This window comes from Papio anubis, chromosome 1 (assembly GCF_008728515.1).
Source record: "Papio anubis isolate 15944 chromosome 1, Panubis1.0, whole genome shotgun sequence".
NCBI lineage: Eukaryota > Metazoa > Chordata > Mammalia > Primates > Cercopithecidae > Papio > Papio anubis.
This window is the reverse complement of record NC_044976.1, coordinates 162459145-162603323: the sequence shown is the minus strand read 5'-3', so window position 1 is coordinate 162603323 and position 144179 is coordinate 162459145. Positions and strand designations below refer to the sequence as shown.

The 144179-nt window shown below is 36.6% G+C and overlaps 1 long non-coding RNA gene across 3 annotated transcripts; it reads right to left on the bottom strand.

Annotated features, from left to right (window-relative positions):
- Positions 1-29994: 29994 nt before the first annotated feature.
- LOC103878853 lies at positions 29995-95354 on the bottom strand. 3 transcript variants are annotated; one of them, XR_001896511.3, is made up of 5 exons: positions 94532-95354; positions 90091-90232; positions 40028-40120; positions 35351-35430; positions 29995-33412 (listed from the first exon to the last, which is right to left on the bottom strand). It is a non-coding gene; the product is annotated as an uncharacterized LOC103878853 (long non-coding RNA). The 3 variants fall into 3 exon arrangements; XR_001896513.3 differs by having other exon boundaries at positions 90091-90176; XR_639218.4 differs by lacking the exon at positions 90091-90232.
- Positions 95355-144179: the final 48825 nt, after the last annotated feature.

Genomic DNA, 144179 nt, shown 5'->3' with positions numbered 1-144179 from the left:
GTGTTTAAGTTTTTACTCACATAGATTCCATATTTGATTTACACATTATTTGATGCACTATAACTCCAAATAGTCTAGAAAATTAAAAGAGAATGAAAGTAGTAGCTGCTAAAATTAACCTACACAGGGTCTGCCAATATGTAAACAGTAGTCTGAGTTGGGTGAAAGGAACCAATTGGGAATTTTTAATGTACATGCACTAAATCTTTAAATGCACATAGCATTAAAGCTTTTCTTTTGTGGAAGTGTTTGAAGAAATCACATTTTTACTTATTCCTATAAAATATCCTGTTAATGATTTGGTTCAGAATCATTCTATAAAACCTGTTTGCTGATTGATCATAATTAAGGGGAAAATACAGAAGATTCAAGAAGAATTATATAATATGTTATTACCACAGGCCATTTCCAAGTTCTTCTGAGTATTTTCATCTCTATATGCTACTTGCATCTGAAATTCAAAATATCCCAAAATTAACTTGCTATACTTTATGTACTTCTCATTCCCAATCCCTAATCTTTCCATTCTAGTCTTTATCTCTATTAATGCTACAAATTGTTCCAAAGCATCAAGTCCAGAAACTTTGAGTCATTAGTACTTCTCACTCACTCACTTTACTTATCCATCACTCACCAAGTTCTATATGTTCTATTTCTGCGTATGTTTCATATTCATACCCATCTATACATTTCCACTGCCACAATTATGTATTGCTTAGACTATTTCCAATTTCTTCAGCCATCTCACTTACATCTGTTTTCTTTCCAAATATAAGTCAAAAGGGTCCTGCTTTAAAAAAATCAAACAAATTATTTAAGAATGCCTTCACCATCTGGACTCACTGTATCATTCTAGCCTCATATTTCTTGAAATCCCATAACAGTCTCTACTGTTGCATTCTTATCCAAAAATTCAGTCTACATTGAGCCTACCTTGATCTTTCATGTTTCTGTGCATTTGCCATGATATTCTCTGAGCCCATCAATAGTTCTCCTTACTTATCAAAAGGCTATCATATTTGGATGCCCATACTGGATAAGATTCTTTAGCTTCAAGTAAGAGAATATTAATTAAATATGCCTTTACAAATAAAGACATCTATTATCTCACACATCAAGAAAACTGGAAGAAGAGTAAATCCAGGGTTGGTTTATTCAGTAGCTCAAAATGTTGAAAGTTACAATAGCTTCCTTGAATCCTTCTAAGTTTTCCTGCATAGTAAGAAAGCAGTTAAAGTTCTCACCACCACATCCTAATGTGACCATATATAAAGGCAGGAAGTGTCACATTTGCAGGTTTATGTGCCTTCTCAGAGTTCTCCTTGTTGCTCACTGACTGTGGTTATATCACATGCTCTGCCTACAGAAAAGGAATTATACCATGATTGGCTTTAACCAACAGACGCATTATTATCCCCAGGAGAGCAATAATTGGTAGTGGGGGATGAAAAATTATTACTCTTTTATGTACAAAGAGTAGGTAGATATACATACAGTACATAAATAGATGTATATTATGTCTGTGATATTAGGATTTCACATGGGAAGGTGATTAGGAAAAAAAAAAATCTAGAAAGGCTCTTGAAGGGAAAGATAAAAAAAGAAGGATTAATAAACACCCAGATTAATTAATCTGCATTCATTCCTTGGCAAATGATAATGTTCATTAAGCATTGCAAACTTAACACTGAAAACAATCAGCATCTTATTAATAAACAATGACCATTGGTAATTTCTACCACAGCACCCAACTGAAATAATAAATCTTAGTAAGTCATTCCTTCTCTCCTCCAGTTATATTTATTATCCATCCTCCATGGGTGGAATTAATTGTATCCATGCTGCTCTGTTATAGCTTTGATTTGTGACCACTATCGTGTTTACTTTATGTTGTTCTCTATTACAGTTAGTTTTCCACAGGTACACTTCCATCCCTACCCCAACTGGATAATAAGCTACCTCTGATAAGGCAGAGTGTCTTTAGCATTTTTTTATTTTTATTATTTATTTGTTTTTATTTTTTATTATACTTTAAGTTCCAGGGTACATGTGCACAACGTGCAGGTTTGTCACATATGTATACATGTGCTATGTTGGCATACTGCATCCATTACCTCGTCATTTACATTAGGTATTCCTCCTAATGCTATCCCTCCCCCTACTCCCACCCCACGACAGGTCCCAGTGTGTAATGTTCCCCACCCTGTGGCCAAGTGTTCTCACTGTTCAATTCCCACCTATGAGTGAGAACATGCAGTGTTTGGTTTTCTGTCCTTGCGATAGTTTGCTCAGTATGATGCTTTCCAGCTTCATCCATGTCCCTACAAAGGACGTGAACTCATCCTTTTTATGGCTGCATAGTATTCCACGGTGTATATGTGCCACATTTTCTTAATCCAGTCTATCATTGATGGACATTTGGGTTGGTTCCAAGCCTTTGCTATTGTGAATAGTGCCACAGTAAACATACGTGTGCATGTGTCTTTATAGTAGCATGATTTATAATCATTTGGGTATATGCCCAGTAATGGGAGGGCTGGGTCAAATGGTATTTCTAGTTCTAAATCCTTGAGGAATCGCCACACTGTCTTCCACAACGGTTGAACTGGTTTACAGTCCCACCAACAGTGTAAAAGTGTTCCTATTTCTCCACATCCTCTCTAGCACCTGTTGTTTCCTGACTTTTTAATGATCACCATTCTAACTGGTGTGAGATGGTATCTCATTATGGTTTTGCTTTGCTTTTCTCTGATGGCTAGCGATGATGAGCATTTTTTCATGTGTCTGTTGGCTGCATAAATGTCTTCTTTTGAGACTTCTCAAAAGAAGTCTATTCATATCCTTTGCCCACTTTTTGATGGGGTTTTTTCTTGTAAATTTGTTCTTCATAGTTTCTGGATATCAGCCATTTGTTAGATGAGTAGATTTCAAAAATTTTCTCCCATTCTGTAGGTTGCCTGTTCACGCTGTTGGTAGTTTCTTTTGCTGTTCAGAAGCTCTTTAGTTTAATTAGATCCCATTTGTCTATTTTGGCTTTTGTTGCCATTGCTTTTGGTGTTTTAGTCATGAAGTCCTTGCCCATGCCTATATCCTGAATGGTATTGCCTAGGTTTTCTTCTAGGGTTTTTATGGTTTTAGGTCTACATATAAGTCTTTAACCCATCTTGAATTAATTTTTGTATAAGGTGTAAGGAAGGAATCCAGTTTCGGTTTTCTACATATGGCTAGGCAGTTTTCCCAACACTATTTATTAAATAGGGAATCCTTTCCCCATTTCTTGTTTTTGTGAGGTTTGTCAAAGACCAGATGGTTGTAGATGTGTGGTATTATTTCTGAGGGCTCTGTACTGTTCCATTGGTCTATATCTCTGTTTTGGTGCCAGTACCTTGCTCTCTTGGTTACTGTAGCCTTGTAGTATAGTTTGAAGTCAGGTGGCGTGATGCCTCCAGCTTTGTTCTTTTGGCTTAGGATTGTCTCAGCAATGAGGGCTCTTTTTTGGTTCCATATGAACTTTAAATCAGTTTTTTCCAATTCTGTGAAGAAAGTCATTGGTAGCTTGATGGGGATGGCATTGAATCTATAAATTACCTTGGGCAGTGTGGCCATTTTCACGATATTGATTCTTCCTATCCATAAGCATGGAATGTTCTTCCATTTGTTTGTGTCCTCGTTGATTTCATTGAGCAATGGTTTGTAGTTCTCCTTGAAGAGGTCCTTTACATCCCTTGTAAGTTGGATTCCTAGGTATTTTATTCTCTTTATTCTCTTTGAAGCAATTGTGAATGGGAGTTCACTCATGATTTGGCTGTCTGTCTGTTATTGGTGTGTAGGAATGCTTGTGATTTTTGCACATTGATTTTGCATCCTGAGACTTTGCTGAAGTTGCTTATCAGCTTAAGGAGATTTTGGGCTGAGACGATGGGGTTTTCTAAATATACAATCAAGTCATCTGCAAACAGGGACAATTTGACTTCCTCATTTCCTAATTGAATACCCTTTATTTTTTTCTCCTGCCTCACTGCGCTGGCCAGAATTTCCAACACTATGTTGCATAGGAGTGGTGAGAGAGGGCATCCATGTCTTGTGCCAGTTTTCAAAGGGAATGCTTCCAGTTTTTGCCCATTCGGTATGGTATTGGCTGTGGGTTTGTCATAAATAGCTCTTACTATTTTGAGATATGTCCCATCAGTGCTTAGTTTATTGAGAGTTTTTAGCATGAAGGGCTGTTGAATTTTGTTGAAGGCCTTTTCTGCATCTATTGAGATAATCATGTGGTTTTTGTCTTTGGTTCTGTCTGTATGATGGATTACATTTATTGATTTGGATATGTTGAACTGAACCAGCCTTGCATCCCAGGGATGAAGCCCACTTGATCATGGTGGATAAGCTTTTTGATGTGCTGCTGGATTCAGTTTGCCAGTATTTTACTGAGGACTTTTGCATAGTATTCTCTGATGGTAGTTTGTATTTCCACGGGATCGGTGGTGATACCCCCTTTATCATTTTTTTATTGCATCTATTTGATTCTTCTCTCATTTTTTATTGTCTATCAATTTTGTTGATCTTTACAGAAAACCAGCTCCTGGATTAATTTATTTGTGAAGGGTTTTAGTGTCTCTTATCTCTGATCTTAGTTATTTCTCGCCTTCTGCTAGCTTTTGAATGTGCTTGCTCTTGCTTCTCTAGCAAGAGATTTTAATTGTGATGTTAGCATGTCAATTTTAGATCTTTCCTGCATTCTCTTGTGGGCATTTAGTGCTATAAATTTCCCTCTACACACTGTTTTAAATGTGTCCCAGAGATTCTGATATGCTGTGTCTTTGTTCTCATTGGCTTCAAAGAACATCTTTATTTCTGCCTTCATTTCGTTATGTATCCAGTAGTCATTCAGGAGCAGGTTGTTCAGTGTCCATGTAGTTGTGCAGTTTTTAGTGAGTTTCTTAATCCTGAGTTCTAATTTGATTGCACTATGGTCTGAGAGACAGTTTGTTATCATTTCTGTTCTTTTACATTTGCTGAGGAGTGCTTTAATTCCAACTATGTGGTCAATTTTGGAATAAGTGCGATGTGGTGTTGAGAAGTATGTATATTCTGTTGATTTGGGGTGGAGAGCTCTGCAGATGTCTATTAGGTCAGCTTGGTGCAGCTTGGTGCAGAGCTGGATTCAAGTCCTAGATATCCTTGTTAACTTTCTGTCTCGTTGATCTGTCTAACATGGACAGCGGGGTGTTAAAGTCTCCCACTATTATTGTGTGGGAGTCTAAGTCTCTTTGTAGGTTTCTAAGGACTTGCTTTATGAATCTGGGTGCTTCCGTATTGGTGCATATATATTTAGGATAGTTAACTCTTCTTGTCGAATTGATCTCTTTACCATTATATAATGATCTTGTCTCTTTTGATCTTTGTTGGTTTCAAGTCTGTTTTATCAGAGACCAGAATTGCAACCCCTGCTTTTTTTTGTTTTCCATTTGCTTGGTAGATCTTCCTCCATCCCTTTATTTTGAGCCTATGTGTGTCTCTGCACATCAGATGGGTCTCCTGAATACAGCACACTGATGGGGCTTGAGTCTTTATCCAATTGACCAGTCTGTGTCTTTTAATTGGAGCATTTAGCCCATTTACATTTAACGTTAATATTGTTATGTGAATTTGATCCTGTCATTATGATGTTAGCTGGTTATTTTGCTCATTAGTTGATGCAGTTTCTTCCTAGCATCAATGGTCTTTACAATTTTGCATGTTTTTACAGGGACTGGTACCAGTTGTTCCTTTCCATGTTTAGTGCTTCCTTCAGGAGCTCTTATAAGGCAGGCCTAGTGGTGACAAAATCTCTCAGCATTTGCTTCTCTGTAAAGGATTTTATTTCTTCTTCATGAATGAAGTTTAATTTGGTTGGATATGAAATTCTGGGTTGAAAATTCTTTTCTTTAAGAATGTTGAATATTGGCTCCCACTCTCTTCTGGCTTGTAGAGTTTCTGCTGAGAGATCCACTGTTAGTCTGATGGGCTTCCTTTTGTGGGTAACCCGACCTTTCTCTCTGGCTGCCCTTAACATTTTTTCCTTCATTTCAATCTTGGTGAATCTGACAATTATGTGCCTTGGGGTTGCTCTTCTTGATGAGTATCTATGTGGCATTCTCTGTATTTCCTGAATTTGAATGTTGGCCTGCCTTGCTAGGTTGGGAAAGTTCTCCTGGATAATATCTTGAAGAGTATTTTCCAACTTGGTTCCATTCTCCCCATCACTTTCAGGTACACCAATCAGACGTAGATTTGGTCTTTCAACATTGTCCCATATTTCTTGGAGGCTTTGTTTGTTTCTTTTTAGTCTTTTTTCTCTAAACTTCTCTTCTCACTTCATTTCATTAATTTGATCTTCAATTACTGATACCCTTTCTTCCACTTGATCAAATCAGCTACTGAAGCTTGTGCATGCATCACGTAGTTCTCATGCCATGGTTTTCGGGTCCATCAGGTCATTTAAGGTCTTCTCTACACTGTTTATTCTAGTTAGCCATTTGTCTAATCTTTTTTCAAGGTTTTTAGCTTCTTTGTGATGGGTTCAAACATGCTGCTTTAGCTCGGAGAATTTTGTTATTACCGATCTTCTGAAGCCTACTTCTGTCAACTCGTCAAAGTCATTCTCCGTCCAACTTTGTTCTATTGCTGGCGAGGAGCTGCGATCCTTTGGAGGAGAAGAGGCACTCTGATTTTTAGAATTTTCAGCTTTTCTGCTCTGGTTTCTCCCCTTTTTTTGTGGTTTTATCTACCTTTGGTCTTTGATGATGGTGACCTACAGATGTGGTTTTGGTGTGGATGTCCTTTTTGTTGGTGTTGATGCTATTCCTTTCTGTTTGTTAGTTTTCCTTCTAACAGTCAGGATCCTTAGCTGCAGGTCTGTTGGAGTTTGCTGGAGGTCCACTCCAGACCCCATTTGCCTGGATATCACCAGCAGAGGCTGCAGAACAGCAAATATGGCAGAACAGCAAATGTTGCTGCCTGATCCTTCCCCTAGAAGCTTCATCTCAGAGGGGCACCTGGCTATATGAGGTGTCAGTCAGCCCCTACTTGGAGGTATCTCCCAGTTAGGCTACTCGGGGGTCAGGGATCCACTTGAGGAGGCGGTCTGTCCATTCTCAGATCTCAAACTCCATGCTGGGAGAACCACTGCTCTCTTCAAAGCTGTCAAACAGGGATGTTTAAGTCTGCATAAGTTTCTGCTGCTTTTTGTTCAGCTATGCCCTGCCCCCAGAGATGGAGTCTACAGAGGCAGGCAGGTTTCACTGAGCTGCAGTGGGATCCACCCAGGTCAAGCTTCCTGACTGCTTTGTTTACCTAGTCAAGCCTCAGCAATGGCAGATGCCCCTCCCCCAGCCTCGCTGCAGCCTTGCAGTTCCATCACCGACTGCTGTGCTAGCAGTGAGCAAGACTCCATGGACGTGGGACCGGGACCCACTGAGCCAGGAGCAGGATATAATCTCCTGGTGTGCTGTTTGCTAAGACTGTTGGAAAAGTGAGGTATTAGGGCGGGAGTGTTCTGAGTTTTCAGGTACTGTCTGTCACGGCTTCCCTTGGCTAGGAAAGGGAATTGCCCAACCCCTTGTGCTTCCTGGGTGAGGTGATGCCCCGCTCTGCTTCAGCTCACACTCTGTGGGCTGCACCCACTGTTCAACAAGTCCCAGTGAGATGAACCGGGTACCTCAGTTGGAAATGCAGAAATCACCCGTCTTCTGTGTCGCTCACGTTGGGAGCTGTAGACTGGAGCTCTTCCTGTTTGGCCATCTTGGAACAATTCCATCATCAGCATTTTTTTAGATCTCCCAAAGATCATTGAAGTAAGAGGCACTCAAAAGTTTATGGAATTGTATTCACACACACACACACACACACACACACACACACACACACACACACATTCACTGTTATAGATGGAATATTTGTGTCATCCCTAAATTGAAAATTGAAATGTTAAAGCCCTAATCCCCTGCGTGACAATATTTGGAGACAGGGCCTTCCTGTGAGAGGTAATTGGGTTAGATTAAGTCCTGAGGGTATAGCCCTCATGATGGAATTAGTGACTTTATAAGAACAGATTCATTCTCACTCTCTCTGTCTCCCCCACCTTTCTCTATTGCTCCATCTCTTCTTCTTTTATTCCCTCTCTCTTGTCTTACCCTTTCCCCATTCAGCTCACACTCACTGAGGAAAGGTCATGTGAGGACATGGGATCTGCATGCCAGGAAGAGAGCTCTTGCCAAGAATCAAATTGGCCAGCACCTTGATTTGGGACATCCCAGCCTCCAGACCTGTGAAAAACAAATCTCTGTTATTTAAGGAACCCAGTCTATCGTATTTTGTTATGGTAGCCCAAGCATACAAAGATGCACACATATATATACACATATACTCATAAGATATATATAATTATATTCATTTATAAACATTTAATAATTTATATTATAATGCAATCATTTAAAATTGGCAGAGCAAGTATTAATACTTATTTCATGGTAAGTATTAGCCATATTTTTTCCACATGAGAAAACCTAAGCTCAGAGAAGTTAGATGGAAGACGTATCAATGGCAGGAGTAGGACTCAAATTCATACAAACTTCCATGTTTTCTAAAATATCACCATTTAATTACTGATGATATTGCACCCAAAAGCAGCAGATATCTGAACTATGTGTTATGAACTATAAACTAGATGTCATATATAAGAAAAGAAATGGTCTCATAAATAGCATTATTATATTTATGGAAGACCTAGCAAAAATGCAAGTACTCAATTATGTTTAATAACTTAATTTTCAATTTTAGAAAAAATCAATTTTTTGATCAGGCACAGTGGCTCACGCCTGTAATCCCAGCACTTTGGGAGGCCAGGACAGGAGGATCATGAGGTCAGGAGATCGAGACCATCCTGGCTAACACAGTGAAACCCCATCTCTACTAAAAATACAAAAACATTAGCCAGGCACGGTAGCGGGCACCTGTAGTCCCAGCTACTTGGGAAGCTGAGGCAGAAGAATGGCGTGAACCTGGGAGGCAGAGCTTGCAGTGAGCTAAGATTGTGCCACTGCACTCCAGCCTGGGCAACAGAGCAAGACTCCGTCTCAAAATAAAAATTTAAAAAAAAAATCAAATTTTCTATTAGTCCCATTTTAACTCAAGTTTATCCTAGTTGGTTGTATTGGATCAGCAAAGACTCAGATGTCAGACAGTCATGAACTCCACTTAGAGCATCACCCTTGACTGTTGTGTGATCATAGACATGTTATGTAACTGTTATGTTGACCAGGAAGGACATACGGAGTACAATCATAAAAAAGAAAAAAAAATTATCAGCTTCTGTCCCATCAAACCTCTTCTGAGGGGCTAGAACCTTTCTTGCCTCTTTAAAGACATCTAGAACAAGTTCATGACTTTTCTTGTCACTTTTGGTTCAGTAACTATAAAACTCCATCTGATGTAATAGTGAAAATGTTTAACCTCATTTGAAGCAAGTCTTCTCCCTTTCCTCAGCTCTGGCTGGCTTTTAGTCTCGCTGCCTGTGGTGAAACAGGTGACATAGTAGCTTCCTCTTAGCCCTTCCTAAAGTTTCTCCTCCTTGCCACTCACAAGGCTGCCACTAGCTTCTCCAGAGTTGGGGAGCTGAGAGGAGGAGAGAAGGTGAGAGACAGGCTGGTGCTGTTCAGGTGTTGGATGCTTTCTGAACATGGAAGAGACAGAAACTTCATGAAAAAACTGCCAGAATCACTCACAACCTCTCACACACAGTACCCTTCAAGTGGGGAAATAGAACTCCGGCTGATTGAGAATCCTGTGGCCTCTAGGATTTCAGCAGTGAATGTATAGCATTGTTTGTCTCTCTAAACAGAAAAAAGGGATAAAGACTTGAAGCAGCATTCTCTGAACTATTTTTGGAGAGGGGGGATTATTGTAACTTCCTCAGAATGGTAAAAATTTAATGGAGGCTTGGTTACACCTGCTGATTATTTGGAAGCACAAAAACATTACTAATGAAAAAGAATTGACAATGTTATAAGAAAAGAATCATGAATATTGGGGTATATGAATATATCAGTTTAAATTAAAACAAAGCTTCCTTTTAAGGCTTTTTCTGTACTTTAGCTTATTAACAACGAATTGTATTTACCTTATGCCTTCAAAAATCAACACCACATTTCTTTGGATATGGTTAAGATTTTACTATGCAAGGTTTACTATAAAATGACTCACAAGAAGAGTAATAACTGGGAAAGTTCAAAGGACATGCTGTTTTGTTGACATACCACTCCTGCATCTTGAGTTTAATGACTGCCTTAGTAGGGGATGATTGCAAGAAACAACAAAATTACAGTATTATTCTGAAATGATCATTGTGAAATGAGAATGGTTGTCAGTTAAAACAACGGTGAGAAACCAAAAGCACTTACAAAACTTTTATTGACATAACTGAAGGTGTCTCTCCTAGAAATTGGGTAGGATAAAGTAATGTACTTTAAAAAATATAACCTGAGACATGTTACTAAGAACTAGGCGCTAGAGTGAAGAGAGGGAGCAGGAGGAAGCCAAGCAGTAGTGAGCATTCTTTCTCTGAGGTTTGTGACATACACACAGGGTTCTGACCACTGGTATCTAAACTCCTTTCTTCATAAAGCTGGGCTGTGATGTTCGTTCTGACATTTGCTTTGTTTCCCATACTCTCCCATTATTTGAAATGTCTAAAAGTAGAATAAAACAAAATACAGATGTTTGCATTGACAAAAAGTCAAATAGGTAAAAAGAGAAAGATAAGAAGCAAGGAAAAGTGCAGAAAATAAAACTCTTTGGTTTTGACTCTGAGTGTTCATTTCAACTGTCTGCAACCTACTCAGACATGCTTAGGCCCTCCCAGTTAGTGTTTCCACATCAATCGTTGGTCTGTTTTAGTCCTTAATACAGTGCATTGTTTTCCTTTTGGTCTGCCTTCCTCACTGGACTATGACCTATCCAATGTGTGGCAGCATACAGATGTGTTAATAAAGTATTAAGCTTACTAATACTTTATAATGCCAAAATAAATTTATTCCTAAAAATATATAATAAATACATACAGTGTAAATGAAACAATTCATTAAAGTGAACTATAAACCTTTACATTGCCTGATTATAGACATTCAAAATATTTTATATATGATTACAACTATTTGTTTTGTGAAGTTTTTAGAATTTAATTATTAATTTGACAAAAATAACATTCTAGTACTATTGTTTTTATTCTGTGGTTAAATCTTCAAATTTTCATGTGATTTTTATAATAGCCTTAAGAATTTAAAATAGCTATTTTTAAATCAACCTTTTCCTGCTATAGTGATCTAAATCTTTCATAAATACTTTATAGTTAAATATATGTATTTCACAAAGGTACTTGTTTTCTAATAATAGTATCTTTTAATTAAAGATAGAAAGTCACAAGACAAACATGGCAACCTAATTTTTTAAAAAATGAGTTTGATTAAAAAATTAAATAAGCATCATAATGTAGATTAGATAAAACTTAAATTCATACGCCATATCTGATAAGCATTCTCTTCTCAGAGCAAATGCTTTATTTTCTTATTTGCATAGCAAATTTACCAAACAATCAAGCCAAGCAAAACTGTATACATATTACAAAGAAAATGATGACAAGATTTTTTGAAAGTTGATAAGTGCAAAATAAGAAACAAAGCTACTTTTTTAGTTTAGTTATTTATAACAGTATTAGTAAAAGCTCAAGAAGTTAGACACAAGGTCATTCAACTAGTATCTGAAGTCAAAATGCCTCATTCAATTGCAGAATTGCTTATTTTACAAGCCTACATGGAAACTGTCAACACTATATTTAGCGACTAATAAAATAAAAAGAAATAGACGACAATGTTGAGTTAATAGTGCAACACATTCAAGTTTCTTGTTTATAGGCTTTATTTGGATTTGTTACACAAACTCAATATTCAACATATCCCCTAATGTTTTTTTCTTTTCAAAATTATTATTTAAAGAATATGTAATAATGTTTCCAAGCCTCAAATTCATTCGTTAATTTATTCTCAGTGTGTTGTAGAAATAATACCATTTTCTGTATGGCATAATATGAAAAAAAGGTTGACTCGCTGGACAACTGATTTTCAAGGGTAAGAATATAGCTAACTAATTACACCCTCACCACCTATAACTTCTGAAACATAGTTAATAGTCAATAAATGTTTGATAAATAAATGCATGTATAAACCAATAAATTTAAAAAAATTCTTTTGTAACTAACAAAAAAATGTTTTCTAGATTATCAGATTTGTTTTGCTTTTTGTTTCGGTTTTTCCAGAATCCAGATAAGAAAGAAGATTATCAGCTTTGGATTGGGTTCTTCATTATAAACTTTTGATTATGAAACTTTTCTAACATGAGTAAAGTAGAAAGAAAAGTCAAACACTCATATATTCACCACCTACATTAAACATTTGATTACAATTTACCAGATACTTTTATTGTGTGTGTATACGTAATGCATTACTTAAAGCAAATTGTGTGATATTTTCACACCAAATATACTTGAGTGAGTCACAGCTGACTGAAATCAATGCTCTCAGCATCGAACTGGAGTTTCGTTTCCTTCACTTTTAGCATATGTAATCACTTTCTCTTTTTCTCTTTTTAATTATTTGATTTCTTTGTCAATATAAATATTTGCACATTTGTTATTTTATTCTAATTTTATACATTTCAAGTGACAGGGAAATATGATAAACTTAGACTGAGCTTTAGAATCTCATGTATGCATCTCCAAGAAATGAAGACATTGTCTTATATAAGGACATCACCATTTTCAAATTTAACCAAGCTAATAGTAATTCCTAGTATTATTTAATATGTAACTCATATTGAAATATACCAGTTATCCCCAAACGTGAATTTTATGGGTAGCTATTCAAATCAGTCTCCGATGACTACAGATTGCATTTGCTTATGTTTCCTAAATTTGTAGTAGAGTGAAATCTTAAGGATATTCTCCCCCCATTAAAAAAATGACTTTTTGTTGTATATTTAATTCTAAAAATTCTGTTACTTTACTAGAGTCAGTCATTAACATTTATGTTTATGCCACATGAGCCCTAAAAATCATAGTCACTTTAACAAATCATTTTAGCCATTTGTTTCCTATTCTTCCATCACACAGGAATAAACTTAAAAACTCACTGACATTTTTGTAAAACTAATTCAAAGGACCTGGGAATCTATATTTTGCATTCAAGTGATTCTACTGTGCATCTAATGTACAATCAGGTTTAGAAACTGCTGTTCTAGGACACACATAATGTCATATGAAAGTACAATACTTAGTAAAAATAGAAAGTATAAACTATAATGTAAAAAAAGCTTAATAAATACAGTTCTCCAAGTAGAGGAACTGAATTCAGCTAATAATAAAGAAAAAGAAGACTGTGAGATGCAAAATAAGTAATACAATTACTGTTAAAGATCAAAATATGATATATATCACTACACCAACGATGTAGATTTACCTGGTGCTTTTATGACAACAAAATTTTATATTATTTGCAAATAAATGATATTCAACCTATAGAGCCTTACTCTTTGCCTACAGATGTAAAGTATTTTTGAGGGTGAGTAAAAGATGGAACGATTCCAATGGCTATAGAAACTCTAGCCATATTTCCTGGAATGGAGAAAAAGGAAAGTATAAGTTTTAAGGGTTTCTTTAAGTTAAAAGAGAAGGTTAGTGAGCCTCATGTTCCATTGCAACATTCATCAGGTGAATTCATGTTGTAAACTTTGCAAATTTGATTGGCAATGTGATAGTTAAGAGTAAGCGGACCAGAAAGCATATTTTCTTTGTCCTGTCTCTTATCCATTACTGGTTAAAGAACTATTATGAAATAAGTCAAGATGAAGTATAAAGGATTTTTGTGTGTTTGTTTGTTTTGTTTTTTTCACTTTAGTGCTACAAATACTCAAGTCAAAAAACAAAAAAAAAAACTTCTTGAAAAAATTTACTGAGTTAATTCCTGATCAAGGATTTTACCAATGAATTTTGCTGAGAGACACAAAATGTCAGCCATATAGCAGCTTTCAAGATAGAGCATTCTTAGTGATCTGACATAACTCACCAAACACAGGAGACTTAAACCTCCTAGAAAAACAAGAAAAGGGCATTGTTCACCTGTATAAGAAAGTATGTATATTCATATTCAAATGATGTGGTAGATTAAACAGATGTCACTGAATCACAGATTTTGGAGAATGTAAATCTATTTTGGTGGAAATGAGTTCAGAGTTTCAGAATAGATTCCTAGTTTTTTTAGCATAATCATGCTCCAGGTTTCCATGTATGTATCTGAGATAAACCTTTATAATAGTTCTGTACTGTCACTGTAAACCACATCAGTGTGATCTAGCTCCAAATTAAGTACAAAAATTAAAAAGAAAATATCCTCTTAAGCAAAAGCAAAACAAAACAAAACTTTACTTGAATTTAGGGAATGACATTATAAATTGCAATGTGGCCTGACTAAACATGTCCATGAGTATTTCAAGATGAATTCAATCTCTTCTGTATTATCTTGAGAATGAGTGTGTTCACTATTACTGCAGCACCTACCATTGTTCCTGGCACCAGTACATTCTCATGAAATGCCTTGGGATTGAATGAGTGAAAAAATTAACATTGAATATATATACTTTTCTAAAAAGTATTCAGTGACTAACTTTGTCTCCCTAATTGTGTATTAAAGTATAAACAAAGTTAATTTAACTGTTTTATCAATATTTTCAATAGTTGCAAATCTAGATTTCATCAGTACTATAAGCAAAATATGTATCTGAAAGATTTCATATAAATTTATGTTTATATGACCACCTGAAAAACAAAGAATTGCTTATACTAGAAAGTATTCAAAGTACTCAGTGACACAAATTGTTTGGCTATATAGAGTAAAAATGACATAAATATTTTTAATTTTAAACTTGGTTAATTTTTAAGCTTATTTAATTTTAAGAATTCAGAGTGGGGTCTTTGGTACCAGGATGAGAATAACTAAGTGGATGAGAAGAGAATATTCTTTTTAAGTAGTCAGAATGTTAAATAAAATTCATCAGTTCCACACACATAGTAAAATTCTGATCACTATGGTAGTTTAGGCTGGGCATAAGACTGTATAACTTGCCATCAATAGATTATGTTAAGACATTACAACATCCCACAATTTTTAAATGATTCTAACATATCAACACTGCAGCTGTTCCACCTGGACCTCATAATGGGATCAGAATCTTAGAATTTTTTTGATAGGATTCCAACTGTGAATGAAATCACAGAAAACTCCAAGTGCTAAGGCATATGTTAATAGGGATAGGTATGAAATATTTAATTTAAAAGAAAGCATGAACCCATTGTGGGAGTAGGCCAGAACTAAAGAATTCTTAGCAGGAGTAAACTGTCTCAGCCATGTCCCAAGACAGACTCACGAGCAACAGGTTTCCAACTCAACATAGAGCTTATTCCCTCTGTGTGAGATTTTTTTTTTTTTCCAAAATAATGAAACTTCGCAGAGAATAATAAAACCAACATGGAAGGATATAAGTTAATTTGTATTTGCCACATCACAGCTATCCATACAGACTGGAAAAAAAGGGTAGAAGTTGAAAACAACCAAAGCTTGGTAAAGTGAGACATAAGAAGAATTCGTTTATAATTAAACTCATCTGCTTCTAAGTCTCTCTGTAAGCTATCTGTCAGCACCTCTTCTCCACTCTAGAATATGCACTTTAAAATAAAAACTAAGATGTATTTATTGTATTGAGGGCTTAGTGAAATAAAAATGGTTACCAAAACTTTCTGAAAGAGGATACATTTTCTTGAGAGAATAACACATAATTTAATGTTTAAGGGGTTTCTTGTTACGCAAAATAAAGTGCCAGAGAGAGTATAACCAAGAAGGTATGAGAACAGAATTTGTATCCCACCAATATGAGTTCCAGCTCAACCAATTTAACACCTTGGAGAAGCTATCCAACTTCTCAGTGCTCAATGTTCTTTTCTGCTAAATGGATATATTAATAATCCTACTGCACAGATTCTTTTAAGAATTAAATGAGATAATGACCAATATGTGTTGAGTATAGTACCTGACATATAAGTTATCAGCAAGTGTTGGTTTTATTACTATTGAAAGCAGAAGAGAAGAAGAGAAGAATAAGTATCCTTTGTTGAATACATTATAGTTGCTTGTCAAGCTGGGCACCATAGCAAATCTATTACCTTTTGTCTTTTTTTTTTTAGTTTTTAATCTTGTAAAATATAAAGATTTTGTACAAACTAAAGTCATTGAGAGAATCAAATTAGATGAAAAATGAAATTAACTTAAACATTTCTAATGAAGTAAAAATGTCAGCTATTATCTCATATTCAATGTCCACTGCATGGAAATTTAGGTCACCTGAAATTAAACCGAGGGAATAGAAATTGATGAAATAGAAAGCGACTCTAGAGAGGCATGTGAGAAAAGGCTCCAGGTAAATTCGAAATTGTAGTTATCTTATTTCTCAAAATATTTTTAAAGTTACACTTAAACAACTATTCAGTGGTTGGAATTAAATTAATTTGAATGTGTAGACATATTCCTCATGTGTTTGCCTCCTCATGTGATTATGCCTTACGTGAGGTGGAAGAAAATATGTAGGATTCTGTATAACCAGCAGGCCAGTGTTCTCCCTCTCAGATCAATTTATGCAGCTTTTCTAAGGTAATGAGGAGAAAAGCATGAATTATTTCACATCTGCAGGTAATATTAAGTTGCTGAATTATTTTCAATCTCTTGCTCACCAAGCCCCTTATCAGACTTGCACACAAGTTAAGAATGAGCTTAAATTTAAATTTGTTTCATTTCATTCTTTTTATGTGAGCATGCTAAGAATCAAGGCAAGAATCAAGTAAATGATCAAAATACCAGTGCTCAAATATTTCTAAAACTGAGCGATCAGCCCTCAAATAATGTAAAATGTATGATCTTTATGATCTTTATTGTTTTATTTTACTGCTGTTTATTTTGATTTTACATTTAAACACTTTAAAAATCATAAAGACCTAGCCTCAGCAAAAATGATAGGATATATTCAGATAATACTTATTGTTTTCTGAAATGTTCCAAAGTAAAAGCTATTGATGCTTGAATCAGCCAAATTTCTGCATTATGGATCTTTATATACCTTGATGCTGTGTTCTTTACAAGAAAAGGAATTAAAACTTCAAAAGAAGTTTAAGCTGGAAGCTTGTAATTCAAGCTTCTTGGGACAAAATGTTTTCACTGTGTGCTCATTTTTTTTTTAAATGAAAATACACATTTTACCAACATGCTATTTCAGTTCCATGAAGAAAAGCAGTCAGGAGATTTTATGGTAAAATATTTAAGAGAACCTTGAATATTAGTAAAAAAAAAAAAAAAAAAAAAGCCTGTAAGCTCTCTTAAAACAACTCAGATCCAGAATTTTATTTGCTCATTAGGCTTGTAAAGGGCTCAGGCAGCCTTTTATAAAAAAGAGAAATTCCTTGCTAGGTTATGACTCAAATTGTTTTGTGAACATATTTTAAAACAAAAGTGAGAGTAAGAGAAACTCAGTTTTGAAAGCAGCCCTAGAAAGGCAGCAAACTTGGAAGATAATTCAGCAACAATATAGATGGTAACTAAAATAGTACATTAACAACATATCCTGGAAAAAAGAAAAAAAAATTAAGACAGTGAATTAAAAATAAACACCCCAGAGAGCCTTTGTACAATCATAGCTACACCTGAAGCTATGTATAGATCTGGTGGTTCAGAATTCGGACAGGGATAGTTAAGTTCTTGGCCTTGACAATTGCTAGAACTGACCATTCCTTGAGACCAATGCATTGTTCTCTGTAATGAACGAATACAAAGGGATTTTGTAGTTGCTCTAAGATGAAGAAGATGATCCCATGAGTGGAGTGCAGTGCTATGACTTTCCTTGTTCTCTTGATTCAGTGCCTCGAATATACTCACTCAAATTCTTTCTACCTCCAGGGCAAAACTTCATTATTTTCCCTATAAAGTATTAGCTTCTGACCTATAAGATCTTTCTTCAATTTGCTGGTATGCCTATGTAGTGTATATGCTTCAATAAATTTTCAATACCTTTAGGGCCTGGGCCTATGTCTTCATGTCATCATTTCCTTCCCACAGAAAGTGCAAGACACTAACATGCATAGAGTAGGCATACAACAAGTTTTAGTGTGATCACATTCTATAAATTTAACCTAAATTTAGACAGAAAGAATGCCACACATAGAAGCATTTGAATAGAATGCCCTATGAAGACATGCAGGACTCTTCTGTGCCTTATTCACTTCTGTATCCTCAGTTCTCAAAGACATTCCTGGCCTATATGAGATATTCTGTAAGTATTTGTTGGATCAATGTCATTAAATATGGGGCCGGGAGTGGTGGCTCATGCCTGTAATCCTAGCACTTTGGAAGGCCAGGATGGTAGGATTTCTTGCGCTCACCAGTTCGAGATCAGCCTGGGCAACACGGCAAGACCCTGCCTCTACAAAAAATAAAAAAATATTTTTTAAAAAATTAGCTGCACATGGTGGCACACACCTGTGGTCCCAGCTACTTGGGAAGCTGAGGTAGGAGGATCACTTAAGCCCAGAAGTTTGAGGCTGCAGTGAGCCATGATTGTGCCACTGCACTCCAGCCTGGCTAACACAGAGAGAGCTTGTCTCAAAAGAAATAAATTCACTAGATAAATAAATAAATAAATAAATAAATAAATAAAATGTCATAAAATGTGAATAATATTTATGTAACTCCTCCTACATGCAATCAGAACTTGGTCCTATCGTGAGATTCTGTAGGAATACGGTGTTTATTTTCAAGGAGCTTAAAGACCAGCCTAAGAGTTGACACATATGACAAAAAAACAGAAGGAACAAGATAGAATCGAAGGAAATGAAATAAAAAATGAAGCCAAAGACAAAAGAATGGGTTCAAACCTGATAAAGGAGGAACTATCACTATGTAGATGCTTTAAAGAAAGCAAGAAATACAAAGAACATGTGTGTTCAGATATTTCTTTCTTTATAATTTGACAGGAAGAAAGAAGGATAGAGGTTTATTGTTGCATAAAGCCTGGATAAAAGTTGAAAGCAATACCTACAATGTTTATTTCAGAGGTTTTACTTAGATGGACTCTAAAACAATCCAAATGTACCTTTGCAGAAGAGATTCAAATGAATGAATTCAAATTAATTTGTGACTAGTGGTAAAAGTTAATAAAAATATATATTTTAAAAATCCACACAAGCACTATGGGCTCAGAGCTTAAAAAGTAAAGAATTTACTTGTCTCTCAAGATAAAAAACACTGACGACACGAGGAATTTTCTGAAGGCAAAAGGATTGTGAAATAATTAGTGGAGAAGCATGAATATCAACTACAGCCTTTGATCAGTTGCAGAAATTAGGACTGTAGTATCTACCTAATATCCTTTTGATAAATTCATTTTCCTGGTTAATAACAATAATAAGAAGCTGAAGCCAACAGAAAACATCAAATCAATGTAATCATAAAGAAACAAATTTTTATATGGAAAAGACTTTCTTGGTGCTGAGTAGAATTTTATCATAAAATTTTATCATATGAATACAAAATAGAAAGTCTTAAACTTTCTAGAGGAAGACAGAGACTACAGAAAAGTCACCTTTAAAGGGATAAGGATCAGAATGGCATCAGTTTTCTAATCTGCACTATGAGAAGCACTATTAGAGAGCAAAAACAAAAACAAACAAAAAACAACAAAATAGTCTTCAAGTGACTCAGAGTAAACGATTATAAATGTAGAATTCTATACCTGGGTAGAGTATCCATCAATTGTGAGGGCCATATGAAGACATTTTAAAACAATCAAGGACTCTATAAATTTACCTCCCAGTCAGGCACAGTGGTTCAGTTCTGTAATCCCTGCAGTTTGGGAAGCCAAGAAGGAAGGATTGCTTGAGCCCAGGAGTTCAAGACCAGCCTGGACAACAGAGTGAGACCCTGTCTCTAAAAACAAATTTTTAAAAAATTAGCCAAGTATGATGGCGGGCACCCACAGTCCCAGCTACTTAGGAGGCTAAGGTGGGAAGATCGCATCAAGCCTGGGGGGTCGAGGCTGCAGTGAGCTGAGATTGTGCCACTGCACTCTAGCCTAGGTGACAGAGTGAGACACTGTCACAAAAAAAAAAAAAAAAAAAAAAATTACCTCCCTCCCACACATTATTTCCTAGGAAATTACTTAAAGATATATTCAGAAAAATAAAGGTAAAATTTGCAAACAAAAAATATTTTTATAGGAATAGGAGACAGCAATTGGGCAAGAGATTAATGAATCACAAGAAGATTTTAAGAAAAAAGAATGGATTTTAGAGAAAAAGAGAAAATAATCAAGGTTCCAGATAACCTTAGCAGCAAGGTGAGGAAAGCATAGTGTCTTATATCAAATGAGAAGAAGAAAGCAATTAAAAACCCTAGAGAAAAAGAAAATGTAAAAGCTCATATAAGAAACCAAAATATGGAATTGAACGAAAGAAGACAAGGGAATTTCTTTGCACTGGACACTAGGAAAATTACTGGAAGAGGGGTGGTGACATTAGACAGAGAAGGTGTATTCTTAGCATACTCTGCAGGCGACAGCACCTATCTATACATAATATTATGTCCAGGCAATATAAACCTAGATATAATAATGTAAATGCTATCTTCATTTTCAGCATTTACCTTCTAGAAGTAGCACATAGCCAGAAGAGGGAAACCTTAATTTAGTGTGGTTTCTGAACAGAATAAAAATTTTAACTTTCTTAAAAATGTGGAAAATTTTGTAGCTGCCTGAAAATGGGAAGTGGAATGTAGCCTGAATGATGGCCTCCAAAATGACATGTTCATATGCGAATCCCCAGAACATGTGAATACTATCGTATGTGGCAAAATGTGTGATTAAATTAAGGGTTTTGAGAAAAGGAGTTTACCTGGGTTATCTGGGTGAACCCGAAATGCAATCACATGTATCCTTTTAAAAGGGAAGTACAGGAGATTAAGGAAGAAGTGGAGCCAGTGTGACCACAGAGACTGAATTGATGCAGCCACAACCAAGGAACATCTGGAGCCACCAGAAGCTGGAAGACAAAAGAAATGGATTCTCCAGTGGGTCCTTTAGAGAGAGTGCAGCTCTGCTGACACCGTGATTTCAGGAGACTCCAGAACTGTTAGCAAATAGATTCCTGTTGTTTTAAGCCATAATGTTTGTGGTAGTTTGTTCCTGCAGCCATAGAAAACAAACGCAAGAGGAGAAACGTACTTTGAAGTAAATCAGACACAAATATCACATGCTTAATCAAGAAAATAAGATACACACACATCACATTGGAAGTGACAAAAGGCACTATAACTATGGGTATGGAGGATATTTTAAAATAAGAAAATACTATTTTTAACGTTTATATAAATATGTTTAAAAATTGGAGGGAATAGATACATTTTTAAAAACTATATATTCTTAAAATTTAGTTAAGAAAAGGGATGAAGAGACTAGTATCTATAAAAGAAATAAAAAGGATAGCCCAGTCACAGGTGCCTTTCAGAAAATTTCTTACAAAACATTAAACACAGGTGATACCTGTATAAGCTAAATCAATATATATATTTAAAAAAAAAAAAACAGAAAATCTTCTAACGGTCTAGCAAAACCATTCATGATTGATACATTCATTCTAATTATTTATATCAACACTAAAATCTTAAATAAAACATTATTAAAGGGAATTTAGCAGTATATGATGAGTATAATATATCTCATCCAGATAAGGTAAATTAAAAAAAATGGTTCAACAGTAGATAATAATCATTAGATTAAGATATTTGAAAAAATAAAAACTGGAAAACAAGTGAAAATATTTGATAAATTGATAGCTATCCCAGATTCCAAATTAATGTAAAGGAAAGATAAGAAGAAAACATCCTTAGATTGATAAAGAGAATTTGAAAAACACCCAACATAATAGTAAAATCTCACGGTTAAAATAAAGCAAAAGATAGATCTACTGTTGTCCAACATTAAATCTTGTCCAACAAGATTTAATAACAAAATAAATGAAAGAATAAAAGGACTGATATACTTTGGATGTGTGGCCTCACCCAAATCTCATGTTGAAATGATTGAATCATCAGGGGGGATTTCTCAGGAATGGTTTAGTACCATACTCTTGGTGCTGTCATTGCAATAATGAGTGAGTTCTTGTGAGATCTGGTCATTTAAAAAATGTGTGGCACCTCTGTATCAGTCAGGGTTCTCCAGAGGGACAGAACTAATAGGATTTATATATATATATCCTAATAGTATATTTTATATATATGGAGTTATTTTTTTTCAACTTTTAAGTTCTGGATTACATATGCAGGATGTGCAGGTCTGTTACATAGGTAAATATGTGCTATGGTGGTTTGCTGCACAGATCAATCCATCCTCTAGCTATTAAGCCCAGGATCCATTAGCTATTCTTTCTGATGCTCTCCCCTACATCCCTGATAGGCCCCAGTGTGTGTTGTTCCCTCACATGTCCATGTGTTTTAACCACTCAGCTTCCACTTACAAGTGGGAATACAGAGTGTCTGGTTTTCTGTTCCTGCATTAGTCTGCAGAAGATAATGGCTTCCAGTTCCATCCATGTCCCTGCAAAGGACATGATCTTATTCCTTTCTATGGCTGCATGGTATTCCAGTGATTATTTAAAAATCAGGAAACAACAGATGGCTGGGGAGAATGCAGAGAAAACTGTTGGCGGGAGTGTAAATTGATTCAACTATCGTGGAAGACAACGGATCTTCTAGATTCAAAGATCTAGAAGCAGAAGTACCATTTGGCCCAGCAATTCCATTATTGGGTATATTGGGAATATACCCAAAGGAATATAAATCATTCTGTTACAAAGATGCATGCACGTGTATGTTTATTGCAGCACTATTCACAGTAACAAAGACATGGAATCAACCCAAATGCCCACTCATAATAGATTGGATAAAGAAAATGAAAGAGAGTTTATTAAGGAGAATTGACTCACACTATCACAAGGTGAAGTCCCACGATAGGCCGTCTGCAAACTGAGAAGCAAGGGAGACAATAGTGGCTCAGTCCAAGTCTAAAAGCCTCAAAAGTAGGGAAGCCGACAGTGCAGCTTTCAGTCTATGGCCGGAGACCCAAAAGTCCCAGGTAGACCGCTGGTGTAAGTCCAAGATTCCAAAAGTTCAAGAACCTGGAGTCTGATGTTTGAGGGCAGGAAGCATCCAGCACAGGAGAAACATGAAAGCCAGAAGACTCAGCTAGCCAGCTTATTCCACCTTCTTCTGCCTGCTTTTTCTAGCCACACTGGCAGCCCATTGGATAGTGCCCGCTTACACTGAGGATGGGTCTTCCTCTCCCAGTCCGATGACTCAAATGTTAATTTCCTCTGGCAACACCATTACAGACACACCCAGAAACAATACTTTGCACCCTTCAATTCAATCACATTGACACTTAATATTAACCATCACAACCTCCCTCCTCTCTCATGCTCCTGCTTGTGCCATGTGATGTGCCTGCCCTCTCTTAACCTTCTGCCATGACTGTAAGTTCCCTGAGGACTCCTCAGAAGCTGAGCAGATGCTGCTATGCTTCCTATACAGCCTGCAGAAGCAGAGCCAATTAAACGTCTTTCCTTTATACATTACCCAGTGTCAGGTATTTCTTTATAGCAATGTGAGAATAGCCTAACAAAATGACTATTCGAAACAATGAGACAAAACTCACATTATTTTCAGAAGATATAATAAGCTTGAAAAATTCAAGAGAATAAACTTTAAAAATGGAGTTACCAAGAGTGCTCAGTAAGTTAACCAGATGAACACCATAAAATCTATGTAGGACATTAGAGTAAAACTGGCAGAAACATGCAGGAGATTGACATAAGTTTATTAATCTTTATCAAAGTAGATAAATGAAAATCTGAATGAATGGAGGAATTTATGCTTCTGAATTGGATGACTTGATATTATTAAATAGTTAATTTTCCCTAAATTAATGTCTGAATTAAATGAGTTTTCACTCAAACTTTCAACTATTTATAGAACTTTACAACCTGATTCTGGTTAGCTGGCAGGAGTAACATACTTAAATAAGAATAATAATAATAATTTAAAATAATATGGAAGAAATTCCTTTACCAGATGTCTATCAAAATATACTATGAAGTCTAGTAATTAAAACAACACAGTACTAGCATAGATATAGATATATAGATGTAGATCATTTGTATAAATGTTGAAAAATGTGAAGCAATTTTATGCTAAAGGTGGTATTTTGAATGTGTGGAAAAAGATAAAATATTTATTAAATAGTGTTGAAACAGTGGCTATCTTTACTAAAAATAATAAAGTTAGGTTTCTACCTCGCATTACACACACACAAATAATTTGATTTATCAAAAATAGATGAAAATATTAAAATTTAAATTATTAGATGAACTCTAAGAGAATGTTTGGTTTTATTTTGTAGGTAAATAAAAGGTCCTGTTTTTGCAGAGGCATAAAAAGTATACTTATGAACTCTTAAATGCAAATTGTTAACTTTTTTTGAAGATCTGTTACTTGACATCATCTTATCAGGTAGAAAATGGGCACATCACTTTTCTCAGCAATTCTACTTTTATGAATCTATTAGGCTGACACAAAAGTGATTGCTGTTTTTGCCATTGAAAATAATGGCACTATTTTCAATGGCAAAAACCACAATCACTTTTGCACCAACCTAATACAAAGCTATCTTACAGAAGTACTCACACACACAAAGATGCTACATGCCAGGGTATTCACTTCAGCATTGTTTTTAACATTGAAAACTTAACTAAATGTGGGAATAGTTGAATAAATTATGACTCGTTCATACCATGGAATCCCTATAGACGTTTAAAGATATATCTTCTTTGGGAGAAGTAGCATAACTCCCCACCACTTAAGTGTGGGATGTACATTATGACTCCCTTCTTACAGTATGAAAAAGGGTGCCAAAAAAGTAACTTTACAGTAGAAAAACATGACAAATCAGATGATCAAGGTGAACATCATTAGTAACAAGTCATGTTAATGGCATGTGCCCTTGCATAGTATAATGAGAACGAAACTTCACTTCAGTGGTATTCTTCCAAAACACCCATAACCTGTACCTAACTATGAGAAAAACATCAGAACAAACCAACAAAAAAACTGAAGGGTATTCTACAAAATACCTAACCAGTGCTCCTCACACTGTCAAAGTCATCAGCGAAGAAAGAAAAAATAAGAAAGGGTCACAATCTAGACACTAATAAGGAGACATGACAACTAAATGTCCTGTTGTATTTTGGTTGGGATTCTGGAGCAGAAAAAGGGCATTAGTTAAAAAATAAGATAATTAAGACAATGTAATGTATGGACTTCAGTTTAATAATAATATTGATACTGGTTTATCAGTTGTGACAAATATACCACGTAGTAATGTAGGGCATTAACAATAGGGGAAGCTGGATGAAGAGTATAGAAAACCCCTTCTGTACTAACCTTGCTACTTTTCCATAAATCTAAAACTATATTATAATTGACAAAATTATTATTTTAAAATGGCATACTTAAATATATAGGTTTATATGGTCTTACATAGAGTCTTTAAGATATTTAAGAAAAAGCAGTCAGGCACGGTGGCTCACACCTGTAATCCCAGCACTTTGGGAGGCTGAGGCAGGTGGATCATGAGGTCAGGAGATCCAGACCGTCCTGGCAAACATGGTGAAATCCCATCTCCACTAAAAAAAAAAATACAAAAACTAGCTGGGCATGGTGGTGCGTGCCTGTAATCCCAGCTACTCAGGAGGCTGAGGCAGGAGAATTGCTTGAACCCTGGAGGTGGAGGTTGCAATGAGCCAAGATCGTGCCACATGACTCCAGCCTGGTGACATAGTGAGACGCCAACTCAAAATAAATACATACATACATACATACATAAATACATAAATAAATTAAAAGCAAGTCACAGAAAATTCATATGCTATGATTTTACTTATAGTAAAACACCAAATTAGGAGATGCATATATGTGTGATAATTAAGAGGAAAAATAGTCTGTAAAAATATACACCAAACTACTGAGTTTGTGAAGTGCAGCAAAACAACGGATGATTGTCAAGATTTTCACCAAATTTACTACCCCTTGGATGCTGATATGGATTGGCTGTGTCTCCACCCAAATGTCATCTTAATTTTTAGTTCCCACAATCCCCATGTGTCATGGGAGGGACCTGGTAGGAGGTAATTGAATCATGGGGGCATTTACACCCATGCTGCTGTTCTTGTGATAGTGAATGAGTTCTCATGAGATCTGATGGTTTTATAAGGGGCTTTCCCACCTTTTGCTCAGCACTTCTCTTTGCTGCCACCATGTGAAGAAGGACGTGCCCCCCCAGGCACGAGCACCAAAAAGGGCAGTTTCGGGAACTTGCTCCAAAAGTAGGCCTCCACTTTGGAGATAAAGCTACATCAGTTATTTGAACAGAGAATTAATATAAAGAATTGTTAATTAGGGAAAGGGAAGCATAAGTAGCATGTGTAAAGGGGCAGCTACTACCACTAGGCAGAATGAGAATAGACAATGAAAGGACTAAGGTCTTGGGAGAACTACTCTCTCTCCAACACACACACACACTTCAAGTTGAGATTGAGACCTTTTTGACGTAACTGCACAGGTCTCACATGATCACAGGAAAGACTGTGACACCAATTTGATGCACAAAGTAAAGCTCTGCCAACTCCCCTCCTGTAGCTATTCATAAAAATACTTCATGAAAAATGAAAAGTCCGTTAGAAATGCTGAACCAAGTGGGACACCCAAATAACAGGTATAACTGGGACTGTTCCAGACAAACCAAGGTGTATAGTCATCTTACCAATATGTTGTAGTCCAAGGGGATGAGGATTATGTTTCCTATTTAACTTTCTTGTCTTCATCACATTCAATCAAAGCGTCCCCAAAAGGAATGGATACATTTAAAAGACAAATAGACCTTTCTAATTGCCACCCAACACCTTGTCATTTAATATTTCCAGTTAACACCCTTGGAATTAATGGGGAGAATGACAAGGCACTAACGAGGCACTAATGGCAGTTTCCCGGTGGTATTACATCAGAAACACTCATTTCCCTTCAAATACAAAATCTGGCAAACCAATTAACATGATGCTTTCAAACTGAGGTCCCCCGGATTCTGTACATTCCAGAGTCAGGAAGTACTCCACAATATTTCCCTTTCATAGTATGCTTTCATTTTGGTAATGAGCTGAACATTTTAATGTAAGCATGTTTTAGATTATCTACATGGCCACTTTACAGGTAAGTTCTCTTGAATTTAGGATCACATAGGTGCTAAGTGGCACTAATTTAATTGTAGCAGGATAGTGGAAAAATAAGAGGTAAATCTGATGTAAATAATTTGTTAGCTCTATGGACTAACTACATAATATCCAGGAAGGCTTTGTCACAGTTTAAATAGAAATAAGTGGTGGGAGAACTTAAGAGACAAGAGATTTGGGCAAATTGAATATACACATTAGTACAGTCACAGTCAACACAGTCAGCACCAAAGCAGTCAATATCGATTCCAGTTGAAAGAGCAATTTAGCTTCAGCAAGACAGTATCACAAATCACAGACAAGGAGACTCCATGGAGCCATTTAGGCTGGCTGCACATGGAGAATGAAAACACCGTTCCCTAAAGGTTCTCAACATGCAGACCTTGATTCTTATGAACACATCCTCATCATAATTAAAACCCTCTTCCCTCAGTGGATGCATGAAACACTCTTTTTTTTCCAACTTTTTTTACAATCGTGGTTTACATGTACAGTTTTGTTGCATGAGTAAATTGCATGTAACTGAGGCTTGGTGTACGAATGATCCCGCCACCCAAGTAGTGAGCATAGTACCCAATAGGTAATTTTTCAACCCTTGCCCCCCTCCAATTCTCCTCATTCTAATAGTCCCCAGTGCCCAGTGTCTATTGCTTCCACCTTTTTTTTTTTTTTGTGGATGGAAGTCTCGCTCTGTCATGCTGGCTGGAGTGCAATGACACGATCTCGGCTCACTGCAACCTCCACTTCCCAGGGTTCAAGCGATTTTCCTGCCTCAGCCTCCTGAGTAGTTGGGATTACAGACATGCACCACCATGCCCTGCTATTTTGTTTGTTTGTTTGTTTATTTTTAGTAGAGACAGGTTTCACCATGTTGGTCAACCTGATCTCGAACTCCTGACCTCGGGATCCGCCTGCCTTGGCCTCCCAAAGTGCTGGGATTACAGGCGTGAGTCACCGCGCCTGGCCTTATTGCTCCCATCTTTACATCCATGTGTACTCAGTGTTTAGTTGCCACTTATAAGTGACAACATGTGGTATTTGGTTTTCTGTTCCTGTGTCAATTCACTTAAGCTAACGGCCCCCAGCTGCATCTATGTTGCTGCAAAGGACACAATATCATTATATGTTTATGGCTGTGTAGTATTCTATGATGTATATTTACCACATTTTCTTTGTCCAGTCCACTGTTGATAGGCTTCTAGGTTGATTACATGTCTTTGTTATTGTGAATAGTGTTGCAATGCACATGTGAGTACATGTGTCTTTTTGGTAGAATGATTTATTTTCCTTTGGGTAAATAATCCCCAGTAAGGGGATTGCTGGGTTGAATGGTAGTTCTGTTTTAAGTTATTTGAGAAATCTCCAAACTGCTTTCCACATGAACTGAACTAATTTACATTCCCACCAACAATGTATAAGTGTTCCCTTTTCTCCATGACCTGGCCAACATTTTTTTTTTTTTTTTTTTTTTTTGTCTTTTAGTAATAGCCATTCTGACTAGTGTGAGATGATACCTCATTGTGTTTTTGATTTGCATTTCTCTAATAATTAATGATGTTGAACTTTTAAAAATATATTTGTTGGCTGCATTTATGCCTTCTTTGGAGAAATGTTTATTCATACCTTTGCCCATTTGAAAAATAGGGTTATTTGGTATTTTGCTTTTTCAATTGTTTAAGTTCTTTATACATTGTGGATATTAGACTTTTGTCAGACGCATAGTTTACAAATATTTTCTCCCATTCTGTAGGTTGCCTGTATCTTATTCCTGGATATGCAAAACCCTTCAAATTCAGAGCTTCCAATCATCTTGAGTTTTTAAAATGCTGCTCTTTAATACTAGAATTCTACCTACAATAAGAATATTACCAAATATAGGATTAAAATTAGGTTTAACTCTCCTGGGTCATTTATCAATGTGTAGAAAACATAATATGCATGCTTATTTTATCCCCAATTCTTTCTATTACTCATGAAATGTGTGTGCTAAGCCAGTTATCTCTATTTGATTCATTTGGCCAGTACTTCATTGAGTAGCAAGTGCAGGGGACTCTGGGGATATTAAAGTTATTAGAGATATAAAGAATAACAAATTAGTAACTATATATTTCAAAACATCACTAAAGAATTGGATATGTCATATTACTGTTTAAAGGATAACATGTATAATTCCCCAGATACATATGAGTTACATTTAGTATAAAAATTAAGAGTAGGCCGGGCACGGTGGCTCACGCCTGTAATCCCAGCACTTTGGGAGGCCGAGACGGGCGGATCACAAGGTCAAGAGATCGAGACCACCCAGGCAAACACGGTGAAACCCCGTCTCTACTAAAAATACAAAAAAAATTAGCCGAGCGCGGTGGCGGGCGCCTGTAGCTCCAGCTACACGGGACGCTGAGGCAGGAGAATGGCGTGAACCCGGGAGGCGGAGATTGCAGTGAGTGGAGATCGCGCCACTGCACTCCAGCCTGGGTGACAGAGCGAGACTCCGTCTCAAAAAAAAAAAAAAATTAAGAGTAAAGTGAAAACGAATTTTATTTTAGATTGGATTTACATCAGCAATGGTAGCTAATCCTCCATCACATGTATAGAACACAACAAAAATTGGTGGATTTAAAATTTCAGCATAATTAAATCCTTTTAGTTTTTTTTGAAATTACCTACACAAGAAGCACTTAATTTCAGGGTAAGGGGTAACTCACGTGCATTAGTAATTAAAGTTAGCTGGCAGAGGGAGTAGATGGGGTGTTTAGAGGAAGCATTTGTGGCTTAGTATTTTCAACCAAGCCAGGAAAGAAAACCCTCTGATTTAACCTCTAATGAAAATTTTGATTTTAATTATGATAATGATGTTATTTAAATTAGCTTCAAGTCTAATAACATATATACACTCCCAGGATCTCTAGGCACAAATGCCAGTGACCTTCCCCATGACTTGAGATGCCTTCCGCCTTTCATTCAGAAAAGGGGAATCTTTCACAGCAGAGCAATAGCTTGAACAGATTGCTCAGTAGAGAGCATATTTCTAGGAAATAGTCAAACATGGGCACACGTTCCTGGAGTAGGTATATATTTATATACTGAATGAGTTTCAGAAATGCCAAGTTTCAGGCAGCAAAAGACATCCACTTTGTATTCAGAGAAAGAGGAGGACATTTAAAATAAAATAGATTTCGGAACTAATGTAATGCAAAACTTGAACATGTGCAGACTTTGTTACAGACCAGGTCCCTACTTCATGGTGTGTTTAATGAAAGATAAGGAAACTTTAAAGGTTGAGAGGTTTAAGTTCTCTGAATATATAAATGATTCTTTGCTGCTTCTCTGAACCCCTGTGAACAGTTTTTCCTAAGAACATTTGACATTTTGGGAGAACCTACACATTACTTACTTCTGGAAAGCTTCTAGATTCTAAGTTAATATTATCCTATTCCTTTTTAAAAACATTTTTAGAAAAGAATTTGACCAAGAGCCTATGGTTAAATCTAAATATGAAAAATATCAAAGAATCCTTTCAATTTTAGTAAAGTTGAGTGACAAAGTCAACTTCCTTAAGTAAGCTGCTATGTTGCTTCCAGGTGCTTCCTCTACAAGGAGTTCCTCAGAAAGGCTAGGATATTGGTGAAAAAAAAGTCTGGCAAGGTAAGAGGAAGTTAAATATGATGAGACCACAAAGTAAATATGTTAACTCCTTGAATCTTATCAGCATCCAGGAAATAGTTTATTCATTCAGTCAAAGGATCTCTCAAGATCCTCCATTATCTGAATAAGTGTGGCATTTAAGGTACTTTGCAATTATTGCTGAAATGTAACTATAGTGTCTTATTTTTCATCGCACCCCTTTAGACCCATCCACTCCTCAGCTTGTGCTGTGGTAGGACACAGTGTGTCAATTCACACACTTGTGATTTCTTTTCCCACTCTGTGGCCTCTTTCTGGAATGTTCCCCCATCCTGGCATTCCTGACAGTCCAGATAAAATTTCACCACCATGATGAAACTCCCTGAATCTCAGGCAAAATTAATCACTTGGTTCTTTGTGCATGTTTGAACATAGCATTGGTTACATTTTCCTATAACTATTTATATTTTTGTCTGACCTTCTCACCAGACAATGCAAAGGGCAAGGATATTATATTATTCACTTTGTAGTCATCTAAATTAAGCACCATATCATCAGTGTTCCATAGCATATCATTAGGTTATACATGAAGAAGTTCAAAATATGCTCAAAAAGCATTCTGCCAAACAAAGTTAAACAGGCTTATTTACTACAGGACTTCTTAGAAATCTTCAGTATGCTAATTTATATTAGTTTACACCTAATATCCTATGTAGCATATTACACTGGATTTCACAGTTATGTACTATGTAATCCCATTTAGGGCAAACCTCTTTGGTTCTACAATACTTTAGTGTTGCCTTCTTAGCACATAATAGATATTCAAAAAATGTGTGTGAATTAAATTTGTAAACCATTATTTTTGTATACTATAAGCGATCTGATTTATCATGGAGTTTGGATTTCTCTACAGAAATAGCACTGTCCAGTGGTTAACTTATTCCCTTGGAAAATTGCTGTTGCCTTTTCCGGGCAATGGAGTATCTGATAAATCACACCGCTTATCTTCATCCCTATTTCCCTATGTCTGGAGCAGGTAATAATCACTTTAATGGTGTTTAAGGATTGTTTTGAAGTACTTTATTTTGTTGAAGTGCAACTTGAAGTAAAGATATATGATTATTGACTAGAACCATTATGAAAAAATAACAGCTTGCTTTGGTATAGAGAAAAAGACCAAGTCTGTGTCATTTTGTCTGAGATATAATTGGTATTTTCAGCCATAATGAATAAGCCTTTCATTTTGGTTTAGTGGGAGTTCTTATATAGAGCAAACCATGTCCTTGGGGGGAAAAAGGCTTCCTTACCCTAAATTATCTACCATAACTAATTCCTTCAAAGTCATTGGAAAAAAATAGACATATTTTCTGACTTTGGTTTCTGGCTCAAGATCTCTCTAAGTTCCCTGAATATATTTAATTAAAACCTTCATATAAAAATCACATGAAACAGATTTTTGAAGCCCTGTAATCTGGGCTATTTGTAGGAGTCATCACCTTGCTACAGACAGACTTTTCTTGGTGGAAAAATCCTCTTATCCAATCGTCAGCTAAAGGTCATTTGCAAGTGTGCAATGCTTAGTGTTTCTCCAGACCCAGTTTTGCATTACTTCTTGTTTCGCTGTAGGTTTTCCTCATACTTTCAAGCTAAATTCAAATACCTTTCAAATAAGAAAGAGCAAACCATTTTATCGAATAATTTTGTATTTTTCAGTGTACTGTAAATTAAATGCAATTTCTAACTAGAAAGATTAGACTAAGTAGAACTATTTCACACAAAGGGAGCCTGTTGACAAGAGTATCTGGCCCTGGGATATTTCAATTCTCCACCTGGAGGCTAAGCTGCCAAGTTGTTTGTCTGCTATCATGGCCTTTGTTCTTTATATTTCCTGGCAAATGGTATCCATGGAGAATAATTGTTGCAACAAAATAATATAATTCCATTGTGTTTGGTGAACTTTAGGGGAGGACATGTGAAACCAACATATTTCAACCACTTATTAAGCAAAAATGATTAAATTGGGATTGGTTCATTCAATAAATATTTACTGCATGCTTTCTTTGTGCTGGGCATTGCTTAGGCACTGGGGATAAAGCAATGAGCCAGACACAGTTTCTGTCCTAAAGAAACTTAACGTTCTGCTCTTTTAGTTGAGCGAAATATGTGTTTTCTTCTTCTGTTTCTTCTCTACACTTAAGTATCCCTTTATAACTTTTTCGTTATTTTTTCTCCTTGTAAAGTTCTTCACTTCTCTATGTGCTCTGCACAAATTCAACTCTGGAATGAGAAAAATAGTAATGCTTAACTCAATGCAACTGAGCAGATTAAGGTGATAACTTAAGGTGAGAAATAAAATTATTTCACCTCATTTTCAATAGTTTATAGTTAATATGTATATACAGTAAGCTCATATGCCCAACTCCGACCACTAAGGTAGACACAGTTTGTACCCAGTCTTCCAAGCACCCAAATATTTCTTCAGCAAAAGATAACTCTTTGTCACTTATTCACTCAAAACTATCTCCAATGCTTGCTTTAACTGATTTCTCAGATAGAAAAATATGCAGGAGATTGGGAATTCATACAGTAAAATTTTTCTTCCAATAAATCCCTTTAGGATTGGCTCTGATCATTGCCATCACATAATACGAATTGTGTTAAAGAAGATCTTAAAAACTTGCAGAATTAGATTCAGAATTTTAGAGCTGGAAGAAAAAAACAAGGATCCTTTGTCTTCCATCTCAGTTCTCTTTCCACACAGAGCCAAGCCATACCTTCTTCGTTCCTAAGCGCACTTTCTCCAACATAGAGAACAACGTCACAGACTCCCTCTGTGAACCACTGCAGCCGCGTATCACAACGAACCACTCAACCACTTACATTCGCAAAACTAGTAGTTTAAACAGACATTCTTGTTTTTAAAATATGTGAAAGTTTCATTGCACAGAAAAATAATAAAATTAATGTTTCTACATCTGACGGTGATTTCTTCAATTCACTCATCAAATAAGCTGTTCAGGTATATAGAGTTATACCGTCAGATAAAACTTTAAAGTTATATTTTCAGATCTTCAGATCAATCAGAAGTGTTCACTTTTTCTTCTCTTTTTAGAACCTCTCCCTGTTTTTCCAAGGTCTTCCCCTCCTCTCCAAGGCCACCATAGGGCATAATTTTCCTTCTCTTAAAATCTCATTCCTGTTTCTCTTCACCAACCCCAGAAGTATCTGCCTAACCAATTACCCCACCCCAACTACTTGATCACGACAAATCAAGGCTTTGATCTATCTGCCTCTGTGTTTGCTAGGAAATGTATCACACTTCTATTAAAAAGTATAATTAGACTTGCTGTGGTCAAATTAAAACATTCCCTAACAATTAGTGAGAGGAATCTAGGGAACTTCCATAAATGACTAACCAGTAAGTATTAAGTTGAGAGGAAGTGTATGTGTGCATGTTTGTGTGTGTGCGCATGTGTGTGTGTGAAAACTTTTAGAACTCTGCAAGTCACTAAACGTTCTACTATAGATGTCTGGAAAGACAGATGGACTTTGAAGATCTATAAATGTGCCACTTAACTCTAATGACAATACCGTGCCACTGCAAATTTTCCTAAGACCTGTCTCTAAGTAAACAAAGGCAGCTGTGAAAGAAGTTTCTAAATTTTGGATTGAAGATGTGCCAGAGGAAGGACGGATGGGAGGGGTGCTGAATGTTGATTATTCCTGCATTATCAATTCTTACTATGGTACAGCTGTCATAGACTGGGTTCTTTGGAAGCAGATGCTGAGACATCGTTTGTGGCATGCAATGTTTATTATAAATGTCTGTGAAGGGAAGGTGGAAAACTAGCATCTGGCAGGAAGAAAAAACGAACTGTACTAACCATAACTCAAGCCCAACAAAGCCTCTTCCAAATACATGAAGAGCTCTGGTAAAGTACAGTTGACCCTTGAATAACCCAGGACATAGTGATGCTGACCCTCTGTGCAGTCACATATCTGCGTATATTAATAAATTTTGATTCCCCCAAAACTTAACTAATAACCTATTATTGACCGGAAGCCTTACTGATAGTACTAAAATCAATTAACACATATTTTGTACATTGTATTAGATACTTACTGTATTTTTATAAGGTAAGCTAAAGAAAAGAAGATGTTATTATGAAAATCATAACAAAAATATTTACTATTTATTAAGTGAAAGCAAATTACCATAATGGTCTCCATCCTGGTTATATTCACATGGAGTTGGCTGAGGAGGAGGGATAAGGAGGAGGAGTTGGTCTTGCCGTCTTGGGGTGGCAAAGGTGGCAGAGATGGAGAAGGTGGAAGGGGAAACAGGAGAGGCAAGTTACTCTATGAAACTTCTAGAAACACATTGTAATTTCTAACATTTTTTGCTTTTTCATATCTTTAATATGTTTCTGCACAGTATCAATTTTTCTTCCACCGTTTCCCATAGTTTCAGTGCTCGCGTCTTAGATGGGTTCATGTCATAAATGAAGGCAAAACCAGCCTTGAGGCCAGGCGTGGTGGCTCATGCCTGTAATCCCAGCACTTTGGGAGGCCGAGGCGGGTGGATCACAAGGTCAGGAGTTTGAGACCATCCTGCCTAACAGGGTGAAACCCTGTCTTCACTAAAAATACAAAAAAATTAGCCAGCTGTGGTGGCGGGCACCTGTAGTCCCAGCCACTTGGGAGGCTGAGGCAGGAGAATGGCATGAACCCAGGAGGTGGAGCTTGCAGTGAGCCGAGATCCCGCCACTGCATTCCAGTCTGGCTGACAGAGCGAGACTCTGTCGCCAAAAAAAAAAAAAAAAAGAGTCTTGAATACTTGGAACCCTTCTACCAGACTGTCTCCTGTCCGTTTGTTTTCTGGCACTGCTTCTTCTAGATCTTCTTTCTCATTGTCTGCAACTCATTTCCATCAAGTCATCTTCTGTTAATTCCTCTGTTGTAGTATCTATTGGTTCTTAAATTTCTCCAAGATCCATATCTTGAAATCTTTCACTCCCAAACTTTTTTTTTTTTTTTTTTTTTTTTTGCCATTTTCACAATCTCTTTCATGATTGGCTCAATTGTAAATGCTGTGAACTCATGCACAACATATGGACACAGTTTTCTCCAACAGGAATGTATTGTTTGGGGCTTGATGGCTTTCACAGCTTTTTCTCTAACAACCTTGATAAATTCAGTGGTGTAATCCTTCCAGATTTTTATGATGTTCTCTCTACCAAGGTCCCCTCCAAAGTATTGAAGGCATAGAAGATCATGTGTGATGAGTCTTCAAGGTCCTTATGGCCCCCTGATCTAGAAGCTGAATTGGAGATATTGTGTTTGGGGGAAAGCAGACCACTTCGATGCCTTTGATGTTGAACTCTCTGGCTTCTGGGGGTCCAGGGACATTGTCTAATGCCAAAAAGGAATGTAAACGGCAGTCCCTTGCTGACCAAGAAGTTTTTGACTTCAGGGAGAAAGCATTGATGGAACAAATCCAGAAAAAGGGTTCTTCTCATCCAGGCCTTCCTGCTATGCAACCAAAAGACTAGTAGCTGGTATTTAATTTTTCCCTTTAATATTTAGGGGTTACTAGCTTTATAGGTAAGGGCAGTCCTGATCATAAACCCAACTGCATTTGCACAAAATAGGAGAGTTAGCCTATCCCTTCCTGCCTTAAATCCTGGAGCTCACTTCTTTTCCTTACTAATAAATGACCTTTGTGGCTTTTTTTTTCAGAATAGAGCACTTTCAAGCTACATTAAAAATCTGTTCAGGCAGATATCCTTTCTCCTGGATTATTTTCTTGATGGTATCTGGAAATTCATCTGCTGCCTCTTGGTCAGCAGAAGCTGCTTCTCCTGTTATCTTGACATTTTTTAAGCCCAATCTCTTTCTAAAATTATTGAACCATCCTTACCTGGCATTAAATTCTCCAGCTTTAGATTATTTTACGTTGTCATGTAAAGACGTCACTTTTTCTTCTCAAGTTATACTGGAATCTATAAGTATACTTTTCTCTCAACAATCCTGCATCTACATAAAAGTTGCATTTTCAATGTAAGAACAAAAGGTATTTCACCGGAAGTGCAAGGCATTTTGTCTGCTGGCATAGCTATAGCACTGGCTTCATCAATTTTCTTTTCTTTTTTTTAAAGTGGTCATTACACTGGATTCATTTATCTTGAAATGGTGGGCAAACTGCAGCTGCTGATCTCAATCTACAGTGCATAGGAAGCAATCAACTTTTTCTTGTAATGTTATGACTTATCTCTGTTTCTGGAGAGCACTTCCAGCATCACTAGTGGCAATTTGTATGGGTTCTATGGTATTACTTAAAGTGTACAATATTGCACTAAACATGTTGAAAAATATGCAAGAGCTGTGAGAGATCACTTTTCACTGTGATACACAATTTACTTGAGCGATGAACTGCTGATGAAGTGATGATTAGCATCACATGTTTTAAGCAGATACTCTCAACACTTAGGATCACTGTAATAGCAAGAGGAGGTGGCTCCAAAATTGTTACAGCAGTACAGTGTGTGCTACAATTCATTTTATGCAGCTATAATGTAATACTGCATCTTCACGTTTGTTTATATTTCTTGGTACTGCAAATGTCACCATGTATGATCTAAAAGTGCTTGTGTGTGTATGAGTTTTGACAAATTTTAACTTTTGCAACAGATATTTGTATATTTTATGACAGTAAAGGATAAAATAAACTAGTATCTACATCTGTTGTCTACATTCATGACATACCTATTTTTCTTCATTTTTTTCAATAGTTCTAGGTTATGTGGTTTGTTAGTTTTTCAAATTGTTGCAAATCTCAAAAAAAGTTCTAATATATTTATTGGAAAAAGTCTGCATACAAATGGAGCTGCAGTCCCATATTACTCAAAGGTGTACTGTATTGTGCTTTAGTGTGTCCATGTTGAGCTGAAATGGCCCACCATATTCCCCTCTTGCCCAGTCATCAGATTCAGGCATCCCAGGGAAGAATGTGGCCTGGTGGGGTTGGGAGGGGGAGCAGGGGATGTGGGAGGGTGGTTCTCTGCAGCAGAGGCAGGTTCTAAAACATCTGACATGTGGAGGCTGTCTGCTGACCACAGCTGGGCAGCAATTCCTTCCCTGAAGGGGAATCTGAGAGGTACATCTTCATGTCTTCCACAATAGCAAAGAGAAATTGGGTACAATTCTAGACCTTACATATAAATAATGTGAAATGAATAATGTGTCTCCAAGCTCATCAACACAACAGGACCATTGATCACTCTCTTTTATTATTATTATTATTATTATACTTTAAGTTCTGGGGTACATGTGCAAAACGTGCAGTTTTATTACATAGGTATACACGTGCCATGGTGGTATGCTGCACCCATCAACTCGTCACCTACTTCAGGTATTTCTCCTAATGCTCTCCCTCCCCTAGCTCCCCACCCCCTGACAGGTCCAGGTATGTGATGTTCCCCTCCCTGTCTCCATGTGTTCTCATTGTTCAACTCCCACTTATGAATGAGAACATGCTGTGTTTGGTTTTCTGTTCTTTTGATAGTTTGCTGAGAATGATAGTTTCCAGCTTCATCCATGACCCTGCAAAGGACATGAACTAATCCTGTTTTATGGCTGTATAGTATTTCATGGTGTATATGTGCCACATTTTTTTTTATCCAGACTATCATTGATGGACATTTGGGTTGGTTCCAAGTCTTTGCTATTGTGAATAATGCCACAGTAAACATACATGTGCATGTGTCTTTATAGTAGAATTATTTATAATCCTTTGTACATACCCAATAATGGGATTGTTGGGTCAAATGGCATTTCTAGTTCTAGATCCTTGAGGAATCACCACACTGTCTTCCACAATGGTTGAACAAATTTACACTCCTTTATAAAGGACTTCTTTCCTGCAGAACCAGCTGAATAGTATATAAACCCAATTCTGTGATACGATCCAAGGGACCATGATACCTCCCCTGTACATCCCTAAAACTCACAGCTTCTAGATATATATGCAATCATTTGCTGTGGGAGCACATCAGGCTGACATCATTCTAATAGTTCTCTTGATTATTGGCTACATGTGAAGAAAGCAGTCTTTCCATATGATTTCTATCCATTTATGCAACCACTCATTCATCCATCCATTAAGTAATCATTTTTCCTTTTGCCTACTTTGAGTGCATATGAGAAATCTGAAACTAAAAAATTTCTTGAGAGGTCAGTGTCCTTGTTATATGGATACCAAAACTAAAAATCATGCTAATTTATCCACGGTTTTACATCTAATCATTGTCTAAATTATTACCAGAAGTCTTTGTATTTTGACTCTTAATTCATTGTTACCAGAGCTAATTCCTGCCTGACTCTAAAACACTACCAAACTATATAATACCCTAAATTGAAAATGACATCAAACTAACTTCATTCAATGTTATCTTCCAAAAATTTTTCTACCATACGCAGTTTAAACTCAAGCCATAATTTATATTCCTGTTAAATTATTTGCACACACATTTAAACACACACATTAAACATAATGGGCTTGTTCGGTGTGTATAATATAGTAGTTAAATGCATTATTTAATCAATTTCCTCCATTTACTATGACCTTTTCCAAACAAATATTTCAAAATGCATTATGTCATACCTTCAACCATCTTGACTATTACTGCAGATTGCCATGGCTGAATTGCTTGACAGTGACTTGAATAAATGTGATAGTAACTGAACTGATAGTGTTGGCTACTCACCAATCTTCCATGTATAGTAGGAAGATTATTATAGTGACAATGTAGAGGATATACTAAATATGGAAAAGATAGGGAAGTGAAGATAGAGTAGAAATATTAGACTGGGTGTTAAAAATGAGTGGCTTACCCTTTGAAGTGAGTTCAGAGGCAAAAGTACACGTTTTCTATATGATTCTGTGTGGATTCGATATGTCCTGAGAGGTTAACTGGATTAAACAGTCTAAGAAGAAAGATGTGATTAATCCTAGTTTTACTTATTCAAATATTTAAAATACATACAAAAATATCAGCACTACTTAATAATGGTTATCATTTATCGAATGTTCACTATATGAAATAAATTGCACAATATTACACATGCACATGTAATTGTATATTTAATGCATATTTATATATAAATATATAAAACATATGTTAATAAAGTTTTAACAAATATTAATCATTATTCTGTTACATATGAAGGATAGGCTCTGAGATTTTAATAATTTATGATCACAAAACTAATAAGTGGCAGAGCCAGGATATAAGTCCAAGTATGTCTGGCCTAAAAGTTTTCATTTTGTTTTCTATGATTATGCTTTGGGAATATCACTCATATCTGAATGATTGTCTGAATTAGATATGTAGTTTTGCCTCAGGTAGCAAATTATTCAAAGTATAGTTGTTAAAGAAGCTCAGGTTTTTTAATGCTCTGAGTACTCAGCTCACAGCCTCATAGCTTTTCCTGACATAGATCAAATATATATATATATAATCATATATATATGATTTATATATATATGATTTTATATATATATAGATGGACTCTCGCTCTATCACCCAGGCTGGAGTACAGTGGTGCAATCTTGGCTCACTGCAACCTCTGCATCCTAGGTTTGAGCGATTCTTGTCCCTCAGCCTCCTGAGTAGCTGGGATTACAGGCATGCACCACCACGCCTAGCTAATTTTTGTATTTTTAGTAGGGACGAGGTTTCACCATGTTGGCCAGGCTGTCTCAAACTGCTGACCTCAAGTGATCCACCTACCTCGGCTTCCCAAAATGCTGGGATTACAGGTGTGAGCCACTGTGACCAGCCAAATATTCTTAAAAGCAATAATAAGTAAACTTGGAAAAATAAGTCTTATAAGGATAGATCTATTCCATGACCATTTAAAAAAATAAAATGTCTTACATTAACTTAAGAGTCACATACGTTCCAGTGACAGAAATAGGAGGCAGTGTTTTACATGGACAATGTGGGAGTTACTTCAATTGATTGTGTTTTTAGTACCTCAAAGATTAAAATCTTACTGTATAGGTAAGATGTGAACATGTGAAAAGTTCACTAGCTAAACAATAATTCAAAATAGCAATAAAGAACCTAAAATATATGCTGTGTTCAGGTATGGGTGATGTTGGTGTGAGGGATGGGCAGAGAGAGAGTAAAAATGAAAAATAGGAATATAAAATGAAAGAGTGATAAATCATTTTAAGAATTTTAAGAAAAAATTAAAGGTGCAGGTAAAATTTTGATAGGCAAGGAGGAGGGCTATAAAGTTGCACTGAGGCCAGTACTTGGAGGCTATTTCAACATGGAGTTAAGAACTTTGGCTTTTATCCTCTAAAACCTAGAAGACATTAAATATGTCCAAGAAGGGGTTGAAATTATCAAACAAATATGATAGGAAGATTAGTTTGGTGACAATGTGGAGGATGGGCTGAATATGAAAGAGACAAGAAACTGAAGGCAGAGTGGAAACACTAGGTTGAGAAATACTAGAAATGAGTGACTGGCTCTTTGAAGTGAGTTCAGGGACAAAGGTACAGGTTTTGTAACTCTCACAGATATATTGGCTTATCTAAATAGCAGTATTTTGAAATGCAAATTACTAATGCCTTCTATTATTTGTTTTCAAGCAAAGATATTTGACAATGTCTAGGACATTCTGGTGTGTTATATTTATGTTTCATATTTTGTTCATGTGTGTTATATATTTTGTTCATGTCCTTTGCCCACATTTTAGAGGGGTTGTTTTTTCTTGTAAATTTTTTTAAGTTCCTTATAGATGCTGAATATAAGACCTTTGTCAAAGTGTAGCTTGCAGAAATGTTCTCTCATTCTGTATGTTGTCTTTTTATTCTGTTGATAGTTTCTTTTGCTGTGTAGAAGCTCTTTAGCTTAATTAGATCCTATTTGTCATTTTTTGGTTTTGTTGAAATTGCTTTTGATGTCTTTATCATGAAATCTTTGCCCATTCCTAGGTCCAGAATGGTATTGCCTAGGTTGCCTTCCAGATTTTTTATAGTTTGGGGTTTAAGTCTTTAATGCATCTTGAGTTAATTTTTGTATATGGTGTATCAAAGGTGTCCAGTTTCAATCTTCTGCATATGGCTAGCCAGTTATCCTAGCACCATTTATTAAATAGGGAATCCTTTCTCCATTGCTTATTTTGGTCAGATTTGTCAAAGATAGTTGTAAGTGTGTGGTCTTATTTCTGGGTTCTCTATTCTGTTCCATGATCTATGTGTCTGTTCTTGTACCAGTACCATGCTGGTTTGGTTACTGTAGCCCTTTAGTATAGTTTGAAGTTGGGTATCAAGATGCCTCCAGCTTTCTTCTTTTTGCTTAGAATTGCCATACCTATTCAGGCCCTTTTTGGTTCATTGTGAGTTTTAAAATAGTTATTTCTAGCTCTGGGAAGAATGTTATTCGTAATTTAATATGAATAGCATTGAATCTAAAAATTGCTTTGGACAGCATAGCCATTTTAACAATATTGATTCTTCCTATCCATGAGCATGGATAGTTTTTCCATTTGTTTGTGTTATCTCTGATTTCTTTGAGCAGTGATTTGTAGTTCTCTTTGCAGAAATCTTTCACCCTTTGGTAAGCTGTATTCCTAGATATGCAAATTTTTGTGGTAATTGTGAATGGAATTGCATTCCTGATTCGACTCTTCGCTTGACTGATGTTGGTGTACAGGAGTGATAGTGACTTTTGCATACTGATTTTGTATCCTGAGACTTTGCTGAAGTTGCTTATTAGCTGAAGGAGCTTTGGGACCAACACTTTGGGGTTTTCTAGATATACAATCATTTTGCAAACAGGGATAGCTTCACTTCCTCTCTTCCTATTTGGATGCCCTTTACTTCTTTCTCTTGCCTGATTGCTCTGGTCAGGATTTCCAATACTATTTTGAATAGAAGTGGTGAGAGGGGGCATCCTTGTCTTATGTTGGTTTTCAAGGGGAAAGCTTCCAGCATTTACCCATGCAGTATAATGTTGGCTATGGGTTTGTCATAGATGGTTCTTATTATTTTGGAGTATATTCCTTCAATATCTAGTTTATTGAGAGTTTTTAACATGAATCAATGTTGAATTTTATCGAAAGCCTTTTCTGCACCTATTGAGATAATCATGTGGTTTCTGTCTCTAGTTCTGTTTATGTGATGAACCACACTTGCTGATTTGCATATGTTGAACTAACCTTGCATCCCAGGGCTAAAGCCTGCTCAATTGTGATGGATAACCATTTTGATATGCTGCTGGATTCAGTTTGCCAATATTTGTCGAGGATTTTTGCATCGAAATTCATCAAGGATATTGGCCTGAAGTTTTCTTTTATTGTTCTGTCTCTGCTGGATTTTTGTATCAGGATAATGCTGACCTCATAGCATGAGTTAGGGAGGGGTCCCTCCTCCTCAATATTTTGGAATAGTTTCATCAGGAATGGTACCAGCTCTTCTCTGTACATCTGGTAGATTTCAGCTGTGAATCTGCCTGGTCCTGGGCTTTTCTTGGTTGGTGGGCTTATTTAATGCTGAATCAATTTCAGAGGTCATTATTGGTCTGTTCAGAGACTTTATTTCTTTCTGATTCAGTCTTGGGAGGGTGTATGTGTCCAGGAATTTATCAGTTTCTTCTAGATTTTCTAATTTATGTGCACAGAGGTGTTCATAATATTTTTGATGATTATTTGTATTTCTGTGAGGTTAATGGTAATATCCCCATTGTCATTTCCAATTGTGTTTATTCGGATCTTCTCTCTTTTCTTCATTAGTCTAGCTAATGGCATATCTATTTTTATTAATTTTTTTCAAGAAACCAACTCCTGGACTCATTCATCTCTTGAATGTTTTTTTAATGTCTCTATTTCCTTCAGTTCATCTCTGATTTGGTTATTTCTTGCCTTCTGCTAGCTTTGAGGTTGGTTTTCTCTTGGTTCTCTAGTTCTTTTAGTTCTGTTGTTAGGTTGTTACGTTGAACTCTTTTTAACTTTTTGATATGGGCACTTAGTGCTATAAATTTCCCTCTTAACACTGCCTTAGCTGTGCCCCAGAGATTCTGATATGTTGTATTTGTTCTCATTGGTTTCAAAGAACTTCTTGATTTCTGCCTTAATTTCATTATTTATCCAATATTTGTTCAGAAGCAGGTTATTTAATTTCCATGTAATTGTATGGTTTTCAGTGAATTTCTCAATCTTAATATCTAATTTTCTTGTGCTGTGGCTTGAGAGATTGTTTATAATTCTAGTTCTTTGCATTTGCTGAGGAGTGTTTTGTTTCCAATTATGATTGATTTTAGAGTATGTGCCATGTCGTGGAAAGAAGAGCGTATATTCTATTGTTTAGAGGTGACAAGTTCTGTAGATGTCTATCAAATCCATTTGACCCAGTGCTGAGTTCAGGTCTTGAATATCTTTGTTAATTTTATGTCTCAACGATCTAATATTTTTAGGGGGTGTTAAGGTCTCCCACTATGATTGTGTGGGAGTCTAAGTCTCTTTGAAGGTCTCTTAAGAACTTGCTTTAAGAATCTGGGTGCTCTTGTGCTGGGTGCATATATTTATGATGGTTACATCTTCTTGTTGAATGCTTTACTATTATGTAATGCTCTTTTTCCTTTTTTGATTTTTGTTGGTTTAAAGTCTGTTTTGATTGAAACTAGGATTGTAATTCCTGCTTTTTTCTGTCTTCCATTTTCTTGGTAGATTTGTCTCCATCCCTTTATTTTGAGCCTGTGTGTCATTTCATGTGTGATGGATCTCTTGAAGACAGCACACCAATGGGTCTCAGTTGTGTCTTTTAATTGGGGCATTTAGCCCATTTACATTCAAGTTTAGTATTGACTTGTGTGGATTTGATCTTGTTATCATGATGTTGGCTGGCTATTTCTTCAGACTTGTTTGTGTGATTGTCTCATAGTGTCACTGGACTGTGTACGTCCATGTGTTTTTGTAGTGGCTAGTAATGGTCTTTCCTTTCCATATTTAGTGCTTCATTCAGGAGCTCTTATAAGGCAGATCTGGTTATAACAAATTCATTCAGCAATTGCTTGTCTTCAAATAATCTTATTTCTCCTTTGCTTATGAAGCTTAGTTTGGCTGAGTATGAAATTATGGGTTGGACGTTCTTTTCTTTAACGATGTTGAATATTGGCTCCCAATCTCTTCTGGCTTGTAGGGCTTCTGCTGAGAGAACTGCTGTTAGTCTGATGGGCTTCCCTTTATGGGTGGCCTGACCTTTCTCTCTAGCCACCTTTACATTTTTTCTTTCATTTCGACCTTGGATAATCTGATGATTATGTGTCTTGGGAATGATCTTGTGAAGTATTTTACTGGGGTTCTCTGCATTTCCTGAATTTGAATATTGGCCTCTCTAGCTAGGTTGGAAAAATTCTCATGGATGATATCCTGAAATATGTTTTCCAAGTTGGTTCCATTCTCATCTCTTTCAGGTACAACAATGATTTATAGATTTGGTCTCTTTATATAATCCCATATTTTTGGGAGGTTTTATTCACTCTGTTTCAATCTTTATTCTCTATTCTTATCTGACTTATTTCACAAAGCCAGTCTCCAAGTTCCGAGAATCTTTTTCTCTGCTTTATTTTCTGTTATCAATACTTGAACTGCATTATGAAATTCTTGTAGTATGTTTTTCAGCTCCATCAGGCCCGTTATATTATTTTCTACACTGACTATATTGTCTGTTAGCTCCTGCCTTGTTTTATCATGATTCTTAGCTTCCTTGGATTGAGTTTCAATGTACTCCTGTAGCTCAATGGTCTTTATACCTATCCATATTCTGAATTCTATTTCTGTCATTTCAGCTATCTCAGCCTAGTTTAGAACCCTTGCTGGAGAGGTGATGCAGTCATCTGGAGGAAATAAGGCACCCTGTATTTTCAACTTGTCAAGATTCTTACACTGCTTCTTTCATGTTTTGGGCTTATCTTCTTTAATCTTTGAGGTTGCTGACCTTTGGATTTTTCTTTTTTATTTATTTTTTTCCAATAGCTTTTGGAGGAACAAGTGGTATTTGGTTACATAAGTTTTCTTAGTGGTGATTTGTGAGATTTTGGTGCACCCATCACCGGAGTAGTATACATTGAACCCAATTTATCCTATTTGATGACCTCGAGGGTTTGATTGTGTTATAAGGTGGATTCAGCCAACTGGGGTTGTTTCTGTGAGATTTTTGGGAGCCAACACTCAGTTCCCAGCTCCTGGACTGCATGCTCTGACTCTGGGGAACTCGTATGGGGCCCCAGCTTTGTTATCTGGCTCCTCAAGATTAGGAATCTACTGCACCAGGGGTGAGGGGCTAAGGTGCTCCTGAACCACTGGTCACTAGTCTCCAATAGGTGGTGTCAGCCAAAGTGTTTCATTGTGTGGTGACAGCAGAATTCATCCTCATTCACATGTGCCTGCAGCAGTTATAGTAACACCACAGTGGGGTGAATACTTATCAACTGCAGCAGAGTGCTAGCAGGTGCCAGCCTGCCTGCCTCCCTGTGGGCAGTCACCACAGTGGCAGAGGCAATAGAGCTGGATGGGTGGGGGTCCTTGCTGGTTACTGTGTGTGCAGTCACGATGGTGGCGGCATTGGCTCCAGGATGAGGCACTAGTGGGCACAGGTCTGTGAGCCTTCTCTGTGTGCCACAAGCAGGAGTGGTCACTCAGGGCAGGGGAGGATCCATTGTTCTCTTCCACTAGTTTCACTACCATGGCAGTGTTAGCACAAAGCAGGGCACTGGAAGGGGCAGGACTGGCTAGCTTTGTGTCCACCAAGAATCTGTCTGCAATGGTAGTTGCCAACAGGCAGGGGAGCAGACTGTATTCCCAGTGCAGCACTGGCAGGGTGGGGTGCATGCATATTCATGCAGGAGGGACAAGGAAAGCAGAATCTGCCCATGCGGAACATGTGACAGCAAAGTAATGTGGGTAGTTCTAGTGATCCTGGTGGGAAACTGCAGTGTGGGGAGGGAGCATATGGGCTAGTGAGTGGCAGTGGGGGCCATCCCACTGGAGCTCTCTGCCTGTCAGGCATAGTCTGCCAGCACAGAAGCTGTGATGGGGGCTCCCAAGGGCATGTCAGGCTGCCCTGCAAAGAGGCATGGCCAGGCTGGGGCCCCAGGAGAGGCCAGGAGACCAAGGGGTGCCCAGGCTGGATAAGCCCTGTCTGATGGGTATGATTGCCCTGAAGAGTTCAGGACCAACAGTTACCCTAGGGTTAAAGTCTCCTGTGGAAGCAGTTGAACCTAGGGGAATGTCCAACCTTTTTTATGCTCCACTATAGATGTTCCCACACCAAACCCTCTGGGCTCTATGTCAGCTGGCTTGCTGCTCCTACCACTTCTCTGAGCAGCTCTCTCTGCCAATTTGAGTGTTGGTGGTGGTCGTGGGGTCTTCTCCTGCTGGGGTTTCAGGGTAAGAGCAGGTTGCACTTCGCCAGTCCAACTCATCCATTCCCCTGGAGCCACTGGGAGCCAGGAATGAGTCCAGGTGTGTAGTAGCCCCATGTAGGGTTCCTAGCATTTTCCCCCTTCAGCCCAGCTCCTGTGTCTTCCCCCTGAAGATCTGTTAGGAGTACACCAGTCATCTCAGTCCTTGGCGACAGCTGTTCCACCTGGCAGTATCTCATCAGCCCTATTATTTAGTTAAATAGATTTTCTATGCCTTTTGCCATCTCTTCTCTTCTCTTTTTTGAACTCCCATAATATGAACAGTTGTTTGCCTTCTATTATCCCACACATCTTATAGACTTTCTTCACTCTTATTTTATATTTCATTCATTGAATTCCTCAATTGCAGATTTCTGTTTGGTTCTTTTTTTTATGATATCTACCTCTTTGTTAAATTTCCCATTAATATCATATATTGTCTTTCTGGTTTTGTTGACTTGCCTATCTGTATAGTTTTGTATCTCATTGAGTTTTCTTAAGGTCAATATTTTGAACTCATCTTCCAGAAATTCATAGGTTTCTACTTCATTGGGGCCTGCTATTATAGAGTTATCATGTTTCTTTGGTGGTGTCATATTCCCTTGCATTTTTATGTTATGTCCTGGCACAAACATTACTAGACCTTTTCATTCTCCTATGTTTTCATGAAGTAAGCACGTCTTTTTGTCTTTCTAATTTACTTCCTATTTTACTTCGATGTCTGTGCATCTGGTGGCATAATCACCTCTTACAAACTTTCTAGAGTGGTTTATGTAGAAAAAGACTTTCACCTGCATTTGGGTCTTAGTGTGCCTATTGGGAAAAGTGTGGTGACTCTTACCAGGTAGATGCAGTTGTGTAGTCTCCATGTAGCGTCTTGAGCTACATTCAACAGCAACAACAACTGTGGGTGTCTTAGAGGTGTATGCTGTGGAAGTTTGTGGCAGTGGTGATGCCCATGTAGGTTGTTAAAGTCCTCAGTGGCAAGACCTTTTGGAGTCTTCCTATTCTCATTTTCCTCACAATGGGGAGACTTTGCTGAGAGGATCTCTATTGGTGTGTGTGAGGTTTCACACAGCCTACAAGCAGCTGCAGTGGCAGTGGATTCTAGACAATGGTGCTCAGAATGGTTGTGGGGCCAGGATCCCAGGCTTAGGACCTTGCAAACCTGTTGTGGCACCTGTGCCTTGTGGTACAAGTTTGTTTTCTGTGGCGGAGTTAAATGTTGATTGTCTACAGAGCCAAGATCTGTAACTCTGAGGTACCTCCTAGAATCTTGGGCCCAGAGGGCCAGTTTATACCTGTGATCTTAACCCTGTGGATCAGGGCACAGCACTGGCCCAACTCTGGAGAAGAAAGGGTGCTTTGGAAATTTGGGCTTGGGAGCATGGTATGGCTGCAATTTGGAAACCTCAGCCAACAGGATTCAATGGCAACTTGGGTACCTGAGAATGAGGCATCATTTAATGACTATGGACCTTGGGATTGTGGGGTTCTGTGGGGCTAGGTGCAGGAACAACAAGTACCCCAGAATGGCAGAGCACAGCTGTTGTGTGGGCATGAGTAAGGCAAGGAGCAGCACAGTGATTGATTACCCCACTCCCCAGAGACAGGAGTGTCTCAGCAGCTCAGACCCTAGGGGACTAGACCAGCTCTGAGAAAGCAAGGTATTAGAATTGTTTGGCCTGTAGAATGGGTGTATCAACTCAGCCACTGTTCTGTTTCCCTAAGACACAGGGTACTAGCTCAGCTCAGCTCTTGAATGCAGCTCTCAAATGGCCTTTTTTTCAATTGTGCGGAAGATGAAATCTCAATTGTGCGCATCTTAGACAAAGCACCATTTCCCCAGGGGATGATGTGCCTGTTTAGCTCAGTCCTGGGAAACTTAACTATTCTGGGTGGTCCAGACACCATTTCTTAAGAACACAGAGCATCACTTTAGCATAGACACCAGGGTGTATGACCACTTTGGACAGCCAAGATACCATTTCCTAGAAGACAGGGTGCTGTTTCAACTTATGCACAGGGTCAGACATGACTATTCTAGGATGCCATGGTGCTGTTTTCCCAGGATCAGGATACTGCTTTGGCTCAGACACAGAGGGGCATGACTATTCTGGGCAACCAAACACCATCTCTCCATTTTCTGGCATTGCTTCTGCTCCAGCACAGGTGGGGCAGGGTGCAATAGGAGCTGGGAGGATTATTTGAAGAAACTGTGCCAAGCCACCATTTCCTTGGGAGGCACTGTGCAGCCCGTAGGGGAAGGTTACAGCAGCCACTGGAAAGGACATATGGAGCAACTCTGCCAAGGCACTGTTTTCCCGGGAAAGAGAGTACAGTTTCAGCTCAGGCGCCTCCAAGCAGGACAGAACTAGGAGAGGTGAATGTAGTGATTCTGCCAAAGCAACAATTCCCCAGGGGGACTATACAACTTTAGCTTTGGTCCCCAGGTGCAGCACACAGCAATGACTGGGAGAGGTATATGGAGCAGTTCCTCCAAGGCAATGTTTCCTTAAGAGGCAGTGCACAGCTTTAGCTCAGTCCCCTGAGGGTTAGTCACAGCAACAGCTAGGAGGGCTAAAGCAGCTACATCAGGGCCTCATTTCCCAGGAGGGTGTGTGCAGGCCCAGATCTGGCCTTGGCGGACAGAGTACAGCTACAACTGAAGCCTGGGGAGACAGGTGGAGGAGCTCCACTCCTTCTTGGCTTTATGGGGAAGGGGGTGACAGCTGGTCATAGCTCAGCTTGGGGATGTTGGGCCACCAGCTGGGGATGGTTTGGTGGTGGCTTGGCCTCAGGAATGAAGATATGCCATGAGCACTCACTCTTGTAGCAAGGCACACTCTAGTGGTAGTTCTAGTTCCAGGATAGTGTAATATTGTCGCTGCGTGGACCACGGAGGGCAGGGCACAGTATCAGGTCCTTTTGTGGAGAGAGCACAGCTGTGTGGGCTCCAGTTAGCTCCCTCAGCTGGGCTTAGTGCCTGTGAGGACTGCAGGGGACCCCAGTGGTGAGGGCTGTATGTGTCCCAGATGTTGATGGTGGCTACTGGGATCTTATTGTTTACCTTTTCGCCATGGGGAGGTTCCTTCTGGTTCCCAGCTGGTATCTACTGGGGGTGAAATGGGGGAGCCCAGGTGTTTACTTCTCTGTGATTATCCTGAGTTTCTGTGCTCACCAGGATTTCTATTACTCCTTTGATGTACTTCAGTGCTCTCCCTTAGTTATTTTCCTTAAAATAGAGTTGTTCATTCCTTGCTTTGGCTCTCATTGTGGGGACGAAGAGCAGTAGGGGCTTCTAGTAGACCATCTTGCTGATGTCACTTCTCAGAAGTAGTGAGGTTTTAATAAAGCTAAACAGATTAAAATTTTAAAGTTTTTTTTTTTTTGGTTCTGAGATTGTGTCCTTTGTTTCTCTTTTGGACATTAAATTTATTCCTTTTTATTTAAATAATGGTAACAAGAGATGGTAAGGATTTTTGGACTTGGTTTTTAAAATTTGCACTTGACAAAATAAAAGTTGACACTTCATTTTGAATGGCCTTTTTTTTTTTTTAATTGTGCGGAAGATGAAATCTCAAAGTCTGGGAACCACTGATTTATGCCTTGAGATCAGACCCAAGGCTTACATCAACTCTGGTAAGTTGTCCTCTGTATCCAGTTAACAAAGTAGATATTCAATATTCCAGAGTATTGGCACAGCATGTCTATTCCACAAGCATGACTAGACCTTTTCGTTCTCCTATGTTTTCATGAAGTCAGCATGTCTTTTTGTCTTTCTAATTTACTTCCTACAGCTTTATGCTCATTTCTTACAGCCAGTGACATTATATTTATCAAATATCTTAATTAAATTAAAAAATGGTCCCTGTGATTTATTATGGGGAAAGTAGAATACAATTAAAATTATCAAGTTAAAAGTAAAATAAGATATCACATTAAATTACCCCATTTTATAGTCTCTGGGCTACAGATGCCAGTAGCTATACGTTTTGCTAAAACTCAGAGAGAGTTAAACAATTTGTCTGGGGTTTGGGATCTAGTTACTAGAAAATTAAAAATCTGGTTACTATGGCTATTTTTCTTCACTCATTTAATTAGGTATAAGTCCTGGTAATTGACCTCTCAATTGAGCTCCCTCGCCTCCCTGTCTTGCTCTATTCCACTCTCCCCACCCCTACTGGCACTTTTGCCCACATGACAGCCTTATGCTGTGCAGTGCCTTTCTCCTATTTACCACTAGCCATGTTCATCTATCCTTCTTTCAACTTTAATCTTTAGACAGCTGTAAACATAACATTCTCCTGTTCAGAGTTTTTTAGGACTTTTCATTACTGCCTGGATGTCATTCAATCTCCACTGCCCATCATTTAAAGCCTTCCCCAGTCCAATTCTACACACATATTTCTAAACTTCAGACTAAAATTTCTACACATAGGAGAAAAATAAAATTATTTTCATTGAAAGAAGGAAAAGGAAATGAATTAATCATTGAACGTCTACTAGGTGCTTGTCTTAATTGATTTGGGTTACTGTATAACAAATTACCAGGGACAGAGAGACTTAAACAACAGAAATTTCTCATGGTTCTAGAGTCTGAGTAGTCCAAGATCCAGAGTCTGGTGAGGGCTGGCATCCTGGTTTCTCAATGATTGACTTCTCATTGTATACCCACATAGTCAAAAGAAAACTCATTTCTCTTTTTGTAGGGGCACTAATCCCATTCATGAGGACTCTACCCTCATAACCTAATTACCTCCCCAAGTCCCCACCTCCTAAACCATCACATCAGCAGATAGGGTTTCAACATATGAATTAGGGGGACACAAACATTCAGTTAATGATAGTACTAGACCAATTTATGCACATTTTCATATTTATTTCTTCCCAGAAATCTATGAAATAGATATTATTATTACCATTTCACAAATGAGGAAACTGGGGCTCAGAGGCTCTATGAAACATGTGAAAGTTTATAAAAATGATGAGTAATAGAGATGTGATTCAGGTCTTTCTGCCCCTCAAACATCTGTTCTTTCTACTATTCAGCACTCCTGTCTTTTAATTTGGGAAATAAAAATTTTTGTTCCAGCCAAAACAATTATCAGCACCAGTTGATAGACGGGCCATTTAGAAAAAGAACTAAAAGTTTCCATGCAGCCTCTAAAATTATACCAAATATTTGGCCCAACACCTGCCACTATTCGGAACAGCAGTTCAGAAATTCCAGACTTGACTAGAGAAGTTTCTCCAGGATGCTGAGAGGATTCACTTCACTCAGGGATATTACCATTTTTATGTTTCAATCTGACATTTCAGTACCGAAGGATAGGTGCCTCATTGATCCCATTTTTATCACTAGAATTTCACAGCTCAGAGTGGGAAAGGACCTTATTTAACTCCTCAACAAATGAATCTGATGGAATTTAATGAGGTAAAGTGACTTTCCTAAGGTCATACAGCTAAGAAGGGGCAAACATAAGACCAGAAAGGTCCATTATATCAGTGTACGTAGAAATTCCCTATTATTATCAATATGAGACATTCCTGAAACAGAAAATAAAACAACCATCAATTGAATTTTAAAATTTAAACATTCTTTCAATATTTAAAAGTTTAAGGGGCAAAAATGCTGTATTGATGAAAATCAAAGACCGTAATATTGAAAAACTTTAATTAGACATATTAGGGATATCTTCAGTCTTACCCGAACAGAATCTTAAAGGAAAACAAGGCATGCATAGGGGGAAAAAAACCCAAAAACTCTATGATCCTAAATGTCATTCCCTTGTCCATGGTGGCAACGTTATTTATGACCCTCTTTTACTGCCTAATGTGACTTCTGAATCCTCAACACAGCACTCCAGGCAACCACCAGTAAGAGAAGTGACTTGACATGCAAAATGAAATCTATTTTCATAATTGAGCTACCAGCAAGAGCAAACAGACCAAAAAGACATCAACATGGTCAAATACGGGCCATTCAAGGGACAGTAAGTCAATTAGACTGCCTGAATATAGTTCACAAATAGCACAGTGTGAAATTAACATAAGGGAGGCCTTGACAAAAAGTTTAATTGAATTTTCTCCTTTAATAATGTCTTTGAATATTTCAAGTCATCTTTCCTAAAATATTATAACATATTTTTGAAAATGTTTGAATTTCTGAGCCATTAGCCTTTTTTCTCTTGGTGAAGATTTAGTTACATCTTTCCCTCTGCTTGTAGAATGGGGCAGTTCTGAACATTAGAACATGTGCTGAGTGATTTGGGTGGCTTTTCGAATCACTTACAAATTGAAGCACTCAAACAATTTTACATCAATGTATTCTTCAGTGTCTGCACATGCCCAGATGTCTAAACACAAGAGAAGAACTCTTTAAAAAAAAAAAAAAAGAGTATTTTCAGCAGCCTCAAATTTCTATGCATTATACATTCCTGGAACCCTGATAACGTCCAAATTGAAGCACTCTGGGAGGTTTGGAGAGCTGTATAATTTTAAATTGTCCTATACATGCTTCTGACCTCATGTACTTCATAAATTGAAGAACCTTTCAATTTTGAACATTTTGGTAATTTTAAATCAAGGCATGTGCATCTAGCTTTAATTTTGTACTTGCATTTTAACTTACACTTACGTCATGTAGACCAACTGAAAGATAAATCATTATTCTGATGTATTTCTAGAAACTCACTTTTATTTTCAGAGATTTTTAGTGTGTTTCTCTTTGCTGTTTGTGATTAAATCAACATAGCAAAAGCATCACAGGTTGAAGAGGTATGTTTACTACACTTGACTATGTTTGCTGCACTTGAATTTGAAAATGCCAATACAACACTGTGCCTTGCTCTAATAAATTAAAGCTGTGTTACCATTAAGGCTGACATTTGGCTATTACACTGAGTATCACAACTAGTAAGATTTGACTACAAATAAAACTCAGCTCTTTTCTTAAAACAAGCTAGCTATGATAGCGAGAGTTCGACAGTGGGAAAATTTGAGCTTGTGAGGCCCTAAAGAGTTTTTATTTTCAAAGGTACAAATTATTGAATTTAGAATAAGAAGGAGTCTCTGTGGGTACTCAAGTCTACAGTCATATTACATGACTAAATGAATGAATAAAAGCTCTGTACATTATAATTTGGAATGCACTGAATTTGCAAACCTCCCACACCCCAACCCCCCAAAAAGTAAAGAAAAAGCAAAAGAGTCTGCCATCAGATCTCACAGAATAACTCCATGGGAATTCTCCACATGAAAGATTACAGGATATGACCTACAGGATACATCACCCTACACAGTCATAAATTAAATTTACTGTAAGCACCATACAAACAGAGAAAAAAAGAATCATAGAGCCGTACAATCAAAGCAAGCCTAAAATTAAGGGTATTGATCATTTGCCTAAGAAGTGAGAGCACAAAACCATAAAGTGATTAATGGTATTATTATTAGAGGCGCTCACCCAGCCTCCTATGTTCCCAACGGAAAATTGATACTGTTTTAAATGTTTTGCCATTGTAATTTTTTAATATGTCAACCAAATGTTTTCTCTTATCTAATTGCTAAAGCACAATCAGGAATAATTTTTAATTCAATGTTAAGTATTCATTTGAAATAAACAATTGCTTATGTTTCATGTGCAGTGGAAGGAAAGCCCACAATTCATCTAATTCTGAATTTTTCTGGTTGCTTTTCTCTTACATAAAATTTCTAGACAATATAGTTGCATTTTCCCTAAGTAAACATGAGTAAATCAAGCCCAGAGCCCATTCTCCAAACTGAGAAGATTGGAAAATGTAATTTCCCACCCTGAGCTCTCAGATGAATAGCCATGAGTACTTCTTAGCAGCTGGGACAAGGAGAAAAAAAGATACATGGAAAGTATACCTCTGTTTTTAAATAAAAGTAAAGACTTGATTTTAAGTAGAGGTTAGGGTCAGGCCAGGTCAGACATTTGATTCCCTGGGTCAGGCCTCTTCAGTCTGTGACCTACCAAGAGAGGCATCATGTTCTAACTCTTCTCTGACAAAAGCAGCAAAAACAAAGCATTTTAATACAATCTGGACTAATTAGGCTTCCAAGTCGGAATAAAAGAACATTAAAAAAAAAAAAAAGACATACAGCCTTTCTTATTTTATGGCAATTAAAAAGAGTATTGTGATCAAATAATGGCTTATGTGAAAAGTGGCATGAGGCAAATTATCCTGTTTTCCAAATTTCAGGAAAATCATTTTTCCAAACTAATAGGATTACCCATCACAAAGAATGTTTGAAACTGCTATTTTATATGCCAACAAATCCAACCATAGAAAAAAGAAAGCAGAATGAACAGCCTCAAGAAAGAAACATAATGGAAAAGGCTCATGGGGGCTTGTATTTGGCCTATTATTTACAAGCGAAAAATTCCTTTGTTAGCTGTGAACAGACTTTATGGCAAAACCCGATAGACCAGTCTCAGACCAAGCAAAATCCCTTATACTTGCAAAAATTTGATTTATGTAAACAGGAGATCCTGGTCTCTGCCTCACTATTTGCAGGAAAAATGTTTCTGTGTACATGACGAATAGAAATTATGCATAATTGATTAGCTAATGAAAATTCCAGCATAAAACATATGATGCATGTATTCTCATTTTGAAATTTGAGAATTTCATGCTGTGGAGTTTCTTTTGTGCCTCTGAGGCATTTTTAATATATACGACTTCAAGAAACATTTTTCTTATTGCAATGAAATTATTATTATGCTAACTCTTTAATTTTTAGTAAAGGAAATTAGTCATATTATCACCGAATAAAATAATATTGAGAGAATAAACATTTTAGAAAATATTTGAAACTATTGAAGGAATAACTTACATCCTACCATACATAAGCTTCTTTACACACAATGTCACTGCAATATTTTAAAGAAGTATCAAGAAGAAATTTAAAAGTTTATTTTTCTGGTTTTATTATTCCTTTTCATATTTAAGTTCTGGGTACATTATGAAAAGAAATTGGTTATTTTATTCCTTCTTTTGCCTCAGCTGGGCTACCGTTGTTGTTAAACCTCTCAAAAAAATGTAAAACTTTATTCACTACGTGATCTTCTCCAACAAAAGTTTTGGCATGGAGGGTCAACTTGTCATAGTTCCTCTTCACATGGTTCAATGAAAAATACAGAAAGAGCCCACAATTCAATGAGCTAACATTGGCCCAGACTTTTTTCACACAGTACAGAATTATTTATAAATATAGTTGATACAACCTAGAAAGCAAACAGTGTAGTAATGATCCCTTTTCTGTAAAATGCATGCTTATTCTTGCATTTATATCCTGGGCACAGACAAGGATGTGTAAGTGGCTATAGCAATTAAAAACAAAAGGTAGGAATAAAAAAAGGATACAAAAGGAAAGAAAAAAAAAAAACCACACAAATACTTTTTTTTTTTTTTTTTTTTTTTTTCCCAGAGCTTGCTTAGTGGCAGTTCTCGTAACATCTGAGAATTCTCTTGAGTTAATTGGTTATTTTTTTAACCTTATGGGGGTCATAGTATTCTCTTAAGCACAGCATTAGGGAACCCCCTCCCACAAAAATGATAGGTTAAAGGAACATTTGGAGGACAAAAAGACAGGTCTGTGAAGGAGGGAACACTTGTAAGAATCAAATGGAGAAATCAAAGTTGAATCCAAAAATTTCATGAATAGAAGACTGACATTAAAGCAAACAAAAGACCTACAAGTATAGCCTGAGGTGTAAGTGGTAGAAGCAAAATGTTATGTCACATGTGTATTTATATTTATTTATTTTTAAGATAGACAGTCTGAATCACATCTGAAAAGCAATAAACAAATCAGTGCATAGAGGAGAAACTCGGTGAGACCAGCTAGAAATCCAGAGAAACCTCTCTTGGATTGTTCACAAGTACATCAATCAAGACACAAATTTAGAGAAAGAGTTTGGGGATTGGTGAAATGTTGGTTCCTAGTTCAGCATTTCTCTTTTATCTGTAGGGTAAAAGAGTCTTCAGGAACAGGGAGGAAAATGTCTGGCATCTTTTGGAAGATCCTCTGTAATAAAATCACCTTTGGGATTGTCCCTTGGGCCTACTGGAATATTATCTTCACATACTACAGAGAATATTTGTGTAACACAAATTACTTGGCTTATATAGTCCTCTTTGGGAAATCACATACATGTTAGACTCTGGCCCAGATAAGAAGAAATCTCATTAACAATTTGCAGACATAGTTTACAGGATGACTATAAGTAACATGAAAAATATGTGAGGGTGTTCTATGCTGTATCAGGAGAGAAAAAAAATCCAACTTACAAACTATTGCTTCAATGGTTTGGTGGAAGTTCACAGTTTAGAATTTCAGCTTAGTAAATTTTGATAATCAGATTAACAGTGTATATATACACATACATATATATACACATATATAAATATATGCATACATAAATATATGTATATAAACAAATATACATATATACATATATGTGTATATATGTATATTATACATATATGTATATATACACATATGTATATTATACATATATATATATTTCCTAACATAACTAAGCTTACAGAGTTGGTTTGAACCTCACTGTATAGAAGCCTATGCGGTAGCAATAATATCCTAAAATTATTTTGATTTTAATACAAGGGATTTGGAATACTTCGCAAACATTAAGACCATTAACTATACTTTCAGATGAAGAACCAACAACAAAATGAGATGCCATGGTGCTAGTTATTTTAACTACTCAAAGATAAAAGAAAGAATGGGCCATAGGCAGAGTTCACATAGTGTGACTTTTCAGGCACTGAATATTTTGCAACATTCCATACCTCCTCCTTTGACTCTCAAAAATATTTCCCTCAAAAGATCTTCACTCTATCTAAAATTCAAACACCAGTCAATCTATTTTGAGTACCAATTTAGATTATTTAAAGTTATACTTAAATGCTTCACTAGGAGGAGATATGTATTAAAAAATCAATAACCACAAAGTCTTTAGGGTAAATTAGTTTATTAGATTAGCTAACCAATTATCTTGAAAATCCCAGAGAGGTACATCCATCTTAGTGCATGTGAGGAGATCTAGGCTTGATGTGGGAAAAGGAGAATTGTTTAAGAGGTTAAGATTGCATGAAGGACAGTGTACTATCCCTCTACTAGAAGAGAACAACTATTTCAAAAGGAAAATGGAAGAAGAAAAGAAAAGAGAAAAGAAAAAAGAAAAGGAAGGGAAGGGAAGGGAAGGGAAGGGAAGGGCAAAGAAAGTATCTTAGAAAACTTCACTGTGATTGTCTATTGCTGTACAACAAATCACTCCAAAACAAGGTGGCTTAAAAGAACCACTCTCACTTTTGTATGTCTTAGAGTTTCTACGAATCAGGAATTTGGAAGAGCTTGGAAGTGTGGTTTTGGCTTCAGGTCTCCCATTAGGTTACTTAGCCAGTATATAGAATCAGAACAGAACAATGCAGGGCTCAGTCAGCTAGGGACTGGAAGAGCATTTCTCACCCTCTTTATGTAGTCTCAGAACCTTTTCAAGTGACCTCTTCGTGTGGACTAATTTTAACTTCTTAGCATGAAGCATGGTAACATAAGTGAGGCCAGACTGTTTATATGTGCTTAAAGGTTTAATAGGTCTAATAGCAAACAAAATTGAATAAACTTTTATAATTTTGCATCAGAAATCACAGTATAGTACTTTTGCCCTAAGGTATTGGTTTAAATAAGTCACAAAAAGCCTCTTAAATAGAAAGAGAGTCAAAGTCACACTGCAGGAAAAGCATATGAGATGGAAAATACTGTTGCAGTCATCTTTGGAACATACAATGTGCTGTAGCCTAGGATTAGCTTTAGATATCAACTTTAGCTTTACCAACCTTTGCACATCCATCCATATAGTCAGCATAATTATACCTGCATGTTATCACCAGTGCAAGAAAATTTCAGCTCATGAAATCTTTCTGAGGGAATAATCACTAAAACCATAGAAGATTGAAAGAACTATATCCATAATCAACAGTAATAAAAGTTCATATTTCTTGAGAGTTTACCATATGACCAGCTGTGCTTAGCTCATTAATTTCTCACAATTACCTATAATAAATGCATATAAGGAATTTGATATTAAAGATTATAAATGAAAAAGCATTACTTTACTTTTCTGTAGGACATAACTAAATTTCCCTTGGTTATGTCAGACCTAGCTGACATCCCTTTTTCATAGCTGAACAGAAACAGTGAGAGAGACCTGGTTACTATGAATTTATAATTCATATAAGTCTCCTGAGGTTTTCTATTCTTTGTCTGAGGAAAGAGACAAACCGTAAGTGAATTAATTCTTATAAAAATTTCAACTTTGGACCAATGCAGCTAAATTATTAATTTGTAACAAAAGAAATAAAGAATACTTTTTTGGGGGGAAATTACAATCTGAAGCCTCTACGATTTTTTATAAGCAATGTCTTCCCTACAAAAAAAACTTACAAAACATGAGAAGATAGATAAATAAAAAATATACAATGCAAGGCAAAGAGAATAAATAAGAGGAGCAGGAGAATGGAACAAAAGAAGTATTTGAAGAAATAATGGCTAAGAATTTTCCCAAACTAATGAAAACATTATTGATCCAAGATTTGAGAAGCTCAGACAATACCAAGAATGATAATTAGAAAAAATAAAACACCCAGACACATCAAAATTCAAATGCCGAAAACCAAAGACAAAGACAAAAATCTTAAAGGCGGCCAGAGATTGATTTTTGAAAATTCAACGTTAAACGTATGACTGACTTTTGAAGTGAAACAATGGAACCTAGAAAACAATGCAGTAATATCTGCAAAGTGTCCAAATAGGAAAGAACCTGCCAATTTATAATTCGAACTCCTTAGTATACATCTTTCCAAAATTGAGGCAGTTTAAACTTATTTTCAGGTTCCTCCTCCCAACCACCACCAGAAAGATCTAAAAAATGTGTGCCAGTTGACCTGTACTGCAAGAATTACTAATGAAGTTTTTTCAGCTTGAAATAACAGATGAAAGCCTAAAGCCACAGGAAGAAAGGAGGAGTACCAGAAATGGTAAACTTGAGAAATACAAAAGACTGTGACTTTTAAAGCAACAGTAATGAGTATGCCTTGTTGTTTTCTAACATAAGGAGAAATAAATTATATGTCCATGATATCAAAAAGCATGGATGGGCATGGTAAGTAAATAGAGTTACATGTTTTCAAATTTCTAATATCATTCAAAAAATGGTAAGCATTCTAATAGAAGGGAGATTGTAATAAGTCAAGGATACATATTTTAAAATTTATCATAACCAGAAAATTATAATAAAGTATATTTATAAACCTAATAGAAGAGATAAAAATATCACTAAGAACATAGAATATATATAGGATATAATTAACCAACTGGACTTAATATTTATAAAACCCTATATCCAAGTGTTGAAGAATAGATATTATTTTGTAATACTCCATGGAACATTTAAAATAATAGAGTAAATTAGTGTTAGAACACAAGTATGAACAAATTTTAAAAGACTAACATTAAAAGCATGTTATGACAATAGAAATTTAAAAATCAACAAAATTAAAATCAAACAGAACTATAGCTAGAAAATCCCCACATGACTGGAAATTAGGCAGCATATCAGAATATCAAAATGAAAATTAGAAAATATTTGACCTGAATATTAATCTCCATCTGCCTATCTCTTAGAAGGATATTTTTCGTTGGAATCAGGGCCCACCAGGATAATCCAGGATGATCTCCTTCCCTCCAGATCATTGACTTAATCACATCTGCAAAGGCCTTTTTTCCAAATAAGTTAACATTTGTAGGTTCTGAGAATTGGGATGCAGACACATTTTTGAGGCCACCGCTCAAGCTACTACAAACCTAACAGGATTTTTTTCTTGGAAATTAATAAACTGATTCTAAAATTATATGGGCATACCTCAAATAACCAAGTGAAACTTCAGGAAGATGAACAAACTTGGCAGACTTACATTTTCTGATACCAAGATTTACTGTAAAACTACAGTAACTAAGATAGCAGTTAGTACAAATATAGACACAGAGATCTGTGAAATAGAATACAGAGTATAAAAAACGCACACACAGTTTATAACAGAGGTTCAATGACAGTTTAGTAGGAAAACGGCAATTATTTAACTAAATGATGCTGAAGTAGTTGAGCATCCACGTAAAAGCAAAGAAAAAACAAACTACCTGATTTCTACCTTACACAGTATATAAAAATTAATTTGACATGTGTCTTAGGTAAGGTCTCTAGAAGCAGAGACTAACATCATGATTTATTCCATGAGATTTACTGATAGAGTGGTCTCCAGAAAAAAAAAGAAAAGTATGAGAGAGACTGAAGCAAAATAAGGGAGAGTAAAAAACTGACAAGGATATGGTCTTAGGTAAAGTCAAGGCTTGACTTGATCCACTGTTTATGCCTCTGAAGCATAGACTGTATTACCCCATTACCTTTCCCTTGTCAAGGAACCTGGCATTTTATACAGCTGTATGAGTGAGTTATTTGCTGTTGTCATGGTTTGAAGGAGAGGTATAACTTCCCAAGTGAGTCTCTGAGCCATTAGCAACTAACACAGCAACTTGAGATAGATGGATGCACTAAGCTGAAAAAAATAGGATCTGGTAAGGGCACTATAATACTTACTACAAGACAGATCGCAAAAGTAAAACAATAAAACTTTTGGAAAAAAATAGGAAAAATATCTTCAGGTACTTAGGGACAGGTAAATATTTCTTTAATAAGGCACAAAAAACTACCTATAAAAATAAATTGATTAAATTAATTTTAAAAACATCAATAACTTCTGGTAAATAAAAAATAAACATCAGTAAGACAATGAAAAGGAAAGCCATAACATTTCATATAGCTACAAAGAAATCTTATCCAGCATATATAAAGAACCTCTACAAATTAAATAGGCAATCTAATTTTAGAAATGGACACATTTAATTTGACTATTGCATATCAATATAACAAGAGTTCTTTAACCTAATTACTCAAAGCAAATTTCTAAATAAAGCATATATGTTTTGACTGTCAATGTATCACCTAACCCGATATTAGCAAGGGGGTAGAGGATAGGGTATATGCATGAAGTGCAATTTTACAACATATTACAGAATGTAAAATGTATGAAAACTCAACAATTCCACTTCCAGGAATTTAACTTAATCAGATAACTATATAAGCATGAAAACAATAATAGGCACAACAATGTATATTATAGCATTGTTTATAATGGTAGTTGATATAGTTTGGCTATGTTCCCATCCAAATCTCATCTCGAACTGTAGCTCCCATAATCCCCATGTGTCATGGAAGGGATCTGGTGGGAGGTAATTCCTGTGCTATTCTTTCTTGCCTGGCGCCATGTAAAGCATGCCTTTGCTCTTTCTTTGCCTTCTGCCATGATTGTGAAGCCTCCCCAGCCACGATGAACTGTGAGTCAATTAAACTTCTTTCCTTTGCAAATTACCCAGTTTCAGGTATGTCTTTATTAGCAGTGTGAGAATGGACTAATACAGTAGTAAATAAAATGAAAACAATCTAGATATTAATAAAGAACCAGTCAATACAGTATAACACATCCCAACAACACAATAGTATGCATTGACACAGAAGACATCCATTACGTTGTTCGAAAATATACATACGAACTGTTGAAGAAAATATATAGTATAATGTTTTTATGTGAAATTGTGTAGAAATATATATAGAGAGAATTGTGTGTGTATACACACACACACATCTATGTATGTAACTATAGACATAGAGATACCTAAAATATATTCATAAAAATATGAATGTTTTGTATCTCTGGGCTGTACAATTTCAAATGATTTTCACTTTCTTCTTCATATTTTTACAACAACATTAAAATGTTTATAATCATCATGAATAATGTTAATTTTTCTTACCTAAAAAACAATTTTAAAATCATTTTAATGTCCAATACTTTACTGTGGAAGACAACAAAGCAATGTTATTTGTTAGGGAGGGGGAGGGCTAGGAGGAGGGTGTGTTGGGGGAGGGCATGTTGTATGTGAAGACAGCTAAAACAAAAGAAAACTAAACACATTCTCAGATATAATATGATTCAGATTATATGCACTATCCTCAAAATACTACTTGAAGATATTATCTAATTTGGGGCACGGAAACAAGTAAAACCTGAAAGAACTAGCAATTATTAAATCTGCTTGAAAAGGAGAATTTTTAGTGTGAACGAAAAAATATAAAAAATAAAAATTGATAACTGAATATAAAGATAAAGCCCCAAACTACACTACTAAAGACCAACATATTAGTAAGGGACAGAAGAACTAAAGTGTGTGACATACCTGGTGTCATATAACGGACCACAAAAGCACATCACAGGTTTCAGAGGAAGGCCTTTGCACAAGGCAGATGGCTGCATTCCAATTATGGATTGTGTGTAAATTTAGGCAAGTTACTAATTTCTCTTATCAATAGTTTTCTGTTTAATAAGGCTACTCCTACCGTAGTATTTATTCTTCGTATGATAGCCCCACCCCCCTATCCATTCTCTATCCTTCTCTATGCAGCACTATGGCTCAGGAGACTGACTCCTGTGAGCTGCCTACAAGCTGCCAGCTAGGCTCAGCCCATGGAGGGCACCGGAAGGAAGAAAGAGAAGAAGAGGGTAGCAAGATCAGAGCATTTCTTCCCCACTCTCTCCTTGATTTGCTCTATGTCTCTGGCAGTAGCTATGTCCCTTCTTGAGTATGATTACAGTTCCTGTCGTACAGCTGATGCTCCTCCAATCCTCTGTGCTTCTATAGTAGCTCTCATTGATCTCCAGAAACACTGCTTCCTCACCTTGTTCCTTCCCTTGTGAAGATAACAAATGTCTGTTGTTTCTGGTTTGTGGGTCTCATGCCTGCCTCTTTCTGGTTTCCCTAAACAAGCCCACATCTCAGGAAGCAGGCGCTTCATTGAGGTCTTTCCATATGGATTATCTGGGATAAAACCTGCTTCCTATTGAAACTCTAATTACTATAAATATGCAAAATTAGTTTTTTTGTGAGGCTTATATGAGGAAATTCATCTAAAGTGTTAATACAGTGTTTAGCATGTAGTATTTAATAAATCTTATTTTTAAAATAAACACTTTGTTTTATAAGTTTAGCAAACCATCCTCAAGCACTTCAAGATTCGCAAGACCACTTCTATTGTAAACATATTGATATTATCTCTTATTTCGATGGTATTACATTATTTGATTCTCCCCTAATTCTCTTTATTCTAATTCCTTGTTCACAAAGATTTTCATTGTTTCTCATTTTTGATTTTCATTGTTTCTCATTTAGATTCACTGGTTTAAAAAAAAAAAAAATCCTGATAGCAGATGTATCATGATAGTCCATTAGTCCATTCTCTGTGATGATTATTTCTCATTTCAAATTAATGAACTGGCATTCTAATTCTAACTTGACTCTGAAGCTAGCCTGATGAATGAAAATGAAAACACTATGTTGCTTTAAATATTATTCTCTTTGATAATATTCTTATGGTAAATGAATGAGTTGTAATTCTGACTTTATACAAACATCTCATGAGCTTGGATATTTTCATTCAGAAATTCAAGAATTATCTATCCTGCTACATAGTTACATGACCTAGGGATATTTCAGCACATTAAAAAAGACCAGTCCCTATCCACATGGATCTTGCATTCTGAGCGGGGAAACAGGAGTAAACCAATGCTTAAAAGGAAAACAATGATCAGATGACAATAAGAACTATGCAGAAAATTAAAACACGGTGATGTGATAGTGAGTAGGTTTAGATGAGGTTGCTAGGACAGGCTTCTCTGGGAAGATGATCTTAGAACTCATCCCTAGATGTCAAGAAAAAGGCAATCATGACAAGATAAGGAGAAACATTTAAAGCAGAGAGAATTGCTAAGTATAAAAACCCTGAAGTGAGAATGAGCTAGAGGTTCCAAAGATGAGGCTTATAATGATCTGTTCATGGAACAGAAGGAATGCCAATGTAGTCTAGAAAGTGATGGAAGAAAATTGTATAAGATGAAACAAGAGAGATAGACAGCTAGTGAGAAGTTCATCTAGGACTAGGTAGGAAAAGTTTGTGTAATTTTTATTCAGTGTTCATTTGCTCTGGTGCATTGACAGGATAGGCAGATACGGTAGGCTTAACTAGGTTTGGGGTTTTATCAGATGACTGTGACAAAAGGAAAAGAAGAGCAAGGCAGAAAAATATATAAGTAATCAGAATCTAAACTAATAATGACATAGAGGGGAGACGGAGACTATCATGGCAGTGGGATCAATGACTTGAACATTTCATTGCTGAAGTAAAAATTCTGGACTCAGTGATGTAGAATCAGAGGTGGCTGTTAGAATGGGAAGCTTGGGTAGAGAACTTGAGGAATATGTGACAAGGTTACAATGCTGAGTGTATGTTGCTGAGGATGAAAAAATATATCATTGAATACCAAGAGATTAAGGAACTGAAGATGATACAAGGTAATGCATTCCAGAGAACACAGTGAAAGTGACTGGAGGGCAGAAAAGGGTGGAGGTTTGAGGCCGTTTAGGAGATACTTAGAGATATGGGGAACAGAAGGAATTCATAAAATTATATGCTAAAGCTTGAGTTTCTAGTGAAGGCTATGATAAATAACGATGTGAATTTAATCTAAAGGTCCATTATTAAACTATGAAAACACTATGTCCCTAATAGCATCTCACCCTATTTTGTGGGAAAGAAGAAATATTTACTAAAATTAAAATGACAAGGAATTCTTGAAATGGAAAATGAATCCTTAGATGTCATGCAACCTAATTCAATGGGTTCTTAAAAGCCTGTATCATAAATAAATAAAAAGAGCTCTCCAGTGTGAAATCCTATAATTCACTCTGGAACATATAGATTTATATGGAACATATACTTCACTCTGGAACATATAGACTTTAATGTTGGTATGTATCTCAATTCTCTGCTGTCATGTGACAGCTAACTTCTCTTGTACTCCTGGGAGACTGAATGAATCCTTCTGCTATCTCCCAATCCTTAGGCCTAAATTGTTCTAGTCTTTTAGTTGTTTCAAATTTATATTCTAGAACATTCCTCAGAAGGGGCCTATGTGGACAATATTCTCTGAGTTCTCATATTGTCATATTAGTTTGTCAGGAGACTTTATAATTTAAGCTCAGTTTGGCTGGAAATAAAAACTTTGACTCACACTTTATTTCTCCTTCTTCAAAAAAATCTCCCATTTTCTTCTCGCATAAAGAATTGTTGTTAAAAATCTGATAACAATCTAGGTTATTTTTATTAATAAATTAGTTGTTTGTTTAGTCACAGTGCCAAAGGCTTCTTTTCTTTTTTGTAAAGTCCAACAGTTTACCAAAACATATCTCTATGTTGATCCAGTCTGAGTTGATTTTCCCAGATATATGACATGGAATTTTTATATGTAATTTTAATCCCATTTTTCTATCTTTTATTAGATACCTGATGTATATTTTATTTTATTGTAGTAAAACATATATTACAACATGGCATTTTAACAATTTTTAAGTATGCAATTCAGTGGCATTAAGCACATTCACAATGTCATGCAACCATTACCACTACCCATTCCCAGAACTTATTCATCATCCTCCCCAATGGAAACTCTCCACCATTCAAGCTTCCCATTTCTACTCAGCAATCCACCTTGATCGCCTGTATTCTACTTTCTGTCTCTATGAATTTGCCTACTCTGGGTTCCTCCTCTAAATAGAATTATATAACATTTGTCCTTTTCCATTTGGCTTATTTCACTTAGATAATCTCATCAAAGTTCATTCACACTGTAGCATGTATCAGAATTTCACTCCTTTTTAAGCCTGAGTAATAGTCCTTTGCATGCATTTACTATACTTTATCCACCAATCTGTTGATAGATATTTGGGTTGCTTCCAGCGTTTGGTTATTGTGAATAACACTGCTATGAATATTTGTATACAACTATTTGTTTGAGTCCTTGCTTTCAATTTTATTATTTTTTAATTTTTAATTTTCTTTTTAGAGACAAGATTTTGCTCTGTTTTGCTCTGTCACCCAGGCTGGAGTGCAGTGGCATGGTCATAACTCACTGCAGCCTTGAACTGCTGGGCTCAAGAGATCCTCCCCACTCAGCCTCCCAAGTAGCTAGGACTACAGGCACTCACACCCTTCGTTTTATTTTTGTAGAGACAGGGTGTTGCTATCTGTCTTGGCCTCCCAAAGTGCTGGGATTACAGAAATTGTTTTAGGTATGTATCTAGTGAAGTGAAATTGCTAGATCATATGTTAGTTCTATTTTTAACTTTCCGAAGAAACGCCAGTTTTCCTCAACAACTGTGCCAGTTTGCCAGTTTACATTCCTACTAGCACTAGTTTCCATTCTTTTGATAAAAGTCATTTTAATGCGTGTGGGGTGCTGTCTTGTGATTGTCATTTGCATTTTCCTAATGACTAGTGATATTTGGCATCGTTTTACCTACTTATTGGTCGTTTGTATATCTTCTTTGGAGAAATGTCTATTTGAGTTCTTTGTCTATATTTAAATTGGGTCTTTTGTTTGTGTTTTAATTGTTGAATTTAAGGAATTCTTTATACATTCTCAATATTAATCCCTTATCAGATATATGATTTGCAAATAATACCCCCATTCTGTGGGTTGACTTTTCACTCCCTTGATAGTGTCCTTTCATGTTCAAGTTTTTAACTTTGATGAAGCTCAACTTACCTATTTTTTATTTAATTGTCTGTGCTTTTGGTGTTACATCCAAAAAAATCATCACCAAATCCAATATCATAAAGATTTTCCCTATATTTTATTCTAAGAGGTTTATAGTTTTAGCTCATATGTTTAGCTCTTTGATCTATTTGAATTTTTTTTTATATGCTGTAAGGCAAGGATCTAACTTCATTCTGTTGCATGTGGATATCTAGTTTTCCCAGCACCACCTGTTGAAAAGACTACAGTTTTCCCCATTGAATGGTCTTGGCACCCTTATTGAAAATTAATTGACCATTATATGCCAAGGTTTATTCCTGAGTTCCGTATTTTATTCCACTTACCTACATTTCTATCCTTATGGCAGTACCACACTATTTTGATTACTGTAGCTTTGTAGTAAGTTTTGAAATCAGGAAGTGTGAGCCCTCCAACTTTGTAGTTTTTCAAAATTGTTTTGGTTATTTGAGGTCCTTTGAGATTGTATGTGAATTTTAGGGTAAGTTTTTATTTCTGCAAAAAATATCCTTGAGAGTTTGATAGAGATTGTATTAAATTGGTGCATTACTTTGAGGAGTATAAAAATATTAAGTCTTCCCGTCCATAAACTTTTAGTCTATGAAATGTCTTTCCATTTATTTGTGTCGTCCTTATCTCAGTAATGCTTTTTAGTTTTCTGTGTATAAGTCTTTTGTCTCCTTGGCTAAATTTATTCCCATTTATATATAGTTTTAAGTCTTTATTTTTGACAGTGTATTGAGTAATAATTTTAGTATTGATGCTATTCCATTTTGTTGGTATTGTTCTTTGTGACTCTTGCATACCTTTGCCACATCTGATTGGCTTATTTTTTACATCTACTACATTCTCTCAAATCTTTCATATCTCTTTCTTCTCTTTTTGAAAATTAAAACAAAATTTTCTCCTACCCTTCTTCCATATATTTTTAGACATAATTTATTGTGTTTATTTTTTCTGATGCTCCTTATCATTTAGTTTTCATTTCAAAAAGATTTTTTCTATTGTTTCTAATTATTTTCAACACGTCATTAGCCTTTTAAAATAATTTTCCCCATAACCTAATATGTAGGTTTTCTAATTCTCCTTAATGCTGTTATTTTATAGTTCTATAATTTTCCTAATTTTTAGCTAATTTTGAAATAGTTACACTTTTCAAACATAATATGGGCATATCTTTTTTATAATTATATACAATATCTGACCACAGACCTTTTCCATTATTCATGAATAAGTAAGATGAGCTTTCCTTTATTATCACGAGGGGAGGGTGGGCAAGGTTGGCTTAATTAACTATCATTCTAGCACTCCCTCCCTCTAGCGCTTTTGTTTCCAGGAAGTGTTAGAAATATGACTGCATACTTTCTGAGATATGCTGGCCCTCTCCCCCTCTCTCACTTATATCTCCACCATCTCTCTCCTTTGCCCCTATTGTCCTTATCCTGCTAAATGTGGCTCTTAGTCCTGGTAGTTTCTGATTGGTGCAGGGGTTTAACCTAGAAGGGATTTTGCTAGGTTAATTTTAAGTGTTCATACACCTAGATCCACCAAGCACCATACAATTTTACCACAATGCCCTTGCATTCATCTGTTAATTTGAGCCTGCAAAACCCCTTCCCAGTTTTAACTGCTGTTCTCACATTGGTTCGCTTAGAATTCCAGTTGGGTACTCATTGGCTTATTTGGCATTCTCTGGCAATCATCTGTAGTCCCTTTGCTTCACCTCTCCAGCCTGCATACAATTGCTGACACATGGGTCTTGTTGCTGTCAGCAGTTTGGCCCTTGTATCTATATTGTAAGGTCTGCAGAGATATCTTAGTTTTGCTTTAGATTTATTGTAAATTTGTTGTAGATTTTCCAAAAGCTATTTTTAATTTTGCTATCCTACTCCAGTTGCTCTATTTGTTTTAATGGGGCGATGTGAGGGAACACGAAAACCCGCTCTTGCCATCTTGTTCTAATCAGCAAAAGTTTTTAAATAAAGAAACATTTTAACCTTTTGTCATTTATTTATGTCAATGAATGATATATGGAAATAACATTGAAAAATCTTTTAAACAGCTGTTATGTAGTGGAGATATAGTGTCACATTGTCCTTTCTTGTTTTCTTGGTTGTATTGTAAAATACAGGAATGATATGTATCAATACTTGTATGTATGTGTTTAGGTACATATACATATGTGTGTAGGTAGGTATATATGTGTTTATGCACATATCTAACAAAGAAAGGACTACTGGATTTTCCCCTTTTTGCACTGCCTTTATATTTTGAATAGCTTTTCTATAACTAAAACACTTGAGGGAAATTACCTGTCTCATGCTTATGCAAGAGACCAGCACAGCACCTACAAAGAACAAACACAGCACAGCACCTACAAAGAATAAACACAGGTAAATATCTCTGTTGTTGATGCTAATGGTGAGGCTGTTTATCATACAAACTAAATTTTAATTATTTAAACACAAGTTTTAAAGTCTCTTCTTTTTGTGCAAAACAGGGCAAAACTATGATAAAACATATAGTTATTTTGAGTTGACTAGAATAAGAATTTCAGAACTTACCTGAATTTTCAACTTTCTTAGATTACCGATTCACACACGTGTTCAAATTGAGAAACCTAGCTTTTTTTTTTCCTCACAAGTGAAGCAAGAAATCAGTTATCTGCTTTAATGTCTAAAACGGCTGACTACTCCAAGTTCTCCTAATGATCCTGTTTCATTCACTGACACATAAGCTTATGCTGATGCTAAATGTAAGGTGACAATTTCAAAGATGTCATTCTTAAAGATTTATATTAGAAGTATAATAAAATATAATCTTCAATGCAGATGCATGAGAAAACTCATTTCTTAAGTCAGCAGTCAAAACAGAGAAGAGAGAAAAATGGAGAAACTTTTAGAGTACATGTACTATGCCAGGCACTGTAATTGGTATTGTATTTACTATATACCATAAAGATGTGGATAAACATGTGTAACATGATAAAAAGGAAAGAGGGTCCAGAGACCTAGATGCTAGAATTTCCTTTGTTATTAGGCTGTGTTACTCCAAGCTATTCATAATTAATATATGACAGTGATTTCTTAGAAAAGGCACTTGTCTCAACTAATATACAACTTCATTTCCAAATTGTTGGGATGTGCCTAATCAACATTCAAACACTTGTTATTTTGATGGGATCTTCAAATGGTGTGGAGACATGGCCCTCTCTCCCACTCTGGAAATCAAATGGAAAGAGGTGGTTCTCTCTATCTATTCCCTGGTAATTAAAGGACAGGTATGTGGCTTAGGCTTTTGACCATATCTTTAAATCTCAAGGGAGGGCTGCATAGATGAAGAGACAGACAGATATTATTTATGTGACAGTGGTGAAATTGGGAGCAATAAGTCATCGTTAGTATAGTGCTGACACTGGATGGTTGACTTCTTGGGTGCCCAGCCTCAATTATTTCTAATACAATTTTCTGTAATGTGTTCTCTTGTCTTTCTATTGGTTATGCAAGGTACTATACATTATTTCAACTTTCTTTTTCTTTACTACTTCCAATAAGTAGCATTGGTTTCTGTCATTTGCAACCAAGAACCTTTACATGGAAAACAAAACTTTTTGGCTGAAGTTTATAGGATTAATTGTTTAAATGGGAAGTTACAAACAATCTATAAAGGGTTTAATATCTAAACATTTGAGATTGCTTTAAACTACTAGCATTCTTATTTAATAATATTAATAATATATTATCAAGTAATAATTTTAAAAATATTTTTACATAATATAAACTGTGAGCAACTAAAGACTATAGAGCTTAGACTACATAATATACACAGCTTACTAATTTAAAAAAAAATTTAAAAACAATAAAACTGTCATCATTCAGACACAAAATTATCTTTTTTCAAATCCATGTTTACCACTTAGTATATTATGAGTCTGCAAAATAAAATTTACCATCTTCAAACTTAATTTTCTTCATCTTTAAAGAGAAAGTAGTAATAATTTAATATTAGTCATTCTAATACTTTTTATGAATATTAAATATATTATGAATTTTAAAATCTAGCAAAGTCTAGAATATAGAAAGCCACTAAAAGCAATGGTAAAAGAGGTGATTTTCCTATGTAGTTGTGACTTAGATATATTTTAATTGCACCAGTGGCACTCACAGAACCTGGCTTTGAAATTAATAGCTGAACATAACCACTTTGTAGTTTATCACTCCAAAACTCTCTGATATACATCCTTTTTGCTCTAATTTGATTTTTTTTCTCAAAAAGAAACTCTTCATTTTATTTCTGTTCATAATCCCACAAAGGATCCATCCCTGCTCTCCTGCACCTGATGCAGACCCCTCCCCCATCACCTTAAAAATACTGATTTCCTAAAGTTAAAGTGAATAGTTTCCAACTATGGCCATTCTCAACCCTGCCCATTTCTCCTCATTTGCCTGTATATTCACCTGCTCTGTGAACTTGACCATCTTTTGGCTCCCTCTCCAAAGGTAGTTCCCCAAGGGCACTTGGCTTGCATTTTTGCTTTTATTATATGGGTTCCATTCTTACAACCTTCCTTGACTTACATAACCAGGCAGCTTTCCTATTCTCATTTGCATAGTATTTCTGCATAGCTTCCCGACCCTACTTCCTTATTGTATCCCACAGACAGTCCAGAACCCACCAAAAACAACTTGCAAGAAACCACTGATTTGAATTTCAAGGGATCAGGTTTCCAAGCTCTGTCCTGCTCTCTGCATTCCCTGTGTACCTTAGTTCCTGGGTTATTTGGGGAGTGTAAATGTTGACTGAGGGCAAACATTCCATCATTCTGAGGAAGGAAGGGGAACCACATTCAGAAAGGGACCGGAGAGGAGAGATGGATAAAATCAGAGGTAGGGGCCTGTGCACCTTGTAGCCCTAGTTCCTTGGGAGGCAGAGGTAAGATGCCTTGAACCCAGGAGTTTGAGACAAGCCTGGAAAAAACGATCAGACATTGTTTACCCCTGCCCCCAAAACAGGCAAGGGTTTGATAGTAGGAATGAAGTTGGAGACAAAGGGATGACAGAGGGGCCCCTCTCACCTCAACACAAAACCAAAAGTGAGCCATGGCTGAAAACCAGCTCCCCTTACAACACAGAGCCCCTGCCCACCTAGCTGTGGTGGTCCTCTGGCTTGGAACCTAGTCCGTGGCCTGGTGAGCAGATCCTTGACTTCCTAAGCTCCAGCTCGACTGACTCAGCCCTCTCCCTCAGCTCCTGCCCTGTGACTCCAGGACATGGCAGTTCTCCCCCAGGGCCTCACCCTCTGCCCATTTCTTCCAGTGGTATCCTCAGAGGCTCTGACTTGTTCTGGTCTCTTTTGCATGTGGTACCCTTGGGTGGTGTCAGGGTTGGGGTAGGAGACCAGGCTAGAGAGCTAGGTGGAGGGGGAGGAGGCTACTGTGGTGAGGACAAGGACATCAAGCCTGTTCCCCTGCACAGACTTGTTGAGGCAGGAGAGGCCTGCAAGTCAAGGGTATACAGGGCAGGGGGTTAGAGAAGGTCAAAGGTGGGGAGGGGAAGAGGGAGAGGCGTTACCAGTGGCTGTGGTGGCCATGGGAATAGGTGGTGGGGGAATTAGGACATCAAAGGAAAAGTTTTCCATCTGTTCCAGCTCCTACTTCAGGAGGGAGGCCATGGCTTCCAGGTCATGTGGGAGCAGGGAAAATGGAGGGAGGCTAGCTGGGGTCACATGGGGGGCTCTCGAGGGAGGAGAGCTGTAAAGTCAAGAGCTCAGTCATCTGGTCAGAGAAGTCATCACCTGTCAGGGCCTTCACCCTCCTCTCAGCCTGTTCTCCAGGACTCCCCTAAGGACCTTACAAGGCCCAAAGGGGTAGAGGAGTAGAGGCCCGGGAGAGTTCTTCATGGTCTAAGGGCTCGCCCAGGCCCTGTCCACACCTCCAGGAGTGGCACAGCTGCAGCACAGGCTCTGGGCACCAGTGGCAGTGGAGGAGGCAGCAGCACCATCTGGAGGAGGATCTGGACACTGCTCAGATGGTGCAGACGGGCACCAAGGTGAGAGTGAAGGATTCCATGGGGGCCGAAAAAAGGCGGCTGCAGCCTCTGCTGAAGAAAGAGGAAAGCCTGAGAGACTTGAACACGCATCCTCCTCCTCCTGGCTTCCAGGTGAGAAAAAAGGACACCTGACGATGGGGAATTTTATTTGAACTTTCCATTTCTGAATTTTGCCCTAACAGTCCATTAATCCTCTCTGCCAAATGTTGACTTTGTCCAGCTCAGTATTAAGATTTTCCCAACAAATATCTTGTCCCCACTTCTGCTCATAGGGTACCACTATTTTCCCAGGACATTATGCATAAAACTTATCATAAAACTTTGCTCTCCCCACCCTCCACCTGGCATATAATCAGGGATCAAATTCTGTCAATTCTTCCTTCACGATCTTTCCCAAACTCATTTCTGCCTATAAATTTCTTTCCTTTACCACTATCGTAGTGTAAAATTAGTACTTTATTACCTCTGATGTAGATCGTGGACAACTATATATAGTTAAATAAATATGAATAGAATATTGACACAAAATATAAAGACAGTTCGACATATATCTCACCATGTGCTAAAGGAAATTAGAGAAATATGTGTTCCTATCTGCCTGGCAAAAGGAAGCCAAGGATAGGATGAAAAGAGGTGGCATTTAAGTCTGAAAAATGAGTATTTAAATTGCTTCTGCGTTTCCAGCTTCTGTTCTCTCTAAGTCATCCTCCAATCTGTGTCCCACTCAATCTTTGCAAAATACTGTTTTAATTTTGCAAAGTAAGCAAAAGGGCTAGATTGATATTTTCTAGATGATAAGTTAGGCATTTTTATTTGGGAACAATGCAGTCACTTTAAGAAATAAATAGACAGTTACGTTGTGTGAAAAGAATGTCTATGGCCGAGCGAGTTGGCTCACGCCTGTAATCCCAGAACTTTGGGAGGCCGAGGCCAGCGGATTGCCAGAGCTCAGGAGTTCCAGGCCAGCTTGGGCCATGGAGAAACCCTGTCTCTATAATAAATACATAAATAAATATATGTTCATTCAAAAAAAGGAATAAAAGAAAATAATGTTTGCCAAGAAATCTAAATATTTGTGCACTAAACCTGGATAACGGAAATTTCCTGGAGGGAATGTATATGTATAAGTTTTTAGAAAAATGATTAAATGAAGAAATGGTTGCAATGATGTTAAATAATCTAGATTTTCTAATATGGAGTCAATTTTGGACAAACAGGTGAAATTGATGAAGTTATCTTCAGTGCCTAGAATTCTATTTGTTGCCATATTTGGTATGCCTTCCCTTACTCAACCATCCGAAACCTTCATATTCTTCTGTAACCCCTTTTTTTAAGCCTATTTTCAGGTGCTTTGGCCATACTGAGGAGTCAGTTACTGATACCAGCTCAGATTAATGAACATCTTCCCAGTAGAATTTATAGGTGAATACAGATAACATCTTTTGTTGGTACTATCTTTGTATTCCTAGCATAAGTCCCTGGTTTTCATTAAATGAACAAATAGAGAACAAACAAGAATTTAAAAGTAAATGATTGAATTGAAGACATAAAGGAAAAAGAAACAAGGAAGATGAATAGAAAGACAGATAAACTAACGGGGAAAATAAGAGTTTAACACTGAAATTTCTGGTATTAACCATTGGGTAAGAAAAGTCAGCAGGGAGATATTGATGTCTTCAAATATCTAGTGAAATTATACCACATACATGGTCATCAATGATGATGGTTGTCATACATAAGAGTAACATTATAAACTACATTATAATGAAAATGCAATGAGAAGTCCTATGTTTTCTAGTTCTTTAATATTTTTGTGTAAAGCACCCATATGTGAAATATTGTGAAACAAATCATCACCTAAAATTAGATGCCATTATCATTAATGGTGATACATATATGTATATGTACCAATGATATATCTGTAAAAATACAATTAAAAGCAAATGGCTAAATTTAATATCTAGACATTTTGTAACAGTTGTAATGCTTACTATAAGTCTATAGTATTCTGCAGATCGGGGCAATCTTCTTTACTTAATCCCATCATTTAGAAAAAACACTTGAAATGTAGAAGCATCTTCTGAAACTGAATGTATGTGATCATTGATAATAATATTGGAATAAAGTTGTATCTTTCTATCCATCTCATACTGCAAAGCCAACTATATAGTATGGAAAATTTTCCTCTCATTTCTGACTTTCATTCATCTAATGACTTGCCTAGATTGGAAAAGCTATCTTATTTTTTTAAGCTTCCCTCCTCATGTCTTATTCAGCATACATTTTGAGGACAGCTGGAGAAGCACATAATGAGTCACATTAATAACTGAAGACAAAGAATGATGGGCATTCTTAAAGGTAGGGGGAAAGAAAAACTGAGAACACGCAGATGTTTGTGTGCAGCCAGGAGTAAATTAGCAATGCATGTAGTGTATCTAAGATCAGAGATGAAGATGTCATGAAAAGGAAGCCTGTGAATATGATTCTCAGCACCATAGCAACACGTGACATGCTGGAATGCCATTACCTTGAAGCCACACAGCCTATCAATGCAGTTACTCCACCTGGAGAAAAATGGGAGAAAAACCCACTCAAACTTACTCCTTTTTTACAAAACATCTCTAAGGGAATTTTAATCAATGGGAAGTTTGTTTTCACTAGAAAAATGTCAGGTAATGTAGAAGAAGCTAGTGCTTCATTATCTAAGAGGGAAGGCACAGAAGGGGAAAGAATAACTTGAAAGGAAAATAAATTTAATTTTCCATAGAAAGTGGGAGGGAGATAATAGTAAGAATTTGACTTGTTTTCTAACATAACCAATATTTCATAAGAAAATGATAATCCCTTGTTAAATGACATAAAAAATAATATAAAATTAGACCCATAAAATAATTGTAAGACTTGCAACAAGTAAACTTTGATAAGCCTTGCTGTTTTCAATGTCTTTTACTTTTCTGCTTTTAGTATTTCTATTTTCTGTAATGTGTTGTGCCCCTAAATTCAATATATTCTTCCTAAATTTATCTATTCTGATTGAAACTGTATCCTTTCAATGCTCTAATTTCTTTAACCTAAGTATTTCTTGGTTTAGTAAGATTTTTCCTATGTCAAGGCAAAGATCTCTTCCTGCTCATTTAAATCTAATACCAGATGTGAGCAAAGGGTTGGTGATAGATAATTATTTAAATTGAACTCTCCATGAGTAGGGCATCAGGTTACCACATCAGATTACTGTATAGCTATTACCAAAATCCATTTTCAATTATACCTCTAGGCATTTTGCAGAGGTAAAGGATGGGAGCTGTTATGCAGAGGGTATAGTATGTATATAGCTAAGAAACGACTATTTGAAGTTTGCAGTGTGGTACAAGTTATGTACTTTGTTTACATCCCTACCTGAATTAAACTACTAATTATATCCACCACAAACACAAGAGAATGCATTTGTAATGGAAAAACTCTAATTGATATTCTTTTGTTTGGTTCATTAAGGAGGAGACAATAATGATTTGAGACCAAATGAAAACATAATTTAAGAGGAAACCCAAAAATCAAGAAAAATATCAGTGATTGAAGAACACATGAAATAACATTACTCAGCAGAGAACTAGAAGATACTGGGATTAAAAAATGGATCTGCAACACAATGATTTTGGACTTTCTGAAAGAGATTCCTCTTGCCTTCTAAGGCAGTTAGTTCTTTACTCATTCCAGCACACCATAAACCATCATCCTCAAGTGGATCTTCTAAAGCATGCCTTGTTTTAAGCAAAGAGAACATGTACTGCACACTTATCATTTGCTACCTGTAACTGCACTTCTTTTTCATAGCTCTGTCAGACACGCTGGTGTGTTATAACATTCTGGTTGAACCCAGTCATTCAAAATAATATACTGTAGTCACAAGCCCTAGCAACAAGTGAGAAGAATCTTGCTGCTTACCCCAAATGGAGAGAGGTCACGGTAATTTAGTGACAGATATGAAAGCAGTCATCACTGAATGATATTCCTCCTAGAGTGTCTGAAGTGTTATGGCTATTCTGCCATGATACATCTACCAGACTAATTACTATACATTTCTGCTGTTCCTCATGGGGAATAAATAGTAGGCAGATCTGAAATGTGTATCTGAAGATATTTACATTTTAGTAGAAAATTAAAGTGAATGACTGCCTACATATGTAGCGTGGCAGAGCTGGATATAATTTTTGAAACATACCATAAAAATACCATAAGCATAGACTGTTGGCAAGAGTTGCATGAGTGCATATCAAGAAGCTGGCAAAAATGTGTCTGACAAATTATTTCATGTACTAGCTTGATCAAAAGGTATTTGAAATGAATTTAGGTGTGGAGCTGAGAAATAAACAGATAAAAATGCAAATATGGACAATAGAAATAGCTATAAAAAGAAGTCATTTGGTGAAGGGGAGATCCAGGAATTTCTCATAAAAATTAAGATGATGAAATATGGGGAACAAATGTTATCATGGGTCTACAGACAAATACACTCAAGTCAGAAAACAAAGTAAACAATACAGAAAAGGAAATGAATCCTATTAGATGCCATTGCAAAGGTACAATTTAGACTTGATTGAAATAGACTCATGACTAAAATCCATCACTAAGGAAATATGCAATGTTTAAAAATAAAAACAGTTTTAATAAAAGAATACATTTTTATTTATATAATATCCATAAAACTGAACATGGTAATATGGTGAAGATTATTTGTTTATGAATAAAAATTAAAAGAACCAGAGCAGTTTTCATAAGAAAACAAACCATACATTTCCTGAGAGAATTAATGATGTGGACAATTCTCTTCTAAGGTGAACCACAGAATTTCAGAAAACATCTGATTTTAACATAGTCCAAGATTGAAGTTTCTTATTCTTCTTTTAGAACATATCCAAAAGCAATTTGGAAAGCAAGCTCCATTTTTGATGAAATTAGGAGACAGTGGTAATCTCAAATCACAATATGTGAATCAAAAGCCTTCCCAACTTAGTAAAGGACAAACTGCAATGCAAGAGGATCCTTAGCGGATATCAGATATTACACATCTCAGATACAACTGGTAAGACACAAATCTCTCAAGCAAGTGACATTTACTGAGGGCCAATACTTTCCTTTTTCAAAACAAGAGAATTGTGATCACTGGCTGATGGTTGGAGTTTTCCTGAATCCAGTTGGCATGACAAAGAAGCTGGTAGGAAGAGGAGAATAAGAAATACAAGAAGCTCCATTTGCAGTAGCAGTTAGGAAGCAAAGAGATGGAGGTGAGGGAATCTGCAAGGTGGCTCCAATCTCTGGTAGCCAAGACAAGTAAAGGCTAAGAAGACTAAGAGGACTTCTTGCTATTACAAGAGAAACACACCACTTACAAACTAATAACCTAAAAGGAACAAACTAGTGCTCAACATCCCTAATAATGAGGAAAATGCAAATTAAAACCACTATGTGACATCACCTCACAATTGTTAGGGTGGCTGATATCAAAAGGACAGGACATAAATGTTGATGAGAGTGTGGAGAAAATGAAACCCTAGCACACTGGTATTGGGAATGTGGATTGGTATAACCATTACGGAAAGTGGTATAGAGATTCCTAAAAAGATTAAAAATAGACCTACTGTATCACCCAACCATCCTTCTTCTGAGTGTATACCCAAAGGAGATGAAATCACCGATTCATAAAGTCATCTGCACTCTCTTGTTCATTGAAGCATTATTCACAATAGCCCAGATATTGAAACAACCTAAGTATCTGCTGGTGGATGAATGGACTAAGCAAGCACACACACAATGGAATATTATTCAGCCTTAAAAAAGAAAAAAATCCTGTCATTTGCCACAACATGGATGAACCTGGAGAACATTATGCTAAGTGAAGTAAGCTAGACACATAATGAATATTTTGTAATCTAACTTATTTTTGGAATCTTTAAAAGGATAGAGAATAAATAGTGATTACCAGGGGGTAAAAGGTTTGGATAGAAAATGGGGAGATGTAGGTCAAAGAATAAAAAGTATCAGATAAGTAGAAAGAACAGGTCTAGATATGTAATGTACGACATGAGGACTATAAGTAATAAAATTGTATTTGGAATTTACAAAAAAGTAACTATGTGAGATGATAGATATGTTAATTTGCTTCACTACAGTTATCCTTTTACCATCTATGTAGCCCATAACATCATGATGTAAATCCTCAAATATGCATTATAAAATTTATTTAAAAATTTTTTAAAAGTATAAAATAAAAGGAATGAATTAAGGAACTATACACAATGACTAAAAAATAAAGGAAGAAAGATATCAAGACATAAAGTAGAAATTATAATAAATATAATAATAAATTCAATGCAATAAATAGAAAAAATTTTAATGAAAAAAAATTTATTGGAAAGCAAGAAGAAGTACAAGAACTCAAAGAAGATATGGCAAAATAACATAAGCTAGAAAAGTTTAGGAAAGAAGTGGATTAGAAAACAAATCAAACCATTACAGATTCGAAGCCCATGTTGAAAACAACATAATGGAATATAAACCTAGCTAAAAACACAGTAATAAATATATAAACAGCAGTGATGAAAACAAGCAAAATACAAGGTAAGAGGATCATTACTGAAAAAAGATTCAAGGGACAATGTAAATATACAATACCAATAAAGGAGATCTAACATATGCATAGTTGGTACCCCTAAAGAAGAAAACCAAAATGATCAAAAATAAAAATATTCAAAAATATAATTCAAAGATACTCTCTGGAAATAAAAGGGCCTAACATGTCAGAGGAAAACCTGACATAAAAAGATCAAAGCTGAGGCATATCCTAATAAAGTTATTGGACTTCAAAATTAAGGAATTCTTGTAATATCCAGACAAAAAGATTTAAGTCACTTATAAGGGAAAAATAATCAAGTGGGCTTCTTATATCTTCATAGTGATAGCTCATGCTGGCGGGGAATGTTGGCAACCAATAGAACAAGATTAAAATTTATCTAAATCAGCAATGAAAATATGTAAGAGCATAGCTAATTAAATAAACAGACCATATATTGATTCTGACATATATGTATATATATTTTTCATATATATATATGTAAAAACAGAAAGAATAATATAAATTATAATGAATGGATAAAGACTAAAGTAGTGTAATATCAATGTGAATTGATTAAACTATAATATTAAAAGTAAACAGTTCTTATATCAGCTTCCAAACCAGGACCAAGCTACATTCTGTGTATGCATGCTGCACATAAAACACAAGTGATGAGAAAGTTGGGAAATACAAGGGTGAATAAAGACATAGCCAAATGCACCAAGGGAAAGCAGGAGTCATGAATCTAATGATAGGCAAGGTTGAATTCAAAATGTAATTCAACAAGGAGCACCTTACAATGAAGACATAATAGTTTTAAATACATACCTACATTTCTAACCAGTACACTGAATACAAATACCAAAACATGACACACTGAAGCATTAGGATTAATAAAACAAAGATTATGGGTATAATAAGCTAAAATAGAGAAACAGTACCTGTAGGAAACTTTAATTCACTTTTCCAAACCCATGAAGAACAAGGACACAACTAGAAGCAAGGATAACAGCAACACTATCTAACCACTTTTAAGTCTTACTATGCACCAAACACTAATTTAAGTGCGTTTTACGTGCTAATGGATTTAATCTTTTAAAGAAACTAATGAGGCAAGAATTCTAATCACAATCAGTTTAAAGATGAGGAAAATAAAACACAGAGAGGTCAAATATCTTGTTCAAGGTAAAATAGTAAGCAGGTAAGTTAGAAATTTGAACTTCACGAGAATACCTTTATGGTTTGACCTCTTAACTACAACTGCCTCTCATGTAGAAAGAGGTAAGTGAAGTAATGACAATGTAGGTGTGTTTGGTATATACCAAACTTTTTGCCTGAATACCTTCTTTGCAAACGCACATTTGTCCCAAATATTGAACATAGTTTACTAGGTCACAAAAATATCTCAAAACATTCTCCAAGCAGATACAGTACAGAATACAGTAACTCCAATCACAATTCAGTAAATCTGAAACTTATATTGTATAAAGGTAACTTAAAAAATTACAGCATACATATAAGTTGTAAAAGAACTTTCTCTTACATTACTTTTTAGACACAGAGGAAATCAAAATAGAAATAAAAATGTATTTTGATATGTATGCTGATTTAAATCAGTACCAGAAATAAAAGTCCCTGTGCCACTATGTAAAGCTAATCCTTTCCTCTGTACCTTAGATCACATCACCCCGGCATTCTCATAAATAATCTGTTGATTATCTCTTGTCTCCTCTATATATATTCAAATCCATTTTGTAATGGCTGCTTCCCAGGGGCTTTTAAATATGGACAAGATTTTCCCATAGAAGAGTCTACCTTTCAAACTCTTCGGCTGTTTATCTATCATCTATCTATCTATCTATCTATCTATCTATCTATCTATCTATATATCTATGTCTATCTGCATCTATTATCTATCTATCTATCTATCTATCTATCAATTATCTATCTCTATCTATCTGTCATCTATATATCTATCTATTTGATCCAAGATCTCACTCTGTTGCCCAGGCTGGAGTGTATAGCTCACTGCAGTCTCAAACTTCTGTGCTCAAGCTGTCCTCCCAAAACAGCTTCCTGAGTAGCTAGGATGACAGGTGCTTGTCACCATTCCCAAATAATATTTAACTTTCTTTTTACATGCAGGTTCTTGCTATGCTGCTCAGACATATCTCGAACTCCTGGAACTATATTGCTCAGAGTAGTCTCGGACTCCTGAACCTTCATCTCCCATTCACAGCCAAACTTCTTAAATGAGTTGAATATATTTAATATTACAGGTTTGACATTTCTCAACTCACAAAAATCTGGCTTTCTGTCTCATTTATACTCTAAAACAGTTTTCAGTTATATTACTTTGAAACAACTCAACAACCATCTTCATGTTACTAAATGAACATTTCACAGCCTTCCACATTTCTTAGTCACATGAATGCTATTGACCACACCGTCCTTTAAAGAAAAGTTATTTTTTATTTTAATAGGTTTTGGAGGAACAGGTCATGTTTGGTTACATTAATAAGTTCTTTAGTTGTAGTTTCTGAGATTTTGGTGCACTCATCACCCACCCCAAGCAGCAATGTACACTGTACCCAATGTGTAGTCTTTGATTCCTCACCTCTACCACCTTTTCCCCTGAGTCCCCAAAGTCCGTTGTATCATTCTTATGCCTTTATGAACTCATAGCTTAGCTCCTGAGTTAGAACATAAGATGTTTGGTTTTGGCTTTCCATCCCTCGGTTACTTCACTTAGACTAATAGTCTCCAATTTCATCCAAGTTGCTGCAAATGCCATTATTTTATTCCTTTTATGGCTGAGTAGTATTCATATATATACACACACACACATATATATACACACACATATATGTGTGCATGTGTGCGTGTATGTATATGTGTGTGTGTGTGTGTGTGTGTGTGTGTATATATGTATCACATTTTCTTTATCCACTCATTGATTGATGGACATTTGGACTGGTTCCATGTTTTTTCCAATTGCAAATTGTGCTGCTATAAACAAGCATGTGCAGGTATCTTTTCATATAATAACTTCTTTTCCTCTGGGTAGATACCTAGTAGTGGGATTGCTAAACCAAATGGTAGATCTACTTTTAGTTTTTTAAGGAATCTCCACACTGTTTTCCATAGTGGTTGTACTAGTTTATATTCCCAACAACAATGTAAAAGTCTTCTCTTTTCACCACATCTACACCAACATTTATTATTTTTTGTTTTTTTGATTATGGTCATTCTTGCAGGAGTGAGGAGGTATCACATTGTGGTTTTAATTTGCATTTCCCTGATAATTAGTGATGTTGAGCATCTTTTCATATGTTTGTTGGTCATTTGTATATCTTCTTTTGAGTGTTGTCTATTCATGTACTTAGCCCACTGTTGCATGGGATTGTTTGCTGACTTGAGTTCTACATAGATTCTGGTTATTAGAATCTAGAAAGGACTCAATCTTTGTCAGATGTATAGATTGTGAAGATTTTCTCCCACTCTGTGGGTTGTCTGTTAACTCTTTTGATTATTTTTCTGTACCGAAGGTTTTAATTTAATAAGTCCCATCTATTTATTTTTGTTTTTGTTGCATTTGCTTTTGGGTTCTTGGTCATAAAGTCTTTGCCTAAGTCAATGTCTAGAAAGGTTTTTCCAATGTTATGTTCCAGAATTTTTATGGTTTCAGGTCTGAGATTTAAGTCCTTCATCAATCTTGAGTTGATTCTTGTATAAGGTGAGAGATGAGGACCCAATTTCATTCTCCTACTTGTGGCTTGCCAATTATCCCAGCACCTCTTGTTGAATAGGGCATTCTTTCCCCACTTTATATTTTTGTTTGCTTTGTTGAAGAGCAGTTGGCTGTAAGTATTTGGGTTTATTTCTGGGATCATTGTTCTGTTCCACTGGTCTATGTGCCTATTTTTATACCAATACCATGCTGTTTTGGTGACTATAGCCTTACAGTATAGCTTGAAGTTGGGTAATGTGATGCCTCCAGGTTTGTTCTTTTTATCAGTCTTGCTTTGGCTATGTGGGCTCTTTTGGGGTTCCATTTGAATTTTAGGATTGCTTTTTCTTGTTCTGTGAAGAAAAATGGTGGTATTTTGATGGAAATTGCATTGAATTTGTAGATTGCATTTGGCAGTATGGTTATTTTTACAATATTGATTCTACCCATCCATGAGCATGGGATGTGTTTCCACTTGTTTGTGTCATCTATGATTTCTTTCAGCAGTGTTTTGCAGTTTTCCTTGTAGAGGTCTTTCACTTCCTTAGTTAGTTATATTCCTAAGCATTTTAATTTTTTTACAGCTATTGTAAAAGAGGTCGGGTTCTTAATTTGACTCTCAGCTTGGTTGTGATTGGTGTCAGAGATACTGATTTGTGTACACTAATTTTGTATCCTGAAACTTTGCTATTTCTAGGATACATTTACCAGTTCTAGGAGCTTTTTGGGTGAGTCCTTAGGGTTTTCTAGGTATACGACAGTAATATCAGTGAACAGTGACAGTTTGATTTCCTCATTGCTAGTTTGGATGCCCTTGATTTCTTTTGTCTGATTCCTCTGGCTAAGACTTCAGGTGTTATGTTGAATAGAAGTGGTGAAAGTGGATGTCCTTGTCTTCCTTGTCTTCTTCCAGTTCTCAGAAGGAATGCTTTCTACTTTTTCCCTTTCATTATAATGTTGGCTGTGGGTTTGTCATAGATGGCTTTTGTTACTTTAAGGTTTGTCCCTTCTATGCCAATTTTGCTGGGTTTTGTTTTGTTTTGTTTTTGTATTTTTAGTAGAGATGGGGTTTCACCGTGTTAGCCAGGATGGTCTCAATCTCCTGACCTCATGATCCATGCGCCTCAACCTCCCAAAGTGCTGGGATTACAGGTGTGAGCCACCGTGCCCGGCCGAAGATTTTCAGCAAAAAGGGATGCTGGATTTTATCTAGCTGGATTTTGTAAGATGTTTTTTCTGCATCTATTGTGATGATCATTTGATTTTTGTTTTTAATTTCATTTTTGTGGTGTATTATATTTATTGACTTGCAGATGTTAAACCATCCCTGCATCCCTGGTATAATACCCACTTGATCATGGTGGATTATCTTTTAGATATGCTGTTGGATTTGGTTAGCTGGTATTTTGTTGAGGATTTTTGCATCTATGTTCATCAAGGATATTGGTCTGTAGTTTTGTTGTTCTTATTGTTATATCTTTCCCTGATTTTGCTATTAGGGGGATACTGGCTTCACAGAATGATTTAGGGAGGATTCCCTCTTTATCCTGTGGAATAGTGTCTACAGGATTGGTATCAGTTTGTCTTTGAATGTCTGATAGAATTCAGCTGTGAATCTGTCTGGTCCAGGACGGTTTTTTGTTGGCAACTTTAAAATTGCCATTTCAATCTCTCTGCTTGTTATTGGTCCCTTCTAAGTTTCCATATCTTCCTGGTTTAATCTAGGAGGGTTGTACTCTTTTGTATTTCTGTGGTATTATTAGTAATATCTCCCATTTTGTTTCTAATTGAGCTTATTTGGATCTTTTGTCTTCCATTCTTGGTTAATCTCACTAATGGTCTATTAATTTTACTTATTTTTTCAAAGATTCAGCTTTTTGTTTCCTTTTTTGTATTTTCTTTTTTCAATTTCATTTAGTTCTGCTCTGATCTTTGTTATTTCTTTTCTTCTGCAGAGTTTGGGTTTGGCTCGTTCTTGTTTCTCCAGTTCCATGAGATGTGACCTTAGATTGTCTATTTGCTCTTTCAGACTTTTTGATGTAGGCATTTAATGCTATGAACTTTCCTCTTGGCACCACTTTTGCTGTATCCCAGAGGTTTTGATATATTATGTCACTATTATCATTCAGTTCAAATAATTTTTAAATTTCCAACTCAATTTCATTGTTGACCCAATGATCATTCAGGAGCAGGTTATTTAATTTCCATGTATTTGCATAGTTTTGAGGGTTCATTTTGGAGTTGATTTCCAATTTTATTCCACTGTGGTCTGAGAGAGCATTTGATATAATTTCAATTTTCCTACATTTATCAAGACTTGTTTTGTGACCTATCACATGGTCTATCTTGGAGAAAGTTCCAGATACTGATGAATAGAATTTATATTCTGTGATTGCTGGGTAGAATGTTCTATAAATATCTGTTAAGTCCATTTGTTCTAGGGTATAGTTTAAATCCATTGTTACTTTGTTGACGTTCTGTCTTGATGACCTGTCTAGTGCTGTCAGGGGAGTATTGAAGTCCCCCACTATTACTGTGTTGCTGTCTATCTCATTTCTTAGGTCTACTAGTAATGTTTTTTTAAATTTGAGAGCTCCAGTGTTAGGTGCATATGTATTTAGGATTGTGATATTTTCCTTTTATCATTGTACAATGTCTGATATGGTTTGGCTGTGTCCTTACCCAAATCTCATCTTGAATTCCTACATGTTGTGGGAGGGACCTGGTGGGGGGTAACTGAATCATAGGGGGAGGTCTTTCCTGTGCTGTTCTCATGATAGTGAATAAGTCTCATGAGATCTGATGGTTCCATAAGGTGGAGTTTCCCTGTACAAGTTTTCTCTCTTTGTCTGCTGCTATCCATGTAAGTATGTGACACTCCTCCTTGCCTTCTGCCATGAGTGTGAGGCCTCCTCAGCCACGTGGAACTGTAAGTCCATTAAACCCTTTTTCCTGTATAAATTACAGTCTTGGGTATATCTTTATCAGCAGCATAAAAATGGACTAATACAATGTCCCTCTTTGTCTTTTTTAACTGCTGCTCCTTTAAAGTTTGTTTTGTCTAATTTAAGAATAGCTACTCCTGCTCACTTTGGTGTCCATTTGCATGGAATGTCTTTTTCTACCCCTTTACTTTAAGTTTATGTGAGTCCTTCTGTGTTAGGTGAGTCTTTTGAAGGCAGGGGATACTTGGTTGGTGAATTCTTATCCATTCTGCAATTCTGTATCTTTTAAGTGGAGCCTTTAGGCCATTTACATTCAATGGTGGGATTGAGATGTGAGGTATTATTCCATTCATTGTTTGTTGCCTGAAAACCTTGGAGTTATTTATTTATTTATCTATTGTATTTTTGTTTTATAGGTCCTGTGAGATTCATGTTTTAAAGAGGTTCTGTTTTAATGTGTTTCCAGATTTGTTTCAAGATTTAGAACTCCTTTGGCAGTTCTTATAGTGCTCACTTGGTTGTGGTGAATTCTCTCAGTTTTTGTTTGTGTGAAAAACACTGCATTTTTCCTTCATTTACGAAGCTTAGTTTCGCTGGATACAAAATTCTTGACTGATAATTGTTTCGTTTAAACAGACTTAAGATAGAGCCCCAATCCCTTCTAGTTTGTAGGGTTTCTGCTGAGAAATCTGCTGTGAATTTGATAGGTTTTCTTTTATAGGTTACCCAGTGCTTTTGCCTCACAGCTCTTGAGATTCTTTATATTGACTTGAGATAAACTGATGACTATGTGCCTAGGCAATGATCTTTTTATGATGAATTTCCCAGGTGTTCTTTGAGTTTCTTGTATTTGGATGTCTGGATTCCTAGCAAGGCCACAAAAGTTTTCCTCAATTATTCCCCCAATTATATTTTCCAAACTTTTAGATTTCTCTTCTTCCTCATGAATGACAATTATTCTTAGGTTTGGTCATTTAACGTAATCCCAAACTTCTTGAGGCTTCGTTCATTTCATAAACTCTTTATTTCTTTGTCTTTGTTGGGTTACTTCTAAAACCTTGTCTTCCAGCTCTGAAGTTTTTTCTTTTGCTTGTTCAATTCTATTGCTATGACTTTCCAGTGCATTTTGCATTTCTCTAAGTTTGTCCTTGATTTCCAGAAGTTGTGATTGTTTTTGTTTTTTATTTATGCTATCTATTTCACTGAAGAATTTTCCTCTCATAGGCTGTATCATGTTTTTTATTTACGTTGGACTTCACCTTTCTCTGGTGCCTCCTTGACTAGCTTAATAATCAATCTCCTGAGTTCTTTTTCTCACAATTCAGAGATTTCATCTTGGTTTGGATCTATTGCTGGTGAGCTGATGTGATCTTTTGGGGGTGTTAAAGAACCTTGTTTTGTCATATTACCAGACTTGTTTTTCTGGTTCCTTCTTATTTGGGTAGAGTATGTCACAGGAAAAATCTGGGATCAAGGGCTGCTGTTCAGATTCTTTTGTCCCACGGAGTGCTCCCTTGATGTGGTGTTCTCCTTCCCTAAGAGATGGGGCTTCCTGAGGGCTAAACTGCAGTGATTGTTTTTGCTCTTCTGGATCTAGCCACCCAGCAGAGCTACTGGGCTCTGGGCTGGTACTAAGGAGTGTCTGCAAAGTCTTGTGATGTGATCCATCTTCAGGTCTTGCAGTCATGGATACCAGCATCTGCTCTGGTGGAGGTAGCAGGGAAGTAAAGTGGACTCTGAGGATCCTTGGTCATTTTTTTTTTGTTTAGTGCACTGGTTTTGTGTTGGTTGGCCTCCAGCCAGGAGGTGGTGCTTTCAAGAGTGCCTCAGTTGTGGTACTCTAGAAAGGAAGCAAACTTGCCTTAGGGTCACTTGGTTAAGTATTCAGGTTTCTCAGGCAGTGTGCAAGGCCATAGAGCTCCCAAGAGATTATGTCCTTTGTCTTCAGCAACCAGGGTGAGTACAGAAAGACCACCAGGTGGGGGCAGAGTTAGCTGTGTCTGAGCTCAGACTCTTTGGGTGGGGCTTGCTGGGGTTGCTGTGGCAGATGGGGATGTGGTTACCAGGTCAATGGAGTTACGGGTAAGTCAGGGGGATTGGGCTGCCTCTGCTGAGTCATACAGGTGGCCAGGGGAGTGTGGGGAAGTTGGTAGTCACAGGCTTCATCCCACTCCCACACAGCCCGCAGGCCTAAAGGCCAGTCATTCCCACCTTGCCCCACCAACAGCACTGAGTCTATTTCCAGGCAGCCAGTGACCAGGGCTGAGAACTTGCCCCAGACCACCAGCCTCCCTGCTGAGAAAGCAAGCGAACTCACAGTTTGTCGGTATCTCAGGGAGCCTAAAGCAGTGATCCAGTCCTTTCAAAGGATCTGTGGAGTCTCTCAGCTTTTCTGGTGTGTCGCTGTGGTCGTTCGTGGAGCAAAAGTTCACCACATGAGTCTCCACATGCTGCTCTCTCTGTCTGAGCAAGAGCTATAAGCTAGTCCTGCCTCTTATCCACCATCTTAATCCCCCAAACCCATACCTTACTTTTTAAAACACTCTCTTCCCTTGGTTTCTGTCACACAGCACTGTCCTGATTTCCTTCTATCTCACCGGCCATTCCTTCTCCATTTATTGTATAAAGTTATCCTTATAATCCATTGTCTAAAGGCTTAGATCTTCACCTTCTTAACTTCTAGTTTCTTCTTTAGGTTTTTCCCATTCTGCATCCTCTTCCTATATCATCTCCTCTACACACATAACTTTACCACCTTTATGCAGTGCACATTACTTTAAAATCTCTAGCCCAGAAGTCGCTGTTTCAGATGTGTATACAAAACTGCCTAGTTTCAATGACAGTTCAAATTCAATATGTATAAAATCAAACTTAGCCTCTTCTCTTCTACTGTCTCAGTGAAAGATACTTTCACTAACTCAGTTGCTGAAGCCAGAACTAAGAAGCCTCCTTGACAACTCGCTCTCCCTATGCCTTCCCATGTTCAATCTATTACAAAACTTTGTTGATTTTATCCCCTAAGCATACTTTAAATCTATCCAATTCTCTTCATATTCACTATTGCTTCTATAGTTCAAAATCAAATGGTTATAAAGTACTTAACACATATTACTAAATTCTGGACAATAATACTTAATAAAATATGCAAAATATAAAGTAAAATAATATATGAAGCCACTTGCCATTTTCTTAATTTCAAAAAAATATATATATATACACCAATGCTCAGCCCAAGTGCTGCTTGTGGGGGAAAATCAACTTTAAATCCAAGGCATCTTAGAGGACACAATGTGACTGAAACAAATTTAACACAATCAACTTATTAGAAAATGGAAGGTTCATCATTCCTGTGTTTGGCAGCCCTCATAAAACTTTTCCTGTTACCTTACTGGAGGTGGAATTTGGGAACTTTGTTTAGAAGGAGCAATAGGAAGTAGAAGGTTTTAGGTTCAGATACATCTCTCTAATTTGCAAAGTAATTTATGAATGTTTAATTGTCATCTCAAGAGGTAGATGTATCCTGAACATAAAGAGAAGAAATAATTTTATAGGAAGGCTCCATGGATAACACAATCCCTTCTTCATTCGACAGCATCATTTAGCATTCAAGTCGACAATAAAGACCTGACACATTTTAGCTTCAAGTTTTGCTCTTAACCGCTGTGGTCTACTATACTACCTGCCATTCAAAATAACAACAACTTGTGAACCAAAGACAAGGATCAGAGACAAGGCAGAAAATAGTGTCATCAACTGTAGAATATGCCATGCGGGGTTGATAGGACTTAGTCTTCAGTTCATGAGAAACATGTCCTTGGCTGCCCAAAAATAATAAATCCTTTTGGTAACAGTCAAGATAGGCTGCCTCAGTGAAAAACAGTCCTCAGGATTTCAGTGATTTAAACAGCAACAGCTTTATTTCTCATTACCACTCTACAAGTTCATTGTTGTTCTCTTTTAGAAAGTGAAGCTCAGGAAGCCTCAATCTCTTTGATTTCACCATTGCTGAAGCAGGAAAACAGGGAGATGACAAATAGTGTCCTGACTTAAAGTTTCTGCCTAGAAATGACATAAATCATGTCTACTCACATGGTCCTTTTCAAAGCAAATTCTCACAAAAGGTGTAGGAAAGTGTAATTCTACCTTGTACCTGGAAGGAGCAGCATAAGGTCTATCTGATGAATGAAACTAATACCTCAAAAAGACTTTAAATCAGAGGACCCAATTAAGCCATACCCAGTTTCCTGACCCACAGAAACTGTGAGATAATATATGTTGTGTTAAGTCAGTTTAAAACAAAGCAAACAAACCAAAAAACAGACAAAAACTAATGACTACAGTAATAATCACAACTTTACAGAATATTGAGGTCCTAAATCAGAATGGTGTTGCAACACCCAGTGAAAGATAGGAAGGCCTGAAGTCTACCCTGTGTATATTCCTGTGTGCTGTCTAACCTGTGGCTGCTCTGTGCATCAGGACAAGCATGAAAATAAGCTAAATATGATTTGAAAGTTGCTTGGTACTCACAGAGGTAGGGCAATGGAGATAATTTAAAACACCTATTTCCACATTGCATTTTACCAGGGATAGAATAGATTAAACCTCTGATATTCTCTCCCCTGGATATTGCTGGCACAAACACCTCACTCTTTCTTATGAATGCTCCTCAAATCTGCCAATCTGCATTATTCTGGAAGTTGATTATTTTGCTGATCAGGCCAATGGTGAACAAAGTTTTCTCTGGTCACCAAATTCATAAGACAATACTTTTTTTTTCTATGGATTAGGGTTGACACAAACTCGGTACTGAGAGTTCGTCTTCTCAGCCTTAGCCTAGGAAAGTCAGGATGAAATACTCCAAATTCAACTGTGTGTCTAGACCAGTCCTCTAAACCAAGAGTAATGTAAAGGAGACTGTAGAAACTGGGCTTCACATAGAAAAAATAATTTATTTGGACTGTTGTAAAAACATTAAGCTAATCCTTAGGAACTAGGAAGGTATCACAGCTGTCACTTGAAAATCTGTCACCTCATGAGGGGAGCCTCATTATTACAGAGTATTTTACTCTTATCATTAAAGAAAATGGGCCATACCACTCCTCAGGAGGCTGTCCTAACTCATTCTGTGTGTCCTTGGATAGCCGAAGGCCATAATCCTCACCTTGCTGAACCTGAGAGACTAGGGGTAGGAGGAGCACGGGCTTCCTACCTCAATCTGACTCATATGTTTTATATTTTCAGCAATCCCTGCAGTGGAAAGGTGCCATACTTCTGTCCACTTGTTATGGGGGGAATTGTGCCACTCCAAAAAGTGATCAGAGTCCTAACCCCCAGCACCTGTGCATGTGACCTACTTGGAATTACGGTCTTTGCAGATGATCAAGTTGAGATTATTAGTGTGGAGCCTAATCTAATGTGATTGGTGTCCTTCTAAAACACAGAAATTTGGACACAGCGACAGACATGCATTCAGAGAGAACAGCATGTGAACATGAAGGCAGAGATCAAGATGATGTATTTACAAGGCAAAAAACACCCAAGATCGCCAGTAAACCACCAGAAGCTAGGAGGATAGACATGAGACAAATTCACTCTCTGGGGACGGTGGGGGAACCAGACTCAGCCCTCAGAAGGAATCTGCCCTGCCAACACCTCGATCTCAGCCTTCCAACCTTCAGAACTGTGAGACAATATATTTCTATTGCGTAAGCTACCCAGTTGGTGGTATTTTGTTACAGCAGCCCTAAGAAATTAATACAGCACTGCAAGTCCATGTCTCCCTGAAGACGCTAGGCCTGATAACATCAAGATTTCATTTGCCTGGAGTTCGTCTTCTAAAAAAAAAAAAAAAAATTGTCTAGGCCTATCCAATGATTTCAGTTAATCCTGCTTTGAAGTCCTACACTTTTCCTTCAGAGACCAGATTTTCCTGTCTCACATACTGAGATCTAATAATATCACTATTTCAATAAATATGGAAAATTTTTCCTGAAACAGGACTCTTTGATGACATAATTACAGAAATCTCTATAAAAAAAAGGAAAAAGTACTCAGTAATATGAAAATTGAAATTATACTGGTGACAGTCTATTGTACACAGCATGCTCGAGATTATATGAGCCAATGAATGTAGCTATGAATGTTTAAAAGGCCTTGTCCCATTTAAAACAGTTTGGAAAAGCAATGGATTGCATTAAACAATATAATAATATGAACATATTAATATTATCCAGATTACTAAACTAATACTGAAGAAATTATCTTTAAATAGAAGTATTCTAGAAAGTTTCTAGAAAAAAATTCCATTGGTTGTAGTTTTTGTGTTTAAACTCCTCTCTACTCCATGGAATGTAAACTTATCTACAGGTTTCATTCAAAATTACATAAAGCAGTATAAATAAATATGTCTATTACAAACACTTTATTGCTATGTCTTTATGGATGGTTTCAGGGAGAAGAAATCCTGTGGACTGTAGATTGTGTTTAGTACAGGAGGCATTCTCCCCAAATCTGAGTTTGTCTTTTAAAATCACTACTGAGGGCCACTTGTTAAGTATCAGATTGTGGTAATCAGATTAAAAAATAAAATATGTGTGTTTACTCAATCTAGTATATATCAAAGCTCTCTCTCTCTGGCCTGCCCATATATTCAGAGTCCTGAGTGCCAGTATGTGGCCCACCACTGGCAATTCCAGCAGACCACTGGAAGTCAGTCTGCCACCTGACTTCCCCCCAGAATTAAAGCAGCCACTCACCTGGCTCTGTGTATTGGTTGAGGAGGCAGGACTTCACTGGCTGGGATTACACTCTAGGAACTGACAATTTACTACTTGTGTGACCTGAGTTGAGTCACCACCTGAAAACTGAGGATAATAAGAGTATCTACTGTTATGGGTTTTATGATGATTAAATGAGATCATAATATAAAATGATTAACACACTGCCTGGTATATAGTAAGCACTGAACTGTATCAATTCAAATTATCATCCAATATTTACTAATCTCCCATGTTGTCAGCCACTGTGCTGGGCTAAAGGGACCTGAAATTAGTTCATAATTGGCATGAATTAACCACAAGCTCAGCTGTTTCAAGGAAATGTTTGTGCCTAACACATGAGATTGTAACTCTTCTTGTATATTACAAAACCAGAGCTTAAGTTCCATCACAGATGTAGACTAATAGAAGTATGTTCATAGAAAAATGAGTGGCAGGCAGGACAGTGTAGTGGCTGAAAGCATGAGCTCGAACCAAACTGCCTGGGCTTGGATCTCAGCACCTTTGCTACCTTGTGTAACCTTGGGCTTATTTATCTTCTCTATACTTTAGTTCCCACATAGAGTGTGTGTTACAAAGTGTCTGCTAGCACTATTAAGGACTAAAGCAAAGGCTACACATAGAGGAGATACAATTAAGTCATCCTGAGGAGAAGAAGGACTTCTGAAAGAAGTTTGAGAAGGGTTTCGAGGAATAACTAGAAAATGGGCTGGGCACCTTGGCTCTCTCCTGTAATTGCAACACTTTGGGAGGTGGAGGTGGGAGGATCACTTGAGCCCAGGGGTTCAAGGCTGCAGTAAGCTATTATAGCACCACTGCACTCCAGCATGGGGAGAAGAGCAAGACTCTGTATTAAAAAAAAAAAAAAAAAAAGGAAATGGGCAGGTGCAGACTTAGGAGAAAGGATGTAATGCATTTGGATAGAAGACAGTGTGTGCAAAGGCAGACTTTGAATAATGTAGTATAAAGCAATAGCAAATAATTCCATGGTTTTGGAGCATAGGAAGCTCAGTGCAAGGGGTAGACAGTAGGAATTTATGTTGAAAAGCAGACACGAAATAGATGCACTGCATAATGAATATTGTATGACTCCCTCAGAAGTGCAAATTTTATTTCATTAGCGATGGGGGTGCCATCAAAGGTGTTAGGGGAGGAGAAATGCATGTTGATTTATTATTCAGTAAATATTTATTGAGTGCCTTTTATTTTAAGCAATGTGGATACAGAGTATATAAGTGAGACCAGTTCCCTTTTGTTCAGAAATCTGCATTACACTAATGGCAGAAAGAAAATAAACAATGTGAAAATATATTAAGAAAATGTTTGATTACATAATTACAGAGGATGAGGGTGATATGATGGATCACAGGGAACTGGGACGTTTTATATTGAGTGGTCAAGAAGAGACTCTCTGAGAATATAACATCTGAGCTAAGACCAGAACAAAGAGCAGGAGGCTGCCATATAGGGAGAGAAAGGGATCAGGCCAAGGGAAGAGAACAGCAAGCATGTAGGCCTTGAGGTAGCAAAATGCCCAGTGTGTTCAAGGAACAAAAACGAGGCCACCCATGGCTGGAGCGAAGTGAGCAATGGGTGTGGTAGAGACAACAGCTCCCTACCAAAGATCTGTGTTTCCCCTTCGTAGTGCGCAATTGTAGCTAGAAAGCCACTGTCCAACCAGCCACCTCCCTCCGCTCTTGCATCTTGATGGGGCCATCTGACTAGCTTCAGTTTGTCAGCTGACTATCCCCAGGTCAAACCTTGAAGCTTCTTATTGAGGGTGGAAGAGCTTAGTCAGGCTGGATTTCTGAATGACTGGGTGGAACAGAATCCTGTTGTCCTACCTTAGACTGCTAAATGAGAAAGAAATTAGCCTTTTTGTGTGTTAAGCACTAAAATATTAAGTTTGTTACAGCAGATAGCAACACCTTAACCAGTATATGGTGTAAGTGGTATAAACTGAGGTCAGGGAAAGACTAGATCAGGTAAGGTTTTATAGGTCTCAGCAAGGAATTCAGAGCTGTATTTTCAGGTATTTCTGTGAAGTGTCCTAGAAAAACCTCAAACTCACATAATAACTGAACTTACCATTTTTACTCACCCCTACTTGCCTTCCCTCCTGTATTTCCTGTTTGTTGTGAATATAAAATTATTGAAATTTACTGATTCTCTACAGAAGAGAGAAAATTAAAGGAAGGACAACACAGTGAAAAGAATACATAGGGGAAGCATCTCCGTGAGAGAAGAAAACAGCGTGGTATATCAAAAATTGCATTGATTTAATCTTTATTCTCAGATGTTTTGAATTCCAATCCTGGTTCTACCACTTATTGACTGAAAAATGGTGGACCATTTACTTAATCTCTCGGAATGTCATTTCTATCACATATGTAGTGGAATGTGTTCTAACCATAGTTTCCATGTCTAGGCCAACTATTAGCCACAAGTGATAAATTGTAATTGACTGCTCTGATATAACTGAGTCACAAGATATTATCTATTCAATTAAAAAAAAATTTTTTCAAAATATTTTAAATATGCCTCCGGCATATTTTTTCTTTCACTTTACTTAAAAACATAGGTGATTCTGAAGATACTGTGTATAGTAGCATATATGATATATAGTAGAGTATATATAGGTCTTATTTATTAAATTATTAAATGCATATTTTCCTGGTCTCAAATCATCAGTGGCCTCGGTGACCTCAGAGCTAGTGATTTCAGAACTTAATGGCAAGAAATGTTTCAGTGTAAAACTTAGGTAAAGCATTCCACCTTTTCCTACTATCTAGTGATTCATTTAAATGCCTCATAAGCACAGTGACCATCCAGGACTCTGCAGTGTTCAGAGGCCTCACAGGTACACAAGCAGGGAGAGGTGTGTTTCCAACAATTCTGAGTTGCAGACATAAAGTTTTGCTTTTAGGAAATTATATCTGGGATCCTAGAATTTAAGTTTATATTATCTTCTATTATCCTAGGCCAGCATTGTTATTTGGGAAACAAATGTTTAGCTAAGGACATTTGATAAATAAGTTGTCTTCAGTATCAGTTAAAAACCTAAATAGTTCAGGAGGTAATTCCATCAGATAGCTGTTCTAAATGCTAATTATAAATTCGTGTATACTTTACATTTTGGACTTTGGTTTACATACATTTTATTATTATGTTAAACAATGCAGGTAAGTATATAATCTTTCGGGGTTTCCTGGTACTAGTAATTTTCTTCATCTTTTTCCTTCTCTCTCATTCTCCTCCTTTGATCGTGCTCAGGTTAGTGCAAAGAAATCTGGGTTTTCTTTGTGGCCTTTCCACTAAGTTGTGATGCAAATGTGACCAAATTTGACTTTTAATCTCTGGACTTTGGTATCTTCACCTATTGAATGTAAACCCTTTCTAAGCCTTAATATACATAGATACATACATATCTATATATAGATATAGGTATAGATTTAAAGAATGTCCATTATGGGCAAATGAACAGAGAGAGAGTAGAACAGAGTATATAAGAGCACATATTTTTGGAATCAAACGCAGCAAGCTTAAACCCCATCTCTGCCAAGAACAAGTTGTGTGGCTTTGGCCAAATTACCCTCCTGCATCCTTATTTCCATCAACTGTAGAATGTAGATGAAGACATTACCTAACTTATAGGGTTGTGCTTGTTAAGTAGTGAACTTACTTCAGTGCCTGAAAGAGAAACAGTACCCTTAAATATTAGCTCTTGCCACTGTTATTCATAGGGATCCTTCTGTATATGATCCACTGTGAAAAAAGTGAAAAAAGAAAAAAGTCTACTGTAGGTAGGTTCAATCCTTGGAACACAATTTAGCCAGTGAACGGCACCTTTGTGCCAAGGAATAAGCATCCCCTCCTTTGGGTACAAAATCCTATAGGAGGTCCCAACCATTAGGGGTAATTGCAAAGCAGACAGACTCAGTAGAACTGAACCTACCATGAAAGGAGGAGTAGTGAACTGAAAAAACAGACACTTTGCAATCTGGAATGTTCTATCTTAAAATTTTGAAAGAGAAAGCAATTATTTTACACAACTCTCTCATCTAATTGAACCTCCTTAGTTATCTTTTAATCTGAGCAGAAGGTTAGAGAAAAAGAAATGATAGTAAGAGCAATATGTCTATTACTGATGAGCCTAATGAACTAGAAATTTTGCTGTACAAATAAATGATGCAAACTGTAATCATTTTGAATTCAAAAAAGAAAGGATTTCTGAATTACACTGTTTTCTTAATAAAAGTACCAATTTGAAAATAACACATAAGACATGCATGGCTTATATATGAAATATAAACATTGTCAAAGCACCTCACCCCATTTTTTTCTGTAAAGAAAAGAACTATTTATTTTTCCTATTTTCTGAAGATGCTGTGGTAGGCAGAATTCCTAAAATTCCCCCACTCAAAGATGTCCCACTCTAGTTCCAGGAAGCCATGAATATGATGAGATATCTCTTCCATAGTGAGGCCATAACATATGGCACAGTTGACCTTAAAATATGGAGATTATCCAGGTGTGCCTGATACAATCACATGAATCCTTAAAAACAGAGAGCTTTCTTCCCCAGATGGCAGCCTCCAAGAATAGAAGGAATTCGATGCAACATTGCTGACTTGAAGATGGAAGGGACCACATGACATGGAATATGGACAGTCTTTAAGAGCAGAGAGTAGACCACAGTTTACAACCAGTCAGCAAACATAGACCTCAGTACTACAACTGCAGGGAATTGCACTCGGCTAACAGCTGAATGAGGCTGGAAGCAGATTCTTCCCTAGAGCCTCTGGTTAAGAAACCAGCCCTGTGCACACCCGGATTTTGGTCTCATAATACCTGAGTAGAGAATTTAGCCATGGTGGGTCAGACCTCTGACCTATAGAAACTATGAAATAATAGGTCTGTGGTGTTTAAAGCTGTGATGTTTGTGGTAGCTTGCCATCCTGCATTCTCATCTAGAATCTTTATTAAAGGAAAATCTGTTTCCGAGATCATTCAGGTTGTTGGCAGAACTCATTTACAGCTTTGAGCGGTCTATTAGCTGGAGACCACCCTCAGTTACTTTTGGGCAGCCTTTTAATTTCTCAACATGGCTGCTTATTTTATCAAGCTAGCAATGAGAGTCTCTCATTCCAGCTTGCCAAAGCAGAGTCTCGGGTAAGATAATATAATCACAGGAATGATAGCCCAGCATCTTTGTCTGAAGACATACTACACTAATGACAGAGTGACATTCCATCACTTTTGCCATATTTTGTTGGAAGAAAGTCACAGGTTCCATTCACTTAGGAGTAGGGGATTATAGGCTGTAAACATAGGGCCCACCCTAAGAGTAGTCTGCCATAGCCCGTTTTCTGGTCTCAATAATTCATATGTCTCCCACATGCAAAATACATTCCCCACTCCCAAGGTCCAAGAATCTCATCCCATTATATATCCACTAAAAGTACAAAATTTCATTCTCTAAATCAAGTGCACATGTGGATAAGGTCCCTGGTTATAATTCCTTCAGAACAGCTTCTAGGCATAATTCTTCACCATCTCTGGGCCTGTAAAACCAGAGAGACAAGTTATTTGCCTCAACACATCCAACATTCAATGGTGGAGCAGGCATAGGGTAACAGCTTCAGAAACTCCAGTTCAAAAAGGGCAAAAAATAGAAGTGGAAAAACAATCACTGTTGGATAGCAGTTCAGAAACCCAGCTGGTTACACTTCAGCCTGGGTACCTTGATTAAGTTTCAAGGCCTGGAATAATCCTCCATGGCTTCTGGCTCTACATCTGGGTTCTTGCTTCTACATTTTTTGTTGTCCTTCCTTTTTCATAAAAGATACATGTTTGCAGCTGAATAGTAATCAGCTGGAATCTGCCAGTAGAAATGTAGAGGTCCAGTAGCCTCCTTTCTTCCTTTCACTTTATTCTCTCTCTCTCTTTCCATCTCTCTCTCTCTTTCTGTCTCTCTTCCTCTATCTCTATCTCTGTCTATCTCTGTCTCGATCTGTATCTCTACGTCTATCTATCTCTATCTCTGTCTCTATCTCTATCTCTATCTCTATCTTTCTCAGTCCAAGCTTAGCAATGTTTCGGCTGAAATAATTTTCTCAAGAACTTTGGGTGTTTCCTATGGCTTTTAATGGGGTTCACTCTCTTAGACAAAAGTTCCATCCACACTTCTTTTTAAGATAAATTCTCCTTGCCAGGCGTGGTGGCTCACACCTCTAATCCCAGCACTGGGAGGCCACAGTGGGTGAATAACTTGAGGTCAGGAGTTTGAGACCAGCCTGGCCAACATGGTGAAACCCTATCTCTACTAAAAGTACAAGGAAGAAAAAATTAGCTGGGCATGGTGATGCACGCCTGTAACCCCAACTACTCAGGAGGCTGAGGCAAGAGAATTGCTGGAACCTGGGAAGCGAAGGTTGCAGTAAGCTGAGATCGCACCACTGCACTCCAGCCTGGGAAACAAAACAAGACTCTGTCTCAAATAAATCAATAAATAATAAAATAAAAATAAATCCTTCCATACATTGGCCTCCTTCTGACCTGTCTAAGGAACATCTCCATTCAATTTCCTAAAGGCCCTTTGGTTTGATTGAGAAAATCTGAGAAGCATATGCTTAATTCTTGTGACTAAATACTCTGACTTCTTTATCTTTCCAAGGTTTCACCAAAAGTCTATATAGTCGCATTCTTGACTCTTTCTCTAAAGCATGCTTTCCTGCCAGGAAAACATCTCCTCATGTTAGAATGTTTTACCCTCTGTAAAGGCTGGGAAGTTTCAAATTATGAAATCCTGGTTTCTTTGTACTTAACAGTTCTTTCCTCAATTTATCTTTCTCCTCTTGCATTTTATTATAAGCAGCAAGAAGAAACCAAGCAGCCCAATGGCAGTCCAACTGGCCATTGTTTGGAAATGTCCTTAGCTATATATTCAACTTTGTCACTTACAAGTTCTGCCTTCCATGAAACTACAGGAGACAAGCTTTCTAACACTATATAATAGCAAGGATCCCCTTCCTCCAGTTTCCAATGAAATATCCTCATGTTCTTCTGAGCCCACACTATCAATATACTCGAAGTCCAGATTTCTATGAACAGTATGTTCAAGGCAAATTAGATTTTTCTATCATGCTCTTCAAAATTTTTCCAGGTTGTGCCCACTGACCAGTTCCAAAGCTGCTGTTACATTACAGGTATTTGTTATAGCAGTACTTTGCTTTGTTGGGGCTTAAAACACAATACCGCAAAGTAGGGCACTTTGACATGCTGAGTACTTTGAACTGAAGGAGACTGGAAGGGCTTCAGAAGCAAGAAATTTTCTCTGATCTTCTCCCACCCTCCTTTTTTCTTCCCTCATTTCTCCTACCCTCCTTTCTTCTTCCCTCATTCCTCCCACAAGGTAGAGTCACAGAAATTAGAATTCCTGTTCCCCAGGGCAAGTCCTAGAAACTAGAATTCCTCTCCCCCAGCACAAGCCAAAAAACCCAGAAAGGTCATTCTCTGACCTACCTCCCTTGAAAGTAGGCCCTAAGACCCTCATTCCAGAAGGGTCCTGCTGCATATCTGGGTGAGGTATGCTACACAGAGAGGCCAAGAAGAATCCGAAAAATCAGGCCTTGCTGAGTTCCCCTCATATAACAATTATTAGATCACATCCTTTTATTCCAATCGCATATTTACATGACTGTCCCTTCTTCATTGAACCTAAACCTAAAAACACAGTTTTCCTTGGGCCTTTGAGTCTTCATTTCTGGTTTCCTATGTCATGTAAAATTTTCATTAAATGAATTTGTCATGCTTTTTCTCTTGCTAACCTGTCATTTGTTTTAAGAGTGTCAGCTGTGAACCTTCTAACACTATTCAGAAACCCAAATCTACATTTTTGTTTTATTGATGTATAACAAATTACAACAAAATTAGCTTAAGAAACAAACACAATTGTTAGTTTACAGTGTCCATGGATCAGGAGTCTGGTAAGGGCTTAGTTGTGTGCCCTGCTGAGCTTCACAGGCTGCAATTAAGGTGTCAGTAAGGCTGTATTCTCATCGAGAGACCCTACTGGAAAACAATTCAATCCAAAGCTCACTCAGGGTATTGACACAATCCATTTCCTTGCTGCCATATGATTGAGGGACTAGCCTTTGACCATCAACTGCAAGGTTACCCCAGGCTCTAGGAGCTACCCTCAGCTCCAGAACCTCAGTTTCTGGCTTTGTGAGCTTCCTTACTTGGAAGTAAGGAATGGCTTACATGGCTGTTTACTTCATCAGCCTAGCAAGGAGAATCTCTTACTCCAGACTGAGAAGACAAAATCCTCAACATAATGTAATCGCAGGAATGATAACCCCTCGCCTTTTCCAGATTCCGCTGATTAGAAGCAAGTCACACATATCTGCTGCACTCAAAGGAAGAGGATTTATACAGGGCCCGGGCATGGGGGCATTCTGGGGCCTGTCTGCCATACAGCACTTCTTCATACTCTTACTGTTATTGCTTGTACTATGTTGTTGGGATACAAGGACTTTGGATCATGAAGAATAAGGAGAGGAATGGAAATCTGAGTCTCTTTTTTTCCTCAAATTCTCTGCAGAAGTAGTTGAAACTACAAAATACTCTGTGTATTTTCTGAAGTTCAGCTATCTATGTTGTTCCTTTGCCCCATTACCACAGATAACTGAGATGATCACAATGAATTTTAAGTTTGCTAAAAGCCATCACAGTCAGTATATGCTATGAGTCACACCCTTTAAGTTATTAAGACACTGTTCATATCCTCCATAAAGGAGAGAAAACATCTTTATTAGCTAAAGAGTTTAGTTTTGAACATTCTTCATAAAATGTATCTATACAAAAACAGATATTCTGCTAAAGCACAGCTACTGGCAATAGAGAACCAAATATGTTTGGGGTCCAGACATTTTCCTCAAATGCACTATACAAAATAAAATGGTCATTAGAAACCAATAAATTTGGTTTCAGTCCATCAGTCATTGATGATATCATATAAGTTAGCTTAATTTTTAAACATTTGCTTTAAAAGCTCAAGTTCAGACCCATTTTAGAGATTCTCATGGATTTTTGAAGATAAGGTCTAAAGTATCAAGATGGTACCAGAATAACCTTGCAGATTAGGCTCTCTTCCTCCTAAGTTTACATGATTAACTTGCTGTCCGGAAGCTGGTAGAGAGTAGGCCCAGGTGGCCAGTAGACTTTAGCCATCCTACATCCCTTCTTTCTCCCTTCTTCACTCATCTAATGTTTATCAGGCACCTTTATTTCTGGTGACTCCTAGTAAAATGTTTTGCACACAGAGTATCTGTGTGGTAATTTCTGTGCCATCCTAAGTTTTCTGAGCAGAAAAGTTTCATATCACCAATAGGTTCTTTTTAGCCTTTTATTGTTTTGAGATCTGGTTACCAAGTGGCTTTGGCAGCAAGAAACACCTGCAATCCTAGCTCTCAAGTGGAACATTTGAAGTCAAGGTTAAAAGTTCTCAAATAGCATTGCCGATTGCTTAACCATATTCACATACCTTGTCTAAGTTCAGATGACTTTGTTTGCCAAGCAATTTTTACAAATTAGTATTGCTTATCTCAATACAAAGTTGTGACATGAACAGTGCTCTTTCTTCTATTGTTTTATACCCCTTAGTTTTGATTCTCTAACAGGATTGTAAATATCAAATGTCTGTGTCGTCATAGGCCATGTCTTCTTCTTAGGATGATGTGAGGCACACAGTAGGCTCTCAATAAATGCATTTATTGATATAATATGTTTCTAACATTTTAATCTCACTTACTAGTCCCACTTACTTGTTTCTGCTCTTAATTGTACAACTAAATCTATATTTACATTGAAAATTCTTTGAAATATATTACTTTTTTTAATTTGACAAAGTGATCACTTTAGTGGCAGACTTCAAAGTAGAATAATGAAGTACAGTACATATCTTCTAATCTAGTCATGCAATTATAGCATTTCTTACAGTATTAACACTCTATCACTAGAAAATCCTCAGGCAATAATGACTAATAAGGAAAGCATTTCCTGGCAACTAATGACTGGCATGGGGGTGCTTGCTCTTGACACAAAGCCAGCAGCCCTCAGCCCAGCTGGCTACTGCCTAAACTGGACATGCCAGGCCTCCCTCTGAGGTTACTGTGTATTTATTTATAAACTGTTAGTGTAGTGACAAGAAATTTAAAATGAGACAATGTTTAGGTGCTGTTCAGAGGAAAGTACCTGTGGGTAGATTATGATACTTTTTTAGTTGTAATTACATGACTCAGATTATTCTTCCTCTCTGTGGGTGACATCATAGATATTCAACATTTAGGACTTAAACATTAAATCAAATCTGCTTTTGGAAGCACACAGAATGTATAGAGGTGATAATAAGAACAATAACAATAATATAGCTAGGACTTACTGAGCCTTTATAAGATGCCAGGTTCTATGATAAGCACTTTACATGCATTAATTGATTTAATCTTCATAATGAATCTGCAGGGTAAGTAAGAAGAAACAGAGGCACAGATAGGAGAAAATTAACATGCCCCAAATCCATAAGTAGTAAGCAGTAGAGCCTGGATTTAAGGCAAGGCATCCAACTTGATGCCAACTGTTATTTTGTGTTATTACAGCTCCAATAGCAAAACAAAACAAAAATATGTAAGCCATTATTAACAAATTGTAAAATACCAGAAGTCTTGTATGTACTACTCTATATTGTTTCTCTATCAGATGGTCTCAAATTTTTTCAAAAGAAAAATATTTGAAAGTTACGAAATGTTCTTCAGTTAACTTAGGTCTAACACCCAACAAATAACACAAAATAAATGCTTAAAAAAAAAAAAACTAAAAAGCACATTGTCAGGAAGACTATTATCAGAGTCCATGAAAATGTTGAAATATATTTTCATCTTATGATAATAATATTGCCAGAAACTTACCGTTAAAATTTTGTAAGTACCTGTATGAGTAAAGAGGAACGAGAATGCACAGGGAGAAAGTTTTTCTTTCCAGAAATATTTCCCTTACAGTCTGGAAACTTCCTTTACCTTTTTTCTTATGACAACATGGTCCACTAATTGGCAATTTACTTTAGTTAACAAATTTCCATTTTTGAAATGCAAGTGCCCCTGGAGAGTCAAGATAGCCTCCTCATTAGTTACTCACATCAAGGTAAAAATTATTTCAATGAGCTTTCTCTTAATAGCTAGCTTAATATCTAGCCCTGGGGTAATTTCAGTTGCAAAAGATAGTTGGCACGGTGAGTGGAGAGCTGAGTTATTTTGAAACAGGAGAATTTGAGTCATAAGAGCTATTGTGAGACCCCACCACAGGGAAGCCTCAAACAGGAACTGGAACATACATGGGAACCAAGAAATAGAGATTAGAGGGAGATCTTATCATATTTGCAAATGCAAACATTGAGACCTCCAAATGCATTTAGAAGCAAGGGCTTATCCCTTTTCCAGACTCTAAGCACTGGGAAACAGGTGATAGTGATGCCACTGCACTAAGATAGTCTCCTCCTACTTGGCCTGGTGTTGCTGGGGCAAAGCCAAAGCCTGGATCCCTGTTCCCTCCAAGCCCAGCTACAGTGCCCTCTGCCACCTGCCACCTGCTACAGCCCATCAGGTGTTCTCTGTCCAGCTGCTTTCAAGGTCCAAAGTAATTGGCAGCTGAGTTCAGTACCTGAGAAACTGTATTGCCTTTTCTCTGTGTCTGAGATTTATTTTATTGCATTAAAAAAAAAAAAAATTAACAGTCTTAACTTGGCTCAGAGGAGTCTAGAACTATGGCACAGGGAAATGTTTTAATCTAATGGGTCATAGGGTAGAATGCAAATATATTCAGTTCTTTGTATTTACTGGTGCATTCTAGCACAAAGAAAGACTAGCCGCCTGACATTAACATTTTAGCTACAGGGCTGTCACTTGTCGGTCCTTAACATTTACTCTATGGGCACAGTGAATTTAAAAATAAAAAAATCTGATGTAGTCTCATTTATTTATTTTTGTTTTTGTTAACTGTGCTTATGATGTCATATTCAGAAAATTATTGCCAAGGCAAATGTCAAGAAGGATCTCCCCTATGTTTTCTTCTAGTAATTTTACCATTTCAAGTTTTATGGTTAAATCTTCAATCCACGTTGAGTTGGTTTCTGTGCATGGTGATAGACATCCAATTTCTTTCCTTTGTTGTTGTTGTTGTGTTGTTGTTGCTTTTGTTTTTCTTGTTTGTTTTTTGCATGAGGGTATCCAATTTTCCCAACACCATTTGTTGAAGAGAACATTTTTCCCCATTGTGTGTTCTTGCTACCCTTGTGGAACGTTAGTTGATGGTAAATGTGTGGGTTTATTTCTGGGTTCTGAATTCTGTTCCATTGGTTCACATGACTGTTTTCTATGACAGTACCATATTGTTTTGGTTACTACAGCTTTGTAATTTATAATTTGAAGTCAGGAAATGTGATGCATCCAGCTTTATTCTTGTTCAGGATTGCTTTGGCTATTCAGGATCTTTGATAGTTTCATTTGAACTTTCTGATATTTTCTACTTCTGGAAATAATGCCAGTGGGATCCTGATAAAAAGATTTTGCACAGTAATAGAAACAATCAGCAAAATAAAAAGGCACCTTAAAGAATAGGAGAAAAATTTGTAAACCATCTATCTAATAAGGAATTATATTCAAAATAGATTAGAAACTCATACATCTCAATACCAAAAATTCAGATAACTGAGTTAAAAAATGGGCAGAGGATTTAAATAGGCAATTCTCAAAATAAATCCAGATGGTCAACAGACAAATGAAAAGGTGTTCAACATCTCTAATCATCAGAGAAACGTAAATCAAAACCACAATGAGGTATCACCTTACACCTGTTAGGATGGCTAGCATCAAAAAGACAAAAGAGAACATGTGTTGGTGAGGATGAGGCATACAGGAAGCCCTTTTACAATATTGATGGAAATGTAAAATAGTACAGCCATTGTGGAAAATAGTGTGGTAGTTCCTCAAAAGATTAAAAATAGAACTACTATATGATCTAGAAATCCCATATCTTGGTATAGAGCTAAAAATAATTGAAAAAAAATTGCAAAAGACATATCTGCACTTTAATGTTTATTTAGCATTAACCAAGATACGAATACAGGTTCACTGCAGCATAAGCCAAGACATAGAAACAATATAAATTACCTATGATGGAAGAATGAATAAATACAGTATGCACGCGTGTGTGTGTATATATACACATGTGTATACATACATATATATGTGTGTGTATACATATATACACACACACAATGAAATATTCTCGGTTTTTTTTTTTTTTTTTTTTTTGAGATGGAGTCTTTCTCTCTCACTCAAGCTGGAGTGTAGTGGCCTGAACTCGGCTCACTGCAACCTCCGTCTCCTGGGTTCAAGCGATTCTGCTGCCTCAGCCTTCCAAGTAGCTGGGACTACAGGGATGTGCTACCACACCTGGCTAAATTTTTGTGCTTTTAGTAGAGACTGGGTTTCACCATGTTAGCCAGGATGGTCTTGATTTCCTGATCTTGTGAACCACCCGCCTTGGCCTCCCAAAGTGTTGGGATTACAGGAGTGAGCCACTGCGCCCAGCCTGTCTAACTTTTAAAAAGAAAGAAACCAACCATTTACAACAACATTAATGGAGCTGTATAGCTTTCTGCTAAATGAAATAAGCAACACACAAAAAGAAATACCACATGATCTCACTTATTTGAGGAATCTGAAATAGTCAAATTCATAGAAGCACAGACTAGAATGGTGGTTGCCAGGGGCTGAGGGATGGGGCAATGGGAGGATATTGGTCAAAGGATACAAAGTTTTAGTTATGCAGGATGAGTACGTTCTAGAGATCTAATGTACAGCACGGTAGCCATAGTGAAATAAATAGTAAATTTGCTTTACATTAAATAGTAAAAATATTATGTTATATATTTGAAATTTCCTAACATTATAAATCTTAAATTGTCTCACTACATATATACACACATATATTCACATACAGAAATGGTAACTATGTAGAGGTGAAATATGTTAATTGTCTGGAATTTAGTCGTTATTTCACCATGTATGCAACAAATGCAATTTTTATACCTCCATGATATCTCAATAAAACTGTTTTAAAAATGAAAAACAAACCAAGTGATACGGTTTGGCTGTGTCCCCACCCAAATCTCATCTTAAATCGTAGCTCCCATAATTCCCATGTGTTGTGAGAAGGAGCTGGTGGGAGGTAATTGAATCACAGGGGCAGGTCTTTCCCTGCTGTTCTCGTGAAAGCGAATAAGTCTCACAAGATCTGATGGTTTTATAAAGGTGAGTTTCCCTGCACAAACTCTCATTCTTCTCTTTTTGCCTGCTGCCATTCATGTAAGACATGACTTGCTCCTCTTTGCCTTCCACTGTGATTGTGAGGCCTCCTCAGGCATGTGGAACTGTGAGTCCATTAAACCTTTCTTTTGTAAATTGTCCAGTCTTGGGTATGTCTTTATCAGCAGTGCGAACACGGATTAATACATCAAGTAAGCACTTTTACATTAGAAGGAACTTGTAATGACTATAGTTATTGGTGCATCAATATTGGTAACACACTCCACATGCTGTAGAAAGGCTGCCGGCTGTTGGCAGCCCCTTGGCAGCACCATTGTAACACCCTTCTTTTCTTAAGAAAAAAATATTCACTGCCTATGAGTGGATTATACAATAAACTTCAAACCCTTTCCAATTACATATTTTCTTGCATATCTATAAAGTATTATTTTTCATAATATGGTAGTCATGTAAATATTGCATTAAGTAGTAACTAATTATTTTCCATACCCCTCACAAGTCATGTCACTCACCAGTATGTCATGGCCCATCATGTGAAATCATTGCACTAACAAAGTAAAAGGCCAACATCAAATCTCTGCCTTAGAGGGTGTAAATTAATCCAGGATTAATCAATTTCTTGATTGGTTATTGTTACGGGGTTGAATTGTATCCCTCCTCTCCCCCAAAATTATATGTTAAAGTCTTAATCTCTAGTACCTCAAAATGCAACCATATTTGGAAATATGGCCTTTTAAGGAGGTAAGGAAGGTAATATGAGATCATATGGGTGGATCCTAATCCAGTGTGACTGCTGTTCTTATAAGGAGGTTTGGACACAGACACACAGACCATGTGAAGACAAAGACAGTCTACTAGTAATGGAGAGAGGCCTCAGAGGAAACCAACACTGCCAACAGCTTGATCTCAGACTTCTAGCCTTAAGAACTGTGAGAAAATAAATTTCTGTTGTTTACCCAGTCTATGGTACTTTATCATGGAAGACTCAGAAAACAAACAGTCATTGACTCTAAATGGTTCAATTTTACTATTGTCAGATTTCTTCTCTAAATACATCACAAATACTCAAAAAAAGGCTGGACTGAGAATCAAAAATGTGTGTTTTTATTTGTAGTTCTCTTATTAATTACCTTTGGTAAACTAAAATTTCTCTTTGTCTAAATCACCCCTTCTGTAAAATTAGAGATTTTACTAGATTTGGTCTCTCCGGCTTCAACCAGAACCACTTTATTTTTATTAATATTTTATATCATGGTCTTATGTAAGATTCCATTTGAAGATGACTTCAATTACTAAAGATATTTTTGAAAACAACTAAAAGATCCTTAAGACCACAGCCAAATTCTACAATTTCACTTGCCAACCATCTGCTCTAATTTCATTATATGATAATTGTCAATAGTCTACTCTGAAACTAGAATATATATATAGTGAATCTATGTTAGTTCTAAAGTTATTACTTTGCCACTTGAGTGACTTATATCCATTTAAGACTTTATTTCTGAGATGATCAATAGGCATTTTAAATGTAGCAAATAACAGATATTAGATTCTATAAAAGTCCTTCTTACTCTCTCAATTCAACATAAATCTGTTGGGCTAACTCACTTTTATTACATGCTTTTCATGTTTAAAACATAATGTGGGCGAGGCAAACCTTATAGGGATACTTCGCATTTATGAAAATTGTTTACTCTGTTGCTTTCTGGATTTAGTGGCCTACAAACAAAATACAAAATCCTCTTCCGCCACCACCTCAGCTCTAGTATTCTCATCGATTCCCTGAAGTTGTAAATAGTCATACAATCTATTAATGTTGGTACTGGCCTTTCGAATCTCATTCAGTAAGTTTAAGTGTAGCTAGGGAAGCTTTATTTATTTATTTTTAGTACATTCACCAAGTGGTTCTGATGAAATGGGTATGAGGATTGGCTTTGAGGAACCACTGCATTACACAAAGCCAGTGATGAGGTGGGGATGGGAAGGTTAGGCAGGCAAGATGAGTGAAGGGGCAGAAAAACGCTTTATCTTGGAGTGGGGGTCAGTGTAGGGATAGTGAGCTATGGAAAGAGAAGTAAAGAGGGAAGAAAATAACACTGTGTAGAAATAAACCACAGATTATGCAACATCCCAGTCTGGTCATTTTATTTGAACTATTCTCACTGGCTTAATTTTCCTATTGTCAGATTTCTTCTCTAAATACACCAGTTTACTCACAAAGAACAATGAGATTGAAGTGAAAGACCCATATAGAGATCTCTCTTTGAACAAAAATTTCTTAAAACAAAGTCCTCCAAAAGAAAACTGATTTTTAGAGGTTTTAAAAGCACGGTTTTGGCCCTGATTCCAGTTACAAGAATTCCCAAGATGCAGGTAAAGAGTATTCCATTAAGCATTCAAGAGATGTAAGGGACACAGGCTGGGCGTGGTGATTCATGCCTGTAATCCCAGCACTCTGGGAGGCCAAGGCAGGCAGATCACGAGGTCAGGAGTTCGAGACCAACCTGACCAACATGGGGAAACCCTGTCTTTACTAAAACTACAAAAATTAGCCAGGCATGGTCATATGCACCTGTAGTACCAGCTACTCGGGAGGCTGAGGCAGGAGAATCGTTTGAACCTGGGAGGCGGAGGTTGCAATGAGCCGAGATCGCACCATTGCACTACAGCCTGGGCAACAGAGCGAGACTCCTAAAATAATAATAATAATAAGAAGAAGAAGAAGACACATATTTTCTTTTAATTTTCTGCAGTATTTCAAAATGTTAGATATCTGGGAGTCTTAGGATGAATTACATTTTCCTTTTGGCAGGAAACATCACTTGCTGATTGAGTTTGAAATGAAAGTGTCCCCTATTGCACATAGAAGGATGGGTGACAGGACAATTCCTGTGTAGCACTGTTAGCATTGCCCCCTGCAGTACAGATCAGCATAGTCATACCCACCATCCATCACATGGAATACACACACACATAAAAGAAAAGAAAAAAGATTCTTGTCATTTCTCCATGAGGATTTTTAAACTAGGATGCCTGTCAATTACAAACATTTGCATTTCCTTTCTTGGCTCACTTTTTCTTCTTTATACTTTTTGATCATATTTTTCTCATCCGTAATCATATTCTTCTACTATCTTGTCTAGAAAGTCAATCGAAACATAGAGCTGCCTCTGGGGAAATTCTGGGCTTGTGGGTAAGCTCCTTGCTTTGCCTCAGGAATTCTCCCATTCGACCCGTGGAGTGTCCTTCACTACAAACTTCTGTGACTCAGAAAGAGAAAGATGCTCTGCTTCCCTCACTCCCAACCCTCCACAGCGTGTCTGGCTGGGTCTCAGCCCACAGTTTCTGGGTTGGTATCAGACAGTAAGTCCCTGGAAACAGGGATTGGCTACTCTGTGGCCCTTAGCACACTGTAGATCAAAAAATTAACTCACAACAAATATCACTCTATGGACAGTGAGAAAAAATATTATTATTTTCCATTATACAAAAGATATCATTATGGGAAATTTTAATTTTTTTTAAGAAAACAATTTTAAGTTCTAGGCCAGCACTCTGATGGTTAGACATACTACATCCTATTTCATTTAAGCCATGCTGATGCCTTTACACATCTAAAAATTTGTTCATCAGCTCCCCTCTTTGGCATAATGTGTCAAAAACTGGTGCTCTAGACTCTCAAAGAACTGTGATTGCCTAACACTGGAACCCGTAACAGCATGAATAGATTACAATTCATTATTTTCTAGTCATCAGGTTTCACATTTCTGTAGGTTAGATTCTAAATATCTGTGTGCTCTTTTTAATTTGTTGTTTCGTCTAATATTCTCTCTAATCCTGACTTGTTGGCAGACACATTTGGGGGGGGGAAAAATAGTTCATCATATTATGTCTCAGCCAGACCATTTGGAGAAATAATAGAGATCACTTCCACTTAAAATACATCCACCATGTGCTTCTTGATAAAATTCTTTAATTACTTAATTCCCTTTTTAAAACAGTGAGCTTAACTTCTCAATTTGCAAAATGAGAGTCTTTGCAGTTCAATTAGGAATTGAGCCAGTTATTCATTTATATGTATTTGCTGGCATGTTTTAATCTCAACTAATTTAAACTCCATTATTTTTGAAAAATTTATAGTTAGTATAATATACAAATTTAAACTCTACAGAAGAGTATATTATGGAAAGATGTGCTGTTTACCTCTCAAGTAAAATATAATTCATAAAACCATAAATAGCCCTATTTTATCTCTCTGTATCTGTCTACCCATGTCCTGATTTGGTTTCAAAATAATTTAAGACATAATTATTATATCTTGGCTTTTCATATATTAAAAAATGTACCACTGACTCAGAATTTTGGACATTAAAGGTCAATATATATTATCTTACTGAATAAAATTTTGAAATACTTTTTCAAAGTTAACTGTAAAAGCCACAGCATAGAGTTTGAGGTAATGTTTGTAACCAAGGACTCAATATAGTACATAGTCCCTAAATTTGTGTTTCCATGATTTGTGTTATATCTTTCCATGATTTGTGTTACGTCTTCAAAACTTGAAGAAAATAATATATAATATAGGGCCTGGCATGGTGAATCATGCCTGTAAACCCAGCACTTTGGGAGGCTGAGGCAGGAAGATCCCTTGAGCCGAGGAGTTTGAGACCAGCCTACACAACACAGTCAGACCCTGTCTCTACAAAATGAAAATTAAAAAAAAAAAAAAAAAAAAAAAAAACAAGCAAGCATGGTGGCAAGTGCCTGTGGTCCTAGCTACTTGGGGGGCTAAGGTCGGGGGATGGCTTGAGCCTGGGGAGGCTGAGGCTGCAATGAGCTGTGACCATGCCACTATACTCCAGCCTGGGTGACAGAGTGAGACCCTATTTGAAAAATAAATAAATAATAATAGTATAATACGTATCTGTGAAACAGGTGTTTTCATAACTGATTTCAAGTTGTTAGTACACATTTTATAGTTTAAGATAAATAATTTTCTTAGAAATAATAAAATACATTTCAATAACTATATTCTTTAATCCACTCTTACCCCAATGGTTTACTGTCAACCTTCTCAACATGATTTTGTTATAGTTATATACCAAAAAAATTCACACTTTTGTAACAGAGCAAGCTTTGAGCTATAGAATTTTGTTTCAAAGTTAATGTTCCAAAAATATCATGCAGTTTCTAAGCTCCAAAGTCTCTTTGTCCACTTACTCATCCATTCATATAATAAATATTTAATGAGTTTCCATTATGTACATTACTCTGCTAATTTCTGGAGTTACACACAGAAAAGAAATGAACAGAGGTCTCAGTCAATGTTGTTGTAATCTTGTAGGTTAGATATGTCCACGTTTAACCATAAAAGGAATTATAAAATAATTGCTGTGGATAAAGTTCTGTATGAATCTAAATGAGTTCCAAAAGTAGGGTCTGGGAAGGAAATGAAGCAAGGCTTGGACGAGGAGGTAGTATCCAAAGTAGGACTTCCAAGTCACATAAGGAAAAGTGGATATAAGAAAATGATTTGGGGAAGACATTAGCAAAGTCAGAAAGAAAGGAAAGCTTGCATCATATAGAGAAAATAATAGGTAGTTAATTTGGTTCTGGCTCAAGAAGAAGAGTCATGGAAAATATATATGGAAAGTTTAGGCCAGATTCTACAGAGTCTTACATGCTAATCTACTGGACTTTGACTTTTACAATTTGCTTGTGGCCAGCAGGATGAGACACAAATTCTATTCTTGGCTTTCATTGTACCCTAAGACCTAGCCTTGGCTAACTTTTCCAACAGTGGTTGTAGGTGCTCTATTAATGTCTGTTGATTTGCACTGGAAGTGAATTTCCAATTGTGCATTCACATGTTCTCTCCAACTTTAGTAAACTACTTTACTTAGCGTTTCCCACACATAGCCTGAGATCTCTAGCTCTGTGGCTTTGCTTGCAGTTTACTCCATTTGTCACTTCCTGTATATTTTGCTTGTTAACATACATTTTTCCTCATCACCTATGGTTCATTCTAAATCCCCTAACTAGAAATAAACCCTATCTTCTTTGTATTTCTATTATTTTTACTTGTAACATTTATCACATCCTGCAATATGGTACAAGAATTTGAATATATTCTTAACTTTCCTATAGGATTATACATATTTAAAATGCAAAAAGAAGAACGTTTAAAACATTGTCCCATTGAATTTCAATGAAATTCCATTCACAATGATCAATTAAGCTTCTGAGGTTATGAAAAGAATTGGGATTTGGCTGATATGAGATGAACGGGACAGAGACCCTGAGTGCCGGGGACTTGCAATCTAGTGTGGAGGTGAAATACCTTCACTATTCAAATATCAGGCAAACTCAGTAAGTACACAGGGAAAATTCCCTAAACCTTATAGAGAAATAAAAACCTGCACTGTAGAAAAAAAAAAAAAAAAGTTTTATAAAAGAATCCCAAAACTATTAATTAGTTCCACCTAAAAGTAGCAGCAAAGATAATAAAATATGTAAAATGAGCATATTATTCAATTCTCCAACTTAAACTCATCTAATGCTGGTGACTGAGTAGTTACTTACAAGTCTGCTCTATGAGCTCCATCTTTCCCAAGATATTTTTTGTAGCCTGTGTGTGCCAGAAAACTGGGAAAACGTTTAACTTACTACAAGTGATTGATCCAAAAGTGTGGCAGCAGTCCTGCTATCCAAAAATACCAGGTGAAATAGCAGACAGCCAGATATGCACAGCTGGATATGTTTTGCCTCTTTTGGGTCGTCCAAGTTTACCACATGTCAGTTCAGCAATTTAGGATGGGTTGGAGACGATCCAGTAGAAAGGAAGGGAAAGTTGTGTTGGTTGCAGTCTGCAGAAGTTCTCTTTCTTGTGTTCTTAATTCATCTCTTTCTCAGATGTTTGTGGTTTGTTTGTCTTTTCAGTTGTGGCAGTGGTTAATACTGCTGATGGGAAAATAATTTGTCCAACCTGAGCAGATCTTTTAAAGTTGTAAGTTTACTGAACGTTAATCTGCAGGTGCCCAAATATTACCTATTTGAAAATCCATGTCATCATTGCATAAACTCCTAAAATTTGCATCCATCAATGAGATTTGCCAGTTTTCTTTTTAATCCTTTACCACTCACTTGAAGTGGCTAAATTTAGATGTGTTCCACTTTCTGCTTCACTCATTTAAATAACTGCAATTACAAGCTGACCTGCAAAATAAAGAGCCATAATAGGACGCTTACTTAGATCAAGCGATCTTAAATATGTGTAAGAAATATGACTATTCTAAGGGTCCTTAACAAGATAAGGGTTAAGCCAAATTTGAAGGACGAAGGACAACGAGAAATTATTCTGTCTGCCATTGCCCCAGGCGTGGGTGTAGTAAAGGAGGTCTACTTGTTTACAATTACTTATAATATTAATCTATTTCACTAAATATTTAGTTTTCTAATTGAAAATCACTATCATCTTTTTTTGCTCCATTACCTTTTAGCACTTGCCACCTCCCCCCAATCCTCTAGCACTGCCTCTTTCTATTCTCTCCATCAACGCGTCAAGCATCAGATAGCAATGCTTGCATTTAATTGTGAGACAGCTTATTTGCTGTTCTGACATAAAGGATATAGAAGCAAGGTGTGGGGCTGTAAAAGAGCACTAGGCCAGGAGTCTATTTACATTGCTGTCTTGCTGTGAGCCAACTGTACAAATGTGGGCAAGACATTGCACCTCCATAGGGTTAAAAAGCTCTCGAATTTAACCATTCTTCTCCATTATCCTTGACAACAGGGCCAGGAAAGTACAGTCCTCTTTCTCTATATTAAAATAAAGAAATATCCAGATTTATGAAATTTGTAATACATTTTCATGCTTATGCTTAAACAAATCTAACACAGAGAAAAACGTACTCTTCGTATAATTGCATGTAGAAATCACACCAACACTCTAAAAATGTAGGCTCTTTGTGAATGTGAGACTTGAGTAAATGGCTACTTTTCTCGTACCTCAGTTTTGGTTGCGCGTCCCAACAACTCATTTTTCTTTCTCTGCGTTACTGATTTGTAACTGTACTGCATCATTCAAGTCTTGTCTTCACTTTGGAGCCATCCTTGATGCTGATCAAATCATAATATATATGTGATTGACACTCCCCCATTTTTTGCCTACAACTCAACCATGATGAACTACCCACTAAAGTTTTTGGAGCATCTCATTCTGTCTTACATATGTATTTGAACTAGTTGTTTCTCTCCCTAGAATTATTCTCAGATATCTCCTTTTGTTTAAAATTCAAGACATCATGGGCTAGAGAATACCATCCCTGACACACCATTCTTAGCAAGGCCAGAGATCTGTCCTCTAAAAGTGGCCTGATTTTACACATCACACACTCCATGTAATTATGTGTTTCTAATTAGCATGTCCTAGATAAATTTATAGCTAACTAATGCTTTTACTAAATGTGTATTTAAAAGTATTTGGAATTTCAATCATCAACTTGTTCACAATACACCATATTTAAATCAAAACCAATATGATTTGCAGTATTGGCATTCATTAAAATGATTTGGTGGTTAAGGAGAATAATTAGGTTAGATAAATAGCACTAGGATGAAAGATGATTATTCATAAACTAAATTATGTAGCAACAAGAACCTTGCCGAGCCATCTCATCGGCTCAAGTAGGACTCATGGGTAGGGCTTTGGGAAACTTCTTCCTTAACTGCAGTAAAGCTCATTTACACCAGAAGCAGATATTTTCTAAAGACCAGAAATTCATTTCAGGGGCAAATGAATGAATAGTAACAATGTAAATTGTTAATGTCCCCCTAAAGACTTCACATTTCAATAGGGCTCAATGTTTTAAGCTCAGCTTAAGTATCCAAGACTAAAGGAAAGCATTTTCAGAATTGGAGCAGAAAAGTATGTTTGTGTGGGGAGGGGGGAGGGCGGAGGTGTACACGCGCATACCATTTTCAGCAACCTAAAACGGTATAAGTAATTTTTCCCCTATATATAATGCTGTATTTGTGGGGATTCTCTTCTGACAAATTAGAATTAAATTTCCTTAAAGACCTGTACTAAATTTCTTATTTCCCTTGGATCCTCCAATATTGCTTGGCACATAACAAACATTTAATAAAATTACAGCATTAGTTGATATTTATTATTACTCCCTACTGAAACAATATGGATCAGGAAAATCGTTATGTTCTTATGCTTCAAAAGTTGTTTCCCCAAATCATGAGCCCCATTTTTTTCTCTTACTGAAAGAAGACTCAAAGGCTGGAGACTGAACCACATGAATCCTCAAGGTTGCTTTTCAACTTTTTTTTTTTTTTTTATCACTATAGCAATAAATTGGAGGAACCCACTGCTGTGATTTGACCATGACCCTCGGCATTGATTTATCTCAGGATCCTCAAAAGCGTTGCTGATTTCCAGTATCAGAGGATCCAGATCAAGTACATTTAAAGTGCTCTCAATCAAACGCAAAAGGGATTGACTACCTTAAAGATCCAGGCTTTGATTTCAACAGTCAAGAAATTATTTCTGGCTCCACTTTCAAGGAAAACCAAAAAGTTAAAAAGAGAGAGATGGTGATAGAATATAAATATTGCTAAAATATAAGCCATAAGATTGCATCTGGCAAGATCAACTTTTCTTCTACAACAGTGGGAGATGTTCTGTGGCATTCCAAGTTGGCTCTGTGATGATATGTTCTCAGTATTAATGTGTCATTTGAGAATGTCTTGATGTTTCCCACATTGATTCTCATGTCATTTACCCACCATGCCTAACAGGCACAGGAAATGGGCAACAGAAACAAAAGTTTCAGGTACCGTGACGAAAATGAGAAAGCCTCCTTAGCCTTGGGTATGGAAAACAGCAGCAGCCTGGCGCTTCTCTAGAGCAGCTCTGACAGTCACCAGAAGAGAGGGGGACGTTGTGAGCAATAGTAGTCAGTGGTGTGCACAGAACTTGAGAGATGGAGGTAAATGCCAGGAAAAATACAAGTTCAGGATACTACTTTGTACTTTATGGAGTCATAAAATCTTTATTCGGGAAAGTTCAAAGCCCTTGACAGACATTTCATTAGTCCTCCCTCTCTCCTTTGAGGTACACAGGTGGCAAGTGTAATTATTGTCATTTTTATGAATGGGAAAAAATGAGGCATGGAAGGTTAAGTAACACATTGAAAATTACATAAAATCACATAAACAGAAGACTCCACCAACCCCCTCCTGATGCTTCCTTAAATGCCCTATGACCTTTTTCACTATGTTGGTCTTATATCACGCTTTGCCTAAAAGCAACTGCTTTAAACAACCTCTTCTGTTCATTAATATACGCTGCTTCTAAAATTTAGAAAAAAGGGAGGCTAAAAAAATAAACAGAGTCTTGGCTTATGTTTCAAACGACCAAATAATTCTTTCAATGCTACTGATATAATCTCATATATCAAATTTATGATATTTCTAACTGAACTTACGGTTGATTTTCTTAGTCCCAGTACTTCATCTAAAAGATACTTTAAATCTACATTGCTCAAACACATCCTTTGATTCTAAAATCTATAGGTTAAAATGAACTCATGATACTGCTAAGCATCTCAGAAAAGATGAGTCAGATGACTGCCTGTAAGGGCCAAGAAAAGAGAATGAACTCCGTTTCTTCCTTACTGCTGGCAGAGGACCACCAAGTGGCGATGTTGGAACCATGCACTGCACTCCACCTCCATGTCCTGAAAAGACATCTTTGCTTGGCAGCTCTTCCAATTGAAACATAAAAAAAAAAAAAGATGGTAATAGCAACCAAATGGAAAAAGCTGAAAATTACTAGAGAAGGGGGAAATTTTAACTTCTAAGAAGATATTAGAAAGTGGAAACTTTACAAAAATTCTTCTCACCAATGAGGTTGTCCAAAAATCACCCAAATTTATTATAGAATAATAATAACCAAATTTGTGCATGAATCAGTGGTGATGTAAAACTGTATCCTGTAAGTATTACTGAAGGGTTTTTTTTTTCTATTTAATTTACCTTCAAGTAAGGCTTCCAGGATAAGGCTTTGTACTGCACTTCATTATGCAATGCCATGTTGACCCGATATATTACCTCAGATGTGAATCTAATATGGTTTGATTTGTTATGATGAGACTAAAATGAAACATATCACTTTTTTCATGTCTCTTTCTTATAAGCACAGGTGCAATAAATAACCAATTTCAACATGGGAAGTGTCTTGAGTCTGACTCTTAAAGACACCTTTAAAAAGACGATTTTTTTCTACCATATGCAGTTTATATAGGAAAGTAAAATCGTGTAGCCAAACCCCTGTCTCTATTAGTGCTAAAATCGAGTTGAAAACTAAATGCCTGGTGACCTCATGAGGATAATTTACAGGAGTTTACACTGCCTAGTAATATGGAGTGCTTTTTCTCATCTGCCCTTATAAATGTACAAACTGGAAACCATTAGAAAAAAAAAAAATGGTTTAGCTTTATCCCATAGGTTACTAATTGCTCTCGTATCAACATATGAACATGTTTTAACGTATAAATACCACGTTTTCCTTTTGTCTTCGAATATACTAAAATAAATACCAATTGCTAAATACTGGCTTTGAAGCTGGTCTTAGGCTCTTAAAATGGCTGTCAAATATGATATTGATTTATTAATAACTCCCATATGGTTTTAAAAAAAAACTCCCAGATCTTTAACATCTTTCAACTGTTGCAGTTAATTGCTATGTTGAAATACTTTTCTTGATCATTCTTACCTAATTCCTTTGTATAAGATTATACTACTTATTTTACCGCTTAAGGATTCACATTGCTTTGGAGTTCATTTTTTCTGTAAGAAAATCCTTTATTCCTGTGAGAGAGAAATGCAGTACTCATATATAATGCAGCTGTGAAACAAATGAAATACTTTATGCCCTATTGTAAAGAGACTTTCTAAACTCTAATTTCCTGGGCTGGTAGTGAATAACACCTATTTCTATGACTAATAATCATTCATAATACTTTCTTTTGTTCTAACATAAATGACTATCAGTATTGGCACATGTTATGAAATGAAACTTTTAGCATGTTGACAGTTTCCAATACATGATTTATGGCCAGAATAACATTTGTTGTATTTATGTTACCACTGCAACTACTACTATTATTAATAATAAAAAAGGTTTATTTCGTAAATTACACAACTTAGAAATTTAACTTATAGGTGATTAACAGATGGAAATGCTTAACCATTTTTAGTTCAACATTGTAAAGATAGCATTTTTATGTTTCTTCAGTGCCTTCTTTTCTTTCTGACATTCCTAAACATACAGCCTTGGAAGTCATTACTTTCCTGGCTCCCCACTGGCATTTCTCTTTATAAGCAATACCACTTTTTATAAGAGATCTGTCCACTATAAAATTTGTCGGAGATTGTGTGTTTAACATACTTCTCCTGAATCCCACTCTCTCCACCATTATATTTTTGTTTTGTTCGTTAATTCTGAAGACTAACTTTTGTCCAGAAATAAACAATCTAATGGAAGAAGGGCATATACTTTTATTTTAACTGTATTTTAGTGGCAAAGGATGCCTATAAAACTTTGTTTTGAAAAATTCTGAGGTTATGTAGAAGGTCTTTGGAAAAGGCTCCAGAAAGTATAGAAAAGGGAAGGACCAATTATGTACCTCCCTAGTCAAGATGTATCTATATTCCTTAGGAAAGACAAATTCCCACATCTCTATCCTCAATGGAAACTAGATAGCTATATATATTGAACTGCAACCAAATTCAAGTTGCCAAGATAAAAGCCACGTAATATTAACATGTCTACTAAACAGTTGGCATCTCTATATTTGTATTTCCAAGGTTAAAATCTTTAGTTCCAGATGAGTCGTAGAAAATAATATTACACTCTGCAGAAAGAAATACCAGGATGAAATTTTTTTAGACTTAATTTTTTTATTTTTTTAATATTATACTCTGTAGAAAGAAATACTAGGATAAAATTTAATTTTAATTAAGTTTATTGCCTTTAAATTTCCAGGGACGTGCATACTTTTTACTTGATAATAAACATGATGATAAACATAACTCGAATAAAATGTACCTAATACTCTGATTTACCAGGAAATAATTTAAAACCTAAAACATAACAACCATGATGTTCCAAATACATTGAACATAACTCATTCTCTGATTCAGGATGTACTTCCTGCCTCACCGTGCAATCTAGTCATGTTTATGAACACTTGTTACAAAATAAGGTCCTGAAACTGGACAGAGGCATATGGATAGTAAAGAAGTACTGGAGGCAAACATCCTGTGTTGGCCTCCTCACCCATTCATTTTTATCAGCTCTGTGCCTCAGCTTCCCCATCGGTAAAATGCGGATGATAGTAATATTACCTACAGTTCTGACACCTTCACTTAACATATAGCAAGCAGTCCGTAAGTGTTAGTCATTATTGTCATTATTACGTTATAAAGTATGGAAAATTGGCCTGGATTTTTTTTTTTTTTAAATAATTGAAAGACAGACATTGAAGATTTTGTTGTGTCTGTGTGTTGGGTTTGGTAGTATATTTAAGCATTTTATTTATTTTATTTTGACAAATCCATGTTTTGGTCTACTTCCTTATTGTGTTTTTATGACTAACAAACTATGTCCTGAATGCCCCAAATATAGATATTTGTACTTCCTGATATTTGAGCTGTTCTAGATAGTTTACTGTTTATTTTGATCTACCATAACTTCATTTATTCTATTCGATGAAGACAAATATTTATTAAATCAAGTCATACCTTTAGTATAAACTCCACCATTTTAAAAAATGAACAGGCAGTTTTGGAATGACATCCATTGACTTTTATAAAGAAATTCTTTTTAAAAAATGTAAATTGATCTCCCTTCTTAAACGCTAAAGGACATGGTATTTTCATACCTCATTGAGTGAGATATTGTTTTATATGTTCTACTTCAAGAGAGGAAAATTTTTATTTTAAATTTTGTGGTTGAGCAGTGCATATGTAAGCTGAGTGGAAATTTTTACCCAGCTTGGATGCTTTGCTGAAGGGTACTGAGAATGAGATTAGAACTGGGTCCTGTATGCCTAATGAGTAACAGATTTTGATATAAAAACAGGATTCTGTATTTGGATATCTTTGATCTAAGACTACTAAAAAGAATAATAATGGTGGTTATGGGTAAGGGCCTGTTAAAGATGGGAAAATTAGAACTTAAAAAATAATCATTGACTCTAAATATCCAAACTAATTTCTAAAAAGAAATATATTATTTAAGTCTGAAAATATTTGACTTTTTTTTTTCTCTTGCCAGTGTCTTTTCTCATGTCTGTCAGCACTAAAAGCCCTGGCATGCTCTAAAAGTTTGTTTTGTCAGTCTCGGATCCCACAGAAAAGAATGCAAGGGACCCTCGGGGTACTAAATTTATAACCTTAGATATGTAGGTTTTGATAAGCATTCAAATGTTTTGTTGATTAACCACATCAAATCAAAGCTGTGAACTTCACCAATCACTAATGATTCCAAGGAACTTGGATGAGATCATTGTATGCAAATCTCCAAGGGTTTAGGGCTTAACCCAGGACCCTTGAAGGTGAAAGGCAAACCGCCTCTTGGCTGGGTCCTCCTGCTAGTTTTGTGTAATTATCAAATAGGCCCTGGGAATTTGTCCAGCAGCCATCCAAAAACAGAAACATACACATTTCACTTACAGTTAGTACAGCAGCTACCTTGGACTAGAAGAAAGTCAGCAGGTTCAGACTTTAACTCTGAATCAGTCCAATGACCTTTGGCACTGGGAATGCTGTAACATCTAAGAACACTCCACCTCCAATGCTGGTTCTGGAAATGGCAGAGCAAATTAGTTGATGAGGCTGTGAAACTCCCAGAAGCACTTCTTCTGGATACTTTGTTTATGGGAGTGGGAACTAAGCATATCTGAGGGGCGGGAAATGTCGCTTTACTGCTGGTAATGCTGTAACTCAGCTGTGAGCAATTAGGAGTCTTGCAAACCGAAGGCGCTCAGAATTTCACAATTCCAGGCAGCAGGGAGCTTGTCAATGTGGGCTTGTAATATGTGTCCCGAGTACACACATTTGTGATCAAATCATTAGACATCTTTCTAGAAAAAATAACAGATCATAAGTACAAAATTCTAATTTGTACTTGAAATGTTTCATGGATAGAATATAAAGGTGGGTCCTTTTGATTTTTAATCCTATAATAAGACTGTAAAGATTGGATGGCTGTGAATGCAAAGTAATCTTGCCCTGCTCATGTGTGGTAATATCTGTGCACAGTAGGAAACAGGTCCCATGATCATTATTCTTGCTTTGTGTTTGAAACCAAGTGTTAATACTAGTCAAATATAACTTCTTAGAATTAACATTTGCATTTGATTTGTTGATAAATTACTTTATTAAATATATTTTTAAAATTTTCCTGCCACAATTTAAGGAAGAAATTGGTATTTAAGAACAAAAGGTACATGATACCATGTACATACAATGTACCAAAGGTACGTTTCAATGACGTGATATGTTAACTTGAAATATTTATGAATAATTAGTTCCTAATGAATTAGAAATCAAGACTATGACTGAAGCATATACATAACTTTACGACTTATTCTGCATTCAGAACTAGCTAAGGAAAGCAATGGCTTTGGTGTATCACAGATGTTCTTTAACCCAGCAGTTTTTAAAGTCCCCGTTTGCTTTAAATAAAACAGTACCCACTGTAAATGCCTTTTATTTCTTGATTTTTAAAAGAAATTCCGTGATTTTTCTACTGAAAAAATCCCCAGTCCTGACTATGCACTCTTTCTGCTAGGACATGAGATTCCCCCAAAAATATCTGAAAGACATAAATGTTTCGGAACTTTTTCAGCAGAAATAAATTCCTGACTGTCATAAAAACATCATGAGCTCAGTCAAGCCAGGCTCAATAGCAGTTGCCTGGGGGCAGATAGATTAATCAAAACCAGGAATTCTCTCTCCCACACCTCTAGGAGTGAGTCCCTAACATTTCTGTAGCATATAAACAATTTGCCTATAACATAAGGGCAGCTAAAGGGAATATTCTTAAAATTTAAAATATAATCTACTTTGTTCCCTTCAGAGATTTTTTTTGCCTGTGTGCTTAAATAATTTTATTTTACCTATAACTCTTCCTCTTCTATTCTTCAACTAAATTATTTAGTAAATGCATTAATCTCAGCCTTTATTTGTGCTCTAATGCTTTTCTGATGGGCTTCTCCTCCACAGCTGCCTATTTGAAAGCTGCATTTTGTGTACCTCTTTTAGACAGCTCCCAATATAACCAGATGCACATATAGCTGGGGGCAGCTAGAGATATTCACCATCTACGTGGAAAAGAACTTGCGTTAGTATTAACCCCATGCTTTCCCTGCCACTAACTTTAATACTTTAGTGACATGTAATGGTGACAGTGATAGTCATTCACTGCTGCTTCTTTCCTTCTCCATTCCTAGCTCCTTCCATTTGATTAACATGACACAAAGTTGCTCAGGGTGAGACAAATCCTGTGGAAGGCTAGAGAATGTAAGAAACCATCTGTATGGTTCGTGGAGCCTCCCAGGCCTCGTCTGGTTAGGGCCATTATCTACTTGCAACTCCTGCTAGGGCTGTAAATGCAGACAATAATGTTTAAAATATTTATTTATTTATTTATTTATTTATTTATTTATTTATTTTGAGACGGAGTCTCGCTCTGTCGCCCAGGCTGGAGTGTAGTGGCAGGATCTCAGCTCACTGCAAGCTCCGCCTCCCGGGTTTACGCCATTCTCCTGCCTCAGCCTCGCTAGTAGCTGGGACTACAGGCGCCCGCCACCTCACCTGGCTAGTTTTTTGTATTTTTTTAGTAGAGATGGGGTTTCACTGTGTTAGTCAGGAGGGTCTCGATCTCCTGACCTCGTGATCCGCCCGTCTCGGCCTCCCAAAGTGCTGGGATTACAGGCTTGAGCCACTGCGCCCGGCTTAATGTTTAAAATATTAACAGACAGTTATCAAATAGAACTGGCCATTAGGGTCAAGTTCCTATTCCTAGGATTCGAGTATGTGTATCCTCTTCTATCTTTACCCACCAGGCCAATCATGAAAATATTTTTAAAATTGCTTTTCTTTGATATATTCTAAGAATATATCCTAGGGTCCTTTCTAATCAGAGATTCTACTGATTATGTCACCAACTGAAACCCATAAACTTCATATTTGTCCTGGAATGCACACACGTAACATTTTCCTCTCATCTGCCTGAAGCTGAATACACGTTTTCTATTTATCTCAACCTTCTATTCTTTCTTTCTGATTATCCTCTTTATTTTTTTCCTGGGGTCAGGTCTAAAACTCATTCTACCTGCACATTTCTTGATGTCTGAGAGTTCTGCTATTTTAATATAGCAATGTTCTGAAATCCTGTCTTTTTGTTTGTTTGTTTGCTTGTTTTATTTTGTTTTTTGAGGTGACGGAGTTTCACTCTGTCACCCAGGCTGGAGTGCAGTGGCGTGATCTCGGCTCACTGCAAGCTCCGCCTCCCTGGTTCACGCCCAGCTAATTTTTTTTTTTTTTTGTATTTTCAGTAGGGACAGGGTTTCACTGTGTTAGCCAGGATGGTCTCGATCTCCTGACCTCGTGATCTGCCCACCTCGGCCTCCCATAGTACTGGGATTACAGGCGTAGGCCACCGTGCCCAGCCTAAAATCTTGTTTTTTTAGGTTTACTTTAATATAGATTGTTTCCCCCCATTAATCTTTCCAATAACTTCAGGACAATAACTTGCTTGCTCACATGCCTGCTATCAGTGTCATCTGGAGACTCACGGTTTTAAGTCTCTGGCTACCCAGGTTTGGTACCTCAGTAGACACAGATTTTTTTGTAGACACGTAGTGATGACACCACTTGGAGGTTCCTCTCTAGGAAATCCAAGAAACCCCTTATACTACCGGACATCTGAGAGTGGATGTACTATTGCCACTAGAACTATCCAAGCTTATTTGGACATATGCAGTACATATGCCCTTAGTATATATTTTACAGTGAGGTTATTTAAAGTTATCAATGGCACATAAAGCCCTTTCTCCTCTATGAAAATGACGGTGCTTTGCTTTTCTGGGGACAGAGTTATAACTCTTATAGTTGTGACCTTTTGCTTGCAGGTTGTTTTGACCTCCCACAGAAAATCTCCGATATCTCTGTTTCACAAATGTCTCTCTGCTTGGACTATAATTACTGCTTCCTAGCTATTTAAAATAATGCCACTCAAAGGTCTTTGGTGTCTTTCCAGACTGAATTTTGGTCTTTGTTTTTCCCAGTTGAAGGCACACCTGTTTGCTTTTTAGGCCCTATTTACATGTGCACCACAGCAGAATTGAATTGTTGAAAGTATTATTGCAAGGTTGGTGAACTGGCTGCATTCCAGAGCTTTGTTGTGGGTGGTCCTGTCTTGTCATTGGCGGTTGAACATGACATTAAGATTATATTTGGAAAACTGCTCAAGGAGCAGTGAGTGTTATCCATAACAGATCCAAGTCTCCAGCACTAATTTATAGGGCATGAGTTAGATGGCCAATCAATACTCATTATGATCTAGTCTCCTGCAAGCTGGCCTTTATGCTATAATTTTCAAATTTGTGCTTATTTAATTAGTGTTCTTCTAAAACTGTGAAATCTGTTCTTTTTTTAATCTTCTGTGTGATTATAGCTATTAGTATGAGATGCTTGTCATAAACTGTGCTGCCTTTAAAGTAACACTAGTACACAGTGTTTTGACCATAAAGAAAAGAAAGAAAAGGGAAGATAGAAAGTCTAAAATCTGTTGCATACGATGTACTTTTTTTCTAATGGCACAGGAATTGTCATTTAATGGTTTTCTGATCTCGAGACCTTTATGTAACACTTTCTTCATGCCTGCTTACAGAGATGAACGTGCCAAAGAGAGCCTAAAGTTCATGGTAGGTACATGCTTCCAGGTGTGCTGTGTTGGCTTAATCATGATTCTATAAAATAACTGAAAACCAGCTAATAGTTTGAGTCTTAGACTCCATTTCTGTTATTTATATGACATATTGAATGAGACTTATCGACAAGCCAAGTAAGTGCCAAGCGCTGGGGAAACAGAGCCTGGGTTGGGAAGGGATAGACACACTTTGCTGGATGCGGCAAAGTTTCATGGAGAAGAAGACAGCTGAGTGGAGTCTAGAAACAATGGAAGTTTTGAGGGGAAGGAGGATGAGGAGAGTGGAGGGAAATCCAGTACAAGAACAAATGTTCAAGCTCAGAGATCCTACGCAGCGTAACATGTTAGAGGAAATACAAACAATAGTGATTCTATTTATCAATTGCTTATTGTGTGCTAGGCTCTGCTATAATTACATTATCAATATTATTCAGACATTTAAAACTCTTTGTGGGATAAGGTGGAATACTGATTGATAGATAGATACATGCATACAAAGATAACTGATAGATTATGCATGTATATTTAATTCTTAGAACATCCTTACCATCTGAATAAAATTATCTTAGTGTAGATAATAACACTAAGAATCAGAGATACTGAGAAAAAAACCTAGTACATGTTAAAACTGTCTCCAAAGTTCATGTTCCCTTTTCTATCCCACACTATGCTTCTGTCAAATTATATTCACATGTCAAGTCATATTCATAACTCATGTAAAGATAAAGCAAATTGTAGTTTCCTCCAAGGCAGTTACTATGTCTTACAATGCTTTTCAATTGTCAGAATCACTAAGACATGGCACATTTAATGATGACAATGCCTTTTTAAAAACTGCTTTTCCGCTCTGGGTCAAATACAATGACTTAGAAGTTCTAAGTAAACATTGCAATTAGAATCCAATGATCCCTTTACTCTCCACACACATATATAAAAATCAAGGTTCACAGCTTTCTACCATTCCAGGTAATATCTGGAAAACAAGGTAAAAAAAATTATAATGACTAAAAAAATTACTGTAAACATGTAATAAGTAAATTTCTTGGGCTAGAATTTTAAAAAAAAAATTGGAGTAATATATTGGCAATAAATCTAAATACTTCTTGATATAAAATATTAAAATTTCATAGGGACCAATTACTTCCTTTCTTGGAACTTCATTCTTAGGAGCCCCTCACTGCCCCCACACCACAAGGTAACAGACAAAAGGTAACACATCCTATTATTTATAATATTAATTATTAAATTGTTATATATCAAATATTTAACAATGGGTGAACAACGAAATGATGGCTGACCCTCTGCTACGATTTACCCCTCTTCTAGAGTTTACATCTCAGTTTTTACAAAAATAAAATACCTACAACTTGATAATAAAATAAAAAAACAACATCTTGTCTTTTCAATGCAATGTTGCAGTATTATTGAATAAGCTCACTCAAGGAGGTGCCTTTATGTGACTCACATATATGACACACTAAAGGTTCCCATTCTGTCAAAGTACATGTAAACTTGAAGATGTTTGTATTATCAAGGAAGCAATTATAGTTTTATTAAACTACAGCACATTAACTACTTTGGTATCTAACCTAGTGATGGTATTCCAGCACTCCTTCTTCAGTCCTACATAAATCCTCTCCCTCTAATTCTCCTTTGAGTCAGCTCTATCTTTCTGTTGATTTTCTCATTCATAATATTTACATGAGTCTTATTTTTAATTTTTTGAAAAATATTTATTGACTTAGTAAATGGCACCAATTGTTTAAGCCAAAAATCCTGAGGTCAGCCTTATTTTTTTCTCTTTCTCTTACATCTTATAAATAACCCATTAATAAATCACGTTGCCTCTACATTCACATCTCACTCTTTGTTTCTATCTGGCCTAAATTACTACAGTAGCTGTCTAATAGCTCTTCAAACAACCTCTCTTGTCTCTGTCTCTGACCAACCCTCTACAAAGTACTCAACAGGTAGGCACTTTCAAACTTTCAAAGACTCTGACCTATGAATAAGTACAAAGTTTTATTATGTGTCCCCAGCCCTAGTCCTATACAGTTTGGCCTCTCAGTGATGCCAACCTCATTTCACACCCCTCTGTCACTGGATGAAAACATTCCACATGGACTGGCTTGCTTTTTTCCTCCAAACTTGAGGCATGATTATACTATACCTCAAGGCTTTTGAACTTTATCTTCTCTTCCCTCTGCCCATGTTTTTCCCAAAGATATTTTCATGACTCACTTCTGCCCTTTTTCACATCTCTCTTTAAATGCCTCAACCTCAGAGAGATTTTTCCTGACCATCTTATCTAAAACAGCCTCTCACCCACTGGCTTTCTATCTCCTCTTCCTGAATTAATTAATTAATTTAGCTTTAAAACACTCCTCACTACTCATCATCTTATTATATATGTTTGAATACGTCTCTGCCTCCCAGACTAGAACGTAAGCTTCATGAGAACAGTCTTAATGCCTTCAGAAAATCATTACATAATACCTTAAAAAGAAAAAAATGCCATATTGTGGTTTCATATTCCTAAGTTTTTTTGGCCTACTCCTTTCCCTATGTTTCTTTGGTGTTGAATGCCTTAGACTACCTGTGCCTAGTATCTAGGACTGTCCTTGGTGAAATGCTGTATCAGGGAGTTTCCTTACCCACTTTTTGTCTGTTTTCCATTCTTAAGCCCCATTTCTTTGATCCTTCCCAGAAGACATTTATTCCTGCTCTTACTAAGAACTGAATTCTGATAATACTAAAAATTTAATTTGACATTTTTCCTAGTGGTATTTTTACTTAAAGGGAATATTCAAATCTTAAAGGACTGCCTTTTTAAAGGTGAAATTTGAGACTTTTGACACGATCTTCAGGTTATACTTCAAAGACGCTGCCCTGGTACCTGCACCTAAGTCATTTTCTCTGTAGCTGTTAATCACTCACAGTGACTGTGTTTGGGATATAAGCATGTAACCTAAAATTGCCACTTTAGTCTCCAGTTCAGCGGAGAAGGGAGCTACCTGAGCATTTTTAGTAGCCATGGCTAGTCTCCCAATTCGTGATCCACATGGAACTTATACTTCAGGCACGCAAGTATGTCAAAATACTTTATCTTTGACAAGCAATGCTTTCCAGAGAGATGCCTACTTCTAGCCAGTCAGTGTGGTCTTGAATTGTAGTGTCATTTCTGGCAAGAACTTTCAAGCCTGTTTAATGTTAACATCAATTGCCATAATGCACTTTGACACGATTTGGGATTTTACACTAGGTAATCTAGCCTCTCTCAAGTCAAAATCGATGCATCCAAGAATACCTTAGAAATTGAAAAGTTCAAGTATAATCTTGAGTCTACTTTACCCCTACTTTGGTCTTATATAAACAACAATAGATGTTGTGCAAAAATCTGTGCCTCGGGTATTTTCAGACACATAATGTGTAAAACTGATTTAGAAAAAATAAGTTTTGGGATAGTGCATCGCTTTGAATTGCACTTTGTAAGTTATTTTACATCCTTTTTTGGAGTGAAGTGTTCTTATTCAAAAGTTATATATAGATAGTCTCTATAATTATATCTCTCTCTCAGTGAAGCAGTTACTGGTTCTAAGTACACCTCTTATACCTTGACAAGATACTTACATACGTAGACGAGATCATTGAAAAATGAACGTCACATGACAGTTTCTCTTTCCAATGAAACAATTTTGAGTGCAGGTGGGGTGTGAGTAAAATGAATCAGACCTCTTATTTGACTGATGTATACACCTTCTTTTTGTCAAAAGTGTCCCATTTGACTCTCCATATAGACACACCTCAAAAACAGTCTAAACAAGTCAAGCATTCATTGTGCTGGAGTCCAACTCCACTAGAAGGCAGGAAGACAAATTTTACTTTCTAAAGTCCTTTCTAGCTCTATAACTCATTATAAGATACATGCATATTTCTTAGTTTTATTAAACGCAGTATGATGAAACTGGACTCCATTTTTTGAGACCTGCTTCTAATTTCCATATTCAACATTGGTGTGAATAATAACTACCTCTACACAACAAACTTGTTTTCTAACTACTCTCATCAGTCATATTCATTTGCCTTTCCACTCCTCTCAATCTAGGATGGTTAATTTCTAAGCCAGTGTGTGTTGGCAGAATGAAGGAGGAAAGAATGGTGAGAAACTAGGGAAAAACTATTGCAATGCCTACCTATGTCCTGATTGGTATTCTACATTATTCTTCTGAAACATTTGGAATTATACATTGAGATTTAGGGGCTAGTTTTATAGCCCCATCTGGCCTTAATTCTGAACATACAATTGTACATCATGAATTGGTCCACAATTTTGGTTTATGTCTCTCTGTTCCTGTTTGATCTGAAAATGAAATTTTACTCTGCACTCAATGAAGAACTTGGTTATGAATTGTGCTTATAAAATAAAACATAATATTTTAAATCTTTAAGATTTTGTTTGAAATTTAAAAAAAAAAAAACGTTTCTTTTGGAAACAATAAATCATATCTTCCAATGTGTATCCACCACAAAGTTTTCTCAAGATCAGTTTTTACTTTACATTGATAATTAAACTTAGCAGCATTAATATTTACTAAACACCTACGAGGTGCCAGTAACAATTCAGAGCACATAAAAGAGGTGGTCTCTATTGTCAAAAAAGTTAAAAGCTGTTTTATGCCCTAGTGCCTAATCACATGCTGGCCAGAGAGAAAACATTTTTATCAGTGTCCATCAGAGCTGTTGCTTTGTGTGTGTGTGTGTGTGTGTGTGTGTTGTCAGTATGTATCCATCCTACTAGTATAATTCTAGTTAAATGCCACAAAATCTGTAGTAAATGCTTTCAAAGGTACATATCTCCATTCCAGTGTTCTTTTCAAAATCAAATCAAATTTGAAAAAAGGAAAGAAGATAGGTAACTAGATAACAATAGCTGGAAAGGAATGAATCACAAAGATTGGTAGGACAGATGGTCCCTGCTATGGAAATGATACATACAATCAAATTAAAGTGCATAGGATCATCAGGATAGATAATATAGGTTATGTTTTTCATTCAGCTTATATAGCACAAAGACACTTTAATAAAAGTTAAAAGAAAATAAAGTCAGTTCACATATAAGGAAGTAATTTTTCATTCTGTAAGTAATAAATGTTTGGGATGGCCTTCTAGGCAGGATTTTTGAGGTGAAGGAAATGGGGGTTATTCAACAATTGGATGCCTTACTGTAGTACATTCTAATCTGCTAAATAGTACTTTTTCCTTATTTCTTATGTTTTTATGAATATATAGTCAAATAATAATTTTCAGACCCTAATTAGAACCAAACCTACATAAGTGATGTTCATGATAAATCATACAGTGCAAATGGCAAAAAATAAAGGGAGCTATAAATGCATGCCTGAAGTCAAATCTGTGCTCTTCAAATCTCAGTTATAAGAAAGAAAATACACTAATTAATTAATTTTAAGTACCATTAGAGGAATTTTAAGTGGATTGACTTTTCATCCCTCAATCTGTGGCTTTAATACACTTTTTAGATCTTGGTAATTTAGTAATTGTATTGATGCTAAGAAGATAGATAGATAGCCTTATTTGTTGAAATATGTATTTAAAATGTATTAATATATATTCATATTACATAATCCAAATTAACAACAACAACAAACAATTTAAATGCCTTGGGAAAAGGAGCTAATGAAACAACAGAATTGGAACAGGACTCCAGAGGTCATATGTCATATTCTCTATGCAATTCCCCTCTCCCACAACACACACACACACACACACCAAGACTGTGTTACGCAACCTAAGTAGTGCTTACTTTCTGGTTAAAAATCAAACAGAAACGTTGTCAGTCCCCGTATCTCTGCATTTCTAAGTTCTCACTACTTGTGATAGCATTTAATGTACACGCACAGTGCCTGATGATGCATCCTTGCTTCAGTGAGTTCTGGAAAGTTCTTCTATGTCTAGGTAGCAAAGCTTTCACTTATTCATTCTTCCTTCTGTCCATGGATGCTTAATGAACACTACCAGGTTAGAGAGATGAGATATAAAGATGATCAAAACATCATCACTGACCTTTAGGAGTTTAGGTGGCAAAATACACAAATAAGCCAGTATATAGAGTGAAATAATAAGAATGATAATACAGCATGATAAATCTTAAAAGAGATCCATACATGTTGTCATGGGAGCAATAAAGAGGGGCACATAAATCACACTGGGAATTCAGAAAAATATTCCTAGGAGAAAAAAATACTTATGTGGAAATTAACTGAACAGAGACAATAGCCAAGGACATTTGAAGTAGAGGGAACAACATGGGAAAGAAACACTACGATGTATTCAGCAAACCAGTAGTAATTCAGAACAGCAAATGCAAAGAATTTGCATGGAACACTGGCAAGAGACTAATCTAAAGGGATGCATAGAGCCTAACAATGAAGGGCATAACATGGTAACCTTTAGTCAGCCTCTATCCTGGAGATTCAGAGAGTTGTAGGAGGACATGGAACATGCCCGAATCTGAATTTGTCTGGAATACAGGGGACAGTTTGAAGGAATGTTAGTACAAGTCAGGGGGGTTACATCTATAAGTGACAGAGTTATGGTGATAGTTCTGAAAAATAGAAGTCTTGCTGGGAATGGAGAAGAGCAGACTGATTTGAGAGTTATTAGGGAGCAATAATCTATAAAACTTGGTGACGGATTGATTTTGTAGATTACATGAGAAAGGGAGATCTGGTATCCCTCCTAGGTCTCTTAAATGAGAAATATGTTTTAAAAAGTCTGGGGAAAGAATTACACATTTTCTGTTCCATTTGATATTTCTGTGGCATATCCAGACAGAGATGACTAATGAGCTAGATAAATGTGAAGCTTGCCAAAGGTATAGGAGTCAGTAATAGTTAATACCATGGCTTTAGGGAGGAGTGTATATAATGTGAGATGAACTAAGGGCTGAGGATGAATGGCTGTGGATAAAGTTATTATGTATCAATATAGTGAACTATTTCACAATAGAAAGATAAATATTTCTATACAAGTATGTCTCTCAACTGAAGATCATAGGCATAGGAGAGCGCATAGCTTTTCTTGTTAACACATGCTAATATATTTGTATTTTATGTATATTATTTATATACATATATTTATATATATACATACACACACACACACATCTCCATATATATATGGAGAGAGAAAGAGAGAGAGTCGAGAATCTCACTGCCACACAGGCTGGAGTGCAGTGGCGCAATCATGGCTGAATGTAGCCTCAACCTCCTGGGATCAAGAGATTCTCTGGCCTCAGCCAGCTGAGTAGATGGGACTATATGTACATATCACCATGCGCAGATAATTTCTTTTCTTCTTTTTTTTTCTTTTTTTAGTAGAGATGAGATCTCTCTATGTTGCCCAGGCTGGTCTCCAATGCCTGGCCTCAAGCAATCCTCCTGACTCAGCCTCCCAATGTGCTGGGACTACAAGTATGAGCCACTGGACCTGGCCATGCTGATACATTTTATAGTTATACAATTTACAAATGAGTTTCTTTCTAACCTACTCAGAATGACTGTACTGGAGAAAGTTTTTTAAATGTCTAAGATGAAAAAAACAAAATACCTGAGTGAAGTAACGCACACTGAGTCTATGTTTCTCACTAGATGGAAATCACCCATGGGGTCCTCAGAAGGGGCAAGTTTTAAGAGATTTATACTTCTTAAGGATGAAAGATGTTCACCAAGTAAAACTGTTTTCTCTTTTTCATATTTCTATGGCACAATCCCCTTCTCTAGGTAAACCGCAAGACTTCAAGATGCCATATTTGGAACATCATTAAAAAATATCCATGTTTTCTATGTAGCAATGATCTATTTATATATATGTTTATTCTACAAATATTTATTGAGCCTCTCTACCGCAGCACTGTTGTTGGTGCTAGCAATACAGCAGTAACAAAACCAGTACTACCCTGATCTTATGTAGTTTACAATCTAGATAAGGGTATAAAGGGAAATTGCAGGTTTTAGGGGAGAATAGACAGCTTTTTAGAGAAGGCTGTCAAGGATGGTCTCCCTAATGAGATTACTTGCAAATGAAAGACCATTCAAATGGAAACTAAACAAAGTGAGAATGAAATGTGAATATCTGGAGCAAGAGCATTTCAGGCTGAGTAAACAGCAAGTGCAATGGCAGAAGAATCAAGGAAGCCAGTGAGATAGAAATTCAGTGACCAGTGGGGAAGGTGGAATGATATGGTGGCCAGAATCCACATCATGTAGGTCTCCAGGAGATGTGGGGAAGACCTTGGATTTACCAAGCAGTTTAGAAGTCCTTGGAGAGCAGAGTTCAGGAGAACTATGTCATTTATGCCACTCTGGCTGCTGTGTGCAGAACAGACTGCAAATACTCAGAGTAGAAGAAAAAAAAAAAAAAAAAGGAATCTATCATAGCAATCAAGACAAGAGATAAAATACCCTGAACTTAGACAGGAGCACTTAGCAGGAAGCAGTTGGATTCAGGATATATTTTGAAAATAGAGTGATTGGCTAGCTGATGGGTTGTCTATGAAGTGTATGAGAGTCAAAAAACACATGAACACATTTTATTAATTTAAAATTTAAAAATTATACAACTATATTGGAGCTTAGGGGAGAGGAAGTGGGCCATGGTGTAAACTAAGTCATTCTTTATTACAGCAAACATAAATAATGATGGATAGTGATTTTAAAAGGCCAGGGAAAGCATACAATAGTAATATGAAAATAATTTCCAGAGGAAACAATTAGAAAAATTAAAAATATTTGGTTCCAGCAAGTGGGAGTAGGCAGTGTGAAGACAGAAGAGGGAAGAGAGGCTATAAAATTTTTCTTTATAAATCTGTTAATACTAGCAGATTCTAAAAATTTATGTGTATGTATTCATTTAATAAGTGATTATATACGCATATAATAATACATTTATATTAATGTAAAATGAATACATAAGCAATGAAGGAAGCAGGTGCAGACCAAAAATTTTAAGTTTGATGAGAGTAATAAAGAGAAAGATTGAATGAGAACAATATGAAGAAGCCAGAATGAGCAGAGTATGTTTGTTTGCATTAAATATGAGTGTTTGGGGGTAATCATATCCAATCTCCTTTTGAATTTAGAATGAGCTAATAAATTGACCAAAAAAATCAAAGTGACAGAGTTCAAACTATCTACCTTATCACTGGTTAAAGCTGGTTTAGAAAATATACATGAGCCACAAATAGGTCTCTATCAACACTCCACTAATGTCCAAACCTTCAGAAAAGCCCACTCGTTGCCCCATATGTGTTGAACTCCAATAGCGTATACGGAAAGGGATGGGTCTCTTCAGAAGGGAAGCTTCAACCATGACTCTGGCTGTTCGCCATCTGGAACTTGGAGCAGAACCAAACACCCATTCTCTGGGTAGGTAAGAAAATAAAAAATTTAGAAAGATGAGGATATGCATCACCATTTCCTTTTCTCAATCATAACCAACTATGTGAGTAAAGCATCAGAGAGAAAGGTGGAACCTACTTCCAAGAAAAAAAAAAAGGAGGAAATCCTGACAAAGTTTGAAGCAAATTGATTCCAAGGAAGTTTAGGTAAAAATAAGAACGTCTGAGAATTTAATCCTAGCAGATTTTCAAAGTAATGGGATTCAATATACCATTACAAGTGTTTCTCAGAGAAGAAGAAGAGATGCTTTTCTTCCTTGTTTTTGGAGAAAATCAACACAAGGATAATAAACTGTTGAGATATAGTCCTGTTAACAGTTTCTATGAAATTTGATTTTCCCACATTTCTCTCTAGCAATGGAGAAGCAATACTCTGCTGAGTAAGTGGGAAAGGTGTGATGGGGCTGGAAGGGAGAGGATTCAGGGAGATGTGTATTTAAAACACGTTGTAAACAAAGATGTTAATCAATTTTCTCATTGAAGAAAACTGATGATGGCATGTTTTCACACAAAAGAATATGGATCACAAGACACAATGAAAACAACACACACATCTGAGAAACCATTAAACATTCTTTTTGAGAATGAGTACGTCTCTCAGACTCAGGCAGTTGCCCATCTTTTATATCTAATTATTCTAGGTAAGAAAGTTGTTCATACAGAAAATCAATCCTCAGAATGTTTGCATGTTTACAAATAGCTTACCTTTCTAAAACATGTCCCATATGATCTGTTCCCACCTCAGTGAGTGAACTCATGGGCTCCATGAGACTTGAAAATTTAATAGCCACATTGTCCTCCACACTCTGTTGTTTCGCAAATCTCATGGCTATAAGAATCTGAAGGATGTCTTGCTTTGCCCAGCACTTGCCTTCATCTGCACTCATTCTCTTATGAGGTGTGTCATATGAATGTCAGTTTAAATAAAAGAAGGCAACTCTTCGCATTTAACTAATTTTATGTTTTGTGTTATTCAAGTACTCACAAGAGCTTGCTTAGCTAGACATTTGTAGGTGCCAGTTGACCTCAAGGGGAAACTCTGAAATGTTCTCTCAAAAGACCAGGATTTGTCTAATTTCTTTGATGTCTGGCTTTGCTTTATTATATGATGAGAAGATGTGTATTATTCTGATATACAATATTAACTAACTTACAGTTTTATTGTACTTACTTAAATAAGTAAAGGAAAACATGTTGGTTAATCTACATAGAAATGCACACATACACACACACACTCAAAATCTGATCTAAGCAATCAAGGTGAGGAGCAACTGGAATAGATGAAATTAGGCAGGGAAGTCTTACCAGAGAAGAATGCTGAGAAAGATGGAAAGAGGGAAGAACTACATTGTCAGTGAGAAGAAGGAAAGCTAGGAATTTGGCAGCAAAGTGTAGAAAGTGGCAGCTATTAGCATTTGTATGAACTGTGGACCCATCTTGTTTGATAAAGAATTGAAACTCCTTTCAGAAAAATATGTGTAACTATCCATATGTAAAAATTAGCATGTATGTTCATAAGTGGAAGTTAGGAGTGCCCTATCTAGCACAATGCCATAAAATACGCATTTTAAAGACAAAGCATGGTCCAAAGTATGTCGAAAACCTAGTTGTGTTTCAAAGGACATTCGAAGATTCAGAGATTAAGCTATAATTTTCTTCTTAACACAAGGGCAAAAAGTAGTGAAAAATACATAGTCTTACTCCCCGGAAGAAAAGTGAACCTGAATATGATGCTTCTGGACAAGTGCCTACAGGCTAGACAGATTTCCCGCTATTTCTGGAAATTGAACAAGTTACTTGAAAAGCTCTGGCAAACCCAGTCCCATTTACTTCACTTTCTCCCCTGTGGCATAGAAGTTCCCCAAGGTAGTAAGAGTCCCCTGGAAACTCGAGTTTCACATGATCCATTGTCAACTTGAACAATTTGGAACTCCTCCTGGTAACTGACCAAAGCATTGTTATAACTAGTTGTGACTTCCTTAAATTTCTATTATTAAACAAGTGCCACTATAGAGCCAGAATGACCTGTTTCCAGGTTAATGAACAAGCAAGCATAAATAGATATTCACAAAGAGATGATAATTTTTATTTAAGTACTAATTACAAATTTAAGAGCCTTTTATGGTCCTACACATCTAAGCATCTATAACCTTTTTTTCTTTGTTACTCAATATTTTCTCTATAGTATCTCATAGAAACCATATACAAACTGTAAAGTCACTCCTTAGTAAATTTATGTGCATCTTAAAGGAATGTGGTATCTCAGTAAATTTATGTGCATCTTATGAGAATATGGTATCTCATTTTGACTTCTACAGCAAGCTGTAGAACACTGAGGTATAGGCAGTCTGCTCAGAAAACTGGTTGTCAAGGAAACTGCACCTTCATCCAATAAAAAACCAAATGGATCTTCCAACAACATCTTGGGGAGGAAATATTTAAGTATTTCCTGCCCCTGTGCATGTTTTACTTTGATCTATAGATGATGATATTAGTGGTTTCATTAGTTTCTTTATAAATCAGTTTTTAAAAATGTTTTTCTCCATTAAATATTAAACAGGAAGACAAAACTGATGTGTTTACAGGTATTAACACTCACTTAACATTTTATGGCTCTTCTCAGAGCATCCTTAGCATATGTTAGAAAAAGGTTACACGAATCAAATAGAAAAAGGTTCTAAATCTCTTTTATGTGGCAAGCATTCGATTTTCTAACAATCAAAATAAAAAACCGCAGCACACAATTCCTCACTCTCTTTTCTTCTTGACTAGCTCACATGGTTCTGACGTGTACAGAGACTAGATAATGGGAGAAACATGGAGTGAAATGCTTCGAGAATGACCCAGAATTAAGTTTCGGAGACAACATTTATTAGCTATCGCTTCATGTGTCTAAGCCCCCTTTTTTCTTATCTGTAAAAGGAAAATAATAACACTTCATCCATGCAATTGTGGTGAACAAACACTAAAGCAAAATATGATAGTGTTTTGTAAATCCCAAGAGACAATGGCAATCAGGATGAGAGGTAACTGAAACGCGGTGCTTGCATGGTGATTAGGAGGGTGCATATAGGAGCTAGACAGACCTGCATTATAACCCTGAATCATCTACTTGTTGACTGTGTCATTTCAGGAAAACTTTTCTGTATGTCTCAACGATCTCATCTGTAAAATAGGCATAATGATATATACGGGTAGTTTAAAGGATGTTATGAGGCCTTAATGAGATACTACATGTAAAGCCATTAGCAGTGTCTAAAGTATCTCTCACCGTCAGGAAATAGAAGAATGCTTAACTTCTTAAATCCAAACAGATGAAATACTTTCTGGAAAAAGCAGTGATGTATCTTATGAGTAGCAATAAGAAGTGAGTTGGTTCATTCTGAGAGGGTTTGATACATTTTGAGAGAAGAATTTGAGTCTCAGAAGTAGAAGTCATAAAAGGTGGAAGTTCTTGAAATAGCGGTTAACATCTTGAAGAAAAGGGTGATTTTCTATATTATTTAGTAATTTGGAAAAGAATAGTGATTTGTTCTTCCCAGCAGTAACTGCAATGTGATAATATTATTGATACACACACACGAATTTTAATAATTTGTATATCATATATCATACATCTTTGTATTTTCCTGCCACCACCCATTTCAAATCTTCATGATTTTATTCCAAGATTACTACATTATCTTTGTCATTATTATCTCCCACAAATCTAAAGTAACATTTTTCATCATGGGATTCTCTAGGGAAAGAAGGAGTTCTACTTATGTGTTCCATTACAACCAAGAGCCGCTCCAGCCCCACATACACCTGCTTTTTGAATCCTGTTTCCCATTTCATCCAAAAAGAACCCCCGCCTTTATGTAGCTTATCTCAAACTACCATTAGCATTTTGGGGCACTCTTACCCCTTTTCCTTGTTTACTCAAATACCATCTATTTTTTAAAAACTGTGCTCAAGTTCTATCTTTTAACAAATGCTTCCCTAACCTCGCCAGTAAGCTCCTGATCTCTCCTTCCTCTGACTTCCCATAGCATTTCTTATCTCACTTTCATCTCTCACTTGGTCAGATCTTGTTTGCTTTTTATATTTTTGCCTAATCTTTTCAACTAGAGACAATAACCATTTATTAAACTTTTAATAGCCCTTGTTGCCAGCACAATGCCTGGCACATGACATGTATTCAAAATATATTTGCAGATATACACAGCTTTTGAAACCATAGCCTTGGCATTGTTTATATTCTGTCTATATTACATTTTCAAATAAGAATTCTCTCTTCACCCACACTAAAATTAACTGATGTATTCTAAATACATGTCTGAATAACAGACACTATGCTTTCAGATTCAGCTGTCAACTCTTATTTTTGAGTAGCTAAAGGAGAGAATGATCTGACATTTCGAAAATCTTGGTATATATCCTACTTTCTCTAGCACAAGAAAAGGTCTGTTAACCTAAAATTCCTAGCTGTGAAAGTCTTCTCTTTGCCTTACAGCTCAAGTTTTCCTTGAATGAAATGTTATCTCCTACACACATAACCTAAGAATAAAATAGCATCATAGAAGCAAGCAAAGAGGTAGTTATTTTTATTGATGTGGGCAAAAGGCAAACTTAAGATCTATTGTAGAAAGCATGGTTCACAGGAAAATCACAGAATTAGAAATTCTTGGTTACTAAAATAGGTCTTGTTTGATAAGTATCTTCTTCCATTTCTTCACATATACAATGGCTGCAATCATGATTTTAAACAATATGTCATTTCCCATTGTTTTCCTACTTCTATTGGGTGAATTCGAGAGGGAGTCATAATAGAGCGTCCTTCTTACACCTCCTAGAAAATTAGATTTATAGGCAACATCCATTCAGTGTCTACACTGTTCTCTGGGATTATTAACACAATGTAAAATGTCAGCCTTCAAAGAGCTACAGGTCTAAAAGGGGCATAGGTTAAATGAAATTAGAAAATCTGTTGGGTTAAAGAGGGGGAAAACAAGCAAGTCTGTGTGGACCAAAACTCTCCTGAAACTTAATCCCATATAACATTTGCATAAAATGTGTGACTTGTAGAGCACTTGTATTTATCCCATTTTGATTCTCATAAAGACCTTGTGAGTAAGCCTTGGCTACACCTATATTCTTCCTTCTCTCAATCTGGTTTTTATTAGTGTCTGAGGAAAATTGTGGTACAAAGAGATAAGACAGTTTTGCCAAAATGGTACTACTACTAGTGGCTGAGGCAGGACTCTAGATTATAAATGGTGATGAATGTGTCAGAGGCATTTGAACCAAGCAACTTCATCTTAAATAGGGGCTGGATAAAATGAGGCTGAAACTTACTGGGCTGCATTCCCAGGAGGTTAGGCATTTTAAGTCACAGGATGGATAGGAGGTTGGCCCAAGATACAGGTCATAAATACCTTGATAAAATAGGTTGCAGTAAAGAAGCCTGCCAAAACCCAGCAAAACCAAGATGCTAACAAAAGTGACCTCTGGTCACCCTCACTGTTCATTATATGCTAATTATAACGCATTAGGATGCTAAAAGACACTTCCGCCAGTACCATAACAGTTTACAGATGCCATGGCAACATCAAGAAGTTACCCTATATGGTCTAAAAGGGGAAGGAGCCCTCAGTTCCAGGAATTGCCACACCTTTCCTGGATAACTCATGAATAATCCACCCCTTGTTTAACATATAATCAAGAAGTAAAAATAAATATCCTTAGTCCAGGCTGCTGCTCTATGCACCAGCCATTGTTTATTCCTTCACTTTCTTAACAAGCTTGCTTTCACTTTACTCTGTAGATTCGCTCCAGATTCTTTCTTATGCGAGATCCAAGAACCCTTTCTTGGAGCCTGGATCAGCCCCCTTTCTGGTAACAAATGCTCTTAACATGAGTCAAGTACTTCTCAAGACACTGCTACAGAACCAAACGTATGGCACCCTCTAAAGATAGCCGCCACCTCCACCACTGTCCCTTTCCCAATAATTTACTGTTTAAAAGAAGTCTGATTTATACAGGAAGGGCAGTGGTTCTCTAGCCCTTTCACTTTGAAATTTCCAGAAATGGGGAGAAAAACAACCTTCAAACAATCTCCTTAGGAATTTGATAAAATGTTATGTTCATGTCTGAGTATTTCTAGAAGTTCATGCAACAAGATTATGATTCGAGAGTAGAAATCATAGCAATGAGAGAGGACAGAACTTTTATGTTGGTGAGATTAAAAGAGTCTTTTTACAGATCTAGCCCCCAGACAAAGAACGTCCTTCCCTCCTCCTGTGACTTCCCTTCTTATGCTGACAGTGCAGCAGTAGCAAAAAAGACTGCTGGGAACCAACAGCACCCAAATAAAGAAACTTTTCATTCAGAAGAGGAGGGCATTTGAAGGGTATATAGCCTTCAGGGACTTTATGCAACCACATCAACCATTGAAAGGTTTATAGGAATGCTTTTTAGTAATGTCTGAGAACTAGGTGGCTGGCCTTCATTTCTGGTTGGAATTGATTTTCATTGCTGACGAAATCTTGAAGCTCCTCATTTAACAAAAGTTAACACTCTTAGGAAATTCCTCTGCAACAAAAAAGAAGACTTCTCTTAACCATGGGAAGGTAGTATTCTAAGGAAGGGTAAGTGTGATCTTTCTGAGTCTACTAAACCCTTGAACCACTGTTTTCGCTGCAGTGGGGATTCAGTTGTAGCCGTGGTGAGCAAATAATCAACAGCTAACATTCTACCACGAACACATTCATGTCC